Raw genomic sequence first — 144179 nt, 5'->3', positions numbered from 1 at the left:
GTCCCAATACTCAATTTTTTTTACGAAATGTTACGAATTTTTGGCCTCGTTGTTAGTTTTTTCTTTAAATGCCACTGATCGTGTCATATTTTTTATTATTTTTTTCTTTTTTTTTACGTAAAAAAGAGATTAATATTTTAAAAAATCTCAGGATATTATACACATTTTTTGAAAAGCTTCCCATTTAAATTCTATTGCACGAAAAAGAAAGAAAGGTAGGAGGAAAGAAAAAATGAAAAAAAAATTTCAAATTCATATTTCAGTATGGTTTCAAATGTTAATAAGGAAGGATGTATGATTTTTATGCACATTTTGTATTTCCCAATAAGGTAAGTTGAGTAGTGTCGGCTAACAAAAATGTTATTAAAAGTAATATAGGTTGACACATTTCAACAATTTGAATTACCTCATTTCGATTATTCATACGTTACTTATAAAATTGTTTCAAATAATTTCAGTTAGTTTTTAAATTATTAAAAATAAATATGTATGTACCTACTTCCAATAAATTTTTTTTTAAATAATTATTTTAAAACTATTTCAAACATGTTATATTGAGTGCTTCAAAAATTTTGCTGTGCTCTTTTTTCATATTTTATTAGCAGGTAAACAAGAGCAATCTATTTATAAAATGTCCCTGCATGTGTATGTATGACCTATCTTAATTCTAAACGGAAAGAATTTTAAAATACCTGAACAAAAATTTTAAAATACCTGTTATTTTACAGTCGGAATTTTCGAGTCATTTGGTAAAATACCATTTATTTCAAAAATAGAAAAATATTCAAATCCGGTCATAAAAATATATGATTGTTTTTTCCAAACATTTTAAATATTTTTTTTTCTTAGGTAATTGATATAAATGATAGTAAGTTTTTAATATTTTTTCAAATAAAAATAGAGGTAAAATTTTGAAGTTTATATAAAATTTGTATTTAACAAATAATATTTGATTGTATTTTAGATATTATTTTCTAATTCCCTCTTCAAATTTTTTCTTTACTATGTATTTATATCAATATTTAAGAATTATCTTTCATTAATTATATTTTCAACTTGACACCACAGGTACTTCCCATATCTTGCGTTAACTTACCCTATGAGAAAAAAAAGCTGTTCACTTAAAAATAATGAAATGCTTTCAGTAACAAATAAAACGTTGAAGGTGAAGGTTGTGTTTGTTGTTTTTCCGCTTTTTTTTAAATTTTAAAATAATTATCAATGAAAATATTAATATATTTTTTTGATTTTTCAAATATATGTTCTAAATTTTACCTGCTTTATAATAAGTGTGAATTTATTTTAATATTTCTTCTCAAAAAATAGCCACTTCGATTTAAAAAAGACCATATAAAATAAGGTGTGCTTTCAAGTTTCTCTCTGAGCATTGGGACTTGTTAGATATAAAGACATTAATATTTTCATTACGTTTGTTTTTTTATAGGGGACAACTTGGAATTATAAAAAATAATGATAAAGCATAAAATCAAATAATTACAAACTTAAATCTAAATTAAAATCTAACTAATTAAATCTTAACTAAATTAAAATCTAACAAAACTTTTATTAACTTTATCTTAAGGCGTGTATTCTAGACTAATTTATATAGCACCAAATTTTTTTTTAATTCATTGTATTATTATTTTTTACTCTTAATTCTCTCAGATACATTGCCTGAAATGATGGTACAAAAAACTTGCAGAAAAGTTCGAAAATATATTTAATCAAAATTAAAGTTAAAATTTTGGATTCAAACTTGAATTTTTGATATGTTGTTCAGAACAGTTTCATTTTAATATACAAATTTTGGGTTTTAGTCATAATTTTCCCAAAAAAAAAACAAAAAAAAGTCTTCTTCAGAAATGTCATTTCTACAAAAATACATATGCAATTTTAACAAATATATTCAGGATCAAGGTGACAAATCAAGGCCTTGAGTCAGGGTTCAAATAATAATTCACACCAAAACTATCTTTACGAAATGGAGATACGGTCAACCGATGTTACTATTCATTCTGCACAAGAAGATAATACAAAATACATCCCCATCTCTAAATTACCTCTAAATGTGTACAAAACAAAAAATAATTATTAATATTGGTTCCCCCATGCAAATTAAAATAAAAAAAATTCATAATAGAACAAGAAAAATATTTAATTATCCTAAACCGGATGAAAACTGATTTACTGAAATTCTAAAAGATCATATACCATATAAGGGCGTAATTGATGCAATGATTGATGACTTACCGACATATAATAAATTTCAAAATGTTTATTTAAAACTTTTTTAAAAATAAATTATTAAAATTAAATAAAAGTTCATTTTTACTTGAGGACGTCCTATATCAATATGAATTGCGAGAACTAGGTATTAATAGTGGTATTAATAATGTTTATGAAAATTTAAAAATTGGTATTACTACGCAAAATCAAAACAGAAAATCCAAAACTTACAAAATGGTTGCCAAATTTGTAATGTAGCAAAATAAACACTTAAATCTACCTCAAAAAATTACTGAGACTCCTCTCAAACCACTAGAAATAATCCTCTTTGATATTTGGCTTAGAAGCAAAGAAAATGTTTACTTAACAGTAATTGACAAATTCTCAAAGCATGCATATGTAACGCCAATTAAGTCCAGAAATTGGATCGATTTAAAAAATGTCCTTTATGCAACACATCTCATCTTCTGGCAAACCATAAAAATTATTAGAAGAAGGGTTTTACCAGTTTAAATTTCAAAAAAAATTTTGAAAATGAAGGAATTAAGGTACATTTTACAAAACCCAATAATCACTCAAATAATGCGGATGTCAAAAGATTTTACAACGAAACAGTTCACTCCTATTAGAGTGAACAAGCAATTAGATCTAAAATCAAAAAAATTGATAGTATCAACAAAAAACGAAAAAAAGAAAAAGCATCTACTTATCTTAAACTCAATAGAATCACTAAATTGCAACCTCTTTATAAAAAGTTTGAGTTAACCCTTTCAGTTATATTGTTCGCTGGAACGAACAGAAAGTTCAAAGCCATTATTGTAACATAATAAAAACCTATTTTACATTTCTGTAAATAGTTAAATATTTTTAAGCATTTCTTTTTATTTTTAACGTTTTGAGTAACATCTTTTGGATAGTAGAAAATGGATCAGATAAAAAATTTTTATTTAAAAATATAGTAAAAAATAAATAAATAAATGAATAAATACGCGTTATTGCATATTTGTGCGAACAAAAAAAAAAGATCCAAATCCAGAAAGAAAGTGAATCTCATTTTAAAATTAATAACGAAAACTATCCTCGTTATTTGAATCAATTCAGGAAGAAACTTAGGTTTCAAAATTAAAAAGAAGATCTTCTATTATAACGGAAAACACATATTTTTTTTTAACTGACAAATAACGCGACATTATCCAAAATATTGAACAGACTTAAGAGTGCGAATTTAAAAGTTCAATTGGATATACGTGAATTTATGAAGCAAGAAACCGAGTTTCTAGGACATATAATTACGACTAAGGGCATAAAACCCAGCCCAAATAAAATTGAAACGATAAACAAAATTTCCGCTTCCTAAATCATCCAAGGAAATTAAAAGGTTTTTGGGACTGGTCAGTTATTATAAAAAGTTTATTAAAGACTTCGCTAAAATTACGAATCCCTTCTGAAAAAAGAAAATAAATATTACAAAACCCGAATATGAGGAAGCTTTTGAGATATTAAAATTACTAATAATGACCGAACCGATTCTAGTCTATCCCGATTTTACAAAAACATTTGCACTAACAACTGATGCAAGTAACTTTGCTCTCGGTGCCTCATATTCTCAAAATAACCACCCTATTAGCTATGCATCGTGGACACTCAAGCAACATAAGTGTAGATATTGAACAATAGAGAAAAAACTACTTGCAGTCGTTTGGGCAACAAAATACTTTGGCTCATATCTTTACGCCAGAAAATTTTTAATTAGAACTGACAACAAGCCTTTGCAATGGTTTTACAAGTTAAAATAACCCAACTCGAAGCTGCAAAGATCGCAAGTTAAATAAGAGCAATTTCACCTTGACATTAAATATTTAGCTGACGAATTTACATGTATTATTATGGGATCTATAAAGGGCCCTTTTCAACATCACAAATCTCCCACAAAATCAACTTTTTTCAAATTTTTAAATAGAAAAAGCTAAAATTTAATGTTTTCTACTTTACAAGCGCTTACATTCTTAAAGTTCTATATCTTACTAAAATTGTTTTAAAAAAAATCCTTCCAGACTCTGTTTTTATTTTCAAAATTTCAACATACGCTATACTACAAGAAAAAAAATTTGTAAGTATTTTTTCTCGAAGTATTAAGTTGGTTTTTGTGCATTTTTTCAAGTTTGACAATACGTTCCTTTGACAATAAGATTCTTAGGTATATAGGAAATATATTCACATTGTTAGTAAGTCTAATTCACTTCACATAAATAAATAAATGAATAAATACGCGTTATTGCATATTTGTGCGAACAAAAAAAAAAGATCCAAATCCAGAAAGAAAGTGAATCTCATTTTAAAATTAATAACGAAAACTATCCTCGTTATTTGAATCAATTCAGGAAGAAACTTAGGTTTCAAAATTAAAAAGAAGATCTTCTATTATAACGGAAAACAAATATTTTTTTTTAACTGACAAATAACGCGACATTAAAATACCATCTGACTATTGATGCAGTGGTTATGGCACCGGTCCTTTAACCGAAGGGTCTCGGGTTCAAACCCCGGTCAGGTCACTATAAAAAATTATATTCAATATTATTATAACTTAATATACAATACTAATAAATATTATACAAGTAATTTTCAAATATTCGTAATATTCCATATTAAAAAAAAACTAAGAAAAATAAACAGTAAATATTTAAACCTCAAATAATTAATATAAATAAAACTACGGCAGATTAGTCACCTACCTAGTTAAACTCTATGACGCTATGAAACTAGTGCATGAGAAATCATGCACTAGCCCTATGCTCCTTCTAGGAGTGAATAAGGAAAAAAAAAAAAAAAAAAATACCATATAATTTTTGACATACTTTACAAAATCTTAGGTTTGATTTTTCAAATACTTTAAGTTTTATACAATAACTCTCGTTAATTTAATTAAATACAAATAAATTTATGCATCATAATCTTATCATAAAAAAAAATTTGTAATTCTCACATCTAATTTTAACGTCTAAAATCTTAAGTATTAACAATACTAAAAACAACTTTGTCAATTTCGAAATAATTCGTAAAAAATTTAAAAAAAAATATTGCACATCGTATATTTAAATTTAAATGAAGATCAATATCAATCAATAAAAGTCAAACTAATATAATCAGTCTACATAAAAAGACTGAAATACCTACTAATTTTTTACCAAATTTCGAGCATTTAAAAGAGGAATTTAAGAAACTAATTCCTCATTACGTAAATAAAAGAGTTTGGTTTCTCGGTAGCATCGAGAAAATTAAACCAACCCCTTTATATTTTAGCCGGGGTAATGAACAACGACGATAATACAATAGTACAAATAGAGTAATACTTCGACATACTAAAAGGTAATAATGACAAAAGAACTAGAAATCTAAACCAACAACTCTACGTAAATATAAAATTATCGGATCAAATCCAAAACATCAAAGATTATATTATTAATGCTCAAAGTAAAATTAAAGAAAATATTATGATGAATTAAAGAATGATGTAACAAATATTGAATTAAAATTAGAATTATTAAGCATTATATTAGAATTAAATGAGAATATTAATACCGTACTAAACCAAATAAAAAATTATATTAGCTATTATCAAAACAAAAGTTATACATGAAATATTATCGAAAAATATTCTCAGTATGAAGAAATTAAATATTTAAATAATACTATTGAAATGTTACCATTTATAAAAATGAAGTTTTATTTAAAGAAAATAATATTATTTGTACGTTTTCAATTCCAATTTTCTCACAAAAAACTTGTTTTAAAACCTTAATTTTAAAATTTCAACTAAAAATATGTCTTCAAGAATATGTCTGGCCTATACTTGGACACACGACTTCCAAGTTTCATGAATCTGACTTTATTATTTTTCCAAATATTTAAAATTAGCCTCTGGAGTTGTATGGCAGGTACCCGAACCTGTCAAGCAGTTTCACTAAAGCTTTAAAAATATATCTGACCTATGATTGGACACATGACTGCCAAGTTTCATGAATCTGATTTTATTATTTTCCCGAATATAAAAAATTTGCTTTTGGAGTTGTATGGCAGCCACCCGAACCGGGTCAGCTATCCCATTAAAATGTTTAGAGCATGTGTAGAATATAATTGGACACATGTATATAAAATTTTATATTTATACCTTTATTAGTTTTTGAAATATTTAAGATAAACCCTTTGAGTTTTATGGCAGCCGAACCCGTTGTCTTTCACAAAAACTTGTGAAAGTTTTGTGTCGATTGCATTATTCGTTTTTGAGTTATCGTGCGATCGGACTAACGGACGGACACGTCTAAATCGACGCAGAATTTTACGCTGAGCAAGAATATATGTATATACGAGTATATGTCCATACCGCAGATGACTCCTTCAAGTAGTTACAAACTCCATACCACAGTTAATATACCCTTCCCGAAGTGCATGGTATAAAAACGGAATTTAACTTAGAAGATCTATTATCTCAAACACATTAATAATATCGGAATAATTGAACAGTTGGAATACTCTCGCACAGTGAAGTGGTAAACGAGTGTTGTATTATAGTAGTAGTTTTAATTGTAATTTTTATTTTCTTTTTATACCCGTACGATCGTATGTTCGAAGTATATTCGTTTGGGTGAAATATCAATACCGCAGCTTTTATAGTTTCTGGGATATAGCCAAATAAATTTTTAAGTTGTTTGGCAGGTACCCGAACCGATACCCCGATCATGTCCAATTTAAATAGGGTTCGGACACTTACTACAATAAATCATTTGTGAAAATTTGGTGAACTTAGCTCAATTAGTTTTTTAGTTATCACTGGGACGGAAGGACGGACGGACAAACAAAGCTAAATCAACTCAGAATTCGACGCTGGTCAAAAACATATACTTGAGTCTATATCTCAGAGCATTATTTCTTAGCGTTACAAACGGTAAGCCAAATTTAGTATACCCTTCGAATATACCTTCGTACGGATATAAAAATAAGAAAAAGTTTAAAAGAAATTTCATTTTTTTTGAAATACCACAAAAATAAGAACAGATTTTTAAAGCGCAACTTTTTGAAAAACATATATATAAAAATGCAGAACTATCGGCGAAGAAGTTACTTAAACATAGATAGAAATCAAAAATGTTACCCGTAACAAGTCCCATGCTCGCTTTTTTTGATCCAGATGAGACATATGATCCAGATATGTATGCAAATGTTATTTTTGTGTTTTAATTTTTCGCATAGTTTAAACACTTGAATAGTTTTCTTTAAATATTACAAAATCATTTTGCAATTTTAGAGTAACGTTTAATTTTGATAAAAAATCGGATGTGATCAGCACATAACCGACCTCAATATGTATTGTATAGATTAGTAAAAGTACTGCAAAAAATTAGGAAAATAAGCTTTAAACACTTCTTTACAATTTTAAGGACACTAATAAACTTTTAGTCAACATACCTAGAAAAATGTGAATTTGGTTCTTAATACAGTTTCATTTTGTACCGTCCGAATTATACGAAGAGTTCGTCAGTAACATCTGGTAACAACCACAATTCAAATATTAAATTTCAAGAAATTCCATCAGTTCGTTCCGTAGATATGGTAAAAAATGTAAAATCGGCCCCCAGTTTGATTTCCGAGCTCTGATCTGTCCAAAAAAATTATAGATTCATTATTTTAACATCTTGAATTTAAATATTAAATTTCAAAAAAATCGATTGATTATTTCTCTTTATATACGCAAAACTGTACATTTGGTCCGTATTAAACGTCCTGTTGCTGCACCTGATTTCTTCCAAAAAATCTGTGAATATTTTTTGCAAAATGATCAAAATAAAAACAGTCCCGTTAAAAGGTCTAGTTCCCGAGGCTTGATATATCCCAAAAGTTGATCAATCCATGACATAGTCGAAATAACCTTACATATAAAATTTTATCAAAATCGGTTCAGCCGACCGACAGACCGAGACCTCTCTAAAATTAGTTTATTTACGCTTCCCTACTATGGAGAAGTGCGTTTCCACCGAATACTCAATATGCAAGATTCGTTGCTATCACATGACCTCCCTTATTGTATGCAATGCGGTCGGTTAAAAAATAAGATATAAAGAAATGCATATAAGAAAGAATATTACAAATATATGGCTAATAAAATATCTGAAAAATAAATTTGAAGACCAATATAATTTTGAACTATGTATAATTATTATGTAAATTATATACTGTGTCATTTTAAAAGAGTAAACAGAGATTCTTTTATATATTACGAAAAAAGAAATATATATGTATGTGGCGAATACGGATTTTGGAATTCCGAAATTCTTTCAATTTCAATAAACTCAAAATTCCGGAATTGAAATAATTGAATGCCGAGTAAATCGAATTTTCATATCGCCCGTTTTCTCCTTTTTGAAAAATCATGCGGAATCCCAGCAAGCGACGTATCAATAATTGAAAAAAAAAATTATTATTTGTAAATTGCAATGTTTTTTTTCGACAAATTAAAGCTGAAAAAATTCTTTTTTGTTTTCATATCAGAATATATTTCTCTGTTGAAATAAATTAAATCTTTGAATGGAACATTTTCAACAAAAATTAGCTCAAGAATTGTGTATAAACGGAGGCGACTTTTAGAACTTTATTATTAAATCTTAATTTTTTCTCAGCTGAATAAGAATATAATTAAATCATAATTTTTTCTCAGCTGAATAAGTTTTGAATTCGTATTTATTTCGTTGCTTTTTCAATCATACGTAGTGTACCATAACTAACACTTTTACGTATACAATTTAGTTATTTAAAATCAGCAATATAGAGTTCTACTGCAACTTTTACGTCAGGTACAATCATTTATTTAAAGAATTTAAAAAATTTATTATAAAATGATATCTTGAATGAAAGTCTCAGGTTACAACACATGACACTAGTCAAGTTCAACCACGATATTACCAACTCTGTTTACAACACATGCCAAACAAAATTATTCAAATTTAAACATGTAAAATTTATAATTGTAGAATAAGCAAATTGTATTTCAATATACTTTTTATTATGAAATACTTTTCTCATCAAAATTGTAAATTCTATTACGTAATTCTTTTCACATAAAAATTGTCTTATTAGCAAAAATATGTTCCCATGAATTTCAATAATTATTAGCAATTGAGCAAAATTAAATAAATAAGTTCATTTAACCCGAACTAAATTGCAGCACGCTTATAATAGTCCGGGTAAGCAATAAAATTTTTGCGATAAAGCAAAAATAAAAAGCTGTACGAAAATACGAGTAAAATATGTTATGAAAATAGGACAATTGAACTTAATTTCAAAAACGTTTATGACAGTCAAAACAGTTATTATATTATTACGAGTATAAGAAAACCGGGGAAACCCTCGAATGAGGTAAAGTCATATAAACCGATTTCTCTACTACCCATGATATCAAAATTTTTTGAACAATTGTTGTTAACAAGGCTGATGCCTATAATGAAAAATAAGAGATTGATTCAAAACCATTAGTTTGGTTTTAGAACAAAGCATGCAACAGTTGACCAAGTACGCAGAATGACAAATATCGTGGAAAAGGCGTTAAAGGAAAAGCAAATATGTTCGACAATATTTCTGGACGTGGCCCAGGCTTTCGACAAAGTTTAGCACGACGGTTTATTATTTAAGCTTAGGAAATTGATACCTTTACTATTCGTGGAGTTACTTGAATCAAATTTATCTTTTCCGAATTAAACAAGACAACGAGCACTCTACGCTTAGAGGAATTAGAACTGTTGTGGCTCAAGGTAGTATTCTGGGTCCTATCTTATACGTGCTTTATACAATCGATTTGCCAGATTAAAAAGATGTAACTTTGCCTACATTTGCCGACGATACAGCAATATTGGCAGTGGGATCTAGTGTTGAAGAATCAACAAAAAAATTACAGGAAGCAAGTAACAATATAAGTAAATGGACAAATACATGGAAAATAAGGATAAATGAAATCTGTACATGTGAATTTCACAAACAAAAATTCAGTGAACCCACCACAATTGAGTTTGAATGGTGCTAAAGTAGCAATCCAAAACACAGCAAAATACCTAGGTGTGCTTTTGAATGTGAAGCTTAGATGGAAAGAATATGTAAAGAAGAAAAGAATTAGAAAACAAATTTTTTTCCGGAACAGGGTCCTTCGTAATATGATGGGTGCTCCCTGATATGTGCGCAACAGTGATATTCATAGGGATCTAGGTGTCCCCCCAACTGTGCCATGAAACATAGAGCGCGTTTGGATCAGCATGTAAATGTCGAGGCCTCTGTCTTATAGGGGAGAGGGTTTGGACAAAAAGACTAAAGTGAACGACGCGCTTCGAATCAGCTTAAAGTAATGTGACAGCACTTCTGTGCCTTACTTCACGGAATATAGACAAAAACACGATAGAAAAAAACTAATGGTTAGTCAATTTGACTAGTTTTAGGAGTTTATGACCATCCAAGTTTGTTTTAGGTTGAGTTCAAATCCTCTACTATTGACAGTACTGGTGACATGTTGGGTGCGCCTATTTGTTGTTATTAAAATTTTAAGACCGTAGAAATCTGAAGTTTAAATACAGTGACAACAAATATATTAATTCATTTCGATAAATGAAGGTTTCTTCTACCTTTTTCGACTCCTGAAGTATTCTTTTCCAGAAGTTCAAATTTTTCTTTATGAACTGTAAGCTTTTTCAAATCCCAGTAAAAACATATAAGCAAATAAAAACGTTTTCTTATTCGAAACCATAAATGTTTAATTATAACTATAATTCTAGTAACATGCAATAATGAGTATTAAAGACATCGATACTAATCTCATAAAACAAAAAAAAAACTTTTCATTTAGAAATGTGACACTTTAGAAACTTCTGATTTCGTTCGAAATATATTTTGACACTTCCTAAAAAAAAATTTGAAAAAAAATGCTTATTAATTTCACTCTGTCCTTGCGTCCGTGGGTGTGTTTACAAAATTGTTAAACCCTTTTAGATAGAAAACTGAAATTTTATCTTTACTAGATACTTATTTCTGTAGAAAATAATTTTTACCTATCCTCCCGAAGCCCCTTAAAGTTTTAAAAATGCAACTTTTCAATTATTAATTGTAACGAAACAAATATTTTTTAAATTCTGTAAACGCAGATAGGTAGCGGCATGCTTCTTCTAGTGTAGTTCAACATTTCAATAAACCTTCTTTTCATTTTCTTCAAATTTTTGATATAGTTTTTCTTTTAGACGGCTTTTAGATACTAAAAAAAGAATTTTCCACATTCCTCACATCTCCTGTTATCGCCTCTAGATATTTGCAAATTTAAATTTTCGTTCCAAATTTCTATAAAAGGAAAAGACTAATGGTAATTGCCATACCATCAAACATTGTAATTATTTTTCTTACTCATCTAATTAACCCCTTAAATATGAGCATCCTAAATGTATACAATCATTTGAAATATTTTGATATAAAAATGAAATTTAAAAAATGTAGTAAACTGTTCATAAAAATAGATTGTTTGTAACAGCAATATCCTCACTTTTTGAAAGGAAAAGTGCTACTTTGTAAGTCCTTGAATTGACTCAGTTTTATTTTTTATGAATATAAAGTATTTAAAGAACATCAAGTACACCAAATCCTCGAGATACGACGTCTCCTAATACGACATTTCTATATACGACCTAATATAATTTAAGTAATATTTTTGATTTGCCGCATAAATTTCATTAAAAAATTTTAATAAAATACATTAAAAAATTTTGAATTCTAATCACGAAATAATAATGACAAATAAAATTTAATAAAAATTTTAGGAGATCACACTTAAAATCTGAAAGAATTGCACAAAGTGAGTCACATTACAAAAATATGTACGAAGATTTTTTAAAAAATAATTTGAAACAAAAAATTTATTTTTTTGTTAAAATGATTTTTTTATTATAAAGTTTATTATGACGTTTGTATATGTTTTGTTTTTGTTTTGTTTTTTTATGTTTTAAAGACATTAAGAAAAATAAATTAAATAATAAAAAATGATATACAAATATTAACTTAACAGAATTTTTTAGTTTTTACATATTAATTTTCCAATTTTCGCGGCAATTCTACATACGACATAACTTTTTGGTCCCAATAATATCGTATCTCGGGGACTTAGTATATGGATACGCAATGAGATTAATTATAGAGCGAAAATTATAGAAAATTTCTCTCTATTTTTTGGCTTTTCTCTTTTATTTTTGTTCGAATATACCTAATAATCACCAAAATAAACTAAAAATATAATCTGATATTTTTTAATTTTATTCACAATGAGAAATAATTCAAATATTTTCTGCTAAGAAAATATTCTGCAAAACACATATGGGTGTCTCGTAATAAAATACACTGCTATAGACAATTGTACACACTGTGAAAAGTTTTATCTGAATTAGATATTTTTTATAATCAAAACATTATTTTTCAGTATCAATATAACATTATAATCAGAACAAATTTATATTATGATATAAATTTATGACACATGTACGTACATATACATATATGTATGTATTTATATTAGAAGGCAACAAGTTGGTGATTTGTGGCTTTTAACTTGTGAATAGTTACATGTATTTACGTCATAAAATATATTGAAAGCGAAGATTAATAAATCTAAATGAAAACTTTTTGATTGCTAATATTTACATATATGTAAACGTATTGGCATATTGCAACAAGTTTAGCATAATTTCCATGGCACATTACAAATAAATTCGTTCTCATTTGCTAATACTTTTATTTGAAAGCCCATAAACATTTCATCAAATCATTTTTTATTCAGCTATATTTTATTTTGAAAAACAAAAAGCGCTATTACCAAAAGAGCTATTACTATATCTTTATTACAACAATTATATATCCAAATTGGATTATTTACGAAATTGCTATGCATCGGTTTTAGTTCTATTTTATCCATATAATTGAAATAATTATAGGTCGTTTGACCATAAAAGCATTGAAATATGCTCATATCATAAAAAGATAAAAACTCCTAAGCCTATGACTCGTACACCAAATTGATGCGCAGTTGCTATGGTTGCATCTGTGCTAAAATTGAAGAAAGGATCAATGTTCCGTCACCTGGAAAATTAACGTTTTTAAAAGTTAAAAGTTAAAATTTCAACTTTTTGAGCTTTAAAGTCATGTGATTCCGAACTTTGAACAGATTAACTATTGTAGATATTCATAGGAAAGCCCTTACTCTGAGGTTTCCAAATCGTATTTTTTAATGCGCCTGCCTAACACAGTCGCGGAGTTATACTTAAAATTTCCAAAAGTAAGCAAATCAGTCAAAATTAACTTTAAGCGCCTGCAATTCTGAACCTGTTGAGCTGTGAACATCGTCTCCATACAAAAGTTTATCTGTTCATGAAGGCCTATACAATAGCATATAGCAGTGCACTTTGTTACGAGACACCCTGTATAAAATGTAGGATGTTAAAAATACGTAGAGAATTTAAAAAGTTTCTGACTTCAAAACTGCAGTTATACAATATTAAAACATAATTCAGCTAAAACGTTTGATTAACAGAATTATGTATTAAAGCAGTATAAATATCAGCAATTTTGCGCTTGACGGACCTAACGAATTTCTTCATTAATAACTCTAGAATTTGCAGAAAATTTCTTTCTACTGATTTGTAATTTTTTTTTAATTTTCAGAAACAAAACAGTCACTGAGGTTCAACGAGAACTAGTGGATGAAGAAGTAAGTCGTAACAATATTACAACTATTACAACTGCTATTGTAATAGCAGTTTGATTTAAAATTTATAATATTTTAAATGTAACGCTGATATTATTAGTAAGGAATACAAGTACTGATAATATAGAAGTCCATTAAACAGAATTATTAAGTTTTTTGAAGATATTACAATAGGGTAATTACAAATACAAATGCACAAAATATAAACATATTTTTTCAAAAATTTTACCGCAAATAGATGGCAGAAGTTACTAAACACAGGAATTAATTTGACATATAAAACAATAACAATATAACAGTACTTTACTAATACAGCAATCCACATGAAAAATTGGTGTGAAATACGTGCTATCAGTTTAAATAAAAAGAAATTGTTTTTGCTCACAGAGAGATCACAGAAACAAAAAACTAAAATTTAACAAAAATTTTTTTCTTAGTACTGCGTACTAAGAAAAACGATATTTATAACAAGAATTTCGAGAAAAATAAAACAAATATTTTCTTCCATAAGAAAACACCTCTTCAAAAAAGAGTGTTGGCGGTAAGGTTTTTTAGCTCGTCGTTCAATTTGAATGTGAAGAATATTTTGCACACATATTTCTAAATACATATACGAGTACATTGTGGTCTATTTACAAATTTCTTTTTGGAAAAAGTATAAATGAAAGATCAATAAAACTGCAAATTAAGTAAATATACCGCATATTAGTCGTGTGTCATTTAAGAATGCATTCGTTGTGGAATTATTCTATTACAAAATCCATCTTTGAAGAGCGTTTTCGTTCTAGCACAATTATTTAATTTAATAATAGCACATTCAATTATATTGCAAATATTCTTTTAAACAACATAATAATCGTTTGAGCAGAGCATCTATTTTTGCAACATGCAAGATAAACGTCTTTTTTGTTTTTTTTTAATACATGTGATGAAAATCATCCAGAGACAAAGAGAGGCGGACACGAATCTTCCTGTCCTAACCTTCTTTTCTATGAGACGAGGGCCTCAATATTAACATACTGCTCCAAACGCAGCCTATGTTTCATGACACAGTTTCGTATTTTATTTCGGGGACAGCCACTTCCTTATGAAAGTCATTGTTGCGTACATACGAGGAAATACCTACCATATTACGAGTTTGTATTTGTTTTATATGTGTTTCCTTGACACAATCCTATAACTGTCCTATACCATATGTTCATACAGACAAAAGATATAGCTCCAGAATCGGGCGTAGTATCTAAAAGTCTTCAAATTTGTTCCAGTTGTATTATTAAAATAAAGGACAGAAATTCAAATAAAATAACCCATCATAACCAATTTTAAACGAAAAAAAAAAACTTTTCATATACTTCTTTATCATTTTTTTTTTAGCTAAAAGTGTATTTAAATTATTTTTTCTGGCTTTTATATCAAGAATATTATGTAGGTCATATAATATAGGATTAGTTTTTTTTTTTGAGAATAGAAATTCTCGGAATAAATATATTCCAGGAATTGAAAAATTTTCCATATTTTCTACGTACATAAACATAATTTAAAAAAAAATTTTTAGATATTTATTTTTTACATCTGAGGGTCGCATTGCAAAAATTTTTATGTATGTAACACTAATTTTATTAGTTAGAACTTAAAAAAAAAAACAAATACTTATTTTAACTCAGTGAAATTATTATTTGCGTTCTATGGAAGATTTTATATGCAGGATTATTACGCGAATTGAACATAATATAGATTTTAATTAAAGAAAACATGGTTAAGTGATTCTTCAGTAAACAACTCAATTTCAATTTAACGATGTTATAAATTAAAATTCTCTCAAAAACATCAAAATTGACAGATTTTATGTCATCCGCAATGGTATCTAGCATCGTCTTCTTTCCAATTTTTTCACTTCTTCTTTTGTTAAAAGCACATGGTTTGGTAGAATTTCTTTTTTTAATTGTAAAACTATTTTCCGTTTTACACACTCAAGCATATTGCTCTATAGTTTGCTATAGTCTAAAACTGATAAGAAATTTTAAATTGCGAATATCCATTGATGAAATTTCAAAAGTTCAATAAAAAGGAAACTTTTTTGGGGTGTCACAGCCTTCATTTTTGGGGTGTCGCAACCTTTAAGCTGAATGTAAAAATTTACATGTAAATGATCAAAAACAAAAACTTAATTTAGTTATTTTTATTGCATTTATTATGTAAAAAAGAAAAAAGACAACCTTTTGTCGAAACTCAAACGGCCATAAATGATCTGGAAATTACATATGCATATTGCCAATCCTTAATACCTATATAAAATGTAGCACGCATTTTTATATACGCATACGAAGTTATGTTCGCTTTTGGTATTATGTACCCATACGAAGAGTATTATAAATCAACCGTTCCATTTTTAACTCAAAGAAATTACTATATGAAATATATAGGAATGAAAATATGTACAATTTGCATTACAAATTGTACAACCCTTTTCAAATTGGCTGTGGTACCGGTACCATACAATTTGAAAAATAATTCAATCATATTAGAGAAAATATTGAAACTGCCGTACTGAAATTCACACAAAAAAATAATACGACTACTGTTTTCGGGATAACTTGTGTAAATTCCATGGATTTTTATGGTAACTTTTAAACAATTTCAAAAAAGATTTTTCATATTTTACAAAGCATTCAAACTACAGTTCTAAACACTCTCACTGCCAGGTCAGTCAAAAGGGCCTACATCGATATATTACTGTCAACAAACACTAGAAAGAAAATGATTAAAATGAATACCGCTACCGCGATGATTTTTTGTGATTGATAATATTGTACGATAAAAACTATCTATAAGTAAGTTTCATTTTAACAAGTATTTAAAAATAATACAGCAAATTAATAGATCGGCAGTGTAGGAATTATTACATAACTTTTAGAATCATTCTTTCGTGCGAATATCACATAGTTGACACGGTTAACTTTATCTTTTCTCGTTTTTTTTTTTAATTTACACAATTCATAATACCCTCACTGAATTTTGCGAGAATCCCCTTTATTAAAAACTAAACAAAGAAATAAAAGCAAAATAAATAAATAAAATAAAAAAACATTTTTTTATTTTTTTAAATTAAAATAATATTTTCTCTACACGTAACTCAACTACAATTAAAACATAAAAAGAACATTTGTTTTTTTTCGATTTATTTTTAGTTTTTTTTTTTTCTAAAAATAAAAATAAAATATACGAAAACATTTATTTGTATGTATAAATCCATATTCACATGTATATAAAGTGTCTAATTAAGAAACATCAATACAAAGCGCTATATTCATAAACATTGCTGACGCGACTTGATTCCTAAAAACTTTTTTATGTCTTTCGTTGCTAACATAAATTTCGTTGTTTTCAATTCAAAAAATTAGGTTTTATTTCAAATAACTTTAAAAATTCAAAAGTTTCTTATGTATCACACTAGCATTAAAACATTAACTGGTCTGTGACTTATCTTAAAAGTAGAGATGAGTAGCATTTTGTTTTTCTAATTTCGAGCTAAGTTCTAAAATTAATAATCAAAACAAATCCTGAAAAAAATCATGAAAGTAGTTAAATTGTTTTTTCTACTAGATTGTTTGAGATGATAAAGAATGCCATAAAATAGAGGGAACAGATTGTTGAATTAAAATTCAAAAAAACTTTGTAACTATTATAAACTATCGAAATCATTCTGAATTTTATGTTTAATTCATTCACAAACAGAAGCTTTGTGTGATATTTTTGTTCTTTACTCAAACCCGTACTTATAGACCACGGCTAAGTTCACTAATCAATACTTCAATAATCTTATTACCCTGACGGTATAAATCGAGCTTTACTACTTAGAAAATTACAATTTTATAAACAATTTTCATTGCGTACGAAGCAAATTAATTGTAGTATCGTAACATATACTACAAATTCTCTGAAACAGAAATTGGCCAAATATTTCGACCTGCATCAAATTTTCATTTTTAAAAAAACTTGTCATACCCACCCAACCCATATCATTATGTTATAATTATGTACGTTATGTTTTGTTAACCGAATATATTAATTAGTTTGGATTTAGGAAGAGTTTTAAAATAACTTGGTTTATTGAAATACTTAACACGGACACTTTATTAACTAATCACATATTATAAAGATGATCATTCGTATGAACATAGAATTGTACATTTGCAAAATCTTAAAAAAAATATGCATCACATACCAGAAAATTCTCTGAAAAAGTCGTGAATTTTGAATACAATTAATAATTGCCGAAAGGTAGCGTTTAAATATCAAATATTGTACATGGATTTCGTATGATTTGATAAAAATTTTATGAAAGTTGTATAAATTTTATGATAAAAAATGTATAAATGTCCCTGAAATAGGTGACCAATCATTTCTCATCAAACAAAATCCGTTTATGATATTTGATGATAAACACTGACTAATACAAAATTACGAATTTAGACTGCAATCAGTTGAATTGTGGAATAAAAAAGCAGTACTGTGATTTGAATACAACTCATATCCTCCTTAAGACTTTTGCTTAAAGGTATTCAATTTTAAAATAAAACTAAAATTAATTTTTATTTTTAACTATTTGAAATTAAAATGCTATATATGCTGTATACGTATTATTCGCATATAAGCAATATATGAAGATTTATAATATTGTATTTATGGCGTTTGTTCTTAAATTTCCAAAAAAAAAAAAAACAAATAACATTTAAAATGAAAGTCGCAAGGTAGGTATATTAATAAAAAAACACACAAATATTTCAATACCCCATATGATTTATATACTTCGTCATTTTATAGCATGTGCATTTCATCTTAAAACAATTTGTGTGTGCAATGCAAATGAAAAAAATATTATAATTATTTTCATATATAAATTTTCGTATATTTCCATTGAATCTCATAGAATAAAATGTTCTGGATCATACTTTTTTGATTAATTTATTACCAAATAAAAAATATGATGTGGTCAGCACATAACCGACCGCAATGTGTATTGTCTACTTAAGTGAAAGTGTTACAGGATATTATAAAAATGCCTGTGAAATACTTCTTTCCATTTTTTAAGGCAATAGTAAGCTTATAGTTAACATACGAGTACCTAGAAAAATGTAATTTTGGCTCTTATTAGATTTTTGCTTTGTGCCACCCAAATTCGCTGAAATGCTCGCCAATTAGTTTCGGTAACAACTATCATTCAAATATCAAATTTCAAGAAATTCCATCAATTTGTTTCGTAGATATGGTAAAAAATGTAGAATCGGCTCTATTATCAGTTTCAGAGTCCTGATCTTTCCAACAAATTTTATAGATTCATTGTTTTAACACCTCGAATTTGAATATTAAATTTCAATGAAATCAGTTGATTATTTCTCTTTATATACGCAAAAATGCATATTTGGCCCGTAGTAAACGTCCAGTTGCTGACACCTGATTTTTTCCAAAAGTTAGGAGGTTGTGCGGACGGTCGAGCGAAGCTTATGTTATATATGAAATTTCAAGTAAATCTGTTAAATATTTTCATTCATATCTTCAAAATGATCAAAAATGTAAAACCGCTAAAAACTACAGTTCCACATTAATCATAAAAGTTGATCAATCCTAGCCATGATCAAAATAAATTTACATATAAAATTTCAAAATCGGTTCAGCCGAACTTGAGATACACGCGTGCACATACAAACCGACAGGTTGTTTAAATAATTTTCATTTACACTTCCCTACCATGAAGAAGTGCGTTCGATATGCAAAATTTACTGCCATCACATATTACTTCTGTTTCTGTTACTTACAGCAAAAGTGAAAGTTCAGTTTTCGAGCCCTTATATTCCCAAAAAATTTTATAAATGTTCATTTGTTTCACAACTTGAATGCAAATATTAAATTTCAGGGAAATTGGTTGATTGTTTCGCTTTATATGCGTCAAAAAGTAAATTTGGCTGTAGTAGAACTCCAGTTGCTGACTCGTGATTTCCCCCAAAAAGTTATGCTAGTTCTTGTACTATCAAGCGAAGCTTAAACATATAAAACTTCAAGTCGATATCGGTTTAATATCTTCTGAAAATAATCGAAAATTTGAAATCGACCCGTAAAGATCCTGTTACCGACACCTAACATATCCCAACAGCTAATCAAACCGTCTCATCCTGAAAGTAAACTTGTTTATGAAATTTCATCAAAATCGGTTAGCCGAACTTGTGATACTGATGTGCACAGACAGATAGACGGACAGACAGACAAACCGAAATACATCCCTCTTAAAATAGTTTATTTACGTTTCCGTAGCATTTCCGCTGAAAACTCCATATATGAAATTTGGTGCCATAATATAACCCCCTTAGTGTATGCAATGTGGTCGCTAAAAATTTAGCACCCAAATGAAAGTATGTTATTGTAAAATTGTATCACTAAATGTTTATAAACCTATCGCGCGTAGAGTATTAGCTTTTTATCCCAAAAGTCTCAAAATTTGATCCCTGATTAGTGGTAAGAAGCATATAAAATATCAAAATATTTATTAAAATAATTGTTATTAATGTTTATTTTTACAAATGCATTATTACAGATGATCCGCGACATTCTTAAAAACATATGACTCTGCAAATAAAACAGTGTGCTACAGTAAATAAGATTTCAAATTGATTTTTTCTTATACAGGTTAAACCTTATAAGATTTAGAATTTTTTAGTTTAAAATTATAAAATGAAGTTCAAAATGTGAAATTTATATATTAAACAGCAAATTTTATGATATTAGCTTTTTAGTTTAAAAAATTCTTATTCCCTAATTTTTAAACTCTTTTTTATTTAAATTCTAAACTTTTTAATTTGGATAAAATTAAAAATTTTGCACATACGTTTCTATTAAAATGCAGGTGTTACATCGTTTATCCTTAGCAATATAATTTTAATCTTTGACTTTTCATTCTTTTCTCACGAAAAATTATTTAATAAATTGCCATTTAGGTTTTGTTATATATCAAATATTTTTAAAAACAAAATTTAAATTTTTTACGTTTTGTTCTTTATCAAATATTTTTTAAGTTCTTAAATTTCTAACCTGTAAATTTAAAGAGCATCAAGTTCTATTTTTGAAGATCTGCAAATTTTTAGATCATTGAATACAGCTCAATTATTCAAAGATCGCAATCATTTTATGAATTTTTTACCTATTTACCATATTCTTGTTTTTGTTATATTTATTTAAATGAACTTTATTATTAAATTTAATTTAATTTCTTGACCTTTTGTATCGAGAAAAAAAAATTATGGAAGTTTATAGTTTGGTTTATAGATGACAAGATAAATGGATGAATAAAGACAATTTTTTTTTATTTTATTATTTTATCCTTACTGTTATGAAATGTTTTAATTTATTTAATTTTGTTTTTATATTTTAAAACTATTTATGAAAAATACTTTTTTTTTGTAACGCAAAAACTTCGACGTCGGTACAACACCGATAAAGACAAATATTCTATGACAATAACAGCAATATGATAAATAAACGAAAAATACATGAAACGAAATGCTACATTAAAAAATTTATTTTTAATTTCTTTTTTCATTCTAACAAACAAAACATACTTATTATTAAGATCCTCTTTTATTTTATTTTTAATTTAAAATATACCTTCGGATTAAATCAATAATATATTAAGCAGCGCATTTCAATAATTTAATAAAAAGCGGTGTTTTTTTAAATAACATATTTTCGCCCCGAAATAATACGGTAATAATCTTGCAAAATGATGAAAATAGAACTACTCGTAAACATCAAAATCAATCAAAATCAAAAGAAGAGGTGGCCTTCCTTACTCCTTTTTCACAGGTGTATTGATAACAAGAAAAACTATAAAATAACTTTTCTTATTTTGTAAGATATGGCAGTGTAACTTCTTGATGACAATATGTCGTCTTGTTGATAACCGCACAAGTACATCAAATAAACTTAAGACTTAATATACCTTAACTTCAATTGTTCATATGTATGCACAACACCTACCACACTACTATGTTTGATTGTAATTTAGATATTTTGTACAAATTTCGTAAAAGGCGAAAACAAAATGAGTTTTGGCATTTTCCAACCCTATATTCATTATTATATTTGTATTTATTTACCTTACTGTATCAGCTGTGGCAATGTAAACATTAAGCATGCATAAATATTTCTATACTCAAAATACATTTAGTGCATATTCTATACGCATAACAAATTACATTGGACTTTCGACTTTGCAGATTTTCGTGCATAAAAAATATTGAATTGATATTTTGTGCATAAAAAATATAAAGATATTCATTAATGGCATCTTCAAAAATCGTTGTGTTAAATGACCTATGGTGGATAACTTTTTTTCGAAAGTTCATCAGTATAATTTTTGGGGTCTAAAAGTGAGTTGTTTAAACAATAGTATAGTTATATTTTTGTTAGTTCTTTTCAGGTTCTTCTAGAAATTCTTTTGTGACCTAGAGCCTCACAGTTACAATTTTCGAAAAAACTCACTAACAAAATTTGTAGAGCATTTCGTAATTTTTTCCCGAAATACTTTTATATGAATGTATTCGGCAACCCTTTTTAGTCACTAAAATGATCTTGAGGAGGCTATTTTCGAAAAATTTTAATGACAAAATTTTTGGAGTTTTCATTTTTAAATTCTATTGAATGCTCTTTGTTTCGGTACTCTAGCTCTTCTAAAATTACCCGAATTCTTATTCAACATTCAAAATTGAGAAACAATAAATAGGTCGTAGGCTCCTGTTTCGAGTACAAAGGAACGGGTGATGTATATTAATATATATTAAGATATGTAATATATATATTAATATACATCACCTACATATTAATATTATATTAATATTATATTAATATGTAGGTGATGTATATTAATATATGTATTACATATATTAATAACCTATATATTAATATACATATATGTATTTACATCAATATACATTGATGTAAATACATATATAATATATAACGTATATTAATATACATCAATATATATTATTAATATATATATAAATTTTATATATATAAGTAAATGTTTATAATGCTCTGGTTTATTAAAAGTACAGTGGAACCAATCTTTTGTAGAGTTTGTGAAAACGAAAGTTTCTCTTGTACAATTTGATGCAAAATTTAAAAATTTCAAAGTTTTAATAAGTTAGAATAAAGTACCATGAATGGATTTGCATGATAATTGAATTACTACTGTGTACATTTACAGAAAAGGAATATTGTTAAAGAAATAGTTGTATCTGCATAACAATTAGATAAGACAGCTAAATAAATAGGTTAAGATAGGGTATCTTACTTTTAGAAAAGACGCTTTCTATTATTATCCTTTCATTTTTAGAAGTTTAATAAAGCAAATATAATTTAAAAAAATTACTTGACGAAAATTGATAAACAAAATTTGTTAAACTTAATATAAATTTAATAAATTTCAATAAATCAAAAGCGACTTTTACCCAGAAAGGAACGGAGATGCAAAAAAATTTCATCTAATTCAATCAAGTTTTCATCAATATCTACAATATTTTAAACTTATATTGTTTCTTTTATATTTCAAAATTGTCTTTTTGGAAAGTAATCATATAAAAATTTTCAATAATTAAACGGCCCCGTATAACGGCTATTTGGAAAGCGGTATTTTGACGTTGTCACACTCGCACTTAAATCAAAAACTTTCTGGTGTTTATGGATTTCAAATATTTTTTCGATTTTAGACCAATTAACTGGCACAAATTGGCATCTTTAAGGTTTTAATAGGCAAATATTTTGCCAAAATTTTAAATACATATGTATAACCAAAAAGCAAATGTCTGAATTCAATATAATTTAAAATTTACTTTATTCAGTAATGTAAGTTATATTGCTGAATAATTCCAATTGATGTTAAATCTATATTTCAGTAGAAGCAATTAGTTTTATATAAGCAATTTTTATATCTTTAAAAATCCAAATCCAAAATTATTAATGATATATTTATACTTTATTTTATTGTGATTATAAATTCAGATCAACGCCGAGCGAAAATTCTTTCTTTTAGAAAATTAAAGATTTTAGTTTTCGTTTCAGATGAGTATAAAATTTAAATAGCGTAACAATTTAAAAAGATTTTGTGCACGTAACTTTAGCTGTCTAATCTTTTTATCGCAAAGATTATAGAAGTTCTTCTAAAAGCGGACGAACAAGTGAAATCAATATTCACATTTTTTCCCTCAATTTTGTTGGGTTGAATTCATAGTATTACTGCAATATGGAACCGAACTTTAATTAATAGTTACAAATTAATCATTTTGATCTCAATTTAAATATCATACTCATTAATAGGTTCATATATATAAAGCAATTTGATACATAGAAAAATATTTAAAACAATAATAAGTATTCCAAAGTTCGAAAAAATTCCCAAAACAATCTTACCCTAATGTTTAAAATATTGTGCTGCGATGAAAAGCACAAAAAAAAAACACAAAAAAAAAGTCATACAGAAAAATATTTCTCTTCTTCTTGTTCTTTTATTTACTGCACGAGATCTGTTTTATTGAGAAAAGATGGTATGATTATAAGATAAAAATAAAGTTTATTTTAAATGTTTCTTTTTTTCAAAAATTTTTAAGTATACTGTAACACTCACACATTTATATGGAATTTCAATATTTTTGAAAAATATGTGTAAAGTCATACTGAAGAAAAAATTAGTTGGAGAATTAACCTCAAGAAGATCGGCGGTAAAAGAACGAGAGAAGAAAATCGAGAAAAAACGAAACAGGAAACATTAAAAAAAAATAGGAAAAAAATTCTTTCTTTCCGTTGTGATCCTGGTCTATTTATTCTGTTTTTTTTGTTTTTTTTTTTTTTTTGCTTTAATTCGAATATTAATTTTTTATTGTTTGTTATTTGTTATTTTTCGGGTAAATTTTCGTTTTGTTATTAAATGTAATTTTTGTGTGATGAGTGATTTTTTCTTTAATATAAAAATATTTGTGATCAAAAATAAGAAAAATAAAAATTTAACAAAAAAAAAAATAATGAATAGTATCTAGTGTTTTTTTCTGAATAAAATTTTCTCATAACATAAGTGAGGCGATGACGATTTATTTGAAATTGAAATTAAAAACAACAATAGAAAGCAAATGCAATTTATTAGTTGAAAATATAAGAAAAAAAGGATGAATTAGATTCAATTTTTGAAATGCAAATACAAAATTGAAAATAAAACGAAAATTAAGTAATTAAAAAATTAATAAATTTTAAATTATAACTATTCATTTAACGTAAAAAATTGCTTCAATAAAATAATATTTTTAAAAAAATTAAAAAAATATTCTTCTATTCACTGAATATTTTATTTATAAAAGCTGCACATCGGATAATTGTAAATATCTACCTCAATATTTAAAAGTGAAATTGCATTACTACTGTATTAATATATAAATCAATTACCATTTATAAATTTAAAAAAAACCATTTATAAATTGGTTGCAAAAGCATAGCATTAATTTAAATGCATTCAGCTATATTATAATTTTATAGCTGAATAAAATTTAAATTTGTAATATAGATGCAATGCAATAAATTTTGCAAAAATGAAAGTTTTAAATTTCAAAACCGGAAGACAAGAAAAGTAAATAGGTGATAGGGTTAAAAATTACTTTTTATTTTTTTTGTAACAGGCTCAACTATTAGGATTAATTCAAAATTATTATAGTATTACATAAAAAAGAATAATTATCTTAGATCACTAAAATATTGATTTAATTAAATAAAAATTGTAGTAAATAATAAGTTCTTCACTTAACAAGCTCCAAAAAAAATAAATCACTTTTTCTTTAATTTGCCACAAGCAAACAAAACATTTTATATTTTGAATGTGAATTTGCAATTATTTGAATTGTTTGCGTATATATAAAGAGAAATTACAGCCAACTTCTTTAAAATTTAATATTTAAACTCGGGATGTTAAAACTATGAATTTATTAATGAAAGATCAGGGCTCGGAAACTAAACTCTGAACCGATTTTATATTTTTTACTATATCTACGGAATTCACTGATGGAATTTCTTGAAATTTGATATTTCAGTTTTGGTTGTTAACGGAACTAACTGGTGAACTTTTCAGGGAATTCGGGTGGCACAAAGCGAAAGCTTACTAACAGTCAAATTTACACTTATCTAGATATGTTAGCTAAAAGCTTGCTAGTTTCCTTAAAATTGAAAGGAAGTGTGAAAAATACATTTTCACAATATTCTATAACATTTTCACTAAAAGGCAATATACATTGCGATTTGTTATGTGCTGATCACATCAAATCTTTTTTTCACTATGCTTAGTACCGTATATATTGGAAAACAATGGCGTATTAAAATAATGACGTTAAAACAATATAAACTTTATAAATATAAATTTTCAAAAGTATTTGCCAAATACTTTCAAAAATTTAGATTTATAAATTATAACTCAAAATTAAACTATTTTATTCCAGCAAAAAATAATCTCTTTTTTTGGTTTTTTATATAGATATACCGAAAAAAGTATTAAATGCATAAAAATGTATATAAAAATTCATACTAGATTTAAATTCCCCATTTTCGTCATAAAAATTAATGAAAAAGATTTGGGTGATATTCAAAATACAAAAATTTTAAATACTAATAAAATTAATCTTAAGTATAAATTCTAATTACAGAAATTTTAATATCAGGTTTTATATTCGTCATGTATTAGTTTACTTTAGGTTAGGTTGAAGCGATTAAACGGAGGCCATTGTGGTTCCGCCGGATCAGTCAATTTACACTCTTATTAGAACCGACCTGCATCATTCTCTGTTAACTTCATTTAATAAATTTATTAAATTTTATTACTGAATATGAATTAGTATTTTAAAGAATAAATAATTGTTTTGTTTTAATATTTATTTATATATACGTATATGATATTATGATTTTAACAAAGTTATTCTTAAATTAGAAAATAATTTTAATTATTTAAAAAATCAATTCCCAAAAACATACAAGTCCCGTCCAATCATATTATTTCCATCGAAATATAACTAAGTACTCATTGGATATAAATATTGTCTCTGATATTAGATGAAACAATATTAGACAGTAACATAATATTTTCGGTGTCATAGATATATGTAAAATGTTTGTCAATTTACATTATTCACCCATGCACATCGACTCGGTAATTGAACTGTAGTTTCGACATCAGCAGCATCTCTAGAGTAAAATATACTAACTTAGACAAAATACAATGCCCTTTTATGACAAACTTTAAAAATTTTGTAGTTCAAAGATAGTTGAACTAAAATAAAGTTGGGTCAAACCAATGGTTTGTATTGTACCACTTTTCCCACTAACAAGTGAAAATTCTGCTTTTAAATACAGTCTATGTATACCTATCACACTATTAAAATTATTTTCATTCATATACACAACTATTTCTAGGATTGCATATATTTAGGATTAAAGCAAAAACTAATATAAAGTGGGGTTAACATAATGCTCTATTTTAAGGGTTAATTGTGTGAGTTAAAAAAAAATAATTATATTTTTTAATGTCATGCAATTTACCGTTAGCTTTTTGCCTTTATAGAAATATGAAAAAGCTTGCTGTTTCGGAAATATAAAGTATCAAAAATTCAAATTTTACAAATTTCAAGAGGCGATAACTTGAGAAGGGGTGGAGATTGAAAACAATTTTCTTCTAACAAAATGAACTAAGTTATCTAAATGTTAATGTCTAAAAGCTGCTAAAATTTCAAGATTCTAAAAGCTGGGGTCTAGAAGAAAAACGAAATCAAAAATTTGGAAAAAAAGGACTTTAGATAACGGCTAATTTGAACGGCCATTTTGTTTTTCTAATGTTTAACTATAGTAGCTAGGGAAAGCAAGTTACTGCCTTGTTTCATTGAGGGGAAAGATAGGTAAAAATTTTGTTTTATGGAAATAAGTTTCTAGCAAAGATCTATGTACGTATCACAGCTTTCTATCTTTAAGGGTGTAGAAGTTTTGCAAACAAAAACAGTGTCCTAAAAATTTTTGGAAAAGTGCTAAAAAATGAACTTTCTTGTTTTATTTAACATATAACGACATAATGTAGATATTTAATTAAGTTATATCATCCTGAAAAATCTAACAAAACAAAGTCAGTCTTAATATTAAAGCTAGGGAAAAAAACATGAATATTTCAATACCAAAATTTCGATATTAAACACAATTACACCACAAAGGAATTAAATTTTTACCCCTTTTTTATCAATTTTACGCGTCAAAAATGAAACATTAACGACGCTTTTTTCAAAAATTCATCAGTGCACTTTAAAAACGCAAATTGCGTCAAAAGCTCACTTGACGTAATCTTTAACAAATTACATGCAAAAGAAAGATCCGTTGTGTCGAATTTGGCATTAAAAATACCAATATCCCAACACCTCTCACATGAAGAATGCTAAAGAATAATACAATTCCATATTCCAATTTGGTAACAAAGTGTTTTTAATTTTCTCGACTAAATATCGAGCCTATTATCTCCAATTTCTTTTTCTTCTTCCCACTTAATATGAAAGCCGTAAAAAGACATCTCTTTTTTATTTTTTGTCTTTAAAAATCAACAAATTTCTGTAATGAGTCAATATAACCTAAATCTACATTTGGAACTTCTTGAAAAAACTGTATTTTCATATTTATTATTTATTAATTAAGGTATTCGTCATTCGTTTACTTGACAGCTTCTTATATATTTCAATTTTATGTATACCTAGAAAAAGAAAAAAAAAATGAATAAAAAAAAGCAGAAATTTAAAAGAGAAACGAAAAGTCCTCTCATTTATTTTCTAAAAATAACACACCGAAAGCGCTGCTAAAAAAAGTGAAAATGTAAAGAAACATTTTTTTTTTGCTTTTATGTTTTCTATGGTTCCTTAAATTATTATAAAAAAGAACACCTTATCTTTCGTTGTTGTTAATATAAATTAGTAGTGATTTTTTTTATACCGTAAATCATTTTTGAACATTTGATTATAGTTTTTCTTTCAAACAATAAAAAATTGGCATAATAATAAAAATTCATGATCAAACGCGCAAATATTTACTAATTAAAAATTTTAATTAACTGGTTTTTTAATGGCTTTTTAATTTAAAAAGATATTTAGAAAAAGCTCAAATAATCGCAAGAGTAAAGCACTTTTTTCTAATGTAAATTTTTATGATTTCTTATGCGCTCTGTCCATCCCTCCGTACGCATGTCTGTCCATCCATTCACCTGTCTATCCTGTTGATAAATTATCTGCTTAAGATAGAAAGTTGAAGTTTTATTTGTATACATATAAATAGATCTTTACTTATTAAAGAAAATTATTTCCCATCTTTAAAATTTTTATCATTTCCCACCTTCAAAAGTTATAGCTCAAATCCTCAAATCTAAGAAATGCTCTTTTTTGGCTATTAATGATAACGAAAATTTAAAAAAAAAATTTAATTCTACAAAAGCAAAAAGATATTGGTTAGAAAAAGTAATTTCAATAATGGAATAGATTATAGGGGTTATAGCTTTTAACAGCAATATTTCCACTTGTTGAAGAGAAAAGTTGTGCTTTACAAACCATTAGTTGGACCCAATTTCATTTTTTTTCTTTATGTTAATATTAAAATATTATTTTTCAACAAAATTGTTGGGATATACATACTCGTACATGTTTCATTTAAAGAACTTTTAGTAAAAGCAATCTTATTTTCTATATTGTTATTTTTTAGATCCTTTGCAAAATAATGAATATGATCATATGTAACATATGTACATAAATAATATTAAAAATATTTATGACCTTAGCCTCCTAACCTAAATCGTTCAGGTGAATTTAATTTTCTGTTAACACACAGGATAATTCTGTATCTACATATAAATACAGAGTGAATCGGCAATCAGTGATATAACATATACCATCATTAAGCGAATTAAAAATGAGTAAAATTTTTGTTTTGAACAGGCTTTTTGTTTAGAACAGGGATTTTAAAGAATTTCCACGAAATTTCCACTTACTCAAGCTTTGTTACTTATAACTTCCCTTCCAAAAATGATGGAAGCTTCATGTGAAGAGTTCCTGAAAGGGCTAATAAAGGGCTTAAAAGTAACATATTTTGATTAAGTTTTTTTATGTACTTTTGGAAGACCAAGCATTCGAACAAAACAAAAAAACAAAAAACAAATTTTTGCTTTTTTTTTAAAGGAAAAGCACGTTAACATACTGCCTTGATAATAATTGTCTAAGTTTTTTTATTAATCTACAATGCCAAATCTTATCAAAGGCCTGGGCTACGTCCCAAAATTGATAGAACATAGTGATTTTTCTTCCAGTGAATTTTCTATTAGGTCAGTTATCCGATGAATCTGATCGAAGATTGAGTGATTTTTTCGAAAACCAAATTGATGATTCGGGATTAACTTTTTACTTTCAATTATTGATTCAAGTCTTCTCAATAAAAGTTTCTCTAGCAGTTTTGAAATTATCGTTAACAATAAGATTGGTCTATAAGGAGTCGCCTTGTTTATAGGTTTGCCAGGTTTGTGCAGCATAATTATCTCTGCAACTTTCCAAATATCAGGCACGTAACTAAACCTTATACACGCATTTATTAGGCGCGTAAGCATCGTTATACCCCTTTTGGGTAACTTTTTCTAAATATCGGCCGTTATTAGGTCAAAGCCCGGGGCCTTGTAGATTTAAGAGTTCTGATTTCCTCTATGACATCTCTTTCCTTGAAAATTTGGAATAGTCACCCTAACCCCAACAAAAGCAGATTCCTCATTGTCATGCAAGCCTTGGCTGTTATGCGAACAGAATATATCGGCCAAATGATCAGCAAACGCATTTGCCTTGTCTCTGTCAGTTTTTGCCCATGTTCCATCTTTGTTTTTAATAGGAGCAAGATGTTTGATAGGTTGCTTCATTTTCTTTGTGTGAGTAATTGGTTTTCTCACACGCCGTCAAATTTAGATATCTAGCCTTATCGGTAGGATCACGCGTTTGCTGCCACCTCTTCCTCGTCCCCCTGCTTTGTCTTACTTTTGCGAGTATGTGTGGAGGATAGTTAACGCCCACTCTTCTAATAGCATTAATTTTCAAACTACTCCATGCCGCATTTTGAATAATTTTATCTACTGGGTTGTTCTTATTCTTTTCCTTAGATCCATCTGTCGATCATTCTCTAAACGAAATCTTCACCAATCTGTAGTTCCATTTGTCAGCAGAGGTTTCGCTCTTTTTATTACAATATTTTCGTTAAGTTTAAGAATAACCACCGAATGATCGGAGTTCAGATCATAGTTTTCATGTACCTCAATGAAGTTTTTCGCAATCCACTTTGTTATAAAGAAATCTATTTAATCTGGATACTTATTAACATCAATTGGCTAATACGTTGGCTTCACAGTAGAGTGAAAAAGGCACCCCGAGCAGCCAATTGCTGTCCTCAGTTCTCTTCCTCTTGTTGAAGTATGCCTGTATGCCTCGAATCCCAATCAGTGTGCTTGGCGTTAAAGTCAACCCCCAATATAAATCTGTCGCCTAGGTCGTCCAGAACGTTCAGAAACATTGCTGTCGTTATTTTAAATCTGGGGTGACAATACAATGCAGCCACTCCAAATTTTTGATTAGTCGAAGTGATCTGAACCGCTGTCATTTGCATTCCCTCGGTATGCATCTGGTGCAGATCGCAATGCACCACATTTTCTTTTATTATTATCGCCGTTCCGCCCTTCGCTATATTTCCAGGATGGTTCGAGTTGTAAATTCTATAACCCGGAAACCGAATCCTGCTTCTTAAGTTCATATGTGTTTCAGTTACGAGGCACACGTCTATATTCTGTGTATGCAGAAAAACTTCAAGCATGTCCTTTTTATTTGCAATTCCATGTTGCTATTTTAAAATTACCTCGTGCCATCATTTACCAGGTCTTTTGGTATTCGATTTTTTCCCTTCGCTCTCTAAAATACTCAATCTCTGAGAGATTTTGTCCATCATATCTAGCATGTTCTGCATCATATTTTGCATTTTATACAAAACACTCACGTCACTGGCCCTTGTTTTATTGCTCGTGCCACCGTTATCAGTTTTCATTTGGAGAACGTCCCTGTATGTTACATCTTTCGAGGTAATTTCCTCGGTGGCCGTTCAGAATTCTTCAGGTTGTTGTTGCTGTTCAATTTTCTACGTCTTTGCAGTTCCTTAGCTACAAGGCAACCCCTATAGTTTGCGGGTGGGCCTCCAAGCAATTGGAACACTTTTCTGCAGCACTCTTTGGCTTACTACAATCTGATGTTAAGTGCCTGCCTGCACATTTAACACAATTCGGTTCTCTCTGGCAAAATTTTTGTGTATGCCCATACCTTTGACACCTTTTACACTGCGGAATGGTCCTGTCCTTTCGAAGTGCCTCTATCCTAACTTTCATCCTGTTTATGTAATCGATTTCATAAATTTTTTTCATCTCTTCTTCATTTGAGAATGTTAACATTAACAGCGGTAGAGGCACCATAATGTTTTTCCCATTTTCTTTTACTTTTTTAATTTTATTGGTTACATCTAAGATCTTGTAACCCCTAGAGCTTAAGTCTTCTTTTATGTCTTCCGGTTTACAACTGGGGTGAAGATTTCTTACCATGACTTTTATTGGTCTGGTCTGTTTGTTTTCATAGGTATGCCATTCTAGTCCAGATCCATTCATGGCCCTGGTAAGATTCCTGTAATCTATTTCGGAATTTACAATGAGCTTAAATTGATTGTTGCTCAGCATTTTAACCTTATAATTGATGTCCTTATTTTTTAATATTGACTCTATTTGATTATAATCAACCACATTACTTATGACTACTGGAGGCTGCCTAAAGTTTTTCGTGACATCGCCTCGACTTTTAGAATCAGGAACATCCGCTTTCTCAGCGTTACCCGCCACTTTTTTTCTTTTTTTACTGGACCTCTTTTGCTTTAGTATCCAATCTGTTTCTCTGGCGAGTTCTTCCTCATCTGTTGAGTAGGCGTCTAAGATTGACCTAACCTGCTTTGCTTGCTTTGTGTGCAACGTCTTTTTCTTTATGATTACCATCATTAGACATATTGCTTTTAATTTGCCCATGTTTCTCTTTCTTTAGCTTCTCATTCTCAGTCCTCAGTTGAAGAACCTAGTTTTTCAAAGCTTCACAGAGCTGTTCTAGTTTGCTGATCTTTTTATGTATGTCAGCATTCTGATCGTCACTTTTTTTGGCTTGAGCTTTACTCATGTTTATTTCCTTCTTGGTTTGTGGAGATTGAGTGTTCGGTAGTCCACCTTTTATAGTTTTAATCTTTTATAAAATCCGTACATCAGATGTAGGTGGTGAACGCCGGGTCTTCGCGTTCCTCCTAAACGGATCAATCAAATGCAATAAATGGCTCTCCCCAGAATCCGTAGAACCAACCTCGGAAGAGGGTGGATTCTCCAACGTGGTTGGGTTACCACCTGGGGTATTAAATCCTTTTGTTTTCTCTTCAAAAATTATCCCTATTTTTGATTGAGTTTAAGTGCTATAATTATCAATTATTATAATTTTTGATCACAATAGTCACTCTGAAAAGCAGTTGACATTTTTAAAAACCGTTACTTTGGTAGAAAAATAAAATTTTAAGATTTTTAATGAAATACATAAATTTTATGGCAAATTTCCAATCGTTTTACTTTTTTCCAACTCTTTGTCACAAATGCTCATTGCTAAAGCTGTTCGGGGATTCCAGAAGTGAAATAAGCTAGCCGAAATTCAATATACGGATCTTGTTGGCCAAGAAGCTTGCGCTCCAGAAAGGATAAGGGAAATGACAACAGTTGGTATTTTAAATAGTTCTTAATTCTGAATTTACTATATTAATTTTTATACTAATTTTTAATACCCTAAATAATGGTATATGTTGTGTCACTGATTACTGAATCACCCTGTAGAACTCAGTAAGCTGAATACATTAAATTATTATAATTTTATTGTTTATATATCGGAATAAAGAGTTTAACTATTCTATACATGCAACTATATAATAAATCCTTCGTTTGGAAATCCAAGCAACAAATGAACAAAATTCAAAACAAGTTTTTTTAAATTTTTTCTTTGAACATTGATTTAACTTGCCCAATAATAAAAATTGTATTGTTGAATGAATTAAATTGTCATTATATTTCTTATTAGTTTTACTTTGTATTTATGTTCGTCCGCGTTCCATTCGTCTGCTTACAAAGCTCCTTTTCCATTTAACTAAGAAACTAAAATTTCATACGCAAATTAATCTTGCCGCAAGAAACTTTATAACCCTAGTAAAAAATTCCTAAAAATGCATTTTTTTTTTATCATTATCGAAACCATCTCTAATCATTTACGATCTTTTCTTCCTCCAAAGTTATTGACTATTAAAATTATTCAATTTTTCCTTTGACTCGAAAATATTCTACTCTACCAATTACATAATATTCTACAATACCAATCTATTGAGTTGATTCTAATTTGTTATATAAAAGTACATACCATTCAGCTTATCAATGCTAATTGCAAGATATTAGCTTTCTTCACTTCTAAAAATTGCTGGAACGTTCCCTAAGATCGGAGTTATTTATAAGCTGAATACTGTATTAATACAGAAATCAGCTTATAAATGACAATGACAATTGATATCAATTAGGTGTATCAATTAGGTATTATTATAATTCTGATGTCATAGATTATAAGCACAACACATGCACGATTTAGCAATTAGGGTGAAGTAATAAAATATTGATGTAAATTTCATATTACAATATTTTTCGAATTCGTGGTGGATGAGTTTGTAATTTTTTATGGCTTTTCTTTTTCTTCTGAGAAAGAATAAAGTTGGGTCAAACCAATGGTTTGTATTGTAGCACTTTTCCCTTCAACAAGTGAAAATACTGCTTTTAAAAACAGTCTATGTATATCCACCACACTATTAAAATTATTTTCATTCATAAACGAAACTATTTCTAGGATTGCATATATTTAGGATGAACCATTTATGCAGTCTTTGAAATAAAGCAAAAATTAATATAAACAGGGGTTAACATAATGCTCGATTTTAAGGGTTAATTGTGTGAGTTAAGAAAAATAATTATATTTTTTAATGTCATGGAATTTACCGTTAACCTTTTGCGTTTATAGAAATTTGAAAAAGCTTGCGGTTTCAGAAATATAAGGTGTCAAAAATGCAAATTTTACAAATTTCAAGAGGCGATAACTTGAAAGGGGGTGGAGATGGAAAAAACTTTTCTTCTAAGGAAATGAACCACTTGTTAATGTCTAAAAGCCCCTATAATTTCAAGCTTCTACAGGCTGGGGTCTAGAAGAAAAACAACATCAAAAATTTGGAAAACTGGAGATAACGTAGATAACGGTAAATTTAAACGGCCATTTTGTTTTTCTAAAGTTTAACTATAGTATACCGCGGTAGGGGAAGCAAACCACTGCCTTTCTACGTTTGCAAAATTTCAAAAATGCTTATGGTTTCATTGCAACAAATAGTTAAAATAGGCCATATTTAGTGCTTTGGGGGGGTATAACTTCTAGAGGGGGGGAGATAAGTAAAAATTTTGTTCTACAAAAATAAGTTTCTAGTAAAGATCTATGTACGTGTTAAATTTCAGCTTTCTATCTTTAAGAATGTAGAAGTTTTGTATACAGACACATGGACAGACGGACGGACGGACAGAGTGAAACTAATAAGCACTTTTTTTCAAAAAATTTTTGGAAAAGTGCTAAAAAGACAAACCAAAGTGCCCACCTTTCCAAAATAGCATAATAAAATGATCTTAATAAAATTGAAATTTGATATAATGATTTCATATATAAAAAAATCTGATGTGGTCAGCACATAACCGACCGCATTGTGTATTGTCTAGTTAAATGAAAGTGTTACAGAATATTATAAAAATGTCTGTTAAATACTTCTTTCCAATTTTTAGGACATTAGTAAGCTTATAGTTAACATACTTAGAAAAATGTAAATTTGGCTCTTAGTAGAGTTTCGCTTTGTGCTACCCGAATTCCCTGAAATGCTCGCCAGTTAGTTTGGGTAACAAACAGAAGTCAAATATCAAATTTCAAGAAATTCCATCAATTTGTTCTGTGGATATGGTGAAAAATGTAAAATCGGCCCGCAAATCAGTTCTCGAGCCCTGATCTTTCCAAAAAAGTTATATATTCATTGCTTTAATATGAGGAATTCATATATTAAATTTCAATGAAATCGGTTGATTATTTCTCTTTATATACACAAAAGTGTATGTTTGGCCCGTAGTAAACGTCTAATTGCAGATGCCTGATCTTTCCAAAAAATTTACATGTTCATTGTTTTAATACGGGGAATTTATATATTAAATTTCAATGAAATCGGTTGATTATTTCTCTTTATATACACAAAAATGTATATTTGGCCCGTAGTAAACGCCCAGTTGCTGATGCCTGATTTCTTCCAAAAGTTAGGAATTTTTGCGTATGATCGAGCAGAGCTTATATATGAAATTTCAAGTAAATCGGTTGAATACTTTCTTCAAAATGGTGAAAAATGTAAAATCGGCCCGCAAATCCGTTTTCGAGCCCTGATCTTTCCAAAAATTTATATGTTCATTGTTTTAATACGAGGAGTTCATATATTAAATTTCAATGAAATCGGTTGATTATTTCTCTTTATATACAGAAAAATGTATATTTGGCCCGTAGTAAAACATACGAATTTTTGCGGACGGTCGAGCTGAGCTTATATATAAAATTTCAAGTAAATTGGTTGAATACTTTCTTCAAAATGTTCAAAAATGTAAAACAGGCCCGCTAAAAAGTGCAGTTCCCGAGGCCTGATATATACCAAAAGTTGATCGATCCGTGCCATGGTGGAAACAAACTTACATATAAAATTTCATCAAAATCGGTTCAGCCCAACTTGAGATACACGCGTGCACACACAGACCGACAGACCGACAGACCGACAGACCGACAGACCGACAGACGGACAGACCGACAGACCGACAGATCGACAGGTTGCTAAAAATAGTTTATTTACACTTCCCTACTATGGAGAAGTACGTTCCCACCGAAAACTCGATATGCAAAATTTGTTGCCATCACATAACCTACCTATTGTTTACACAATACGGTCGGTAAAAATAAGTAAACAAATTTTACAAACTATTACGGTTACATACGAAAAAAAAAATACAAAAAAAAAAAAATTTTAAAAACTTTAAAAATTTCAAATTTTTAATTATTATTCAAAATTCTTGTCTTTTATAAAAAATTTTCTTTTCTATATCGGTTTTCATTATTTAATTGCCAAGAAAACAAAATCAAAGAAACAAAATATTAAAATAAATATTCGCTATACCGAAAAATAAAATCGTTTAAAAAGAATTTGAATAATTCTTTATTTTTATTTATTATTTTCTTTTTTATTTTCTTATTTATTTCCTTATTTTTCTTTTATACGCACATACATTGGCCACATGAGCAAGCAATATAACAAAATAACCTGATATTCAAAATGCAAAAATTCGTTTAAGACAAAGCTACATCATGATTAAGTAAATGAGCTTTTGAGCAACTACTGCTGAATACTTAAGTAAACTGGTTAAGTTACTAACAGATCTTACAGCTTCTATAGGGAAGAAGGGAAGAGATTCTGATGTACCTACTTATTGTCTGTAAAGCATAAGAGAAGGAAAGAACTAGTTTGGGTGAACTTTTCTCTGGAAAAGTTGCCCGTATTGAGGGTGTTCTAGACTACCCCTATGGGCGCTCAGGGAGGGCACAATGGATCTCCTAGGTTGCGGTGCGTCATCGTCTTACTCTACAATTTAAAGAGTATAGATAAGGTAGAGTTAATTGAATTACGTGTGATAAAGCTATAACAATTAATAATTATAGAAAATACCAACAATTTCCTTTGAATATCCAAAACTTTAAAACTTTGATATTAAAACTAATATCAGAGTCAAAATTCCAACATGACAACAAAAAGAAAAACACAAAAAAGCAAAGTCATGTTAGTAATATTACGTATAAACACACACAAATATTCTAGTTATATACATTAGTAACGTTTTAACCCATCGATTCTCAAATATTTGAGCACAAACTGCATAACTATTCTTATTTTGTGGTTTTAGTTTGTTGATCAAGTCTGCTGACTTAAGGTTTTAATTAGTTTAAATTCTCATAAATTCAATTTTTTCCTTTTATTCTTGCTGTTAGGTTATCTTCAGTAATGATCCCTAACTGCGTACATTTTAGCAATTCTGCTAATATTTTTTCCTTGTTATTCCCCTTGAGAGCATAGGCCTTCGACATAGCCTCTACAATTCTCTCTGTTTTGTGCCAATCTCTTTCTGCCTACGTTGTGCCTGATTGTTCCAGCTCCTTATTCACACTTCTTCTCCAGGTCTCTCGGCTTCCCCACATTTCTTCTTCCTTGAGGACCCCACTCAAGCTTGACGTGCAACCGATGTTATTGAGCGCCTTAGAATGTGGCCAATCCATTCATAAGTTGATAACTGCTAAATTATGCAATTATGTAGCATATTACTACAATTCTGGTATCCGGTTTGTATATTTTTTAATTTTTTAAAAAATGTACAAAACCAGATATTTTATTTCGATTAAATTTTTTTTCTTTAATTGAAGTATAAAATTTTCAAAAATAAATAAACGGATTAATAGTAAATTTGCACTCTTTTTGCGGAAAGTAACAAACGTTTTATAAATTTTATAAACACTAGAGATGAATTTTTTGTATCTTAAAAATTATATTTGAAATTTATAACTTATTCAGAATCATGAGTTATTCACTTATGTAAATTATTTATCGTATATTGCTATATATTTTATTTTCAGTATTTTAGTTTATTAGATTTTTAGTACATTAATATTCTTTTCCGGCGTTAACTCTATGTTGCATGGTTCCGAACGAACTTTTAAGTTTCCGAACTACAGCCTGCTGAAAAAGATTTCTCCTTCGCATAAATAAATGCTTATAACTTCGGGACCATGCGACATAGAGTAACCAATGAGGCTTGTTTTACAGACAATTGATTGCTCTTTTTTTTCGGTCTGATAATCAATTTGGTTGGTTCCATAGTTTTCCATATAGAGCTGGCCAAATTTTTCAAAATTTTTTGTTTTTTTTTTTTGAAATTTAAAAAAAAAATGGAAATTTTCTGGAAAATTTGTGTTAATTTTTGCTAGAAATTGATTAAAGAATCATCGCTAAAATTACTTTTCGCCTTAGCCAAAACACGCTATTAGATACCATTGTAGTACCCAATACTTGTAACCAATATCGAAAAAATCCGCGAAAAACAGGAACAAAAATCATGTAAATTTGTTCATAAAAAAAAGTGTCTCTTTTAAGTAAAAATAATTTTGAAATATTTCAGTTATTTTTAGAAAAATAAAAAAAAACTGAAATAATAAGGTGGTAGCTAATTAAATAAGAAATTTGAAAATATTATTTTATAATATCATTTACACAAAAACACAATAGAACTCCCTTTATAGGAACCTTTGATACGAAGGACCCTTAATATCATTATTTAAAGTCGAATTATAAAAGCTAATTATAATTAATTAATGTAGCAGTTAATTATTAAAAAAACGACGAAGTTGATTATTTTACCAGATTGAGTTTTTCAATCGTGATATTAAATACGGATTTGAAACCTAGACATTGAAATTTTCGAATTCCTAATTTATTGAGTATTTTTACCAATTACATAGGATATGACCGTTGTCCTAAACTCGTAGATAAACAACATTTTCGTTATTGTCATCATTTTCGCCGATTTCTGGAACTTCATTAGACTCGAACGTTGTAAACTTTGCTTTAGTATACAAATCTTGAAATTTAGTTTTTGTTTAAACTACATAGAAATATACTTTTCCGAAATACCATGACTTCAAAATTACTGTATATTGCTACCGTATACTAACCTGAAATTTTTAAATCGAGAAAAAATACTTGAAATTAAATTGTTAATATACAAAATTCATCAAAAATATTAATAGACAGAATTTTGAATTGAACAAATTCTATAGTAAAGGGTGTCCCGAATTTCACGCAAGATTTAAATTTTAAGTCAATACAGCGTGACAGCTAACAGTTCAGGGCTATTAAAAATGGAGGGATACACAAAAGAACAACGCATTTTTAATTTTGAGCAATATTTTGTAAATAACGAAATTTTTTCGAACATAATCATCTTCAGCTTTGTTAATTGGAAAAATTGTCGCACTTGTGGTTCTGAAAATCCACAAATAATTGTTGAGCAATAAATGCATCCACAACGTGTTACTGTTTGGTGTGGATTTTCGGTTGGAGGCATCATCGAACCATTCTTCTTCGAAAATGCAGCTGGTCCGACAATAACGGCTAATGATGCTCGCTATCACGACGTGATAACCCAGTTTTTCGTGCCAAATTTTGATTTTGTAATAGTAAAGAGTGTGCGAATGTATAGTGTGCCAAAATTGTGAGATAATAAAGTTTTAGATATATTTAATATAGATTCATTATTATATTTTTATATTTTTGATAAAAAATATTTAATGATAAAAAAATGTGATGATTCTATCGTTCTAAATTTGGGCAACCACTACGATCTGTTATAAAAATTATGTACTTACATGTGTGTAGAATGAACCTAATTAATATCAATTCAATGACAATAGCGCCTAATACGTATAGCTTGAACTCAAGTTCAAGCTATACGTATTAGGCAATAGCGTGACAGTAAACTTTGTGAAACAGAACGTATGATATTTAACCTATTGGTAATTTAACTCAATTTTTTTTATTTTACTTATATTTTTTAGAAAAACAAAAATGACGTAGAGTTTACTCATATTCTTTCTTTACCTATAACATGTATTTTCTTGTTAGCTTAAAGAAGGTATAATCGATAATGTTAAATGCTGGTCGACAGCAATTGCATCTGATGATCACACACCGGAAAATTAACAATTTATGCTAAAAAAAGCTTTTGCACATCAACTTCCGTATACACCTTTTGGATGCAATTGGTTGAATGCTGCTGTAGCAGCAAATTATTATACCCTGCACTTCGTGAAGGGTATATTAACTTTGGTATGGAATTTGTAACTACTTGAAGGAGTCATCTGCGGTATGGACATATATATATATTCTTGCTCAGCGTAAAATTCTGCGTCGATTTAGACATGTCCGTCTGTCCGTCCGTCCGTCCGTCCGTCCGATCGCACGATAACTCAAAAACGAAAAACGCAATCGACACCAAACTTTCACAAGTTTTTTCTTTTGTGCCAAGCACGAGCCCTATTGTTTTTGGACTAATTCGGACAACGGGTTCGGGTAGCTGCCATACAACTCAAAGAGTTTATTTTAAATATTTCAAAAACTAATAAAGCTATAAATTTAAAATTTTGTATACATGTGTCCAATTATATTCTACACATGCTCCAAAAATTATAATGGGATAGCTGCACCGGTTCGGGTGGCTGTCATACAACTCCAACAGCAAATTTTTTATATTCGGCAAAATAATAAAGTCAGATTCATGAAACTTGGCAGTCATGTGTTCAATTATAGGTCAAATATATTTCTGAAGTTTTTATGGAATTGCTTGACAGGTTCGGGTACTTGCCATACAACTCCAAAAGCTTATTTTAAATATTTGGAAAAATAATAAAGTCAAATTCATGAAACTTGGTAGTTGTGTGTCGAGTTATAGGTCAGATATATATCTGAAGTTTTGGTGGAATTGCTTGACAGGTTCGAGTAGCTCCCATACAAGTCTAAAAGCTTATTCTAAATATTTAGAAAAATAATAAAGTCAGATTCATGAAACTTGGCAGTTGTGTGTCCGATTATAGATCAGATATATTTGTGGAGTTTTGATGGAATTGCTTGACAGGTTCAGGTACGTGCCATACAACTCCAAAAGCTAATTTTAAATATTTGGAAAAATTATAGTCAGATTCATGAAACTTGGCAGTCGGATGTCCAATTATAGGTCAGACATGTCCGTGAAGTTTCTATAGAATCATTTCACAGGTCCGAGTAATTGCTATACAATAACGGAAGGTGCATAGTATAATTCAATCGGTTTATACCGAGTGAAACGTTTTTACTTGTTTTTGATTTAATTATTTGTAGAACTAAATTTTGTTAAACAAATTAACTTATCCAATTCAAAATTTTTCATTTAGCACAACAAACAAAATCAAGATTTATTTTTTTATTACAAAAGTACGAAAAAATTTTAAAAATTGCCATTACTAATTACACGACTTTTGTTTTTTGCATTTTCGGTTAAGTAAGAAATGCAGACATTTGTTGACAACCTTAAAAATTACAATGCTTTTGTTATGTGCAATATAAATTGAAATGAAACTGAATTCAACGTACATTTTACATCAACTACCCCCATATTCAAAAATAAGCTGAATCGGAATGAGAAATTTAAAAATTTTTTAAATAATAATTTTATAAAATTCTGTTTTATAAAATGTTTTTATTTATAACATGATTTCCTTGTAATTATAAATAAACTCGATACACAAAAATTAAACAAAAAAAAATCTATGTGGTTAGCACATAACAGACCGTAATATATATTACCTAGTTTAGTGAAAATGTTACAGAAGATTATGAAAATGCATTTTAAACACTTCCTTTCAATTTTAAGGAAGTTAGGAAGCTTTTAACTGACGCCACTCGATTCCACTGAAAAACTCAACAGTTAGATTCATTAACAAGCAAAATACAGATATCAAATTTCAAGAAATTCCATCAATCCTTTCCGTAGATACCGTTAAGAACGTAAAATCGGCCCCCAAATTCGGTTTCCGAAGCCTAATCCTTCCAAAAAATTCATACAGATTTATACTTCTAACACCAAATTTAAATATTAAATTTAAAGGAAATTGGTTGATTATTTCTTTTTATACACGCAACAAGGTCCACTTCTGGAGGTCTGATATATTCCAAAAGTTCATAAATCCGTGCCATAGCCAAAATAAATTCACATATAAAATTTCATGAAAATCGGTTCAGCCGAATTTGAGATACACGTGTGCACACACATACCGGCAGACCGACATCTCTCTAAAAGTTGTTTATTTCTACTTTCATACAATGAAAACTCGACATCAAAAATTTGGTGCCATCACATATCCTCATTGTGTACAATGTGGTCGGAAAAAATAGTTGGTTAACTAACAGGTGTAGGAAGAATATTTAAATTTGTGTGACATTTTATGTTTTTATTATTAAAGGAAAAAAAATATGCGTTGATGATGCAGATATCAGTTCAAGGGAAAAATTAAAAAACTATTTGGCAAGAAGGGATTTGAAAAAAGAAACGTGTAGTTATTGATCTGACGGAAATATTTCTGAACTAAGTCTGAGCAAATTTAAAATAATATATGGTTAGACTTATTATTTATTTACATTTAAACGTTTATGAATAAATATTAATTTGTTGTATCAGACCAACGATACAATAATTATAGCAGCGATCTTTTCCCTGATAGGTTTTGAGTTTAATTTCAATAAAAGCTATACTTAATATCATAAAGCTTACATGCAATACACAATAATTTTCTTCTTATTAATATTAGCCCAAGTAAGATCTCCAACGCTTGCAGAACAAATAACACACAAAACGAAAACGAAAAAAAATGTATTCGCAATTCTGTACATATTATATCCAGGGCTGTCGTTTGGCTCCGATTTGAAAATTTGTATCCCCAGCTCCTCCTCTTGTATTTTGGATCCGATTTTGTTTTTTGCTCTGTCAGATCCAAAAACAATATTGATAATTATTGTTGAAAAAATTTTTCAGTAGAAAAATATAATTTGTAAATAAAAAAAAATTTTTTTTTTGTATATTTAAAAATTTGTTGACAAAACCTTGGCTAACGAAATTTGTATTACACATACCTTTTTCTACTAATTCAAGAGCCGCTACCTGTCTTTTTGTAGTCATGTTAATCAATTAGCTGGTTAAAATGTCAAATAACCAAACTTAGGAAAATTCGTCGACGTCAGCAGATGAAATATGTTTGTATTGCAGTGCAGTGCGGCAGCTGAAAGGTATTTTCTTCTGCTAATTTGATTAAAACTAAATTGAGAGGCTCCTTTTATGTTGAAATAGTAAGCAACATTTTAAATTCAAAAAAATTGTTTAAAAATATTGATGCGAACAGCTAGGAACCAGATTGTGATCTTATTTAAACTTATAGTAAGAAAATTTGAAGTACATATTTTTTTTCTACTTAGAGTACGCTTTGTCAACACCATTTAAGGATCTACGTTTAGGGAAATGAATAAAACGGTAAACATATGATTAGAAAAAAAAACGTCATAATCATTTTTATAAGTTTTTTTTTTAATATTTTACCTTATTGTGTATACAATAAGGTTGGTTATGTGATGGCATCAAATTTTGCATATCAAGCTCTCGGTGGGAATACACTTCTCCATGGTAGTTAACCTGTCGCTTTGTCGATCTGAAGAAAGAAAAGAAGATTGTGATTTTACATTTTTTACCATATCTACGGAACTAATTAATGGAATTTCTTGAAATTTAATATTTGAGTTCTAGTTATTACCAAAAGTTACTGAAGAACTTTTCGTATAATTCAGACGACAGAAAATGAAACTCTACTAAGAGCCAAATTTACATTTTTCTAGGTATGTTAACTAAAAGTTCATTAGTGTTCCTAAAATTGTAAAGAATTGTTTAAAACACCTTTTTATAGTCCTCTGGAATACTTTTACTAGTCTAGACAATATATGTACATTGCGGTCGGTTATGTGCTGACCACATCTGATTTTTTTTGATAATGAACTTAAATAGCCAAAATGGATCCGCGTTAATTACATGCACTTATATTAATGTTATGGTGGAAAAGGAAAAAAAAATATTTATGTATTTAATGTAGATTTTTATACTTACATCTGAATAGTATTGTAATAAAAAATTCAATTCGCTTGCAGAGCAGGTGAACTTAACATTTTTAAATATTCTCATATACATTATGTAAATATAGTAAATTATATAAGGCGAGAGAGAACAACAAAATAAAACGTTATGCTATACGAATTCAATACCATTCATTTTGTTCACAGAACAAAATTTTGTTTATTTTATTTTTTTTTTGGTATAGGTAGTGCTTACGAAGTACGATATTATAATATGTTAGAATGATTTATGTCGAGAACAGAACAGGGGCTATTTCCCCCGGTGAAATATCCAAATTCCTATAGAATACAAATATATATGAACATAGATGGGACTTCCTGGAATGAAACGTAGTTTAGCGTTTGCGTTGAAAGATCCTAAAATCCAGTCTTGTCACTGGCGGTTTTTCTTTTGTTATCATGTGTGTGCGGTTTTGTTGTGCGCTAACAACGGAAACAGTCCCCCATTGTCGTTCACCGCTTTGGTTTTGTATATATTTTAGAATATAAATACATTATAGAATATAATATGCCCAGTATTTTGCTTCAATAAAAATGTATTTTTGCAGAGCGTTAGTATATTCGTTCCAAACATTTTAGAGTAAAACCATATGACATACAGAACTAAAAGAACTTTGTGAAATCTAAGTTCCTCTTCATTTTAAATTATTACTAATTGATTGACTACTACTGATATATATCATTTTCATATTTTGCAAGTCAACGACTTATTACCTAATCTAATTTTGAATTTTTCTTTCTTCATTAAATTGTATATTTATGCTCATAATGTATACCCATTCATTTTTAACAAATTGAGTCCCAATGAATTAGTCCATGCTCAACAGTCAGCACATAAATAACCTTATGTTGAATTCCAATGTGAACTTTTTTAAATCATCGAATTTTTTTTAAAGTTAAATAACAAGGAAGATAAATTTAATTTGTTTCGAAAAAGAACAAACCTAAAATTTTAGAGCTTTTTTAATTATTTAGTTTCTTTAAATTTAAAGATTTCACCTGTGATACAGGAACTTGTAATTTTTTTTGACTCTTTTAGATGATGCAATATAAATACAATGTATTGTTGTTTGTTAAATTACTGAATTTTCTCAAGTATGTGTGTGGTGTAGTTTAGAAAAATCGATTAAAAAATCGGGAGAAAAATTACTTAAAAAAATTCGCCTTTCGATTCGATTCCATAAACACCGGAGACGGGTTGCCTCTGGCGCCCTCAAGCATGCTAGTATAAAATAAAACGCTAATATAAAAATAATTTTAGCGATATGTCCATAATATTTGAAGATGAATACCAACAAAAATAAAACAATATATTTTAATAAAAACATAAATAGCCTTTAATATTTAATTTAAAGAAAAAACTGCGGCAGGTCATAATAAATTATTGACTAGTGACTTACTTGCTAAACTGAAGCTTAACCCCAAAAAGTCAGCTGTAACGGCCTGGTGTTCATAAAAAGAGTAAAACAAAAAATTGGTAGTGAATAAAAATTAAATGAAATCATATATTTTTTAATTATTCAAAAAATTAAATTTGTTTCAATATTGACGGAAAATTACACATTTGCTTGTTAAAACATTTAAAATTTTTTTTTCATATTCTCCCATTTAATTTATAGTATAACGGTCTTTAATTTAACATTTAATTTATAGCTTTATATAAAAATAATAATGGTATTTATACCATTATACCGCCGAAAGTAATATGTAATGGTATTTATATGCAATTCAACTTAAAAGTTGCAACTTTTTAATTGTGCAGCTCTGTAGTGTAGTACTGCAATTCAAATCTTCTGCGACATTTTTACTAAACTAGGTAATATATATTGCGGTCTGTTATGTGCTGACCACATAGATTTTTTATACACTGCACTTCGTGAAGGGTATATTAACTTTGGTATGGAGTTTCTAACTACTTGAAGGAGTCATCTGCGGTATGGACATATATATATATTCTTGCTCAGCGTAAAATTCTGCGTCGATTTAGACATGTCCGTCTGTCCGTCCGTCCTTCCGTCCGATCGCACGATAACTCAAAAACGGATATTGCAATCGACACCAAACTTTCACAAATTCTTTCTTTTGTGCTAAAGACGAACCTTATTGTAATTGGATTAATTCGGACAACGGGTTCGGGTAGCTGCCATACAACTCCAAAAGCAAATTTTTTATATTCGGAAAAATAATTAAGTCAGATTCATGAAACTTGGCAGTTGTGTGTTCAATTATAGGTTAGATATATTTCTGAAGTTTTAGTGGAATTGCTTGACAGGTTCGGGTACCTGCCATACAAGTCGAAAAGCTAATTTTAAATATTTGGAAAAACTATAAAGTCAGATTCATGAAACTTGTCAGTTGTGTGTCCAATCATATGTCAGATATATTTCTGAAATTTTAGTTGAATTGCTTGACAGGTTCGGGTACCTGCCATACAACTCCAGAAGCTAATTTTAAATATTTAGAAAAATAATAAAGTCAAATTCATGAAACTTGGCAGTTATGTGGCCTATTATAGATCAGATATATTTGGGAAGTTTTAGTGGAATTGCTTGACAGGTTCGGGTACTTGCCATACAACTCCAAAAGTTCATTTTAAATATTTTGAAAAATAATAAAGTCAGATTCACGAAACTTGGCAGTTCTGTGTCCAATTATAGATCAGATATATTTCTTAAGTTTTTGTGGAATTGCTTGACAGGTTTAAGTACTTGCCATACAACTACAAAAGCTAACTTTAAATATTTGGAAAAATAATAAAGCCAGATTCATGAAACTTGGCAGTCGTGTTTCCAATTTTAGGTCAGACATATCCGTGAAGTTTCTATAGAATGGTTTCACAGGTTCGAGTAATTGATATACAACGACAAAAGGTGCAGGGTATAATTCAATCGGTTTATACCGACTGAAACGTTTTTACTTGTTTTTACTTAAAAAAGAAACTTTTTTTTAATGAACAAATTTACATGATTTTTGTTCCTGTTTTTCACCGATTTTTATTCAAAAAAAAGAAACAAAAAGAATCATATTCTGACCTATGAAAAACACAACTTTTATATTGTAATACAATTTAGCAATTAACAGCAGAAACTATTTCCTAAATAAATTTAGCTGGCAGGAAAGATATATGTAACTTTTGTTGATTTGCTAGACAAACTTCGAATATCCGTTAATCATAAATTTAAAAATAAAACTTAATAATCTCTTTCATTCAGGCCATATACGGAATCAATGGCTGACTAAAATAAGTTGGAATGCTAATTTTCTTTTAAGTTGAAATTAATTTAATTGAGTTGAAATTTTAATTTTGCGTTGAATTATTGTATAAGTTTTTCAAAAGTGCTCAAAATTTTCAAAATCATTAAAATTTTGACGTTTGGGTACAATGGCCTTTTTTTTGCTAAGGAACTTTTAAAATAAACTTCAAAAAAAAAATTCCCCAGAAATTTCGAGTAATTAAAAAAAATTTCAAAAAAAAACTAAAAAACTCTAATTTTGAAAAGTATGTCTCAAATCAAACTGATTGTAAGACCGAAAATAAAGAGGACTTAATCGTCTCTAAAACAAACCCTCAATTGTTTCCTAAGTAATATGCATTTATTTTTTGCATGAAGAAAAAACCTTTCTTTTCAACAGGTTGTAGTTCGAAAAGGAGTATACCTTAACCACCCTACCTATACTTCCTTCACCTTTTTTGTAGTTCGTATTTGTATTCCTTATTTGTATCTTAATTGTATATCATAACATCTATATAATTTTTTGCTGGATATTGATGAAGGAATCATCACTGAAATTATTTGGCACCTTATGCGAAAAACCCGCTATAGATTATTGTTAGTTCTTAGAGTCTGTTATTATTATTTACGTATAATAAAGTGTATGTACTTGTTAATGTGTGTATGTATTTTTGATTTAAAGGAAAAAAAGATATGTGAAAATGTATTTTGAATGATTAAACATTGTAAATATTCAAAAAATTTAAAATCGATGATTCCACTGATTTTGTATGAATTTGTACTCGAATAATTGATACCTTATAAGATTTTCCCTTTTTCTTCCAAATTTCGTGGAATTTATCTAGACCGTAAAGATTGGTATGGTTGTATTTAAATTTATTTTTTTATTGTTTTATGTTATTTTGATTTAAAAAAAAAAAGAATCTTTTTCACAAAAAGAAAAAAAATCTTTAAAATTTACAGTGAAACATAATTTCGGAACAATGAATTTTGTAATATATTATTATATAGTTTAATAAAAAAATAATAAGTTAATTATAGCAATAATATAAAAATTTTAATAATAGAGTAAACTAAATGATAAAATTTATTTAATATATAATGACAACAGCTTCAATAATGATAAAGAATCGAATAAAAATAATGATGATGGTGATGGTGATGGTGATGCTGATGATATTTAATGAGAATGCCAAATACAAATAAAGAAAAATAATATTCTTGTAAGTAAAAGCAAAATTCATTTTAAATTCATATTTTACTTTTTAGTTTGAGTCTTTGTTTTCATGTTAACAATTTAATTGTACCTTCATTTTAATAGCTTTTTCTTAATTGAAAATTACAACAATTAACATACAAATCAGCTTATAAATTGTGATTGGCAAATTGTATATTAACAGTATTACTACAAGTTTGAAATCACAGTTTATCTTTTTTCATGATCGTAAACACAAATTTCCTTCTTTAGGTTATTATTTCTTATAAGAAATTTTTATTAATTCACTTTATTCAGTAGTATACATACAATATTGCTGCATAAAGTATATTAACAACAATGTATGCATGCTCACACATATTTGTTTTTTATAAAATATATTTACAAATAATATTAATGTATTTGTGTAATTGCATACAATTACCATGAATAAAAAACCAATAAAATAATTGTTAACTTTTTTCCAATATTGTTGACTATAACATTTTCATAATCAAAATACAGAAAGTGCTTAAATAAGAAAGGTCAATCTAACTTAATGGAAATTTCTTCATACAACTGCAGAACAGATGGATGACGTAATCAAAGGAACGAGTTAAAGACAGAAAAATTAATTAAAAAATTTTTCTCCTCGAACTGGACTCGAACCAGTGATCTACCGCTTTCTAGGCGGACGCTCTACCAACTGAGCTACAGAAGCATGAAGAAATTGCCGACGAAATGTTCTCTACATTGCTTTATACTGTAATCCACATGATTACTAAGTATTTCTTTTGTTTACATTGACTGCTACATACAATCTACTATTGAAACACACAATAACAAGAACATATATATTTATAGGATTGTGCCTATTACACTAATTTTATTATGAATATTAAATTATTAGTGTAATAAGCACATACTTATTAATTTCACAACTATGATGTTGTATTAGTAAAATTCATAATATAAAAGTCAATCACTTTGTTTTTGAAGATGACAAGTTTAGTCTATATTTTAAAATACTTACAGATATTTTCAAAAAATAAATGCGGTCAAAATCCGATATTTTCAGAACTGAAGAGTATCACTCAACATTCACAAACATTCTGAGAATTCAGAATTTAAAATGACTAAAGAAGGCGATTGAAGTGATTGAAAAAAAGGCAACTCAAAAAGGGGACATACAAAATTAAGCTATAAATTTAAAGATCTTATTACTGTGTATATATTTAAATTAGAATTTACATAAATATTGTTGTCTATTCGCTCTATAAGTGGATATAAAAAGCAACAAACAGAAAAATTACATTTTGAGTTTCTAATGCTAATATAGTATAGGTTTTAAAATCGATTAAACTTAGGCATAGATGTCTAAACAGAAGTCGAAAAACTGAGTTTTCGAATGATTTCAATCTAGTCTTTGAAAAATAACTCCGTCAATATTTTTTACAAACTCGAAAATAAAATATTTTTCTTTGCTTATGGATTTTTATTCAAAATCTAATATGTTCATTGTCTATCACCAAGTTTAGTCTTTTACTAAGAAAATTTGGTTTTCTGATTTTTGACTCCAAAAATATAATTCTGAATAAACGTAAATGATTATATTTTTCAAAAACTTTTTGAAATAAGCTAGTATGGCTAAAAATATTCTATGTTTTGAGTGTCATACGTTTGAAATATCCAAAATAAACATTTTCTACTAGTTTATCTTTTATAATTAATAGTCATTTTGAAACACTAGAGTAAAGTTATTTTAAAGTGTTAACATAAAATTTATGTTTACGATCATCAAGGTTTACAGTCAGTTCGTAAAATGTTTTTTTTTTCGCAAATTCAGTCATATAAATCCAAAATGACGGATTAAATGACTATATATGCAGGATTTACCAACAAGTTAGGAGCCGTATACTACCGGGTAGAGGGTCGAAAATGAGTAAAATTTGGAACATATTGCTAAATCGGAATCGTTTCCGAGCTATAAGGATTTTAAGAAAATTCTGCGAAATTTGAACATACTTATGTTTTTTCGCACATAACTTCCGTTCCAAAAAAGATAGAAGTTTCAAACAGATAGATTTTGAAAGAGCTTTAAGAAGGATAATTTATTATTTGGTTTTGCATGTTTTTCGGAAATACAAGCATTCGAACTTTAGGAAAATTCAAATTTTACTCATCTTTTATTTTTTTACTTTTTTTCTCCCGAAAAATTGTCATGCATTTTTTTGAAATTTCCAAAATTTTCTTTACAGAATTCTGCCCAGCTTTAATTTAGGTCATTAATAGTTAAAATTTCTTTTATGATACAGGAAATATATCGTTAATATAAGGAAATATATCGTTTTTATAAGAAAATGTCAACCGTTTTTATTTTTTAATAAAAAAATCATTCTTAAATGCAGTTAACATTAAAACCGTAATTTTGAGAAAAAAAACTAATTTTAATATTTTTTTTTCAAATATATAAATTGTAGAGGTGGTTTTTCTTTTTTCCAACTTTTTGCTACAAATGCTCAATTTCTTAAGCTGTTGAGGAATAAGCTGGATGGAATTAAATATACGGAACTTGGTGGCCAAGAGATTATCAGTGTCCCCGAAAAGGTGAGTCAGATAACAAATTATCGTTTGAGCAGTCTGACCATCTTCGGTATGCACTTTCTCGCAGAACCTAGAAAACAATTAATTTGTGGAAAAAACTTAAAAAAAAAAAAAAAAATAGCAGGAATTTTTCTCCAAAATGTGTTAGATTTTAATAAAATTCTTAAAATTCAGTTTTTTTGGCAAAATAACGGTTCCTAAAAATGATAACTGCTTTCTAGTTAATATTAATTATTACACTTTATAATTAATATCAATAAAAATGAAAAATAACCACAATTTTTTAAGTATGTGCATATTTTAGGGTCTTTAAAATCTTGAAGCAAAAGTGGTTTTTTTGCTATATCTGCTGTACCACAAAAGATTTTTTAACGCCTTAAAAATTAAATTAAATCTTAAGCAGCTGGGCAAAAATTCTGTAAAGAAAATTTTGGAAGTTTAAAAAAAATTCATGACAAATTGTCGGAAAAAAAAGGTAAAAAATAAAAGATGAGTAAAATTGAATTTTCCTAAAGTTCGAATGCTTGTGTTTCCGAAAAAACATGCAAAACCAATTAATCCGCTTTCTTTATTTAAAGCCTTCTTAAAGGTCTTTCAAAAACTATCTATTTGAAACTCTAATATTTTTTTTTTTAACGGAAGTTATAAATAATTTCGGTAAATTTTCTTAAAATCCCTGTAGCTTGGAAACGGTTCCAATTTAATACTGTTCCGAACAAAAATTTCTACCCGGTTACACCCTCTACCCGGTGGTATATGGCTCCTAGCATGTCGGTGAATCACCGTGTATATACATATCTACATATATTAACTAACACAAATTTGAACATGTTCTGAAAAGACTTATCCTGACAGATAGACTTCATAGTATTACTGTATTGATACATAATTAAGCAATTAAAATTTATAAGGTGAATTATGTGTTAATACTGCATTATTACACAATATGGAAGTCAGGGTACATAACTATAAAATTTGATTTACACATCTTAATCGCTGAATTATGCAGTGACACTATGTCACTATATAGCGAATATTGATATAGCGATTTCAAGAACTAAAGTGGCATTTAAATATTGAATATAAATTTATTTTTGAAATATAAAAACACTTTATAAACTTTAAAAACTTTATAAATTTTTATATTGAAAATATGGAACAAACGCCAAAATGTATATGTACATTAGTTAATTTTAATTTCATTTATTAAACAATTTAAACTGTAATAAGTTGAATTAATCTTTAATAAGGTCAATAATAACTATTACTTAATAATTTTGAGTATACATGCATCTTGTTTTTATAACAAAAATTAGTGTTTTCATTTAATTTTTAAATGAATTAGATTTTTTTATTTTATTTATTATAAAAGTTATTGAAATTTTGTAATACGTGAACAAAAAACCTTGAAATTATAATAATACTGTGTTACTACAAAATTCAACAAATACTAGTAATGATCTCAATTGCATATAAATTGCAGTAATATGATATTGATACACAATTCAGTCTAGAACTATGAATTGCTGAATTGTATATTAATACCGTATTAGCACATTTTGGAAGCTAAGAAGTGTATTCAATTGTTTTTTTAAATATTTAACATTTCTTTTAATTATTTTTTCGTTAGAATTTACTTTTTCACATTTCTGTGAATCGATAATTTACTAGAAACAATTAAAATTCAGTTATGTAATACGATATCCAAAATATACGAACTGAATTTCGCAATATTATTATAACACTTCATTTTTAATTTAACTAGCTCTTCAGAAATGCCAATTCAGCTATATTGAAAAGTCCAATTTAATGTCATATTTAAATTTCGCCTCACAAATGTGTATTGCTAAACTATGCAGAACTTTTCTAACTTTAAAATTGCAATAATACTTTGTTTTAATACACAATTTAGCAATTATAATTCCTAAGTTTAATTGTGTAATAAGTTAATGTACACAAAGTTGTAAACGATTATATAGTACTTTAGTAAATATTTAAAGCATACTGCAGTATAATGTTAAATATTGGCCTCTACATGTTCGCATATTGAAAATATCTTAAATTCTAAAATATATATGAAAATAAAATTCGCTATTCGTACCTAACAGATATAATATTATTAAATTGAATATTTTAAAAGCTTATCCTCATATATGCTGAATAAAGGTTTTAATAATATAAATCAATTATATACATAATTTCAAGAATATAATAATATAGTATTTACCGACCGTTTGTGTATACAATAGGTAGGTTATATGACATGCAACAAATTTTGCATATGTATATAGTTTTTGATGAGAGCGCACTTCTCCATGGTAGGGAAGTGTAAATAAACTATTTTTAGCAGCCTGTCGGGTTGTGTGCGCACGCGTGTATCTCAAGTTCGGCTGAACCGATTTTGAAATTATATATGTATGTAAGTTTATTTCGATCATGGCTAGGATGGATCAACTTTTGGGATATATCAGGTTTAATTGTGTATTGTACTTTGGAACTGTACTTTTTAGGGGACCTGTTTTACATTTTTGACCATTTTGAAACAAATATTCAACCGATTTACATGAAAGTTCATATATAAGCAACTGGACGTTTGTAACGGGCCAAATATACTTTTTGCGTATATAAAGAGAAATAATCAACTGACTTCATGATATTTGAATTCTGGTTGTTACCGAAACTAACTAACTGACATCGCGTAGCATAAGGCAAAACTACAAAGTTATAGTAATAATAGTACAAAATTCAGTATTTATATAAATCTAATTACAAAATTTTGTAATAATTAAGAATTAATGTCGTTATGAAACTTATATATGTACTTTAATTCAGAAAATTTAAACATATACTGTGTACAGATATTTTACGTTTATTTATGTTTATGTGAGAATCTTTAACTACGTAATTACACTGATTTTGAGAAGTTGAAGTTTAACATTGCTTACAGATTGTAAAAAAAATTGATTTTAAAAAACAGCTTTTAAATTTAATTATTTTCACTTTAAACATTGTGGTGTAAAATATTTTTAAATATTTCAAAATTTTGTTCCTTTACGGGACGGATTTGAATAAAGTTTACGTTTTTTTTACAATAATTACATATATGGAATTCAGACTTTATTCTTAAATAATATAAGGTATGAAAATATTTTTACAGCTAATAATGGCTTTTTTTTGTTAAATGTGTGCACCTATAATCGATAAGTAATTAAATGCTGAATTATGCATTGACATACATTGATTATTTGCATATTAAAAATGTTTTAATTTTTTGATTCAAGATTAATATACTTATCACAAATAAATGAAAATAATAATTTTGAATTTTGAAAAAATTTCTTCTAACTTTTAAAATTCAGTAATACGATATGCCAGTGACTTTAGAATTGCGGTGATACTATATTGCTACAGAATTCAGAAACTAAAACTGATAAACTAAGTTTTGTGTTAATACCGTATTATTGCAATTTTGAAGTCAAGTATATTAACACTCAATTCGAAGCTTATAAATTGAACTTACAGATTAAACCTTAACAAAATACAATTAAAACCAAATAAAATAAATTTTTGTTTTTAATTTTATTTCTTGATTAACTTTTTTTTTGCCGTTTTTCATTTGAAATTCTTTTTTTTTTTTCAGAAAATTTGCAATTCCTTGCCAAATAAATTGAAACCTCAAAAAAAAAAATTGAAAGAAAAATGAAAATTATTGAATTAAAATATATTGTTTTCTCTTTTTAATTAGGTCATTTTAAATTTCACCTTTTTTTATAAATAATAATTTAAAAATAATCAAAAATTAATTTTAAATTTAGAACAAAAACTTAAAATAACGAAAGTATTCAATTAATTTTTTCCATTAATTTTTTGTTTTATACCAAAAATTAAATATTGTGGTATTATAATTGGCATTTGATCTTTTTCCTTTGTTATGCTATAATTGAATTTAATTTTTTTCTTTTTTTAGTGCACGTGCACCTACTCATATATTATTTATCATTATTAAAATTTAATGTGATTTCAAATATAACAGAACATTCAATTTAAAATAACAAAAAACAAATAATTTATTAAACGAAAGTTAATTATAAAGAAAAAATTCAATATAATTAAAAAAACACAAACAAAAATATTTAAAATGCATCTTTTTGAAGATTACAGGTATGTACACATGTTAAAATTTTATCCATTTTCTATTGTATATATTAAAAATTGTTTTATTATGTATGACATCCATAATGTCACCCACTTCAGAAATATATATAATCTTGACTTTAAAATCGCCTCAAAACTATTCATATTCCTACATTATTCAGCAGACATAAACTGAATTGCGCATTAATGTACCATTTTGCAGCAAATTTCAATCCAAGTATTTTTTTTTAAATTGCGGAAGACCGAACCCGTGTCGCTCTCCACACCTGGATCCTAGTAACTTTTGTAATCCGGGATCCGCTTTCATAAACAATTTTTCTAGTCCCCTGAAGAATCTTGGTATTATGTCCGCTCAGTATTATGTCCGTGTCCACCACGGCCTCACTTTGCTCAACCTTACCCCAGTCACCAGCCTCAAATCTGGACAACAGTCATCAGATAACAGAACAGAGAATATGCTCATCCATCTTTTTTTCACCATGACAAAATCCACACAAACGGCCTTAGATTGTTCTAATTTGTGAAAATGATATTTCAATCTGCACAGCTCAATGAGCAGGTCACCAACTTGGCCTCTCCACTTTTAAACGTCAAATACTCACTGACCCATCTAGGAAACGAACCAGTGAACAAGTACCTACAAATCTATGTGTCTATGATCCCATAAGTTCACTCAGAAAGGCGAGATCAGTGTAAGGTTCAATACCTATTGCCTAATCCTTTTTACAAATGTGAGCCTATGACCTACGTTAGCCACCCTAAAAAGGTACAAATAAGGAAATCAAATAAAGACTCACCTATAGTATTCGTATCTATGCTATAGATGGAATTATAAGCATTAGCATCGCAGCTAATTACGACCTGTTTTCCAGTCCGCTTAGCCAAATCCACCATCTTTTCCAAGCCCATAGGAGCGCACTTTATACATCCAGCACACACATTATAACACATAAACTGCCACCAGATATCCTTAACTAAATTCCAAAATTGAAACAATATTAATATGTTTCCTAAACAATAAATTTCCTTGATTCACTTTTAAAAGTTGCAGCTTCTAAGTCATCCCTGGAAAACCGCCTTTCATTTTTCCTTCATCTTGTAGGAGACGGTTCTTACTTGTTTCGCTGCTGTCTGTCAACACTCTTTATGTTGGTATCATTTTCGTACCGAGAGGCGAAATGATGCCAAAAGAACGCCTTATATTGTCCTTTTGCCTCCATGTCCAGCGGTATGCAGGCTGCTAGATGACGTTCCCCGATCTACTTGTAGTGCGGGATGAATTCCCCAAAGTTCGTCCAGATTTATCGTCTCTCAAAGCTCTTTTTTCCCGGTGGTGGATTGCTTTTTATCTGAACTTAATAAAATTAATTTTAGTCCGTGAAATAATTTATTGTTTCGTGAATCCTGGAATAGTTTTTTTCTTGTGTTAAATTGATTAAATTCTTGTAACTTTGTAGTCTTTAATTGCTTTATTCAAAAATTTGTAATGTGTGCAATAAAAATATATCTAAAGTCTCTAACGAAATGAAAAATTAGAGCCTTGCATTTCGTTATCACTTATACCAAAAATTAATAAACGTAAAAAATTAATTAGGAAATTAAAAAACAAGAGAATTAATAATTATTATAGAAAACTGTGTTGTGATATAAAAAAGGAAGTTGGAGAGAGTAAGGATTGATATTATGTTAACAAAAGAAGAAAAAAAGTGGTAATTAATATATTTGTTTTTGAATGTGAATAATAAACGTGGTAATATATCGCTGAAGTTGATAATAATAGGACTTCCGATTCCAATATCCTTGTCAATAAATTTAATAAATACCTTGTTAGTGCTCGTGATAAATATTGTAATGAGTTTTATGAAAATTGTTTTGAGATGAATATAATAGATGAAACTATCCCTTTAATATACCTTTGAAATGATATACATGAAAGGGATAGTTTCGTTTTTGAGCCAATTTCTTCTTCTGAACTGTTAAAAATTATAAATACTTTGAAAAGTTACAACTCTAAAGCTGCGAATTCTATAATAAAGTTTTAAAAAAGACTGGGTTCCAAAGTGTGGATGTTCTTGCGTATTTGCTTAATTTTTATTTTTATAATGCTGTTTTTCCTGACAATTTAAAGGTAGCTGAAGTTATAAGACTTGAACTATTAAAAGAGGAATACGTTTGAGATCAATTATTATAGGCCTATTCCTCTTCTTTCATTCTTCTCAAAATGCATTAAACGCAGATTAACTTGTTTAGTTGTCGTCAATTCGGTTTCTTAGCGGTAAATCTACAGAAAACGCTTTGCTGAAATTTTGTGAAGAAATCTACGAGGGTTCTAATAAGAATTTGTTAATAGCAGCCTTATTTAGTGATATCACAAGGCGTTTGACCCAGTCAATCATTACACTCTTTTTTTAAGATTTTGTAACTTTTGCTTTAGGTATTTTATATATGATTGGTTCAAGTGATATCTATCAGATCGATTTCAGGCCGTTCGATATTATATTATATATAGTTATAGCTACTTCTCAGGTGTCAAAAAGTACGAGTATTTCTGTAGAACCCCAAAAAAGTAAAAACTTATTTCTGTAAAACAAAATTTTTGCCTATCTCCCCCCCCCCCCTTTAAAAGTAAACTCTCTAAAACCCCAAAAATGGTATTTTTCAAATATTTATCACAGTGAAACGATGAGCATTTTTAAAATTTTGTAAACGCAGAAATATAGTGCTTTCTTCTTCCGTCGAAGCATGTCATATTTGAACTTTATAAAGACAACATGACCGTTAAAATTTACCGTTATCGAAAATCCGTTTTTTCCAAACTTTTGATGTCGTCTTTCTTGTAGACTTGTAGGTTGTGTAAGTCTGAAATTTTAACAGCTTCTAGAGACTAATAAACACTTGATTTCGTTTGAAGAAAATTTTTTCCCACCTCTACCCCGCCTCAATTAATCGCCTCTCGAAATTTGCCAAATTTGAATTTTTGGCGCCTTATGTTTCTTAATCTGCAAGCTTTTCCAAATTTCTACAAACGCAGAAAGCTAACCCTTAAAATCGAGCGTTATGTTAACACCTCTTTAAATGTATTTTTGCATAAATCGTTCGTCCTAAACGCAATCCTTGAAATAGTTTTGTACATGAATGATAGTAATTTTAATAGTGTGGGGACAATACATAGATTGTTTTTAAAAATAGGATTTTCACTTGTTGAAGAAGTGCTACATTACAAACTATTGGTTTGAGCCAACTTTTTAATTATATATTTAACTAATTTAAGCGATTTATGTTTAGATTTGTAATATTTAATTCATACCTTATAGTAAAACAAAAAAAAATAGAAAAAACTTGTATTACAACTAGCTTAACCACTGTTTCTGTCACATCCAGTCAGTTTAACTATAAATAGATATAATTTTGGCATTAGTTCAACTATAATTTTGGCATTTCGTATAAAAAGTTTTGTGCATTTAAACTTCTACGTAAATTTAAAAACTCATTTGAGTGAACCCCCAATTGTAAAATTTAAATTACAATCGGAGGGAAATAGGTATTCTATCGGAGTTCAATTTATTATGAATTAGTTTTTTTGTAGAACACATATTTTACTGAAATATTTTTTTAATTTTTTTAGCCAACGTTAGGAGCAGACTATGTGGCTAAAGACGGAATTATCAAAACTTAATAATAACAACCGTTTGTATATACAAGGTAATTGAATAATGAGTACAACATGATGTACGATCGTTATTAGGAAATCAAAACAGGATAAAACTTTTGTTCAGAAGTTGCTATAAAAGCTCGACGGTTTTCCAGATATAGAGATTTTAAGAAAATTTGATTGCACTAAATAAATTGCACAAAAATTGAAAACTATTAAACTACCTATTAAAACTAATCGCACCGAAAATATTTTCATGCGCAATATTGCTAAGACGAGACCATATGACTTACACTGTCACAACTTTATAAGATTTCATTTAGCGCCTAACTTTTATATCTCTACACGCTCTAACTTTAAAAGTGCGAACTTCACAAGTTGTACATCTCAATCAAAACATGTGGAAACATTTAAAAATGTGTTTGCTATGCCAAGTTATAAATGACATTCCCGTTTACATAATAATTTTATATTTTGTTACGCAAAAATTTAATGCGGCATTTTTCCAAATAGGCGGCAATTACAAATTTTCCAGTAAGCGCATCTATGTTTTCTTGTTTACTTACAATTGGGGAAAGAATTGCGAATTATTCTTAAAATTGTAATTTTTAAAATATCTTTTAATTTTTTGAACCATGAAATATCATCATTGATTTCTTAATTAACTCAATTAACTAAATCATTAAATTACCACAAAAACTTATCAATTTTTTAAGCTATAAATTTTTTTCTATAATAATTATTAAAATTAATAAATATTACATAGAAAGAGCATGAGCTAAATTAAGTCATGCGCCCAATCTTTTAAATACGAAAACACCCATAAAAAGAGAGAAGAAATATTTTTAAGAGTGTATTGGTATTGGTATCAGACACATACATGTGCCTTTCACATACACATACCTAAATCGTTATCCTTTTCAAAGTTTTGTTATTGTATTATTATTGTAATTTGGCATACATATAATAAATATTTTGTGACATAATCGGAAATATTAATCCATACTAAAATTTGAAAGCAGATTAAATAAAAATTATTGTTACAAATTTTTAGTTTTTATATATGTATGTTTTTTACATAAACTTACATGGAAATAGAAACAAGAATAAAAATAATGATAAAGTGTCAAAATTAAATTTGAAAGATAACTTCAAGTTAATGACATAAATTTCGAATGTGTCATATCTCGAAAAAGGAAGTATAATACGATAAAGTACTCAGACGCAAAGAAAGCACTGATTATTACTGACTGATATATTACACTGATACGGAATTTTTTTTTTAACCGTTTGACATGATCTTAAAAATAACGAAAATTATACAGATACAAAACATATAAAAAAAACTTATTTTAGTTCTTAAACTAATTAAATTTGATTTTAAGAAGATTAAGTTGATATAATTATCAATTATAAAAAATTTTTGATTTTTAAACAAAACATACAAAACTTTCATATTGAACTACAAAGTATGTCGTGATACAATTGATACTGATAATCTGATTACTATACAGGAACTATTCGTCCCAACCATTTAACATTTTGTTTGGAGAAAATTATCAAATCCTGAAAATCTCATTTTAGAATACATAACTATGGGGCGGACATTTCATCTTTGTTTTTATTATTCACATTTTTGAGAAACTTATCACTCATTTTATGCGTCATCTTTTAAAATATTTTTGGCAGCTGCTCTTTAATGAAATTTCATTTTTTTCCTTTATTCAATTTTTTTTCATTCACTTTTTTGCGACAATGATGACAGGTGTATACATGATTTTGCGATGGAACTTTTTTAAAATCAAATTCGAAACTTATTATCAAAGAACATATCGCAGTAATATTGCATAAATAGCAAATTCAGTTTATGAATTTCAATTGTTAAATTGTCTATTAACATCGTATTTTCCAAAACAGGGAAACTTTCATCCAAATTTTCATCAGGTCAAACAAAACAATGATGTAGCCAATTAAATCGGAATACCATGGATCTAATAATACACGGATAGCTAGCAAATAATAATTTTTGAAGCCAACATAAAATAGGTTGCTTTTTACGATGAAGTGCGAACGTATGTTCGAAGGGTATACTAAATTTTCCTTACCGTTTGTAACACTAAGAAATAATGTTCTAAGATATAGACTCAACTATATGTTTTTGATCAGTGTCGAATTTCGAGTCGATTTAGTTTTGCCTGTTCATCTGTCCGTTCGTCCGTCCATCCGTTCCAACGATAACTCAAAAAGGAATTGAGCTAAGTTCACCAAATTTTCACAAATGATTATAATAAATACCAGAACCATGTTTAAATTGCTTATGACCGAGGTACTGGTTCGAGTAGCTGCCATACAACTTCAAAATTTATTTGGCTATACCTAAGAAATTATAAAAGTTATAATATTGAATTTTCGTACAAACGAATATATTATTAGGGCCATTGTGTTTGATTAAATTCATTGAAATTGCTTGGCTCCTTCTGGTAGCTGCCATACAACTTCAAAAGTTATTTTGCTATATCTTAAAAACTGTTCAACCTACAGTACTGAAATTTTGTAAAATAAAATAAGTAAAAGTGGCAGCTATATCATTAAAAATTGTTGAGATCTCATGAGCACTTGTTCCAAACCTCCCAAAGTTATTTGGCGTTACATGTGTATTATTAGGGCTGTCATGTGATAAAAATCATTGGAATTTCCTTTTTCCTTGTGCAGCTGCAATACAACTTCAATAGTAGTACTGAAATTATTGTGAAGTCATAGTCTGCCCTTTAGTCAGCTATTGCATATTTGCTCACACATAGGATAATAAATTCGTACGGGTATCACAAAGTTGACACGATCAACTAGGTCATATTTTTTTTTCGTTTATTTTTATTTTTTTATCACATAAAAATTTTTGCCAGAAATGGTTTGAAATTATGATCAGGGAATATTAATATAGTAAGAAATTTATGTTAGATATTTTTTCAATAAAAAATTTATAATTTTTCAACATATAAATACATACATATTTTTACTTTAGACACACCTATCTTTTTCTTCAAAATTAAAACAAATTATGTTTACTTAATATTTCTGTATATTGTTGGTTATGTATATTACATTGAATTATTGACCGAAAAACAAAACAGTTCTTGTTAAACGTTCGAGAATATTAAATCCAATATTTTTTTTTTTTAAATCCAATATTAAGGGTTTTTCTTCATTATGCAATATTGTTTGAGTTAAACATTACACAAATAACTAAATGACAAAATCTAATTTTTACATACTTAGATGCTATTATTCTTATTAAACTTAACCTATGATTATCGTGCATCCTTTAACACAACAAACTCTTCCCATACCAATTATAATAATAAATTTAACTTTACCACTGGATTTTCTTAAGTTCTAATGCATTTTAAAAACCTTAAAATTAAACAAAAGCGGTAAAGGAACAAACTCACTGTGTATGATGTGATATAAGTCGATTCAAAAACACTCTCATTTTTATACACAAGCTAGTATAATAAAATACACTCACTGAATTTTTGAATTTCATTTATTGCAGTTATATAAGGTTACACTCGTCTTAACATAGGAATACTATATATATATATATAACAAAATGCTTAAAACATACATACCTACTTTAAGCGAATTGCTGTTGCAATTATTTTCTATTTAGAAAGCAGAACAAACAAGTAGTTAGCATTACCAAAATATTTTTGCGTCCACCTGTACAGTTACGAGTTATCTGTACACAGCCACTTTTCAACAATATCATATAATGATCATATGATTTCTACAAATGACCATCATCTGCAAAATTGGCACTGACACTACATGACCCTAATCATTTGACCTTTGAAATTAGTCGCACTTGAAAAAAGTCATTTGATATTTTTAAATTCAAATGTGATTCAAATGTGTACTCTTTGTGCGGTCCAAAAAATACATCTGCAAAAATCACGTAAATTAATATTTGTATACATCTGCAAGGAGAGAATCAACATTTACTCAGTTTCATCTGCATCAAAATCGCTACTTTTACTTAAATTTCAATTTCTTCCACTTCGCTCATTTTTGAAATTACTTTTTTAAAGATGCATAAATAACGCAATTACAGCTACAATTTTAAAATACATATTTGCAAAATTAAAATAATGGCGAATGTCTTACTTGCAGGATACAGTTTTCAAAATGATGACAAATATCACATGACATAGACAACTTCAAAGATCTTCAAAGCAAAATATCTAAACTACCAAAAACGTGAAACAGTATTTTAAAAAATGTTTTATTATTTTTGAATTAATATTTACAATTTAAAAAAAATATATATATACAGCGTAATTCAGTAAAGAAAACAATATTATACATAATTGTTTAGGGCATCAAAAATGGGTAAAATTTTCTGACCAAAAAATGTCAACTATTAGAGTACTTACAATCAATAAAAATAAAAAATAGTGAAAATTTTGTGATTGTTATATTTTATTAGGCCCCTTAAAATCTTGACATAGGAATGGTTTGACATAGAAGTATTTCCTGTACCGTAAAAGATTTCTTAAGATTTTGGAGACTTAAATTAAAGCTTAAAAAAGTGGCTAAAATTCTAAAACAAAAAAATTTAAAGTTTCTGAAACTTTCACACAAAAGTTTGGGAATGAAAAAAATTAAAAAAATACAAAATGGAAAAAATGGGTGTTTTTCCAAAGTTCGAATGCTTGATATTCCGAAAATACTTAAAACACAAAATCAAATAATATGTTGCTTTCAAGTTCTTTACTTTATATGTTGCTTTTTAGCCCTTTTAAAAACTGTTCATTTGAAGCCTCGTATCTCTTTTTCGTGAAAATTTCTTAAAATCCCTGTATCTCGGAAACTGTTGAGTTTTGACAACCAGTTCCAAACAAAAATTTTACGCATTTTTGATGACCTAAACAATGATATGTAATATTGTACTCTTTATGTATTTCTCGCTTCAATGTTATTACATTGAAATTTTCAATATTTTTATCACAAAATAAAATTTATTTTTTTAGAAAATTTTTCTTGGTAACATTCCCAAAAAAATATTAAAATTTAAATATTTTTCACTTTTATGAAAACGAAAATTTAAATAATAACTTAAAATAGCCCACAATTTGGCTGTATTGAAGACAAGACACCATGATAATGCTAAAATTTGCTAAAACATAATTTTATATTGTCAATTTAACGTAAAGGTACACTGTGTTATATAGCTTAATGTTTTTTATTAGATATATATACGAGCGCCGACGAGGAAAAATATACACACACATAACTAAACCTTAATTCATACTTTGAACATAATTAAGATATGAACTACTGCAATTTTCAAATTATATTCTAACGTCGAAATAAAATTCCCTTATTGATTCTAGTGACATCTCGTAACCAATATGGAAAGTTCATTGAAAATTTTTAAGTTTTTTTAATAAAATATTTTTGAGTAAGTTCAAATCTAAGTTTAATATTATCTAAAATCTAAGTTTAATATTAGAAATTGTGTGTATGAAAAGAACGTTTTCTTTGGAATAAAATACTTTTATTTTTGCTAATATATTTCGTGAGCTACATACATACGCACTTCGTCAAAGCTGATTTTCTTCCAAAGACAAAAAATATTAATATTAAACTCTATTTAAACTCTATTTAAATTATACCTGGCTTAATATAAAATTTAATTTTTTTTATTATTATTTCTATTTTTCTGTATTAATTATAAACTAAAATGTGTCAATGCTTAAAGCTGGTCAAACAAGTTATTTAAAGAGTTAAGTTGCCGCGTTACTTTTGTTCGTGTTCATTAGGTAATCCTTGTTTGATTTGTTTATCTGCAAGCTCTCATGAACTTTTCTCCTGTGTTTTCCTTTTACTGTATTCATGAATATTCGTTACTTGGTACTCCTGAAATTTATTTTGCAAGGCCTTATGAGATGATTTAAAGCACGCATGTCTAGATTTTGATAAAGAACGTCGATTTGCGAAAAAAAATTGAAAGATAAAGCCACTCGACTTTCCGTTCTTGAGACTATTTCTTTCCAAGTACTTTAAGCTTTTGGGACTATTTCAATTTTTGTTGTTTTTTTAGCTATCACTATAGGATCGGATGAACGTTTTGCTTTAAGCCGGCAGGAGCTATAGTTCTCAACAGAATCAGAGCATATTAAAGCTCTTTATAAAAAATCATAAGTCCTCATAAAGTTGTTTATGCACTCAACGGCCACTTAGCAATTTTGTATGTTGGGCGCCTTTTGAGAAAATAATATCCCTGAACTGCTCTCTTCTGAATTTTTGGTAAGCGCATCAGTTTCGCAGATCAATGGATTCAGTCAATAGTTCTTGTATAAATTTACGATCTGCTTTCCTTTGAATTAATGAACATAATTACCAACGACAACTTGAAGGTATTGAAAAAAGTAAAAGCAAAACACAGAATGAGAAGTTCATGAGAGCATACAATTACATAAATGAAACAAAAATCATTTGGTCAAACTTAATTGTTTGACCAGTTTTATGTTATATCAAAAATATATATCTGTTTTATGTATATATTAAAAATAGAAATAATAATAATACAAATTAAATTTTAGATTAAGTTAGGTATAAAATTAGATTAAATCAGGTTTAATATTTCTAACTTAAATAGAGTTTAATTTTAAGTTGTGCTGTGTTAAATAGAAGAAAATAAGCTTTGATAAAGTGTGTATTTAACGCACGAAATATACTAGCTAAAGGAAAAGTATTTCATTCCGAAGAATAAAATATATTTTTTTGGAAAAATATTAACATTTTCAATTCAACAATTTCAAAAAATGTTTTTAATATTAGAGTTTTTAACATTATAGTTTTAACAAGATAAGCTTCTTTATAAAAGGATATTTGAAGTTAATAAAGGATTAGGAGGTCTGCGTATATCTTCTGGGAGAGTATGTTGCTCTCGCTCGTAGGAGGGGGGTTATGTTTTCACAGCGGCGGAGTTGTGGCCCTCCGGTCCTCACAGGATGTTCGAGTTCATCTGCAGCGTGGCCCTAAAAAACACTAAACAAGAGTAAAATATGCAACAATATATGCAAATGATGACCGCCAAAGTCTAAAAATTTTTCTCTAAACGTTATTTTTAATATTATTGAAGAAAACAAATCTGTTAGTGAGCGCGTCTGTATATTCTAAACTGTATTTGCAAATCCATAAAATTTAGAAAGAAAAATAATTGAACATTTACTAGATTTTTACATTTATAATCCATAAATATAGGTTTAAAATAGAAAGAATACTTTACTTGTAAGTTCCATTTACAAATTAAAGTTAAATGTTTTATTTGAAGATGTTCTGCTAATTAATTTTTAAAATAATGTAAAGTTCGAACCGTTAGGTTTATTTGCTGAATCCTTATTTTCATGAAAAGTTTCTTGATTTAAGAAATTATCAAACAGGGTATGTGCATAAAATTTTGAGAAAATCATTTCTCCTAATCACCAGTTTTCAGTAAAAGATATAGTTTGTAGGGTGCTTAAAAACTGTCACTTTTATGACATTATTAAGAACATGTTTATGTCACTTTTTTTTGTGACAACAAAAAGTTTGACATTTAAAAACATATTAAATACATACGTGTTAGTGTATAGAATGAATAATAAAATTTAATTTTACAACCCAATATTTTATAGACACGAATAACGCATAAACATTTACACATATGTAATTTGTATGCATATAAATACATATCCATATATGTATTTATTTCGGTAAGCAGCACATATTGATAAATTGTAAACGATGCAATAAAAATCGAAATTTGAATCCCGGACATTGGCTCTTTTACGCCGTTAAATGTAAAAAAAACGAAAATTGTTTTTTTCTAATGCGCTTTGTAAAAATTTAAAAATTTACTTTGACAAAAATAAAAACCTCTCAATAATTTTCCAAATTCTGCTTACAAAATCATGTATTATTACAAATGTAAAAGAAAAAAAAATATTTATCAGAACTTTTCTTATTGTTATCTATTATAACATATAACGTAATTCAATCATTCACATATAATATGAATTTATAATTCAGTAATTTATCAAAGAATTTATTATGCATTATTACAGTATTATACTATTACTGAAATTCCGATATCACGGTTAATAATGTAACGGTTAATTAAGAATCCCTTACTTTGAAATAGGCATAATGTGAATTAATTAATATTTTAGTCATACGGATATTCCTGACAAAACTGCAGTAATACAGTATTATAACTATTATTATTATAATTATATTTTTCAGCTTATAAATTTTATTGATGTATAGAGTAGTAAACTAACACTTTTGAAATCGTAAATTATCTATACTAAAATACAAAATTTTTTTTTCTTCAATTTGAAACTTTTTCAATGTTATTTGTCCTGTATGTATTTTATTAATGCACAATTTAACAATAAGAGTCGGATGAACTAAATTGTGAAGTTATCTTTGACTTGCAAAATTCAGCAATGCGGTAGTAATATATAATTCAGCAATTCACATCTATAAGCCGAATTGCGTATTAATATCATATTTTTGCATTTTAAAAGCTAAGATATACGTTAGTTAATCATATTATCACTGCATAGGAATATATTTTTTTTCAAATTCAAATTCAATTTCAAATTTGAATTTGAATTTGAATTTGAATTTGAATTTGAATTTGAATTTGAATTTGAATTTGAATTTGAATTTGAATTTGAATTTGAATTTGAATTTGAATTTGAATTTGAATTTGAATTTGAATTTGAATTTGAATTTGAATTTGAATTTGAATTTGAATTTGAATTTGAATTTGAATTAGAATTTGAATTTGAATTTGAATTTGAATTTGAATTTGAATTTGAATTTGAATTTGAATTTGAATTTGAATTTGAATTTGAATTTGAATTTGAATTTGAATTTGAATTTGAATTTGAATTTGAATTTGAATTTGAATTTGAATTTGAATTTGAATTTGAATTTGAATTTGAATTTGAATTTGAATTTGAATTTGAATTTGAATTTGAATTTGAATTTGAATTTGAATTTGAATTTGAATTTGAATTTGAATTTGAATTTGAATTTGAATTTGAATTTGAATTTGAATTTGAATTTGAATTTGAATTTGAATTTGAATTTGAATTTGAATTTGAATTTGAATTTGAATTTGAATTTGAATTTGAATTTGAATTTGAATTTGAATTTGAATTTGAATTTGAATTTGAATTTGAATTTGAATTTGAATTTGAATTTGAATTTGAATTTGAATTTGAATTTGAATTTGAATTTGAATTTGAATTTGGATTTGAATTTGAATTTGAATAATGAGAAAATTTCTTTTATTTTAACGGATTTTATTGTCTGTTTTATCAGTCCAATGTCCACGACATAAAAAAGGAATAAATTATCAAAAATTTACAAAATTATACATACATACATATTATAGAAGAATATGGATATGTATATAAATATGAGGTTGTAAAAAGGAGAAGTAAATTTTTTTATGTATAATCGTAATTTTCTTTTTCATCATCTTCTTCTATCTTAACCATATAATATTTATTTATGCCAGTGTTAAAAATTTCTCGCATATAAAGAAAATTCTTTTTTTTTTAAACTTTATTTTGTAACCCAGAATATATTTTAACAAAAATATAATAATTATAACTATAATAATAATAATTATAATAAAACAATAATAATAAAATATAATTTAGCAATATAATAGTTTAATAAAACAGTTATTATAAAATTTTTCAAAAAAAAAAGTAAAAAAAAAACAATATTTTCTCATTGTAATTTTTTTTTATTTTTTGTTTTCTATATTATTAATTTTTCTCTTATATGGGTGCTAAAATATATATATTGTAATACATATATATAAGTATTTGCGTTTTATATTTTAATTTAAATTTTAGAAAAGTTTTAATTTTTGCAAGTATAAATTTATTTGGGGAATATGTTGTTCAAATAATTAATAAATATTTCAAAATATTAAATCATATATGTATGTTAATATGTATGCACACATCAATATATACATATATAAATTCAAAAATTACTTCATATACATATACCCACACACATACAATCACGCGCATTATTGTTGTGATGTGGTAGGTGAAAATGAAATCTTAATTTTTGGTAATCTGAAAAAAAATTAACAAAAACAAAAAACCCCTTAATTTCAAAATATGACAGGAAACATAGTCAAAGGAATAGAGAAAGAATGACAGAAAGAGGAGGGAAAAGAAAGAGAATCTTAGCATAGAAGGGCGGATATGCAAAAAAAAAAAATACAAAAACATAAAAAACACGAACGAGTATATATGGATGGCTGGACGGACAAAGGAGTGAAAAGAATTTTTTGTTTAGAGTAACGAGTTTCAACAAAACAGAGAGTCTCAGTACAAAAAAAAACACGCGTTTGTATCTATTAAAAAAAACATTGAAGTTAATTTAAAAAATTGATTTTTCTTTTTTTAATGTTAATTTTTTTTCTTTTTTTCTCAATTATTACAAAAAAGTAAGTGTTTTTACAAAAATTGTTTCTCTATTTGACAAAAGAAGAAAGTGTTACTTTCGTTATAAATTTTGAAAAGAGTGAAGTAGTGTTCTCTTTTCATTTTTATTTTTATTTTGGAAAATCAAAAAGGAAAACCTTGGAAAAAAATGAAATCAAATCGGAAACTCTTCGAGGTTTAAATTAAAAAAAATTATAAAATGGTTGTTTGTGTGTATTCCTAATTATAATTTTTTTCTTTTTTTTTTCGGTTTTTTATTTTACTTTCTTTTCCCAGCATACTTATATGACAGTGATATATAGTAATTTTATAATAAAAAAATGTGATGATTATTTGAAATAACTACAAGGAAAATAACAAAATTAAAAAGCAAAAAAGAGAAAAAACCTATATATTCTAATGTCATACACCGATACATAATAACATTACATATTTATATATGAAATTCAAATAATACAATTATGACATTCAATTGTATAAAAAGAAAGAAAAAATAAAAAATTAAAAAATATGCAAGAACAAAATATATTAAAGAATTATTAAAAAAATTTAAATTAAATCAACCGTGTCTAATCACATATAAATAATACAGAGAGAAACAGAGAAAGATTGATGTATAACAACAAAATAAACAAAGAAAAAAAAATCAATTTATGGTAATTGCAAAATTTTCACAAAATTTAAATTTTTTACATATATTTTCGGATTATATTAATATTTCTTATTATAATATGTCATATCATATTTACATATATTTTACAGATGTAACATTCCCCCCCCCCCCCCCCCCAAAACACCCACATATATACATATATATATAATTATTGTTATGATTCATTATCCTATGCATATGTATACAGGTATATAGAGCTATATACATATATATAGAGCCCGGATTTAAATAATTTTGCGCCAGTTTTGTAACTCACGCCCTATAAAAATCAAACATATATTATTATTTATTTATCATATGTATGTATACATGTAGAGATCGTCATAAGGTTTTTTTATGTTATAAATATATTATTATATGTTCACGTGATGCCGTTACTTATTTATAGTAATTTACATAAATACTAGATTTTTATTCTTATTCACAAGCACTATAGTATATGTCACATTTAACGTTTCGTATATAAAAAAGTCTTAATAACCTTATTAATTGCTTTTTATACAGAATGTGATCCATCTAGATGTTTTACTTTCCCCAACAATATGAAAAATATTTACTCGTGTTAGCTATAATGTCCATACTGTCTAAGTAGCAAAAAAAGGCTTAGTGCTTCACAAATAATTAATATTTAATGAAAGTTGGAGTTATACGATCACAAAAATTTATAAATTCGTTAACCAGCAAGATGCTAAGTGCTTTCTTAAAATCTTTGTTACAAAGGTGGTATAGTAAAGAAGCACAAATATGCTAAGTACATCAGTTGGTATTAATAATTTTAACATTATTACTTAGTCATTTTATGCTAAATGCAAAGCTGTGCAACTAAGTAACTTTTCTGCAAAATCTCCTACTTTATTAAAAAAACTCTTTTGAAGTAAAAAAATTATTTAAACAGTTTAATTAATTAAAAATAAAAAAATAAGAATTAAATTATATAGTGTTATTCAAAGTAATAGTTTCTTTTCGCAAAATTTGCAAACTTTCAGAACGCTCCCCTACAAAATATGAAATTTGGCACTAAGCATATCTTTACGCTTCACCATCGTTATGTACCCACTACATAATTCAGATTATAGATACGTATTCATTACTGAATTCTTTGACATATATATATATATATATATTGTAGTATAGCATTACTATGTAAATATACATATTGCGTTTCTGTTTTATTAGGCAACCATACATACGTTTGAAGCTCTAAATTATTTATGTTAAACTGGAGTTTAACATAATTTATAATTACGGCATAAAATTCATTTTGGTTTCCTTTGAGATGTCTTAAGAATTCAGTACAACTATATTACTTGATATTGAAAATACAATAATACGAAACTGCTACACAATTCCAATATATAATTTAGCATTATAGAAGTAAAAAATTATGTTGATCTATTAGTAGGTTTAGTTCTAACAATCTTGTATAACATTTTACATACACATTTTATGTACATAATAAATTGGTATTTATTAGTAAACCAGGTGGCGTGCTACTTTCTCTAAACGATTCTCGCATTTGCAATTTTGACAAAATGTAGATCGAATGAAGCAAAAATGGTACTTCAGAATTCTACTTTCGCATATGTTTCATTCACTTGCCATTTTGTTTACGAATCCTATTGCGAAAGTTTAAGTTTTTGAAAAAATAAAACTTAACAATGTAAGTGTTACATTTATTTTGCTTTATTAAATTAAAAAACCTTGCATTTCTAATTTACTTTGCAGTTTTATTTTTATGGGACTTAACTTTTTATCTATAGTCTTACAAACTTCGGTTATAAATTCGGCTGCTTAAAAATCTTTTGGTATCCATATTTTAAAAAATTAACAATTATACTTTTTAACATACACATATTTAAATGTATGTATATTAATTATATCGCCCCCTTAATATACATATATTTAAATGTATGACTATTTTAAAATAATTCGAATGTGTATTTTCAAAAAACTGTCAGAAATGTCAAAAACAAAATATTTTAGAAATGCTGCCAGTTTAAATTTTTTGTTATGCGATTTTGTTACATAGTACCACATCACTTGCGAATCGCAAATCAACTTACAAATTGGCGACTTTCGGATTTTTAGATAGAACACAATAAATGATTTATTGCATCCTAAAAGTTTGATTTTGTTTTCTCCATTTTAATTAGACTATCTTACATTCATCAATTTTTAAATTATTTCAACACAACTTTACAAACTTAAGCAAAAGAACAAATGCCAAAATCTTAAACTAACAATCCGGCTACATACTTGCACTTATGTATGTTCTTGATATGAATGCATTTCATTCAAATTTCATTTGCATGACTTTTAAATCTTTCACATTTTAAGTTTTAAGTACTGAACCAGCTGTTTTTTGAAGGGCTAATTATAAATATAAAATAAATCAGAATTAAATCATTGGTTTGAAAAGTAGGATTTTTCCTATTTCTTTTTGAAAAACAATCGTCCATTTACATGTAAATTACATAATGATGAAATTCGAAAAACTAATATAAATGACTATATTTTCCAATAAAAAACTTTCATCATTACTTTTCCTAAGAAATTTGGAAAGCAGCTTCATAAAAATTAACAGACGAAAATTGAAATTCTACTAAGTCTGACAGGCGATAATTTTAAAAAAATATACAATTGATTAATATTTGATAATTAACAAATAATTAAAATCTTAATATTCTTTATCTTACGAGTATTGTTAAGAGAAAAACAATATCAAAAATTTGGAAGAAATGGGTTTCAAATTATTGTTAATTTCAATAACTATTTTGTCATTTTAAAGTTTGGATATGCAGGTTACCAATAAGAGAAACAATTCGTTATTTTTCTGCGTTTTCGAAATGTTTGCGGTTTCGATACAATGATCGATAAAAAATTTGTATTTTTGGGATTTTAAGGGTCACAAAATTTTCACGGGAGGTAAATTTCTAGAGAAATAGGATATAGAACAAAATCTGACAAAGATTCTTTCGTATATAAAATTTCAGTTTTCTATCTACTTTATCCCAACTTTGATGGAAAAGTGCTGAACTTCAATAATTTTGGTCATCTTGTGTGGCTTTTTTATTTTTAATAATCTTGTTATCACATTTTGTAACGTCTGATAGGAAGATCACGCATCACGAGGAGTATTTGTAGATATACATAATATCGTACCATAACTATATAATGTTTTTTGTAAAGTCTAAGAAAGATAAATTTATTAATAAATCCTTTTTAATACTTTTCCAAAAAAATTTTGAAAAAAAGTGCTTGTTAGTTTCACTCTGTCTGTCCGTCTGTCCGTGTGTCTGTTTACAAAACTTCTACACCCTTGAAGATACAAAGCTGAAATTGTATATATATATATAGATCTTTACTAGAAATTTATTTCCGTAGAACAAAATTTTTACCTATCTCCCCCACTCTAGAAGTTATACCCCCCCGAAACCCTAAAAATGACCTTTTTTAACTATTTGTTGCAATGAAACCATAAGCATTTTTAAAATTTTGCAAACGTATAAAGGCAGCGGCTTGCTTCCCCTATCGCGGTATACTACTGGTAAACTTTAGAAAAACAAAATGGCCTCTCAAATTTACCGTTATCTAAAGTTTTTTTTTTCCAAATTTTTGATTTCGTTTTTCTTCTAGACTCCAGCCTGTAGAAGCTTGAAATTTTAGGGGCTTTTAGACATTAACAAATAGTTCATTTCGTTAGAAGAAAATTTTTTTCCATCTCCACCCCCTCTCAAGTTATCGCCTCTTGAAATTTGTAAAATATGAATTTTTGGCGCCTTATATCTCCGAAACCGCAAACGTTTTCAAATTTCTATAAACATAAAAAGCTAGCGGTAAATTCCATGACATTAAAAAATATAATTATTTTTCTTAACTCACACAATTAACCCTTAAATTCGAGCATTATGTTAACCACTTTTTATATTAATTTTTGCTTTATTTCAAAGACTGCATGAATGCATCATCCTAAATATATGCAATCCTAGAAATAGTTAAATATGAATGAAAATAATTTTAATAGTGAGATAGGTATACATAGACTGTATTTAAAAGCAGAATTTTCACTTGTTGAAGGGAAAAGTGCTACAATACAAACCATTGGTTTGACCTAACTTTATTGTAAATGACAGCTCTTTTACATTTCTTTACGACCTCTTTCCTTTATTTACAATACCATTTACAATATATAGTTACGGTGTATTTTAAGTCAATGGGCCGTGACCTCAAAAATCGTGTTCTCAAAAGCCGTGATCTTAAAATTATGGTAATACTGTTTTACTATATGTGTAACTCAGCAAATAAAATTTTTATTTTAATATTGTTCTACTAACAATATCCATGTATTGATAACATGAATATTGTTAGAGGACCTTTTAATATTCGCCTACTAACACTTCCATGTAATATGCATGTATTTCCGGTTGATTGATCTCGATCTAGTTAGGTCTCTTTCGTTGCCAGCGTCGTAAACTTCACCGTCACGTCTTAGCAGAGCAATTTTGAAGTCTAGTGTATAAGATTTTTAATTAAAAATAAAATTAAAATTTAATTTTTCAAATAAAATTTTCAATATATTTGGGAACAATGATTAAATAACATAAAAGTTTAAAGAAACGTTGCTTTATGGCAACCCAATTTTTTATGTCTTAAGAAATTAAAAAGTATTTTGAACTTACCTGTTATTATATCTAGATTTTTTTTTTCAATAAAAAATTTATTAATATTTCAGATAACTTTACAAAAATATAAGAAATTCATTGATTATAATTAACATTTTTGATTTTTTAAGACTGTTAATAATTTAAAACTAACGTTTTTTAAATAATTTTTAAATAATTATCAATTGTAATTTCTAAAATTTTTTATATGTTGTTTAAGTTTACTTTTAAAACCGTCCAGCCTTTCACTATTTTAAATGCTTGCAGGAGGACTGTCAAATAATTTTATTGCACTGCATTTTAAACCATTTTGCTTTTTAGTTTTCCTAGCTCGAGATATATCTAAGTTTCTCCTATTTCTAGTATAATAATTATGTATGTATATTTTCTTTTTTTGTCAGAAATAATTTTAACTTAAAATTTTTATTCAAAATATTATATATGTATTTACATATTTAAAAATACGTTATATTAGGTCATCTTCATAAAAAGTATCGGTTCTGACATAAACATAATTCCTTAGTACTAGTTCTAGGACTAATTTTAAAAAAGAGTTTTTAGTGCTTAATTCATCATTATCCCTATTTGTTTTACGTGAAATTTAGAGCAGTGACTCCAGCTACATATGTTAAACCTAAATTTCGATTAGAATTGTAAGCAAGTTTAGCTACATGTGTTGGTATTCCGCCAGATCTTTTAATAGCTATGCTTATAAGTATGTTTGGTTGGTTGCTTCAAGTTTTTTATTTGGTAGTCCCAGCTCAGATTTTCATGAATTATCTTTCCTAAATGCTTATTATTGTTTAAATTTTGAATTGAATTACCTTTATTCTTAATTGTGATATCTTTAAACATTTTCTTTTTTATATATTTTTGATAATAAGAATAAAATTGAGATTGGAATAAAATTCTGCATTCCTCTTCTAAACCAGCTTTTTAAATTGGAACCAAGCATCCTTTTTCAATTCATCCGGAAGTTCGCCGCCGATGAAACATTTGTTTATTAAATTGGTTAAGAACTGTCATTGGTTAATATCTACCAGTTCCTGCAAATCTTTAATTGTTATTTTATCCAATCTTGGTGCAGCATTTCTATTAAAGTTCATTCTCTACCTCATTGAAAAACTTATTTTTCCACTACCTTATTGAAAAACTTATTTGTAGTTTGTGCCGTCTCGTAATCAGTACTTATTCTTTCCCCTTTTCTCATTTACAAATGTAAGTTGTTCAGATACTTCATCATTCATTGTAGCATTTAAAGTTTTCCACACTTTTCTAGAGTCGTTTTCTGCTTTTCAAATCGCTAAGGTTATATCCTTATTTTTAACTTCTTTAATTAACTTTTCTATCTCCCTTTCAGTTTCAATATATGTCATTTTCTTCATAATTGTTTGGGTTTTTTATGCTTATCATGCATTGATTCACTGTGTTTCAATTTGTTCAGTATGAACGGCGTTACCCAACTGTTATTTCTACTTCTGAAACGGGTAAATTTTGTACACATTTCTGTGGCCTCTTATAGGCAACTTTTAGGGTATCTTTCATTTTATAGCAACTAGAGTTAACTGATGATCTGAAAATTGTTATCTTCTACTTTGTAAGTAGTATTGAAATTATTATTTATATTTGTAACTATATGATCAACTAAACTATTTGTTTGCTGTGTGACTCTTGCACTTTCAGTTTTGTTTACTATGTAATATCCTGAAATAGCTATCATATCTTTATATTTCACTAATAGGTTATTAATTTTCATATTTTTAGCACTTTTCCAAAAATTTTTTGAAAAAAAGTGCTTATTAGTTTCACTCTGTCCGTCCGTCCGTCCGTCCGTTCGTCCGTCTGTCCGTGTGTCTGTTTACAAAACTTCTACATTCTTAAAGATAGAAAGCTGAAATTTAATACGTGCATAGATCTTTACTAGAAACTTATTTTCGTAGAACAAAATTTTTACCTATCTCCCCCCCTCTAGAAGTTATACCCCCCCAAAACACTAAAAATGGCCCATTTTAACAATTTCTTGCAATGAAACCATAAGCATTTTTGAAATTTTGCAAGCGCAGAAAGGCAGTGGCTTGCTTCCCCTAGCGCGGTATACTATAGTTAAACTTAAAAAAAACAAAATGGCCGTCCAAAATTTACCGTTATCTAAAGTTCTTTTTTCCAAATTTTTGATGTCGTTCTTCTCCTATACCCCAGCCTGCAGAAGCTTGAAGTTTTAGGGGCTTTTAGACATTAACAAATAGTTCATTTCGTTAGAAGAAAATTTTTTTCCTTCTCCACCCCCTCTCAAGTTATCGCCTCTTGAAATTCGTAAAATTTGAATTTTTGACACCTTATATTTCCGAAACCGCAAGCTTTTTCAAATTTCTATAAACGCAAAAAGCTAAAGGTAAATTCCATGAAATTAAAAAATATAATTATTTTTCTTAACTCATACAATTAAATCTTAAAATCGAGCATTATGTTAACCCCTTTTTATGTTAATTTTTGCTTTATTTCAAAGACTGCATATATGCGTCATCCTAAATATATGCAATCCTAGAAATAGTTTCGTTTATGAATGAAAATAATTTTAATAGTGTGATGAATATACATAGATTGTTTTTAAAAGCAGTATTTTCACTTGTTGAAGGGAAAAGTGCTACAATAAAAAACCATTGGTTTGACCCAACTTTATTTGAATATGAAAATTAGATATGTGAAAATTAATAATTTTGTTTTGGATCAAGTCTTTTTTTTGTTTTGTCACTCTTTTGTTTTTGCATATTCAAAATTGACAAATACTGTTAATTGTAAGTTTTTCTTCATTATTTGTACCGCTTGATTTTTTGTTTATTTGCTTTTAAAAATCGGTGAATGACACCGCTTGACCTAAATTGTTATTATTGGTAAAAAATTTTAATTTTGAGCACACTTCATCACTTTTTGTTATTAAATTCACTAGTGAATCATTTAATTTTTCTGTATACTTCTTGAGCACTACATTCCTAAGCAGGTCTGTGATTGTAACAATTTTTCTTTTTTTTGTTCATTCGTTAAGTCATTTTAACGCTCCATAAATTTCTGTTCCATAGTTTTTAGTAGTCCCATTATTTCGTTTTCATTCCATTACAGAGTGTTTTCAAAATATTTTGTATGTACAAAACACAATCGTCACACAAAAATTTTAGCCTCTTGTTTGTTTCTAAAATACTGCTCTGGTATTTATCTATACCAGAACATTTCACCGAAACGTGTAAATATGTATTTTACTACACACGCCGGCAAACCAAATACCTTCACCCCTAATTCTGCTTTTGCACATTTTACAGTCAGGCGCCCTATAGTTGACTGTGATAACCGTTGTACTAAAACAGAATTTTTACACGATCTTACGCAATTTTATTTTAATTTAAAAATTGTTTTTAATTTTACCATAGTTAAAGTTCCAATCGTTCCATTAAGCGATTCAATCAAAAATTCAATCACAATTCGAGAGAGATATACTTTTTATAAAGAACTTTTTATTAAATTAACTACTTCAACCTTTACAAAATTAACTTTAACTTAACCTAACATTTTTTTCACCTAACATTTGCAATAATTATATGTAAAACACATTTCGAATTTTAATAGTTTTTTTAATATAAATTTATTATAAGCGGAAACGTCCAATCAATATTTTCTACACAGAAAGAAACCTTGACGTGAAAAGTATTGAGAGCATATTAAAGCGTTAACTTCGAAAGAAAAATGGTAAAATAGATGTATAAATTTATTATAATGCAAAATAAATGTACGTATATAGTTATTAGTAAAAAGAAATTGCACGAAAGTACTTTTTTTCGATCGGAGGAAATCATCGACAGAGAATTCAGTGGCCGCTTACCGGGGTGCGGGTTGAAATACTGTGCCACTTTAAGGCCACTAAAACCTTGGACCGTTGTTAAAACTAAAACTAGTCACTAGACTAATCATTATTATAAATTTGGCCAAAAAACTTTGTTTTTTTATTTTTAAAAAACTCTTCCAAAATTCCATTGGGAATATTTGATAGGTAATAGATGATATCTTACTACATTTCAAAGGGCTTCGTTCGCTTGAGTCGCCTAACAAAATTTTGATCGTCAGCTAAAAGTGCCATCTCTTCGTTGGCATGTTGGGAAAGACGAATTTTATGGCGTGCAGCCCTTTTCCCTATTTCGTTTGTAATGAAATAAGAAAAAAGGCTGCATAAATGGGCGCCGACAATATTTCATAATACCCTATTTTGAAACGTTCGAATAGTTTAAATATGAAGTTGCTTTGCACAACCCCATATCTGAATACCGTAAACCCAGACCGGCTTTAATACTTAATTGTAAATCAAAATTTTGTTGTGCGTGGAGAGTGAAAATTTACGGTCAATTAGACAATTTAGCCCTGCATACTACAGTTCCTTCCATTTCAATTTCGCATCAGTGTCATTCCTTTGTATTTGGCTGAATTTTCATGTAGAATAGTAACGTTATTTATTGAAATCTGGAGATGTGTTTCCATTTTTTTGTTAGTAAAGTTGATGTGTTAAGATTTGGATTCATTTAATTTGATTTCCCAACTTTTACACCAGTGGGAAATCCTATCGTTGGCGCTTTGTAATTTATACGCAGCTTCGTTTACGTTTTTTGCACCTTCTAAAATTGCTGTGTCGTCCGCAAAAGTTACCACCGTTATATAAACCATCTCCGAGATATTACTAGTAAACAGCAGATACAAAACTTGTGCTAAGATACTGCCATGAAGCACAACTGCTTGCATATTTTTCAACTCAGATCTATCTTTTCCTTGCTCGATGTAAAAGACTCTTTCTGGGAAGTAGGATTTTATTAATTCAACGAAGTTTTTTTGGAAAATCCTATGCAATTTGTAAACATGACATTTATGCCATACTTTATCGAATGCTTGCGCTACATCAAGAAACACTGATGTAAGAAAGCACGAAAGTATAGCAAAGTTAACAGTTCTTTTGAAAAGGTTAATTTATTCTTTTTAATAACATTTATTTTAAATGTTTTAGTAGTTTAGAATATTTTAAATTTGTACTTAACAGAAAATCTATACACAGATAAGTGTTGCACATAAGTCGATATTTCTAAGTTTTATCTATGGACCTAATAATAGATGGATAGCTAGGGCTCATATATTTCTTAATACAGAAAATTAACCCGACCTAAAGTACACTTCCATATAACGCAGTGTACCTTTACGTCAAATTGACAATGACAAATTTTATGTTTCAGCAAATTTTAGCATGGTTACGCTTGTTTTCAATACAAACAAATTGCAGAATATTTTAAAATTTCAAAATATTATTTAAATTTTCACCTTCAAAAAAGTGAAAAATATTTAAATATAGATTTATTTTTGCGAATATTGTAAAGAAAAATTTTCTGAAAAATATAAATTTTATTTTGTTTTCCGGTTAATAATTTAATGTAATACACATAAGCAATAGCATACAGAAATATTAAGTAACAAAATGTTTTAATTTTGAAGAAATAATTTTGTATGTCTAAAAGTAAAAATATTTATATATATGTATCGTTGAAAAATTATAAATTTTTTATTGAAAAAACAACTCACATAAATTTGTTGTTGATTTGAGTTGACCTTTTCAACTCTATAATACCCGTACGAATTTGTTATCCTATGTGCGAATAAATATGCCATAGCTGACTATGAGACTTGTCGTATTACCATAACAATTTATGAAAAATTTCAGTACTGCGTTTTTCAAAATACTGTGTGTGCCAAATAACTTTTGAATATTGTACGACAACTACCAGAAGGAGTGAAGCAATTTTAACGACTTTTATCAAACACATTCGCCCTACTAATATATTCGCTTTTGTGAAATTTCAATACCATAGCTTTTATAGTTTCTGATATATAGCCAAATAACTTTTGAAGTTGTATGGCAGGTACCAAAGGAGCAAAGTAATTGCAAGAACTTTTATGAGAAACATTGGCCCTACTAATATATTCGTTTGTGTGAAGCTTCAATACCACAGCTTTTATAGTTTCTGAGATATAGCCAAATAAGTTGTATGGCAGCTACCCGAACCGGCACTCCGATCATGTCCAATTTAAATAGGGTTCTGGAACTTACTACAGTTAATCATTTGTGAAAGTTTGGTGAGCTTAGCTCAATTAGTTTTTGAGTTATCGTTGGGATTTCCTAGCATTACAAACGGTAAGGTAAATTTAGTATAACCTTCGAACATACGTTCGTGCGGCTATAAGAACCTTATTAGAAGAATGACAAAAAAATTTTGCAGAATATGTACACAAAAAATCGACGAGATTCATTCCAATTTATTCCAAGCTGTTTAAAAATGATAATTAAAGCAGGAAGTTCTGTTACTAAATATTAAAAATGCAATCACGTATAATGCAATACAATGCAATATAATACTATTTTTTTACACATTTAATAAGTGGACCATTTTGATTGTGATCTAAAATTTTTAGCAGCCATATGAATATGAATTGTTATTTAGTTTGTTTCTATTATATTAAAGTTTTTTGTTAAAAATAAATTTATGTTGTAAACACTCAAACTTTTGTATTCAAATTTTCTTGATTTCATATAATATTATTCGCTTTTAAATAAGATAGGTTACGTGATGGCACCAAATTTCGGACGTCGAGTTTTCGGTGGGAGCCCACTTTTCCATTGTAGGGACATATTCGGACATACTTTTTAGCGGGCCTGTTTTACATTTTCGATCATTTAGAAGAAAATATTCAACAAATTTACTTAAGATTTCATATATAAGCTTCATTTGACCACACGCGAATCCTCCTAACTTTTGGAAGAAATCAGATATCAGTAACTGGACGTTTACTACTGGCCAAATATACATTTTTACGTATATAAAAAGAAATAATCAATCGATTTCATTGAAATTTAATATTTATTTAAATTTTAGGTGTTAAATCAATGAATCTATAAATTTTTTGGAAAGATCAGGGCTCGAAAATTGATTTTGAGGCCGATCTTGCATTTTTTACCATGTCTACGGAACGAATTGATGGGATTTCTTGAAATTTAATATTTCAGTTTTAGTTTTCACAAAAGGAAACTCTGCTAAGAGCCAAACCCACATTTTTCTAGGTATGTCAACTAAATGCTTATTAGTGTCCTTAAAATTATAAAGAAGTGTTTAAAACTAATTTTCATAATCTTCTGGAAGACTTTTACTAATCTAGCGGTCGGTTATGTGTCAGGCACATACAATTTTTTTTATTTTCTAATATAAAAAAAAATCTGATGTCGTTATCAGATAACCTAGATGTGGTCTAAGACACTTAGGCCTTTCGATTTCCAATTCATAAATTTATTTATGAATTGAGTAAAAGAGATAATTACATTATCTGGAGTTTAAAATGAAAACATTTAACGGACATGCTTCCAAGTGATATAGCTTTAAGGAAGCAGACAAATATTTATCAATAAAATTCACAATAAAAATAAATGCGTTATATCTGATGCTCTTTATTTGAGACTAGAGTGCAAAAAGAATTCGAGAAGAAATCCAAGTAAATTAAAATATGTCATTTTAATGCGAAATATTTGTTTTTATTTCAATTTTTACTAAAAAACAATAGTTTTGTTTCAGTTTCACGAAATCTATTCTAGTAATTTCATTTAAAATTTCACTAAAAAAATTTATTGTAAAAATTAATACTATATACCCGTACTTATGTATGTATATCTATGAGAGTACCAAGCTCAGGTAATTAATCAAAAATAGATTCCAAATTAATATAAAAATCATCGTTTGGAAATTATTTGTACTGTGTTATGTCAGTAGGTTATGGCCCAACAAAAGCCTTGAAACACGCATGCAAGTTCAATAAAATAAAAGCAAGGCAGAACTAATTTGAAGATAAGATCTTTAAACCTAAAATTGACGACAGAAGATTTTGGCATTTTTTCAGTTGAAAAAATAAAATTTGCCAAAAATTATCAGTTATAAAAAATTAAACTTCCCCATTTTTATGGCCTATATTTAGTAGAAGATAACATAAAAATGGAATTTGGAAAAAGTTTTTGAATAAAGGATGCTAAAGTACAAAAACGGAATGCAAACCATGGATTTTAATGAAATTTGCAAATTTTTTGATGAATCTTGAAAGAAATAGAAAGAAAGGTCAGTTGATGTTCAGAGCCCCATTTTCATACTTTATGCATTGTAAGAACTACCCCTTCCATGTTTGTAAAATTCTTTTTGCTTTTCCTCTTTTTTAAATTTAAGATTTTAAATTTCAAAACCGGAAAACAAAATTGAAACTCGTGCGAAAAAACTTAGGTACAATTTTATGCCTTGTTTTAACTTTGTTTTGTTAATTTTGTGCCTTATAAAACTGTATTTATACAGTTTATAAGGCATAAGGAAGTCTTATAAGGAGAACTTTAGAACTTTAAACTTCCTTATAAGGCATAAGGAAGTCTAAAGTTCTGTGTTATTAAAACATTAAAAATATAGATTTAAAAAAAGTCTTCCAGAGTCTGTTTATTCTTTTAAGATTTCAACAAATGCTACCTGCAAGAAAAAATAAATAGTGCAATTTTTTCCGAAGTATTTAGTTGATTTTGGTGTATTTTTTCAAATTTGAGAAAATGTACATTTGATATTAACAAGTTTGCTAATTATTTCTGATATATCTCCCATAATGCATACTTCTTAAAATTTTTATTAACTTTGTTTTAAGTCGTGTATTCTAGATTTAAAAAATATAGCACCAAATTTTTTGTTGTTCAGTGTATTATTATTTTTTACTCTCAATTCTCTCAGATATGTTGCCTAAAATGGCGGTAAAAAAATGCGGAAAAAACTCGAAAATATATTTAATCAAATCATAGTTAAAATTTTGAGTTGAAATTTTGATATGTTATTCAGAAAATTCCATATTTCACTTTAGTATAAAAATTTTTAAGTTTCAACTCTTCGTATGGAAAACTCGAAATAAAAATAGGCAAAAATAATAATAATTCTAAAAAAACAACATAAAAAATTATTCTTCAGAAATGTAATTTAGCCAAAAATGCAAATTTTAACAAAGTATTCACCTTGGTCCAGACCTTGATATTACACTATCCGTTTACATATACCATTTACATCACACTAACGCAATCACTCACCGAAATTTGTATACAAAAAATTCCCTCCGCTAAAAGAGTTAAGCAGAATACCTTCTTATTATCATTTTTATACACATAAGAGTTTTGGTGGAGGGAAAGAGTACGCAATAGATGTCTATCTGTTTTTTTTATAATGTATTTTTAAAAGCGGGAGTTATTTATTTTTTCGTATATTTCGTATATTAAGAATTTTACAAGCGGGAGTTTTATTTCTGTAACTTATTCCAGTGTAAGATGGCAGAAATAGTGTATCCATATTATAAGAGCGAAGCGATTTAAAAACAATTTAGGCAGTTAAAATAAAAAAAATTATAATTTAGATATAATTTGAAAAAGACAATATGAAAAAGATAATATTAACAAAAAACTTAAAATTTGTAACTAGTAATTGTCATTACATTTATTATAATATAAACTATGAATTTTCTATTTTTGATTCAATTTTGTTTTAAAAATTTAAAACAAATATTTCTTATGAATATACATACACACACGCGTATCGACAATAGACATTTTTTTTATGAATTGCTTAATTTCTATGCCTTGTCTACATTGACGTGAACGGCTTGACGTGAAATCAGCTCGAAACTCAAGCAGCGTTTTTACTATGTTAGCTTAAAAGCCCAAAAACAACGTCTAGCTATTAAATTTCAAATCATTATTAACATTTCAAGTCAAGTAAGCGACTGAGTGAACTTATTTTTTTTTCTAAAATGTACCTATACAAAATTTATTCTCTTTATTTTTGAAGGTGAGATGAGACGTTCAGTTGATAATTTTAGAAAAATTTAAAAATTCTATTGAAGAAATTAGTAATCTTATTGCAACGAAGTATCCATTAGAAAAACGAAGAGTTCTGATTTGAAAGTTAATAAAAAGTGAAAAGCGAAAGCAAAATACACGATAAGGCTGTTATAACCCATTGATAACTTTTGTTAAAAGACTTGTTTTCAGTGCAACCAAACTGTAGGCTATTTTAAGTTTTATCTAAATTTTCGTTTTCGTAAAAGTGAATATGTATTTAAATTTTAATTTTTTTTGCGAATATTACGTAGAAAAATTTTCTGAAAAAATCAAACTTTATTTTGCGCTAAAATCTTGAAGTCAGCAAAGCAATTTTTGAAAAATATTGTATTAGCAAGAAATATATCGTCTGCTGAGAAATAAAACAGTGTATACCTGTGATTAATGTTTTTATATCTAAATAGTCCCAATCAGTGCTGTTATTTTCAACATTTTTTCAGTAGCATTTTGTCTCAAAAAAAGTGTACGGAGAGCTTTAGCGTAGTAATTTGGGGTTATCATTAACACCAAATAAAACCAAATTTTACTAAATAAATTATTTAATTCACATCAAATTTTGTTTATGAAAACTATTATAATTTTTTGCAATTTTTTTGATTTTAAAAAGACCAAGTTTGAAACAGAATTTGGTAATGAATTAACAGAAGAAAAAATAGAATAAATAATAAAAATATATGTATTGCAAAATTTTATTGAAACTCTGTATCGCACTTTGTTTTGATTTTTTAAATATGCAAACTTCGGTCATAATCCTAGTAACGAAAAGTTTTCGGAGATGATAAATTTAGTCAATTAAATTTTTACAAATAAAAATATATTGCAAATATGTGGAACGAAGTATATTTATTTCTAACAATATATAATATTAATTTATATTTATTTTTATAATTATAAATTAATGGGTGCACATTAGATTTCTAAAAAATTTATAGAATTAAAAATGTATAAAAATCTTAATTTTGTGAAGATATTTTTTACGATCTTATGGAACTAATTCAAAACAAGTTTCAATGAAATTATGTACATATTTAATCTAACTGTTTTCAAAACTTCGCGTTTACACTTCGTATAAAAAATGACAACTGTGAGTTTTCGGTAAAATAAAATTTCAACGTTAGGCGTTTCTTTCGCAATAACGTTTTCCGAACAAAGTTCTAAATTTAATTTTTCTTGTTGTACAACTGGTTTTTATGGAATAATACAAATGACATTTTCATAAACAAATGCAATACATTTTTTAGTATAAATCACGGCTGACAGAAATACAGAATGTTTTGTAAAGTCAAGATATAAATGCAAAAAAGTAGCAAAAATGACTCTGCAGTAGTATGGTGGTATAGAACAGGACCTCTTAAACTGTGGGTCGCGGCTCCCAGAGGGGTCGCGAGACTACTGAAAGGGGGTCAAAAAATTGTTACAAAAGTTTATTTTTTTTATTGAATATATAGATATAGTTTTATGTTTTCTTATAAAAAAATTGTTACAAAAGTTTATTTTTTCTATTGAATAAATATATACATATATAGTTTTATGTCATTCTATTTATTGTGTTTTATTACGACCGATATCCCATCAACGTTTCCAATTATATATATATGTGAAATGAATGGGTACGTATTCTTTAATCCTCATTTTATTTACATTGTAAAATAGTGCGATATTACATCTATATCTACGGTTAATATATATTTCATTATATGGAAGAGGGGGTTGTTTAAAATTTCCTAAGTTTGAAGGGGGTCGCTATATAAAAAAGTTTAAGAAGCCCTGGTATAGAATACCAAAATGTAGCAAAAAAGTACAATTGTAGTAAAATTAACAATACTGGTCTCAGTGCTCAATTTTTTTACGAAATATTCCGATTGGTTGCCTTCGTCCCAATTTATTTTTTAAATTCCATTGACGGTGTCATATTTCTTATTATTTTTTTAAGTAAAAAAGAGATTAATATTTCAAAAAATCTCACAATATTATACACATTTTCTTAAAAGCTTCCCATTCTCGATCGAAAAAGATTTTTTAATTTTTCACATTCATATTTCAGTATGGTTTCAAGTATTTTGTCAGGGATGTATGACCTTATTGAAAATACAAAATGTCTTGTACAAGACATTTTGTATTTTCAATAAGGTAAGTTGAGTAGTGTCGGCTATCAAGAATGGTGATAAAAGTAAAATAATGTAGTATTTTATTCAGTTATTTAAAAAAGGTGTTTAAAGAAACTTTAGCACCTTTTTTAAATTTCAGTTAATTTTTAAGTTAATAAAAATAAATATCTTTGTACCTACTCCCAAATAATATTTTTCTGTACATAATTATTATAAAACTAGTTACAATATTTTGTATTTTGCATTTGCAAAATTCCTTTGGGTTCTTTCATTTTTATTATACTATTTGATTCAGTATCAGATTCTATTTAATCGAATTCTATTTAATTCAAAAACAAAAAAAAATATTCAAATCCGATCATAAAATATGTAGTTGTCTTTTCCAAAATATTTTAAATAGTGAAATTCAAAATTTGTAACGGTAAAAAAATATTTAATTGCATTTTAGATACTATTTTCTAACTCCCTTTTCATATTTCTTTATTATACCTTTATATTAATATTATAAAAATTATTCTTTCATTAATAGTTTTTCAACTTTACACTACGATCACTTTACAGATTTTGAACTAACTTCCCTTTAAGAAAAAAAGCTCTTCACTTAAAAATAATGAAATGCTTTCAGTACCATATAAAATGTCGAAGGCGGGGAGGTAATGGTTGTAGTTTTTTCCCTATTTTGCATGTATTTTCAGAATTTTAAATAATTGTGAACGAAAAAATTATTATATTTAATTTTGCAATATAACTTCGGAATTTTATCTGGTTTATAATAAGTATGAATTTATTTTTTTTTTTTTCAAAAAATAGTCATTTCGATTTAAAAAATCTGATGTGGTCAGCACATAACCGACCGCATTGTGTATTGTCTAGTTAAATGAAAGTGTTACAGAATATTATAAAAAAGTCTGTTTAATACTTCTTTCCAATTTTTAGGACATTAGTAAGCTTATAGTTAACATACCTAGAAAAATGTAAATTTGGCTGTTAGTAGAGTTTCGCTTTGTGCTACCCGAATTCCCTGAAATGCTCGCCAGTTAGTTTCGATAACAATCACAACACAAATATCAAATTTCAAGAAATGCCATCAATTCGTTCCATAGATATGGTGAAAAATGTAAAATTGGCCCGCAGATCAGTTTCCGAGCCCCGATCTTTCCAAAGAATTTATATGTTCATGGTTTTGATACGAGGAATTTATATGTATATTAAATTTCAAGTAAATCGGTTGAATATTTCCTTCAAAATGTTCAAAAATGTAAAACAGGCCCGCTAAAAAGTGCAGTTCCCGAGGCCTGATATATACCAAAAGTTGATCAATCCGTGCCATGGTGGAAATAAACTTACATATAAAATTTCATCAAAATCGGTTCAGCCGAACTTGAGATGCACGCGTGCACACACAGACCGACAGACCGACAGGTTGCTAAAAATAGTTTATTTACACTTCCCTACTATGGAGAAGTACGTTCCCACCGAAAACTCGATGTGCAAAATTTGTTGCCATCACATAACCTACCTATTGTTTACACAATACGGTCGGTAAAAAAGACCATATAAAATAAAACCGTGCTTTCAAGTTTCTCTCTTAGCATTGGGACTTATTAGGTATAAAGATATTACTGTGATTGAAGGATGCATTCCCTTAGCACAACAACCCCTCCCTTTCTATACCAATTATAATAATAAATTTAACTTTACCATTGGTTTTTCTTAAGTTCCCCAATAGTTTATGTAGCACTTGTCACTGCGAGAGCTCGCGCTATAATAATTTTGTGTTTTTTAAAGCAAGGAACAAAGTCACTGCGTATGATGTGGTATAAGTCGCCTCAAAAACACTATAATTTTTATACACAAGCTAGTGAAAAAAACACACTCACTGAATTTTTAAATTTCATTGGTTACAGTTACCTCAGGGTACAGACGTCATGGAAATACCATGCTTCACAAAATACGTAAAGCATGCCTGGTTTAAACGAATTGTTGCTGCGATTATTTATTATTTAGGAAGTAGTAAAATTAAGAAATTATTTTTGCGGCTACCTGTACAATTATGTGTTATCTGTGCAGAGTGTTACGAGTATAAGATTTTAATAAGCTTTCCATTCATATAAAACGTATGAGAACTCAATCGTATAGTTTGTGTTTATTTATCGTTAGTTCATTATTTTTACAATATTAGTATACTTAGTTTATTAACAGGTTAAATTTTAAAAAGAGAAATTAAATATGTGTTGTGCACATAAAGATAACTTTATGTCAAAAGCAAAATATTTGAACTGCAAAAAATACCAAACAGTATTTTAAAAAATGTTTAATTCTTTTTAAATTTAAGTTCACAATTCAAAAATTATATATATATATATATAAATATTATATATTTGGAATTTATATATAACAGAACATAATTATATATAACATAAAGATTCATGAAACTCGGTAGTCTTGTGTTATAGGTCAGATATAATATCCATGAATTTTCTATTGAATTAATTGACAGTTTCGAGTAATTGCCATTTAGCAAGCAAAGCTCATTCTTAATATTTCAAAAACAAATTTTTAAACTCAAATTTTAAAGTGCAGGGTATTATTCAGTCGGTTTATACCGACTGAAACGTTTTTACTTTGGAAAAAATTTTTAATTTATATTCCAACAAATTACACATATTTCATAGTAGAGGCCAGAGAAGAAAATAAAATAAATACGCTCCTGTTACGACTTTGACAATGCTCGGAACAAAGAAAGAGACAACTAGAAAAAATTTCTCTTCATTGTTTTTTCAAGATGCTCCTTCCTTTAGAATTTCTAATTCATTGTAAAAATCACTTGCACAACAAAATAATTAAATTTAGAACTTTGTTCGCAAAACGTTACTGCGAAAGAAACATCTAACGTTGAAATTTCATCTAAAGTTGTCATTTTTAATATAAAATATAAACGCGAAGTTTTGAAAACAGATGCATTAAAGATGTAATTTTGTTGAAATTTGTTTTGAATATAGTTGCATAAGATCGTAAAAATAATTTCACAAAATTAAGACTTTTTATACATTTTTAATTCTATACTTTTTTTAGAAATGTAAAAATTATGTGCACCCATTAATTTATAATTATAAAAATAAATATAAATAAATGTTATATATTGTTAGAAATAAATATACTTCGTTGCTCCACTTTGCAATATATTTTTATTTGTAAAAATTTAATTGACTAAATTTATCATCTCGAAAACTTTTCGTAACTGACCGAAGTTTGCATATTTACAAAATCAAAACAAAGTGCGATACAGAGTTTCAATAAAATTTTGCAATACATATATTTTTATTATTTATTCTATTTTTTCTTCTGTTAATTCATTACTAAATTCTGTTTCAAACTTGCTGTTTTTAAAATCAAAACAAATTGCAAAAAATTATAATAGTTTTCATAAACGAAATTTGATGTGAATCAAATAATTTATTTACTCTATAATGCCTTTCTAATGTCTTTACATAATGTCTTTATATTTAACAAGTCCCAATACTCAATTTTTTTTACGAAATATTACGAATTTTTGGCTTCGTTTCTGCTTTTTCTTTAAATGCTACTGATCATATCATATTTCTTATTATTTTGATTCTTTTTTTTATGTAAAAAAGAGTTTAATATTTTAAAAAATATCAGGATAATATACACATTTTTTAAAAAGCTTCTCATTTAAATTCTATTGCACGAAAAAGAAAGAAAGGTAGGAGGAAAGAAAAAATAATAAAAAATAATGTCTTTATATCTAACAAGTCCCAATGCTCAGAGAGAAACTTGAAAGCACGACCTTATTTTATATGGGTTTTTTTAAATAGAAGTGGCTATTTTTTGAGAAGAATTATTAAAATAAATTCACACTTATTATAAACCAGGTAAAATTTAGAAAATATATTCGAAAAATCAAAAAAATATATTAATATTTTCATTGATAATTATTTTAAAATTCTAAAAAAAGCGGAAAAACAACAAGCACAACCTTCGCCTTCAATGTTTTATATGTTACTGAAAGCATTTCATTATTTTTAAGTGAACAGCTTTTTTTTCTCATAGGGTAAGTTAACTCAAGATATGGGAAGTAACTGTGCTGTCAAGTTGAAAATATAATTAATGAAAGATAATTCTTAAATATTGATATAAATACGTAATAAAGAAAAAATTTTAAGAGGGAATTAGAAAATAATATCTAAAATACAATCAAATATTATTTTTTAAATACAAATTTTATATACACTTCTTAATTTTACCTCTATTTTTGAGAAAAATTTTTAAAACTTAATATATTACCTAAGCAAAAAAATATTTAAAAGGTTTTGGATAAGACAATAAAATATTTTTATGACCGGATTCGAATATCGTTTTTATTTTTGAAATAAATAGTATCTTACGAATAGCAAATGACTCAAAAACTCGGATTGTAAAATGACAAGTAGTAGGAACTGATATCCGTAAATTTTTGTCCGTTTGCATGTACTATTAAGATTCATACACAGTGGGGCCATTTTATAAATAGATTGCTCTTGTTTACCTGCTATTAAAATATGAAAAAAGAACACAGCAAAATTTTTGAAGCACTCAATATAACATGTTCGAAATAGTTTTAAAATAATTATTTAAAAAAAAATTGATTGGAAGTAGGTACATACATATTTATTTTTAATAACTTAAGAACTAACTGAAATTATTTGAAACAATTTTATAAGTAACGTTTAAATAACCGAAATGGGATAATTCAAATTGTTGAAATGTGTCAACCTATATTACTTTTACTAACATTTTTGTTAGCCGACACTACTCAACTTATCTTATTGGGACATACAAAATGTGCATGAAGAATCATACATCCTTCCTCATTAACATTTGAAACCATACTGAAATATGAATTTGAAATTTTTTTCATTTTTTCTTTCCTCCTACCTTTCTTTTTCGTGCAATAGAATTTAAATGAGAAGCTTTTTAAAAAATGTATATAATATCCTGAGCATTTTTAAAATAATGTCTTTATATCTAACAAGTCCCAATGCTCCGAGAGAAACTTGAAAGCACGACCTTATTTGATATGGGTTTTTTTAAATCGAATTTTTTGAGAAGAATTATTAAAATAAATTCACACTTATTATAAAGCAGGTAAAATTTAGAAAATATATTTGAAAAATCAAAAAAATATATTAATATTTTCATTGATAATTATTTTAAAATTAAAAAAAAATGCGGAAAAACAACAAGCACATCCTTCGCCTTCAACGTTTTATATGTTACTGAAAGCTTTTCATTATTTTTAACTGAACAGCTTTTTTTCTCATAGGGTAAGTTAACTCAAAATATGGGGAGTAACTGTGGTGTCAAGTTGAAAATATAATTAATGAAAGATAATTATTAAATATTGACATGAATACATAGTAAAGAAAAAATTTGAAGAGGGAATTAGAAAATAATATCTAAAATACAATCAAATACTCGTATTATTTGTTAAATACAAATTATATATAAACTTCAAAATTTTACCTCTATTTTTATTTGAAAAAATATTAAAAACTTACTATCATTTATATCAATTACCTAAGAAAAAAAAATATTTAAAATATTTGGAAAAAACAATCATATATTTTTATGACCGGATTTGAAAATTTTTTTATTTTTGAAATAAATGGTATTTTACCAAATGACTCAAAAATTCCGACTGTAAAAGAACAGGTATTTTAAAATTTTGGTTCTTTATGTAATATTCTTTCCGTTTAGAATTAAGATAGGTCATACATACACATGCAGGGACATTTTATAAATAGATTGCTCTTGTTTACCTGCTAATAAAATATGAAAAAAGAACACAGCAAAATTTTTGAAGCACTCAATATAACATGTTCGAAATAGTTTTAAAATAATTATTTAAAAAAAAATTGATTGGAAGTAGGTACATACATATTTATTTTTAATAACTTAAGAACTAACTAAAATTATTTGAAACAATTTTATAAGTAACGTATAAATAACCGAAATGATAATTCAAATTGTTTAAATGTGTCAACCTATATTACTTTTATTAACTTTTTTGTTAGCCGACACTACTCAACTTACCTTATTACGAAATACAAAATGTGCATGAAAAATCATACATCCCTCCTCGTTATCATTTGAAACCATACTGAAATATGAATTTGAAATTTTTTATCATTTATTTTTTTACTTAAAAAAAAGAAAAAAATAATAAAAAATATGACACGATCAGTGGCATTTAGAGAAAAAACCAGCAACGAAGCCAAAAATTCGTAATATTTCGTAAAAAAAATTGAGTATTGGGACTTGTTAGATATAAAGACATTATTTAAAATATTAAACTCTTTTTTTTCGTAAAAAAAAAGAAAAAAATAATAAAACATATGACACGATCAGTGGCATTTAAAGAAAAGAACAGGAACGAGGGCAACAATTCGTAATATTTCGTAAAAAAAAAATAGTATTGGGACAAGCGTTCCCACTTGGATACCATTTTTGCTTTAAAATTTAGTTTGGATACAAAGATACTCAAATAAGTTAAAATGTCGAAATTGGCTACATTTTAAAATTTTTGCTGAAATATGGACACATTTCTTTCTCGAACACTAAATAAATGTTAGAAAACTTTTAAAGTGCTGTAACTTTTAAGTGCTTTATCTTCCAAAAAATTTTATTTGCTGACTAAATAAAATTTGCCCGTTTTCATGCTGAATCGTTTTTACCGCATAGTTCAACAGCTACAGAACATATATTTTCTAACCTTAAATTTTAAAATGTAATAGAATTTGCGTGTGATTTCTAAAAGAATTTACTATAAATAACGAAACTCACATTGTTGAATAAAGCAAATTAACATTATTTACGAGTTTATTGGTATAAAATAAGACGATTTAGTATAATAATTCTGCTTTAGGAGGCAGGAAAAAAAATTATAAAAAAAATTATAATTTACATATTATATGTATATAATTTGAAAAAGACATTTTGGATACATTTTTTTCTCGAAATTGGATACATTTTGTTTTTATTGAGTGGGAACACTGATTGGGACCAAAGTATATCTATTAAAAGTAGTTCGATTTTCCGCTTACATCACACTAATGCAATGACTAACCACTACTTGTATACAAAAAATCCCTCAACTAAAAAAGTTAAGCAGTATACCTTCTTATTTTCATTTTTATACACATAAGAATTTTTGGGAGAGGGAAAAAGTACGCAATAGATGTCTATCTGTTTTTTTATAATGTATTTTTAAAAGCGGGAGTTATTTATTTTTCTCTATATAAAGTATAGGAAAAAATATTAAGAATTTTAAAGGCGGGAGTTTTATTTTTGTAACTTATTCCAGTATAAGGTGGCAGAAATGGTGTATCCATATTATAAAAGCGAAGCGATTTAAAAACAAAATTTAGACAATTACAATAAAAAAAATTATAATTTACATATTATATGTATATAATTTGAAAAAGACAATATGAAAAAGATAATATTAACAAAAAACTTAAAATTTGTAATTAGTAATTGTCATTACATTTATTGTAATATAAACTATGAATTTTTTATTTTTATTTCAATTTTGTTTTAAAAATTTACATTGCGGCTTGACGTGAAATCGTCTACATTGCGGCTTGACGTGAAATCAACTGGAAACTCAAGCTGCGTTTTTACAACGTTAGCTTAAAAGCCCAAAAACGACGTTTAACTATTAAATTTCAAATCATTATCAACATTTCAAGTCAAGTAAGCGACTGAATGAAGCCGGCTTCAGGTCAAGTAACGTTTATATAGACAATAATAAGCTTGAAACAGCCATATAAATGGGGTACAGACATATACATCATATTGTGTACCTACCTTGAATAGGTATGTTCCGTATAACAAAGTATGAAATTTATAACTATTACTTTCATACATTCGAATGTTTTTACCTAACTTTTATGAAATGAAAAATAAAATATGATAAAAACAATTTCGTTATCAAAATAGAAATAACAAAATTTTTACTTAACTTAATTTGGTTTTAATTCAGTTCAATGTTTTTGATACACTCGTTTATTTACAATATTTTGTTTCTCTCTTGCCTACACAACTCTTTTTACGGTCTATTTCTAAATAAAATTTAATATTTTAAGAATTTGGAAGCAAAATTCAAACGAAAACTAACGGAATGGAACGAGTCGAACTACTTACTAATAGATATACTTTGATTGGGACTTGTTAGATATAAAGACATTAACCACGCATATAACAAAGTTTATACAATCAGGCTACTCCGTGTGTTCAATTCGGTCACTTTATGCGTATATGCATGATTTTAAAAATAAAAATTTTCAGAAGGGTATTAATACGGTTTTAGTACCGTCTCAGAGATTTCAATACCTTTATATTATAGTTTTACGTCAAAGCATGTAATAATATTGTTAAAATTGTATTCCAAAATGTACGAAAAGCTTTAGCAGTTTTTTTACAATGTAAAGGTATTGAAAGCTCTGAGACGATACTACAACCGTATTAATACCATACTTAAACTTTTTATAAGGCATTATTGAAATCACGGGTTCTGTGCAAATGTTAATTTTTAACAAACGTTACTACATCATTAAAAACATGTTACTTTTATGCTGCATTTTAGAAAAAAAAACTCAATGTCTAGCACTATATTGCTGAAAATATATGCTGGTTTATTTAATTGGTTATTTCTGGCAACGTTTATATGACATGTGTAAGAAAAACTTGCTAGATTTTTTCGATATCCCATTTACGTTTATTTTACGTTTCCACTACGTATAGAAAGCATTTTGGAAAAGTGTGCAATGTCAAAAACTTTTACTAAACTTTTTGGAATGTGATATTTTGTAAAGTTTACATCGTAAGCGCATTATTGAAGTTACGGAATGTAAACTATACGTATAAACGTATATGCGTACCTACGTATATCACGTACACATTGAGACAGATTCCTAAAACATAAATACAATTAATATGCATTTGATGCATTTCTGTTTTAACAGATTTTAGCTCTTTTTAATAGTTTTTCTAAATTTATGTGATATAAGGAAATTAGATATGTCACGACTTCAGAGTCAGTGGAAATTGAAATTTTATTTACATTAAAATTTTTTAATATGTATTTTTAATAGTATTTTCTAAATAGTGTAAAAAAGCTGAATAAGTTGAGTAAAATAAAATAATGCAAAACATAAATCTGTTTGCTTATTTTTTTTAAAATAAGTAAACAAATTTAAGTCCGTTTATTTTACAAAATTTTTCAGAAAAAATCACTTGTTATGTATTCATATATGACATATATGTATATCATATATGTATACATGGCAGGAAAATTTGCCAAGTATATTTTCATAAAATTCAACGTTTGGCTCTTATCTAGAGGTTTAAAACTGGACCAAGTAAACTAACTTATCTTTTGACACGCTTACTTTCACCTTTTAGGAAAAAACCACTGACAGAAATTCGTACAACAAATAAGTATGGTATGCGTTTTCGCTCCAACCTTCAACCGAAAGTTAAAATTTCTTCAAATCAAAAAAGTAAATGAACGAACTGTCAAGCCCCTTGAGTTTTGTATAATATATAAGTAAAATTAAAGTGTCTATTATACACCAGATTTAAAGGTACAGTCTGATGAAAATGTAATCTTATTTGAAGTCTGACATCAGATAAAATTTTATGAGAAAAATAGAAACATATCTAATTATCATCAGATTTTCTATTATGTCAGATTTTTAACATTAAAATGACGAAACACAAATTTTTAAAAAAGATTTGCAGCGATTAGCTGGTTTTCTTTTTTTTAATATTTAACGCATTTCTGTCAAATGTCTAACATTAAAATGAATCTGATGTGTAAATAGTCATCAGATTTTATCGTAGATTAAAACGTAGATTTAGTCCCATAACTGCACCTAAAAATTTTCATTGGTTGAAATTTTTTTCAGGACTACATTAAGTTCAAATCCGCCTTCTACGGACACAAACTTCGAATATTACAATCACATGATAAAAATATATTTTTGTTCTTAATTATTATTTTCTGTTCTTCTAAAACTAATGTTTCAACCTGCTTAGAGAATACCAAGCAGATGGTGAATATTCTTTCACTACCTGTTTCGAGACCCTAGGAAATCTTGTATATATACATATTTACGCCTTGGGCTTTTATCAAAACTGATCTTCTTCTGATCTTTGTTTGTATCCCAGAATACTCAGAGCTAAAACTTTTTGTTCCATTTTAAAATTAAAACATGTTTAGATCCATATTTACGTGTTCCAAAAAAATTTTCTGATTTGACGCAAATCGTTGTGTCAAATACCACAATTTTTGAAAGGTACACCTCATAATATGTTAACCAAGTGTCTAAAACACGGCTGAAAGAAAAACGATTTATTTTAAACTTCACAGTTTACGCATTAACATGAACACCCACAGTTCAATAATCGGCGTTCTTGGACAATCGGCACAGTTGAACGCATATAAAGTAAATACTATACAAGTGCTATTCAAACTGATACCATCGAAATGTGGTAGCCGCATTACATTATAAAATTCAAAATAGTTAGTTGATTTTTGATTGAATTGCAAGTAAACGCGTTTTAATTATAATTCAAAGCTTGTGAAAATATTTTTTTGACGGAAATTGAAAGATTGAAATTCTTCAAATATTTCTATACCAAAAAGGGGTTCGTTTAGTGCAAAAACAGCCAAAGCGGAACTACAAAATCAACTGTTCAGTTAATTGTTCAGTTTATGCTTGATGAAAACAAAAAAGTCTTTTAAGCGTGGTGTAATCGACCGGTAATAACCATAGTATTTTTGTATTGTATTAAGTATGATTTTTTTATTATTTTTAAATTTTTTTACTTTTTTACATTAACGATTAATACAAAATTCTAATAAAAAATTTAACAATCCTTTTCTAGAAATGTTTGCTGGTATTTCTAAAAAAAGTAATAATGTTCGAAATAATAACGTTTTGCTTCTTTTATACACATAAGATGTATATTTTTTTAATGTTCTATTAAATAGAATAGTTACGTTATTTTGCTGGTAGTTGAAAATAGTATTTCTGATCTACAATAGTTGGATTTTGTTTGCAAATTATTTTGGCATTTAATTTTAAAATTTGAAATATCTTTTTTTATCAAATTGATATTTGAACAATAAAAAAAATCCAATATGCAAAAAAAAAATGGTTATACCAAAAAGGTTAAAGCAATGTTCTACTTATGTATATGTCGAAAAAAAAACTGTTCATTTACGAAGTACGCATAAATACTCATCATGAGTAGTTTGAAACGCAAATGGAACGGAAATTATTTTGCTATGAATGAAAATCTAAACACCCCTGATATAATAAATTTAACCAAGAAATTTTTTAAAATGGCAACTTTGATAAATTTGACACTTAATGTCAGAGAGCATGAAAAACTACAGAGGTAAATGACGTACGTATAATCATATAGAAATAATGTCAGATAAATTATATACAAAATCGTATGTGTTCACATAGGTCCGTACGAATAGAAGAATTATTTATAGAACTATTTATTCCATATGGTCTGATCTGACGTTTTATTGTAAATTTTTCTTTTCTTTTTTCCTGCTGTATTTTTCTGTTTTTTAAATTTTGACAAGTTCCTAAAATTTTTAATAGTGTCAGTGTCAGAATACCCAGTGGGAGAAAAAAGAAAAAAAGAAATTTAAAATTTTAATCTAAAGCTAATTTAGTTATATTTATATTTTAGTTAGTTGTAAATTATTAATAGTGAATTTGTTTTTCTTTTTTATAATTTTCTTTTGGAATTTCATTATTAATAATAATATTTAAAGTAAAATTAAATAGTTATATTACCGTACAGCCGCAGTAATCTAAAAGAGAAATAAGAAAATTTAAAGGGGAAAAAAAGGAGAAGAAAAAGTTCTTTTTAAATTATTTTTTGGTTTTATAAAAATAAAAGCAAGTCATTTTTTTATATTTTTATGCTCTTATTAAATTGTTGTTATTGTTTCTTGTTTTAGCAAACTCATTTAAATTTTAATTTATTTTTATTAAACTACAACTAATAAGAATAGTAGCAGTGGTAGAAAGTATGTATATGGCAAAAGCCCGTAATGATGCAAAATAAGAATAAATACACCAAAATGAGTCCTTAAATTTCCTTTTTGTTTCTTCCGTTTTTTTTTTTTATTTTTATTGTATGATTTAAAAAATGTGAAAAAAATTTTTATAATAATTTATATTAAACTAAAAAAAAACCAAAGCAACCAAAAAAAATAAAAAAAAAACAAGAAGGCCGAAATACAAAATTCTAAAAAAGAAATTCAATCACAAATAGAAAATTATTGTTTGTTTGATATTGTATTTTGAATCGCAAAAAAAATTAAAAAGGTATGTGAATATTTCTTTTGTCTTCTAGAAGACAAAAATGTATAATAATTGTCAAGAAGAGGAGATTAGGTAGTAACTGGTACCTGCATAAGTAAATCCTACCAATTTAGGCAAGAAAAATTTTGCTACCAGTATCTATGTACATACCTTTACCAGTTTTTATTATTTTTTTCTTTCTCAATTCAATTGAAATGAAATGTGTATGCATGTACATATGTAAATGAATCTTATTGAAAAACCAATATTAATCATTTTTCAAGAAAGTGTTTTATTTTTGTAATTTGGATGTAGAAAAAATGAGGTTTTTCTCCTTTGAAGATGTTTTTTTTTGTAAGTAAATATGCAGGTAGACAAGGCATTACTAGGTATCACCTACATAAGTACTTACCAGTGCAAAGTATTAAAATTCCCGGAAAAATTTCTGTATAATCTATGTACGATATACTTATGTATGTACTTAGTAGGAACCTACCTACAATAAATTAGGTAGATAGGGACCTACCTACCTAGATAATAAATGCATGCAATATAATATAAAGGCATTTTGAAATTTTAAATTTAAGAAAAAAATTGATATAATTAATGTATATATATACCTATCTGTGTGCTACCTACCTGAATGGGTACGCAATCAATAATTAAAGTTTTGAAATTAAAATCAACAAAAAACAAAACAAATGCTGATGTAATTCAATTATAGTATACCTACATAATTAAAAAAAAAAACAAAATTAATAAAAAGTAATGATTGATTTTCTATTATATTACATAGTCAACACCATACTTGCTACAATAAACAAAATGCTTTATTATTTCTTTTTTAAAGGCAAAAATGGTTACTTACGCATCAAACAAAAACAGTTGTGGATTCCTAATTTATAGAGTAGGTTCTTTCTTGCAATTGTAATAAAATATAACATGAATTTGTTGGTAGATGTGTGTGTAGGTAGTTACTCGCTTTTATTAAACGCGTTTTTGAAATAAAGTTAAAATTTTGTTATACCTTAAAATTACAAAAAATCATTTCTGTCAGCCGTGGGCTATTCTTAAATTTTATTTGGGTTATTCTCCTATAACGGAGCAAAACGATGTTCTCAGCTCAATATAGTAGTTGATTTTGTTCAAGTTTTTTTAGAAACAATTTTTTTATAGTTTCCTATTGATATAAAATTTTTTTTTATACTTTACTAAGTTTACTGCATCAATAAAGTACCCATTCTCAGAAATCAAAAAAATATTCCACAGGAAATTTTAACTTTGACTCAATACTTTACATACTTTAATCTCCAACAATTCTAATTCATAAGCTGAATTTTGTAGAAATGTAAATAATACAAAGAAATGTTATACTTAGCAAGGAATAAAATCCATAAGCCTATTACTAATGCCGCTTCCTATTAATAAAAAGCCAAGTATTCTATTTCAACACGATGAATAACAATCAGTATGTAGAATATTTATACATAGTAACAGACATGTAGAATATTTATATAACATATTTGTCACCTACTATCAATTTTTTATTGCAATTCTATTTAAAAAATAGTTAACATTTTTAAGAACCGTTATTTTGATAAAAAATCTGAATTTTAATATTTTTATTGAAATACCCTTTAGCCTTTTACTAGGCCTTTCAGAAACTGTTTGTTCCAAGTCCCTCTCTTTTTCGGAACGGAAGCTGTAATAAAAAACCTTAGATACGTAGAAATTTCGTGAAAATTCGTTAAAACACCTGTATCTCGGAAACTCTTGGCATTTCACACCTAGTCCGGAACAAAAGTTTTACCCATTTGCGACACTCTAACCAATGGTATATGTTGTTGTATACTTTTCTGAATCACCCTATATATCTTTTTGGAAATGGAATTATGTTTGTTTTTCCTTTAGCTTGTAAAAAATTTTTTGAATGAGTATGGGTATTTTCGATGCTTTAATTCTAACTTGGTCGTTCAATAAACCCAAACTGCAAAATTTGCTAAAATAACATGTTCGAAAATGATAGTTGCCCTTAAATTTCTAAAGGAATTTTTAAATTTTTACCAAAGTATATCTATTAATAAGTAATTCGACTCTTTCCATTCCGTTAGTTTTCGTTTGCATCTTGCTTTCAAATTCTTAAAATATTCCATTTTTTTAGAAATAGATGGTAATAAGAGTTGTGTAGGCAAGAAAGAAACAAAATATTGTAAACAAACGAGTGTATCAAAAGCATTGAACTGAAATAAAATCAAATTAAGTTAGGTAAAAATTTTGTTATTTTTATTTTGATAATAACAAAATTTATTTTTCATTTTATTAAAGTTAGGTAAAAAATTCGAATGTATGAAAGCAAAAGAGTTTGAAATTTCATGTATGAATGTACACATGCGTGTACCTGGTACAATAGATACACAGTATCAGGTTGTGACATAGAAATAAAGTAATTTATAATATGCATACTGATTAATACCTTATGAAATATAATTATTACATGGGAAATATGTTCTAAATTTATTAAGATTGAAATAAAAATAGAAAATTTAAAGATAATTTATTTATTTTATTTTTAAATAATTATTAATTACAAATGCTTAACACTAAATATTTAAAATATTTTCAAAAGTACATATTTGCCTCTCCACATCTTTTGGCAACAAATGAAATTTGTTGAAATGTCGGCTTTTTTTCATCCCAAACACTTCCAATAATGTTTACCCATTTTTATAAAAAAAAATATTTTTTTTCACAACTATTTAAATTTTTTTTTAATATTATAAGTCTTTTCAAAATTTATTTTTATTATTTTTCAAAATTATATTATATAAATTATAATAATTTTTTTTAAACATTTTTCTTACAAAGTATATACTTTAAAATTCTTAATATTTTTTCCCTATATAAAGTATATAGGGAAAAATAAATAACTCCCGCTTTTAAAAATACATTATAAAAAAAACGGTAGACATCTATTGCGTACATTTCCCTCTCCCAAAAATTCTTATGTGTATAAAAATGAAAATAAAAAGGTATACTGCTTAACTCTTTTAGCTAAGGGAATTTTTTGTGTACAAAAATTGGTGAGGATTGCCTTAGTGTGATGTAAATGGAGAGTCGAACAACTTATTAATAGATATACTTTGGTTTTTACTACACCTAGATATTCGGAAAATTACGTATATTACATTGTCAATTCTGAATTACTAAAATCACTCGTAACCAGCAATTCAAAAACAACTGTCTTTTTAAATTTTTTTCTAAAGTTAAAAGTTTTGTGTTTTCTTCTTCTTTTGACTCAGCTAAGATGAAGGGAAATAAATTCTTATTTACTAAAAAATTTTTTTTCTACTTTGCAAAAAAATTTAAAAACTAAAAAAAACTGCAGAACTTTCATACAATTTGTTTACTCGCTAGAAAAAAATATAAATAAACATTTGACAGTTGAAATAAAATTGACACTCCGAAAAATTGTACTGATATTGCTGATTCATAATCTCTATGAAACGAATTTACGATCATTATGTCATGAATTTCGTTCGTAGCTCTGAAATTCGGAAAATTACTGATATCATATTGTCAATTAAGAAGTACTAAATTTCTGCTTTGAATATTCGTAATAGAGTAATCATAAATTACGTTCGTAGAAAAAATTACCCTCAAAAGTCTACGATAATAATCACACGTAACAAGAAATTTAAAGAAAATTATCGTATTAAATTTTAAAGTTTTGAATTTTTTTGTTTGAGTTTGAGTTACTCTAACACAGCTACCAGAAAGGAAATGAACTCATATTGCCAAAACAATTTTTTTTCCACTTTTCAAAAATATTTTAAAAAATATCCTTTTTATAAAAGTTGATGACTGAATTAGCAACAAAAAAATATAAATAAACATTTGACAATTAAAATGAAATAATTATTTTGAAAATGATACTGCCATTGGTGATTCATACCAATGATTAGAATTTTAGGAGTGGAATTCATGATGAGACAAAATAATTGTTATCCATATTAATTTTATAAAGTTTTTCCATGATATTAACCAAGTAGCCTGATAAGCACATTCCTCCATCTGGTAAGTAGGTGGTTGTTCATATATTTATATATACGTATATCTTATTTAAAGTGTCTTCTGTTGCTATGTATGATTTGTCTCACACATATATGTATGTGTCTTACAATCAAAACCCTTGATTGAGAAATTCGGTGAATTCTTATTCTTTCCCAATTTCTTTCATTGAGTTCTTCTGTTCTATCGCTACTAGTCTCTTAAATTTGTTCTTGGTGGGGTTTAATTACCCCCTAATTAGGTATTTACTGCAAGCCAAGATGACCACAAGTTGTATTTTCCTTTTTCCTTCTCAATTCATTATGAATTTGAAATAAAAAGTTGTATTTTTGCATCAAGTCATTTTTTTGTACAAAAATTTATATTTTCTTATCTTAAAATATTTGTTTTTCTTTTTTTTCACAACGCGCCTTATACTTTTTACGAGTATTGGTATGCTCACTATGAAGAGAATTTCGTTTATAAAATAATTTATATGAATTTCATAACATTTTTTCTGATGAATCTGTCAGAAAAAAGAAATTCTTATGCTATTTTAAAAATCATAGAAAATTTTGATGGATTGTTATGGTTGCTATGAATAATTTTCGCGGAAAACTGAAATATTTCAATGCCTTTTTCATTTTTCGTATGATTTTAGTAACAATAATTAATTATAAAGAATAATCAGATAATGACGAAAAAGATGTATACAGAAGTGCTGCTTGACAGTTTGAAAATTCCCAGTTCGACGGTAACACAGTTATCAATGAAATCTAATTGAGAAAGTTTTTTCAATTTGTAAAAAAAATTACAAAACTTTATTTATTCAAAGTTTGATTAATTTACGCAAAAACCGCCAAGTCTATGTGATTTTCGAAATTCATTCATTTTCGCAATTTTTAAAAGAAGCACGAGGGAAAGTACATCAAGGTATTACACTTTCCGAAAATCAATTAACTTTCTTAATGTATTTTCTTTGTCATGTCGATGACTAAAAAAGATTAAAAATCGATTTTTCCTAGATCGATCTATTCGCTTTTCTATAGAAGATCGATAAACAATCGAATGAAATATAAAAATCGAAAAGAAAATCTAGTCAATATTTTATTAAATTATTCAAAAACATTTTTCAAAGCTTTATTGACGTCTACATGTAGTTCAGTTAAAAAAACAAACTTAAAATTTTAAAAAATTGCCCTTTCCAAATAGAAATTTTTACAAATAAATCGTTTTAATTTCTGGAACGTACACGAACCAATGAGCTGATTTTTGCTTTGTTTTGCTCTTAATTTTGTTTTTATTTTCAGTCGGTGTTTTTTCAGTTTCTTTTTGAAGATAATTAGCTTATTTATCTATATATTTATGTTATATATGTAAAGTTACTGTTCAATTCTATTGTTATTATTTTTCAAAACGAATAAAGATAGAATGCAAGAGTTGAAAAGCAAGACATATATATCTTACCTAATAAAATATTATACCTCGTACTTGTAATAAATTACAGTAGCATACATAAAAGATAGACTGTACCTTGGTATTGTTATATAAAAAGTTTTAACATATTATTATATAATTTTTTATTCGAAATTTGATTCGATTTCTTCTGAATCGTATCTTTGTATACGATTTTGGGTAGATCGATGTTTTAGATTCTAATCTGAATCAATCAATAATATTAATTTTTCAAAGAAAAATTTACATCTCTAATTTGTTTTCTTGTCATAAAATATAAAAACTTAATTTTAACTATTTATTAATAAATAGGGATATTTTAATTCTAATTCAAAAAAAAATTTATTTATAGAGATGAAATTGAAGCAGAACTCTTGCAACAACAACAAAAGCAGCAGCAGCAATCACAAGAATCAGAAAAGCAACTGCAAGTGCAACAACAACCAAACTTATCGGGTATAAAAAATATATTACAACGCTCTGCAACTTTACCAGCAAATCCAAGACGTTTACAAGGTGGTAGAAATCGTGTAATTCGTATTGCATCGCCCTCACGTACAACCGATCGTAATAATAATATAAGAATGACTTCAGAAGATCTTCTGCAACCAGGACATGTGGTAAAAGAAAGATGGAAGGTATAATATAACATTTTGTTAATTATTTTCTAATAATAAACAAGAAAAAATAAATTAAAAATAATAATGAACAGTATACCGTTATATCCAAGTTACTTTAAAGTAACATTGTATTCTATACCATTCAGTGTATGCTTAGATTTCAACTTTTAAATTGAATACAAATTTACTGTAACTTAGTTTTAATTTGACTAAAAACACAAGTAAAAACTTCAATCAAAGCCAACTAAATCATAGCCTACATGATAATCTAATTATATAATCGAAACTAGCGACTAAGCTGAAAAATTTTTTTGAAGCATGTGTAGTTCAAGCTATAATTCGGTTTTTTTTTCTTACTAAATTTTGTGGAAATAATTCAATTAGTTTTGTTAATACAGAAACCCCTCGATTAACGTCGTTTTTGGTTCCTGCCAAACACGACGTATATCAAAACAACGTTACAAAAAGTATGTTTTTTACTAGAAAAATACTGAGAAATACATATATGTATGTTTGCATATATATTTAAAAATTCGCACATCTAATACATTAATACCTTCGTACGAATAAAAGAACAAATTACTAGTTAAACCTAAATAACGAAATAAATTGAAATATGAATATGACATTCGCAATGCCAGTTTTTTGACAAGCAAAATTGTAATGTACCAAAATTATTTATTTGGATGCAAATATACTAAAAATTTATTATTTCAAGAGAAATTGTACCAAAATATTTTATTTTAAGAAAAGATGTATCAAAATTTAAAAGAGCAAGTAAAAACATTTCAGTTGGTATAAACCGATTGAATTATACGCTGCACCTTTCGTTATCGTATAGCAATTACTCGAACCTGTGATTCTATAGACACTTCACGGATATGTCTGACCTATAATTGGACACCAGACTGTCAAGTTCCATGATATTTAAAATAAGCTTTTGGACTTGTATGGCAAGTACCCGAATCTGTCAAGCAATTCCACTAAAACTTCAGAAATATATCTGATCTATAATTAGACACACAACTGCCAAGTTTCGTGAATCTGACTTTATTATTTTTCCAAATATTTGAATAAGCTTTTGGACTTGTATGGGAGCTACTCGAACCTGTCAAGCAATTCCACCAAAACTTCACAAATATATCTGATCTATAATTAGACACACAACTGCCAAGTTTCGTGAATCTGACTTTATTATTTTTCCAAATATTTAGAATAAGCTTTTGGACTTGTATGGGAGCTATTCGAACCTATCAAACAATTCCACCAAAACTTCAGAAATATATCTGATCTATAATTGGACACACAACTGCCAAGTTTCATGAATCTGACTTTATTATTTTTCCAAATATTTAGAATAAGCTTTTGGACTTGTATGGGAGCTACTCGAACCTGTCAAGCAATTCCATCAAAACTTCAGAAATATATTTGACCTATAATTGGACACATGACTGCCAAGTTTCATGAATCTGGCTTTATTATTTTTCCGAATATAAAAAATTTGCTTTTGGAGGTGTATGGTAGCCACCCGAACCGGTGCAGCTATCCCATTAAAATTTTCAGAGCATATGTAGAATATATAGGACACATGTATGCAAAATTTTATATTTATACCATTACTAGTTTTTGAAATATTTAAAATAAACTCCTTGAATTGTATGGCAGCTACCCGAATCCGTTTTCCGAATTAGTCCAATTACAATAGGGTTCGTCCTTGGCACAAAAGAAAAAACTTGTGAAAGTTTGGTATCGATTGCATTATTTGTTTTTGAGTTATCGTGCGATCGGACGGACGGACATGTCTAAATCGACGCAGAATTTGACGCTGAGCAAGAATATATATATATGTATGTCCATACCGGAGACGACTCCTTCAAGTAGTTACAAACTCCATACCAAAGTTAATATACCCTTCACAAAGTGCAGGGTATAAAAAATAATTTCTCAACGACGTATATATAGAAACAACATACAGTAAAACACGGTTAAGTGGAAATCGATCAGCCAAGAAAATTTTGTCCACTAAAGCGTGTTTTCCACTTTACGAATTCGACTTAAAAAATTACCTCCGATGTCAAAGAATTGAATTTATTAAAAACTGGTTCTAATTATAAGTTAAAAATTAAAATTTTATTTCAAAATCAACAAAAAATCAAAAAATTGCACATTTAACTTCATTTTAAAAATAATAATAGCAATGGTAAATTAATTTCCCTTAATAGAAAACATATGTATAACTTTAATTTTTCAACACTCAAAATTTGACAATGATAGAAACTAAAATATTTTGTGTAGCTACATAGTGTTGCTTTTCTTATTTTGTAGTTGAGAGTGTAGTTTTTCATTTTTGACATTTATGCTAAATAAAAACAGGGATGTGCAGTTAACCGAATAAATTTACATATTAAGTATTACATGAGGGAAAAAATATATGTGCAGATAAGCGTGTTGTGCCCTTATCCGAATTCCACTTAAACGAATTTTTTTATATGAAAAAATCGAAAAAAGTACAAGCCACGAAAATTTGATGCAATTAAGCGTGAAATCCACTTAAGCGTGATCCACTTAACCGTGTTTTACTGTATATTAAGAACGAAGAACAAAAATCTCGCCAACGGATATCAAAACAACGTATATAGAGGAACAGCTGTATATGTATATGATTAGATTTTAGGGTTATATGGCAGCTACCTAACTTGTCAAGTTATTTCACAAAAACTTCTAAAACATACGTATATGCTGTAATTGAATACATGACTGCCAAACTTCTTTCATCTAGCTGTATTAGTTTTGCAAATATTGATTTACTTAAGATAATCTTTTGTGATGCAAAACTGAAAGTTTGGTGGTACTTGCTTTTTTTGTGCTCGAGTTAAATGTCTAAACCTAAATCAACGCTAAATTTTACGTTGATAAGAAGCATGCAAACATGCTCAAACGCAGATAACAATTTGTTATTGTCACAAACTCCAAACTAAAGTTTACATATGTATCCTTCAGCACGGTGTAGAGTAAATTGTAAACATGTTGTGAATATATTTTTATATATGGCAGTACATTTATTTACCCTACATTTGTTAATATGTTTTTGATTAAAAAATATATTTTTTTCATTTTCCCTAGGTTGTAAGAAAAATTGGTGGTGGAGGTTTTGGTGAAATATATGAAGGACAAGATTTAATAACTCGTGAACAAGTTGCATTAAAAGTTGAATCTGCAAGGCAACCAAAACAAGTTTTAAAAATGGAAGTAGCTGTTTTAAAAAAATTACAGGGGAAAGAGCATGTATGCCGATTTATAGGTTGTGGAAGGAACGATAGATTTAATTATGTTGTAATGCAATTACAAGGTAAAAATTTAGCTGAATTGAGACGAGCACAGCCACGTGGAGCATTTTCATTAAGCACAACATTGCGTTTAGGATTGCAAATTTTAAAGGCAATAGAATCAATACATTCAGTTGGATTTTTACATCGTGATATCAAACCGGTAAAATATAAATTTAAATATATAAATGCAAAAAAGAAATGAACGATTGAAAAACTTGTTAATTTTTTTTATTTAAAGAGTAATTTTTCAATTGGTCGTTTGCCGTATAACTGTAGAAGAGTTTATATGTTAGATTTTGGTTTAGCAAGACAATATACCACTGGTACAGGTGAAGTAAGATGCCCAAGAACAGCAGCTGGGTTTCGTGGTACTGTAAGATATGCATCAATAAATGCTCACAGAAATCGTGAAATGGGTAGACATGATGACTTATGGTCATTATTTTACATGTTAGTAGAATTTGTAAATGGTCAATTGCCATGGAGAAAAATAAAAGATAAAGAACAAGTTGGTTTAATGAAAGAAAAATATGATCATAGATTATTATTAAAGCATTTACCGTCAGATTTAAAACAATTCTTAGAACATATACAATCTTTAACATATGCTGATAGACCAGATTATTCGGTAAATTTTAATTTTTGATGAAAAACTTAAAAATTTATTTATTAAAATATGAAATTATGCAAATAATTTTTTATTAAACTTTTCATAATTAATTCTAATGTATATGTATCCAGATGTTGGCCTCATTATTTGAAAGATGTATGAAAAGACGTGGTGTTAAAGAATCGGATCCATATGATTGGGAAAAAACAGATATAAGTAGTAATGCGAATTCAGTGCAGGGTAATAATGCTACACAGAACAAAAATAATGATTATATGCATGGCAATGTTACCCAAATGACTGTTGCTGCATCAAACGCAAGCGGTACTGAATATGTAAGCAATTTTTTTCGTGATACTAACAAATTAAACATAGAATTAAACATAGAAATATTCAATATTTTTAATCCCCTCATGGAGTTTCTCTTTAACTAGAGACCTCATTGCAAATTGCGAAAAAAAATTTAAAAAAAATGGTGATTATTAATTATAATTTTTTTTCAACTTTATAGTTCTTTTGAACATTTTTTTCGTATTGCACCCTGCTTCCAAGTCATAGCTCTTTCGCTGCCGAGTTATTACCCCTTATACAAGTTCTACCTAATGTTTATAATAGTAACCATATTTGAAGTTTAAACAAGTAAAAACGTTTCGGTCGGTATAAACCGATTGAATTATACCCGGCATCTTTCGTTATTGTGTAGCAATTACTTGAACCTCTAAAATCATTCTATAGAAACTTCGCGGACATGTCTGACCTATAATTGGACATCCGACTGCCAAGTTTCATGAATCTGACCTTATAATTTTCCCAAATATTTAAAATTAGCTATTGGAAATGTATGGCACGTACCTGAACCTGTCAAGCAATTCCATCAAAACTCCACAAATATATCTGATCTATAATCGGACACACAACTGCCAAGTTTCATGAATCTGACTTTATTATTTTTCCAAATATTTAAAATAAGCTTTTAGACTTGTATGGGAGCTACTCGAACCTGTCGAGCAATTCCACCAAAACTTCAGAAATATATTTGAGCCATAATTGGACACATGACTGCCAAGTTTCATGAATCTGACTTTATTATTTTGCCGAATATAAAAAATTTGCTGTTGGAGTTGTATGGCAGCCACCCGAACCGGTGCAGCTATCTCATTATAATTTTTAGAGCATGTGTAGAATATAATTGGACACATCTATACAAAATTTTATATTTATACCTTTATTAGTTTTTGAAATATTTAAAATAAACTCTTTGAGTTGTATGGTAGCTACCCGAACCCGTTGTCCGAATTAGTCCAATAACAATAGGGCTCGTCCTTGGCACAAAAGAAAAAACTTGTGAAAGTTTGGTGTCGATTTCATTATTCGTTTTTGAGTTATCGTGCAATCGATCAACTTTCATAGACGTACTAATGGGATTTAAACTTTCCTTGTAAAACATACTAAACATTTTTTTTGACATATTTTTCTTAGTTGATTTTTATAACCATCAAAACTTTTGTATTTAAATCATTTATGAAACTTTTTGCTGTTAAATTTATTTTTATACTCGCTAAATGAATCATCTTCATTCAAAAATTTTACTTGATTCTTACTACACTTTCTGTTTCGCTCTAAATTCAAAGTAATAAAAGTTCATAAATAAATCATCTCGTATCTCTATTGCTACAGTAAAATTCTCATATTCAATTGTTTACGAATTGAGTTGTATGATAACTATCAGTTTCTTGAGAATAGTAACTTGCAATCTCATTTAATTCATCCTACTTATTTTAAAAAACTTTAAAATATTGATTTATAAATGTTTTACTAGATTTTCTTATTTCGAAAAGTTGTTTGTAAAGCATTACTCCACATAACGGATCACGTGATTCCTGAATTTTTTTAACCATGAAAAGGCGAAAAACCTCATTAAACAAAATTTCTGAATTCCAAATACAAACTCAAGGGAACAAAAAAGAACAAACTTAATTAAAAGAATTCAATAATTTTTTTTTGTTAATTTTAGGTCCGACGAAGAAACGATGTTGATATACAAATGGCAACAACGGAACCAGTGAATCATCATAAAGACAAGGTATCTACGAGTATTATTACAAGTATTTGTTTTTTTTTGTTGTGATTTTGTTCAATATATTCACTAAGTATAAAATAACATGTGTGCAAACTTATTATTAATTTTTTTATTTGAAATTCTTATCAAATAAAAATTAATTTTTGTTTTTTTTTGTTTTTTTTTTTTTTTTTTGGATTATTATCTTTTCGGTTCTTATAAGTTCTCAATTTGAAATTATTTATACATAATGTACCTAATTTCTTTTTTTATTTTGGAAATAAAAATGAAAATGTAAACAAATTTTTTTTTGATTCTCACTTTTAAACTATAAAAAAAAAGCAAAGTATTTCATAGTTTTTATTTTCACTAAGCTTTTTTTTTATTTTTAAAAATAACTAAACGTTTATAAACATAAAAGAAGAAATATTTATAGATACAATTATACAAATCGATACAATTTGAATGTCAGTAAGACATAGTTTAAATAAAAAATATGATTAAAATGTGAAAAAGACAGGAAACTAATAAATTTCACAAATTATATTTGATATTTGTATTTGTAGATCTCTTAATGTTAATTATATTATTAATTAAATATTAATTTCCCTGAATTGCATGATGCAAAAATACGGTTTTTAAATCTGATTCATCCTGAATCTGAGAATGTTCTATGACTAAGTTTCTCCTGATTCCAATCTAAATCAGGAGAAGCTTGATCATAGATAGAATTAAAATAACGTATTTCAGTAACCGATTTTTGTACCTGTTCCATCTTCAAGAAAAACTTTCAAAAATTTTTTAATAACGTTTAAAATGTATTAGTATCAAAGAATCTTATACATGAAATGCGTTTGAAAAACTCCTTAATTTATTTTATAACTAAATTTTTAACACCTTAAATTTAATTCTGATAATCATAAAAAAATGTTTACAAAATATTTTTTTAATAGAGCCAAGAACGTTTTTCCTTAATTTTTTTTACATTTTTTTTCTTTTTTGAAATATAATAATTTTCAATTTTGAAATATAATAGTAATTTACACAACATCCAAGTTCCCAAAATACCTCTATCATATATATACATATCATATATATATGTATCGTATATATATACATATGAACATCAAAATAGCATAATTTTCGCAATAAAAAATATTTCATTTTTTTTTTATTATATAATAAACAATTATTATATAATAAATATTTTTAAAACATTTTCCAATTATTGAAAAAAATAATTTTTAAACACTAAAATTCATAAAAAAATCGGAATTAAAAATTAAAATAAAAAAAAATGAAAAAAAACCTATTGAAAAAGGTTGATAGTAATTGTAATGCCGCAACATCATCTAACATCGAAGTCATTATTATTCAAAATAAAAGTACCAATTCAATGCAACTATTACAGCAGTTACAACAGCAAACATTACAAACAGCTATTGTAATAGGAAGCAGCGGCATTGGCGGTGGTGGAGCAAATATTAATGCTGGTATTGGTAGTGGAAATACTGGCAATGGTGCAGTTAGCTCAGGAGGTGTTATTGGTGCTGGATCACAACAGCAATTGCCTTCCATTTCGAATCTGGGGCATATGTCAAATTCAACGACAGCATTGAAACAGCAACAAACAACTTCTGGATTACATCAAGGGGGAAGTTCAACACCTGTTGCACCAATTAAAGTATGTTAAATATCTTATTGTATATTCACAATTTGTATTTTTATAAAAACTTTTATGATTTATATTTATATTAACTAAGTATTGAGAAACCAAAAATCTTTAAACTAAGTCAAACTTTTATCGTTTCTATAAAAAAAAATCCATTTAAATTTATTTACCATATAACTCATATAACTAAAGCCAAAAACACAATAGAAAAATATCAAACAATTACAATAGAAAAAAATATAAATGAAAAAATAAAGTCTTTTTCAAAGTATAATATCAAATAATAATTCTGTGACATCCAAATTGCAACTAAAACACAAACTTTACAAAGTTTTATGATCCAAATTGTGAACCGAAAAATTTCTACAACGTTACCTGATTCAAAATATTTAATAAAAGTGAAATTAAAGCAAAAATAAAGTAACATAAATTTATATTAGAGCGGTATAAAAACTGTATACAAACTTTGTTTTGAGACGATTTGGATGTCACACATTCTATGCGTAAAATCATTAATATTTTACTTATTATTTTTGTAAAATTCTTTCATTTTTTGTGGTATTTTAAGGTGCAAAAAGTGCCAAGTGAAGCAATGATTAATTTATCACGTGATCGATTCCATGGAAGCAATAATGATCTTATATCTGGTATTAATAAATCACAATTTAATATTCGGGATAATTATCAATTGTTACAACAACAACCAGATCAGCATGGTGGAAGTGGTACCGTATGTAGTGGTGGTATTATTACCGGTGATATATTATTAAATAGTGGTCCAACAAATAATAGTTTGCCAATTGGTGGAAATGTTAAAATAAAACATTTAGAAAGTAATAATATGCATCAGCAAAGTTCTAATAGTCCAATTAAACAAAGACGTTCAACTTCTCAAATTGAATCTACAAATGATTTAATTGAAGCGTATTATTCAAATAATGAAAATGTTATACCGTTATTTAATTTAAATAACAATAGTACAGTGAATATTGGTAATATTGTTGGTGGTAATAATGCAAATGCTGGTGGTAATATTAATAACTCACAACAACAACAACAACAACAGCAGCAACAACAACATCAGACAATTAATACGAATAATAAACAAGAAAAGTCATATGGCAGATTAAGAATGTTAACTGCATCACAACAACAACAACAGCAATCAAGTGGTATGCAGGATATGAATGTTGCGTCTGAAACTGGTTCACCACGAGATAATGATGGCCCGTTTTCTTTTGATATTAATAATAAATCGAATGATTTACGTAACCATCGTAATCGTGCTGACTCGAATACAATTGGTAGTATTGGACAAATAAGTACCGGTGGTGGGAGTAGTGGCGGCAATAGTGGTGTACGTAGACCCAATTTAAGACCAAGTAGCGCAACTGGTTCAACACAACGTTTAAGCGGTTGTAATCGTGATCATTCTGTAACACAATTTGCTTTGATTGATGATGAAAATGTATCAGCATTACAACAAGTAACTAAAGGTGGTGGAGCATTAACATTAGCATCGCAATGGAAAAGTCAATTTGACGATTCAGAAGAAACAACTGATAATGAATGGAAACAGGAACCTCAGGTATTGTTTCGAAAGAAAATAAAATTATTTTAAATTTAAAATTAGTTATTCTTTCTAATTTTAAGGTTTTTCTTAACAAATTTTTTTACAATATTATGAACTCGGCATAGTTATTTGATTTAGTTAATTAAAGGAATATTTTTGAATTTTTACTCCATTTTTTATTGTTCCTAGAAATATAGAAAGTTTTTTTGAACTTTCGTTTTGAGTTGTACATTCCGTTGTTTACATACAATATGTATTTGCTTTTTGTTCTCTTGTTTTAAAAACTTTTTATTATAACTAATTTTTATTTTTTTTTACTCAATTTGTAATGTATAATGTAAATGAATTTATAATGTTATAAAAATTCAACAATACAATGTTCAAATTTTGTAAACGCCATCAACTTTAATTTTTAGTGAGATTTTCTCTTTCCTTAATTCTTCGTTTAGAGCTTTTATATAAAAAAAAATTCTATAATAATAACGGTTTCTGTATGACTTTACTATTTACAACAGCTAAGTATTTTGTAGACTTTGGTTCGTGTTAATTTTTGTTTGTTTTTTTTATCTCCGTTTTTATATAACGCCGTGTTGTCTGAAATGACCTGACAGCACATCATAATATTATAATTAGTAAGCTATGTAAAAGTTATTTTTGTTACAACTTCAATTTTAGAAACTTCAATAATGTGTGACATCAGTACGGCAATTTGGCTATCTACATAAATAGCTAAAAATGTATGAGAAACTTATAAAAAATTTCTTTTTTTATTTTCTTTTAATGAAAATATAAAAGCAAATCATTTAAATGAAAATATGTTGCCCAATCGTCTATCAGTTTTTCTTTTAGATTAAGAACGCGGAAGTTTTTTTTTGTAATACGGTCTTTTTGAATTTTAAAATTTAAAATTATATATAATTGTGTTAATAAATAGCAAAAATACTCAAAGTTGAAACTGATTCTGATTACATATATAATAAGCAATTGTATTCAATGTTGCAACAGAAAGAATTAATACATTTTACGATTAAAATTTATTCACTTTAGATATTGAAAATTTGTAGTTAGTTTCTAGTTTCCTATTTTTATATTTACTTAATTTCAGTTAAATTAAAGTTTAGTTTTAAAATAATAACATTTACATATGTTACTTAATTTCCTGTTATTTTTATTTGTTCTTTTTTTATATTTTAATCCATTTATTAACTTAAACATTAAGTAAAATGTGTTAAAAATATCATTATTACATTAATTTTAGAGTCCCGATCACAGAGATAAAAGTAATTTAGTTTCACAATCACAACTTAATTTAGTCAGTAAACAGCAACCGAACAGTGGAACAATACAACAAAAACGTGAAACGAATCGTAAAAAGTATGTATTTTTTTTTTGGTTTTTTAGTCTGTTTTTTTCTTTTCTTTTGTTTTCCATGTATGTAATTCTAAAATAACTTAACATCAAAATTACGTTATTACTTTATTAAAATACGGATCAGAAAAATTTTAATCAGAATTTAAGTATTGTGTAAATATGGTACATCTGTAATTTTGAAGTTAAAGAAGTTCTAGGTTTATATTTTTAAGTTCATATGTACATCATATTCGTTTCATTGTTAAAAAGATGGATGATAAATATGAATTAAAAAATTAAATTAGAAAATATTTTGTAGAAAATTTGTCATTTTCCGAATAAAATCAATATTAAATTGCGTTCCGCTTATATTAAACTAAATCAAGCGCTCATGGTTTTTACGGTGAAAACTTCTAGTTCAAATACAATAGTTATGTATGAATTTCGATAACAAAAATCGTTCCAAATTTTTACGTTTCATTGTTGGTATATTTAAATGTATTAAAATACAATGCTTACCTTTTATTATGTTTGCATCAAATAAATAAATATTTTTATATATTAAGAGCGAAATATATAACTTATAAATTTAATTCACTATATGTTATTTGAAAAACAATTAACAAATAATATAATTAAATAAAAATATAAAATATGTAGAGTTATATAATTATTTTTATATAATAAATGAAAATTTTTTCCAAATTTTCAATTTTCTTATACCTAATTTGTTTTTAAAAATCATATTAACTTCGTCAAGGTAATGTTTTTTGAAAATTAATTTTTAATATGATCCATTATAACGTATGTATATCCTTATTTTCATGAAAAAACTTTTGTAAAATACACTTTCCATACACACTTTCCTTTCGTCTTCAACACAATGCAAATTAAATACAAAAAAGAACAAAAAAAACAGAAAAAATTTTATTTTAGGTGCAATCTTAATATAGCTGGTATAGAAAATTTTACAAATTTACAAGAACTACTTCCACATTGTTGGTCTGAGCCGGCTTTAGGAAATATATTACGTAGTGGTCTGGAGCCACCATTATTACAGCAAGCTGCTTTTGATGATACTGTAAGATTTATTTTTTTATGCATTTTTTTTTTGAATTTTTATTTTTAAGTTTGCGTACTTTTTAAGATTATTTTTTTGCTATATTAAACTTAAAATTTATATTATTTCTATACAATAATATTGAAATACAAATATAATAAATTGTTAATAAGTTTTATTAAAAATTATTTAAACAAGAATTTCCGAGTTCCAGTAATATTTTATATTAATGTACAATTCACCAATATTAAAATTCAATAAACCAAACTAAGAGAAAATAAATTATACAGTTAAATTGGGCAATACAACAATATTTTTGTAAAATTGTTTAATTGTTTATATGCAAATTCATTGTTTTTAGGTATTTAACTATTTGTTTTATCAATATTTAAAAATAATTTCGCATAAATTATCAAATAAATGTCATAATTGTAAAAGCAGTTAATTAGGAATTTATTCATTTATTATGCATATTCAATTATGCTGCTTCTGCAGAAAAAAGGAAAGATCAAACCTAATATGATTACAATATTTTTACAATAATTGTGTTATAGATTATTTCAGTGAAATAAATCTAAAAATATAATATAAATATATTATATAGGATAATAATATAGAAATTTTATTTTTAAAGACCTTTATTTTTTGTAGCTAATCAGTACATTGTTTAGTTTAATTAAAATAGCTTAAGTAGAATAGACTTTATGGTGAAAAAATGCTGTCATAATTAATAATTTAACATGCCAAATTATAAAAAAACTCTATTTCAATGATTAAGTTGGTAAGTTTATTTTTAATAGCATAAAATATTAGGAGTAAAATCATTGAAATTGATTTTTTGTTTTTGCTACTTTTATCTTTTCTATTAGAATTTTCAGTCAGCAAAAAGTTTTATCGAATTATTCATACATAAGTGTGCTGTGTGTTTAAGTATTTACAATTTTTTGTTTTATATATACTGAAAAAACTTCGTGATATAAATTTCTTTAATGCACGCATTTAATACTTTTTTCTTAAGTTTTGTATGATCAGGTGCGTTCCTTTTAAAGGTATGTAACATCAAAAACCACTCTTGAAGTAGATTGAAAATTAGTTTGCATTTAATTAACATTTGTGCTGTTCATTTCGTGTGCAATATACGCACTATATCAAAGCTGAGCTTTTAATATCAAGGAACATTAAAAAAACCTGCTTTGTTTTAGTTCAAACTCGATTAAATTTGGTTTAGCAAAATCAACTTTGATGTAAACTTGCATATAAATAGGCTTTTCGACAAATTTACATCAATTTAAGCAGGTAGAACTAACATTCTCAGAAGGGTTTGCGAATACATCTACGAAATTTCATATCGAATCCGACATTGAAGGCTGAAAATTTTTAGACAAGTATTGTAGTCTATAATGGTTGTCTATAACATATTCTATATTATATTTAGTAAAACCAGAAAAGTGTTTAAGAAGAAAACCAGAGAAGTTTAGTATTAAAAAAAGTTTATTATTAAAACATTTACTATCTTAGATTATCAAAAGAAAATTTGATAACAATTATATACTCATCATGAACAATTAGTTGTTGTTTATCACTTTATTTAGATAATGACTATATAATTAATGTACAAATTAATATATTGTTTATTAAGTAATAAGAAATTATTAAATATTTGTTTCTAAGATAAATAAAAATACATTAAAAACTATATAATCTTGTAAATTCAATTTTTATAGGGCTAGCGAATAAGGTGTAGTAATACGTTTATAACAACAGAGAATATGAAAAAAAATTTTGCAGTTATTAATTAGTTAAAGAAGTTTTATTTACATATTTTTTCAAAGAAAGAAATAGAAATAATTAAATAAAAGAAATACAAAAAATTTGAAGAAGTATTACAAAGAAAATTATTTGAATATCAATGTTATTTTATTTTCCATGAAATGGATATTTTGATATTATCAATGCAAAATTAAAATTTATTTTTTGAGCACTAAGAAACTACAATATTTATGCCTGTTTTTATGGAAATAAATTTATTAAACTATTATATAATTTAATTTTTTTTCTTTCTTATTATAGATATACCGTATGGATATTTTGAGAAATGTTGGAATGAGAGAACACTTAAGCAATGGTAAAAGTAATTATTATTTATTGATTTTATTTTTATTATAATTATTGTAAATAATTTTATTGTAATTTATACCAATATTATTTCAATTTATAATACTGGTTAAATAATATATAATCACAATATACTATTACGTGTTATTATAACTTATTAATACTATTATTATGATTATTTAAATATTATTTATAAATTCAACATATTCTATTATTCATTAAGATCTAACACAGTTTTTATAGTTCGTGAAATGTCATATCTTTATATCCACTCTGAAAATCAATCATTTATTAAAATTTTGTGTAAGAAGAACAATTTAATACATACATTTTGTATTATAACATTTTTTAGTTTAATAAAATAATGATTCGAATATTAATAATAAACTTTTTTGCGTTTAAAATGAAACAAAAAATTTTATTTGATTGAAACTGTTTTCAAAAATATGCAATATACATATTTTACACAATTCCACATAATGTATTGCTTACTGATACGATTTACCTGTGCTATTGGTTATCACTTAGTGATTCGATACTCAGAATAAGCTCCATAACGATGGCAATTAAGGAGCTTTAATGAATAAGGTTGAAATGCAAAAATTCTATATAAAAATAAATATTACATAGTTTCCACAGCGTTATACAGTTTTGCATATTTGTATAGCGCGATGAAATGCCCTGAAATATACTAGTTGAACAATTTCTGTATTATTTCCATTTAGAAAATTTTTGCAAATTTGCCAAATTAATTTGTTGACTAAAAATTTAAGAGAATTATTAAAATATGTATAATTTTTTTTCTAGGTGCTGGTAATAATAGTGTATCGACTTCTGGTTTTCATAATATTGACCCTTCTTCTGGTTTATTTAGTAAAAATACTAATAATAATTTAAAAAATAATCGACATCGAAATAGTTTACCAAATGTAGCCTTACAAAGTGATGTTGAACATGAAAATGAATTAATATTACAACAATGTATAAAATTGAATCAACAACAACAAACGCAATCAAATACAACTTTATTATATGGAATTCAACAGCAACAGCATCAACAGTATCAGCAGCAACAACAAAAATTACGATCACAACAACAACAGCAGCCACAACTACAACCGTTAACATATAGATCAAATTGTGAAGTAAAACTTATTCCTTATAAATTAATAAGTGATAAATTTGATGCTGCAACAAAAACAAATATGCAACAACAGCAACAGTATCAAAAATTACAACAAGTTCAAAATAATAATTTAATATCGAAAGATGATCAAAGTGAACAAAATGATGAAGGATGTGCTGTTAGCGGTCGTTTAGAGATACGCGTTATTCCACAAGGTAAGATTAAACTGCAAAAACAAAAATATAAAAAATAAATAAGGAAATAAATATATAAAACGAAAAATAAAAAATCTAAAATCGAAACTTAATTGAAGTAGGTACTTCCATTACTGATTTTATTTTTGTTTTAATTTAATTTTGTTTTTTGTTTTAATTTATTTGGCAAAGTTTAATATAATTTCAGATTTTTTAAAACACTGATTGAAGTTGAATAAAATGTTCACAATATGTTTTTAAAAAAAATTCAAGAATTTTTTCAAAATAACTTCAAATATAAAATTGATTATCTCTAAGATGTATCATTTGAAGTGAAGAGATATTATTCAAACATTTTGCAATTTCAAGTAATGGGATATTTTTGAATAATATCTAATTACATCAAATGATTTGTCTAGAATATGAGTAATTATCTCTAAATTTTCTTGTGTGGATATTTAAATTAGCTAATTTCTTTTTTCTTTTAATTTTTTGCATTTAAATATAAATTTAGTATGCATTAAATATGAAATTGGGATTTTGTATTAGAAAAAAATTATTTCTTATCTCTTTTTTTTATGTAACTACTTTGCGATCTCTAAAATAAAACATTTTTTTTAAATTAAAGTTTTTTTTTTCAATTTTTATTTAAATAATATTTTTACTTTTATTATTTATTTCCTACTAATATTTTACTTAAAAAAAAACATTTGAAAAAAATGGTATACATTATTTGAAAATTCTTATTTAAATTCTTTTTTATTTTAATATTGAAATTTTTTATTACGTTATGTGAATTAACCCTTATCACCCGGTATTCATTTAACCCTTATCACGAATGTCATAGTAAAATTTTTATAAATGGGTTTGAAAAAAAATTTCATGTACTTAAGAAAAATTATAGTAAAATTTTTATGAATGGGCTTAAAAAAATTCACGTATTGACATTAACTTGAATACTTACTACAAAGTTGTAGTGTGAAAACTATTTTTTTTTATTAATACTTACCTATAATTTTTTTATTAATTTAGTTTTTGAATTCTACAAATTATTGTAAAAAATGTTGATTGTTTAATATTAATTTAAGCGTGAAAAACGAGCCAAAAACAATTTTGTGCATTTAATTAAATTAATGGAGAAGAACCACAAAATTGCTTAAGAGATAGGAAAATCCAAGTGTTTTTGCAAAAAAAAAAGCAAAAACAATGTACATATGTGTGCTGTTAACCTCATTACTTCAGTAGGTTTTTTGATGTCTTGCGGTAGCAACATTTTGCATCTGGCAAATGAAAGCATTCGCCGATCATAATTTAAAATGACATTCGATTCGCCTAGTCCATTCGACTCGCCTAATAAGAATTACTTTATTCTCATCAAACTTATTGGTTAGACTTTTTAAAAGTAAAATGGCGGCAATTAAATTCTTCTGAACACTTGGAACAGCGATCGTCTAATTTTTATTTTGATTATTTAATTTTCGATTTGACACCTTAAAAAAAGTCACAGTTTTGAATGGTTCGAAATGATTATTTGTTTTGTTTGTGGTGTGGTGCCTATATTTTTCGCCTTCTATCAAAACTTATGAAACTGAAAATTATATTTAGAAGAATCCGGAAAAATATATACGTACAGTTTATAAGATATATATAAATATAAATAAAAAGTTCAATAGAAAAAAATTTTAAAAAGTTTTATCTAAAAAGGCTATTTATTTTATTTTTGTAAAATTTGTTTGCTCAAGGCGTTCAATACAAAAATAATATATATAAATAGAAAAAATAATTTAGAAATTTTTGTTTACTACTTGAATAATCTATGTAACACTTTATTTTTTGTATAATAATTATTATTTATTACAATTATATGTTTTTTTTTTCTATTTATATAATTATTAATTTATTAAGTAATTATAAACAATTTACGTTTTATGAAATTCGAGACTATTAATAATAAAAAAAAAATGACTTCAAAGAACTTCATTAAAATCAAAATTTTGAAACTTTATTATATTTTTGATATTACCCCGATTCTTCCTGATATAAAAAAAAATTATATTCCAAACTCGTTATTTTTGTGCATATATGTATATAATTCAGTATTTGGAATATCATATATCAAATTATAACTAATACCATTATTATATATGTATTTATACATGGCGTGTTGTTGAAGTTTACTTACATACATTTTGCTTATATTCATTTTTTAAACATAATTTCGAAGTACAATATCGAAAAAAAATCTGTGATGATATCTAATTCCTAATGTTCTCCTCAATTTTCGTTTTTATCATTTCGGTTTTCCTTCTTTCAATTTCTGATTTCTGAATTCCGTCAGTTTTGAGTTGAGCTATTTAAAGTCGAAATATTTTTTCTCTTAATGGTTCATCTGAAAAAAGCTGACCGTTTTTTTGTTTTGATACATTTATTACTTTTTTTTTACAAGAATAATATTTAACTGTAGTAGTCCAATATATGTGAATTTGACATTTTAAAAATACCTTCGCACTTAAGTTGAAATTGATTCAACTATTTAAGGGAAAGAAACAAAGCTGTCTTAAAAATAAAGAGAATGTCATAATTCCAAATTTTCATTTAAAAAACATTATTTTTTATTATCTTCTCTTATAATACATTTTATATATTAATTCTTAAATTTGTTTTTGTTTTATATCGGTGTAATTAAGTTTTTATTTTTGTTTTTTTATTTTTTTTGCCATTTTGTAAATATTCAATAGCAATTTTGCTTACGTAATTTATTCGCTTGCATTTCGTCTTATCAAGTATTGTACTATGGTTATATTTAATAAATCATATATAATAAAATTTTTGCGATTTTCTTGTTATGATTCACTATAATATGAGATCAGATACATTGATCAAATGAATTAGATATTTGATTGAATGATTAGATATTTCAAAATATTTTACAGTAAGTAGGGCACAAGATGTCGTTATAATAAGCGTAGTGCTATGTATAATATTATATTATACGTGTATTTCAACGACTTGGAATTCATCTTGACCCGTTTTCCTATTTTTTTTTTAGAAGTTTAACTGGACCCAAAGTTTAAGTAATTATTTTGATTCCAAAAACTTTGTACTATTGACATATTTTAACTTTGTATGTCAACATGATGGAAATAAATTTTTTGTGCATGCAATTATCCTATAGTATCAGCCAAAATTTGTGTCTTATACGTGTTTTTTCCTTATATAGTGATTAAGAATGAAGATCAAGATAAAACAAAAGGAAATCATTTAGTAATAATAAAAATATAATATAATAAAATCGAAAAAGAATTTTTTAAACGAATTTACATTTTAAAATTCCTTTAGTTGTAAAAATTGCTATTTTAATAGTCATAATACATATATGTATGTATATTCCGTGCGCAAAACACGCGCTTTTTAACACTGATTTTCTACTATTGAATTAAGATTCAATAGAAGAATCTTATATCAGAAGAAAATCAGCTTTAATAAAGTATTTTTGCATATTTTACACACAAAATATATATTTATTAGCAAAAATAGTGTCTTTTTCAAAGTAATGGATATTTTTTTCCTCATTTCAAAAATTTTTAGTGAAAAAGAAAATCAGATTTAAAATTTATTTTGTATAACTACTATACGTATGTCAATTAAAATTTTAATGGACAAAGTGGCATAAAAATGGACATATTATGTCTATTATATACTAATATAATAGAAATTACTGATATAATGGAAATATTATGTCTATAATAGACTAATTATATGAACAATGAGATCAAAATGCCAATTCTTAAAATTAATTCTTATTCGAGATGCAAGCAATGTTTTCGATTGTATTTTTCGTTTTTCTTTTTTTTTTCTCTTTTCTTATGCAATCTGAGTATACAAACGGTTGCTGCGTGTAATATTTTTCTTTTTTTTATATATTTTTCCTGTAGATGGCAGATAGTATTTGAAGACTTGAGGTTACATTAATATTCGTTAAAAGATTTAAAAACGAATTTGTTTATTTGACATTTACTTACAATTTTTAAATTTACTTAATTCTTACTTTATAACGTTTAAATTTTATTTTGTTTTGATAAAATTATTTTTGTTTGGTATTTTTTGAATCTTTTCCTAAAACTATTTTTTTTTTTTGTTAATTGTATTTTTTTTTTTGTTTCATTTTTCTTTTGTTCTATTTTAATTTTTTTGTTTATTTTTTTCTTTTTTTTTTTTACTACACCTTTAGAAAGTCCAAATCCTGACGAATCGGTTTATTTTGATGCCTTAGCCAATGGTGGTGGTAGCGGGAGTGTTGGTGGCGGCGGTGGTAGTATTGTTGGTAGTTTTGGTGGCACAGGTGGTGGTGGTAGTAATAATGGAGGCTATACTAGTAATACAACAATGGGAGCAATAAATAAATTAGAAATGAATGTAATATCATCTTCAATAGCACCATCAAATAATATAAAAAATAATACTGAGTTAAGCAATAATATAAATAAAGTTGGTATAGTTACACAAACTATCTCAAGACAAATTGATTGTGGTGGTGGTAATGATATTTGTTCTACTAGTGATAATGATGAGGATGATAATAACAAGGATATAATAATGCAGCCTACACCATTTGGTTTAACACCTGTGCTGAGAAAATTAGCTAATCAAAAGTTAATAATAGCTGACAGTGAGGAAAACGATAGTAATGATCATAAGAATATTATAAATGTTAATAATGAAGATGATGAAGAAGATAATGAAAATTATTATGAGCAAAATGAGGATGAAAATAATGAAATTGAAGAAAATGATGATATTGAAAATGATGCTAGCAATATTAAAAAAGGTAAAAATATAAAAAGAATATTAATATAAGTAGTACTAGAAAAACAGTAATAAAAGCAATAAATCATATTAATAAAAGCAATATTAATAATAAAATTGCTATTATTAATTAATGTTAATTATATATTAAACAATTTCAATAACGGTAATTGTATATAGAAGTAATAATCAAAGAATACTTTTTAATGTTCTAGATAAAATGACAAATGAATTGTACATAAAAAGTATTAAAGATGAACAACTTCAACAGCCACAACACCAAAAACAGCAACAACAGCATTTCCATATACAAAAAAATCAACATCAGCGGCAGCAACAACTACTCCTATCTCAGCAACAAAGTCATAAATCTGATTCAAATACAACACAATATCCTCCTCCTGTATCCAAAGGAGCATCATTAAATAATAAACAACAACAGCAGCAAAATTTTGTTAAAATTTTAACAAATAATAATATTAATGGTAATAGTAGTGTTAATAATTGTAACCAAATAACTGCAACAGCATCAAATAACAAAATAAAAAATAATCGTAATAGTGATATAGGTGGTGGCAATTATGTTAGTGGTGATTGTATTAATGAATATCAATTTACTGATCCATTAGGTGTTATTAATAATACAATAATTGGATCATCATCTGTATTTCAACATCAGCAACAGGATCAAGTATCTAGTGAAAAAACTCAAGAAACTAGTACAACAACAACTACAACAACAACATCATCATCATCATCAATATGTGCTGGAAATGTTGGTGCTGATAGTAGTGATTATTGCCCTGGTTATAATAATACTAATGCTACAGGCAATCAAATTGCACAAAACATGGCTTATGGTGGTGTTGGAGCTGGAGGTGTGAGTAAAATACCAATATTAAATCCAAATTTACGTTTATCAAAATGTGCATCATGGGCTGGTTGTGGTGATATACCATTACAAAATAATTTAGTAACGCATGCTATTTTTTTAAATAATGGAATACAACAACAAAACCAACTACATTTAACACATGATGGTCATAATGCTGTTGGTAGTGATATTGGTGGAAATGAAAGTAATAATGGAAGCGGTGGTGCAGGTTCATCTGAAGTTGCTGAGTCAAGTTCAGGTATTTATTTTCTTTTTCTTTTTTGTTTTTTATTTCTTTTTCTTCTTGTTTTTAAGTTTAATTATTAATTTTTTAAAAAGATTTTTTTTTGTATTTTTTGGCTTCTTGTTTCTAACCGTTTTATTTTTTTACCTTTTTTTTATGTCAAACTAAACAACACAAAAAATGTATATTTGTATTCGCATATATATGCATATACACACATACATACATAAAAATATATGTTATAATAAAATTACAAGGTACAAAAATGTTAAATACGCATCTTTAGAGAAAAGCATTATCATTATATACATATCAGTTATTTAATTTAATTAAATACGCGTATTAAATCGTAAAAATTTTAATAATACATTTGTAGATATTTGATTTAATTTTATATTGAACAATGATAAAACTTAAAAAAATTTTTATCCTTTTGTTTTCTGTTATTAAGCGTGTCACATTAAAACAAATTGACTAAAACCAAATAATTTTTAAATTAAAATTAAATTTAAAGTTTTCTAAGTAACATATCAGGAATTCAAGTTTCAGAAAATTTTAACTATAATTTCTAGTTTTCTCGAATTTTGAACGGCCTTCATTTGAAAATGTGTAAAAATTGGATGTAAAAATGAGTTGACATACATGAAACAAACAAAAATTGGTGCTATATTTATAATACATAATAGATATGGTTCGCAAAAGAGTCGTTTCTAGTTGTTTCCATTTGAAAGTATTGTTAAGAAACATTGATCAGTTTCTAAATTGCTTAACAAGGAATTTCATTTATTAGTAGTGTAATTTATCAATATTAGTAGTGTGATACATCAATAGTAAACCTCCATAAGTTGACCATCTGAGAATGGAAGAAAAATGGTCACCATGTAGAGTTTGTCGATTTACAGAAAGATAAAATATTTTCCATTTCATTGATTGGAAAATTTATGCTAATTTATACACAATAAAAAACATATTACATATTAAAATTATTCTTTTGTATTTTACATACAAGTAAAATACATAAAACATAAATTCAAAAAAATTTTTTTTTTTTTAATGGTTGATAATTTTTCCGAAATATCAATTAAAAAAAAATAAAACATAAAACCTATTCAGTGACATGATTAATTTGTATTTTTGTAAATTTTAAATTACCAAAAATTCCATTCCAAATATACATATTTATTTATAAATTAACTGTAATTGCTGCGCAATTTGTATTTTTTTAATACATTTCAGAAAGCAAAAACAGAACACGTGAGTAACGGTAAAAACACAAACAAAAATTTTTTTTAACGGTCAATGTATAGAGTGTTCTTTAATATGCAATCATATGTAAATAACAAAAAAGAGTGGTCATCCTACGTAATATAGAGGTAGTTTCTTTAAAGAGGTATTTTCCTATGTAAAAAAGTGACTTAGTGCAAAGGTGATGAAAATCTAGTCAAGTTATAAAGGTTGTCTCGTTATAGAGAGGAAAACATAGGAAGACTTTACTGTTTATAATATAAATGTATTTCTATCACTTCCACTGTGAAAATATTTTATAAATCCCATATTTTATAGTTGCAGCCTGTATAAAAACAAAACTACTTTAACGCATAGCAATTTTTGCCCATGTGTGATTTATGCAATACTTTATAGTATTTGTAACGCTTAACTGTACACGCTTAATAACAGAAAACAAAAGGATAAAATTTTTTTTAAGTTTTATTATTGTTTCATCAAAAAGTTTTTGCTAATAAATTTTTTTATGATGTTAAAAAAGGATTCCTATATAGATTTCACAAGAACACGTATAAATTCGCTACCTTCAACCTGTCGCTCTCTTAGGCTCCCAATATGCAAAATGAAACAGTTTATAAATTAACAGAAATTTAATTATGTTTTATTTAAAAAAAAATTAAAATTAATAAAATCCCTGAATGTGTTAGAGTTCGGAGGATTCATATAAAATTCAAAATTCATAAAATTCAACTTTCAGTTTTCATATACACAATTTCAATGGAGAATTTACTTTTAAAAATGTTTGAAGACTAATGTTCATTATGAAAAAGCTTAAAAAAAAATTTAAATATGATATTTCTGTTTTTTAAATATCAGTTATTGAAAATTTTTTAATAAATTGAATTTTCGATGAACATTTTCATTTTCGCTAATGGAATGTAACATAGTGTCTTATTTTTCAATGTATATTTATTTCTCATGATATTCATATATTATTTTACATATAAATTCATTTTTAAAACACTTAAACAATTCATTGTGCTATATTTATTTGAATCCAATAGAATTTCCAATAATTTCAAATTAAAATTTTGTTATTTGTTTTTATCGACCACGAATCTACAATAATACAATTAGGATCCCTTTTTTTATTTAAACACATTCAATTACAAAGAAAATTTAATAAAATAATTATTTGGAAAATAGTTTTTAGAAAATAAATTTCTATTTTAAAAATCAATTTATATTTTGCGTGCTGGCCTTTTTATTAAATCATTTTTTGTAATTGTTACATATTTTTATTTAATGAAATTAAATTGTTTTTTTTTGTTCTTTAGTATTTTAAATTTTGTTATATATAATTTCTTATACAGTGTAACCCAGATAATTGCAATTCTAAAGAGGCAGAAAAATTCTTGCTCTTAGAATTATATTTTGCAGAATACTCTGCAAATGAAAACAAATTCAGAAAAAATTTAATACAAAATAGCGATATTTGTGAATTACACCCTTACGATTATAGAATTTTTCAATTTTTATTTTGAAGAAGGAATTTCGCTAATTACACATAAATTATTAATTGACAGATTGTTAACAAAAAAATGAAATAAGCTTAAAATATAAAAAACACGCGTCGTGATTGTTTCAAATATGAATATTTCACATATTTCATTATGAATGATTTTAAAAACTGACAAATTTTTATTTTTTTTTTTTGCAATTAACCGATGGTATTTTTATGTGTTTTCATATTTTATACTAAAATATACATTGCAATTATAACGTTTTATGTATTTATATCGGTTGTAGTTGTCCGGTTAAAAGCACTTGAAAGTCTTAAAAATAGGAAAATATAATATTTTGTACATTTTTAAACGAGTTGTTGCATTTAAGCGAATTGCAATTACGCGGGTTCGAGAGTATTTGAAATTTTTTTTAGTTCGAACTCATTTCTGAAATTCAGAGTGATTCGAGTTATGGAAGACTCACTGTAATAAGCTTTATCCAATTTTATATTAAATATTCTTAAAAATTTTAGTGAAAGCATTATTTATTTATGAAGCATATACTCGATAAACATAACAAGTGGGTTTTCTATTTTTCGTTTATTGGTTTATAAAAAGGTGAAATGTTTTATTGTAATGTCGTTTTCCAATATTGTACTGGATATTACAATGCAACCAAAAACAAAATTATTTTTTGGTCCTTTTTTATTTTTTTTATTTCGTTTTGTTTTTTGTTTTATATTCCACACGTCTATTTTCGTATTATAATTTCCTCTATATAAAAAAATCATTTATTCAAAAAAAAATCAAAGAAACAAGAAAAAAATTATGAAAACAAAAAGAAAACAAATTTTTTATTTTGATCTATAGCTCGAAGACGTAGGCAAATAGACAAATATGTTACAGATCCTTCACAATTAAATTTACGTTTTTCAAGACCAAGATCAAGAAACACTAGCAGGTAAGAAAGCACACAAATAAATACGTGTTATTTTTTTTTGTTTTGTATAAGATAATAGTAATAATATAATAATTGTAATAATAATCTTTAATACCCTTTTTAGACTCTAGCTGCACAAATTTACAATATTAATGTAATTAAATAAATTACTATTGTGCCATAAAATGTAGTTGGTACGCCAAAATGACACAAAATCTATAAAATGTTATTAATTATAGCGTTACGAACGTATGTTTGAATTGGGTATTATAAATTCGGTACTCTGAATTATAAATTCAGTATTTTGAAAAGTTCCCGTACTTTTGGAAATACTAATTTTTCTCGTTATAATTCTGTTTTTTTTTTTTAATTTGTCATTATTTACATTCGTCGTGCAATTTCACCCCAAGTAGTACCTGTTAATTGTGTCTGTTTTTTGTTACACTAGAAATGAATTGCGATAACGAGCGCATTACTATTATAGAATTAAACAGGTCACGTACGAAGACAGCTGAGATTGTATGGACAATTGGTTACCAAAAAATGACTGTGTATGGTGCCATAAAACGTTACCTGTCCAGGACGGGTCGTCCTGTCATTATATTATGGAGTTATATGACCATGTATTTGCAGTAATGCATGCACCTCCGTCGATATATTACTGCAAATGGAGTTAATATTCAGCAATTGTTGTAAATTTTTTATTGAATATTGTTATAACTACTCTAATTAAAGTCTCTGGCCAGTTAACAATGTTGATTCCTTAATTCATGTAGCAGTTCTAAGCTGTAGAAGTATTTTAAAAAAGCACGGGAATAAGGGAGACACCCTGTATATACATTCTTACACAGTGTCGAATTTAGAAAGGATTTAACCATGTCGGTCCGTCCTAGTGTTAACTTAACTGTCAATAGAGCCAAAATCTGTCCCAAATTTTTACGAAGAGTTTAGATAATAGAACATTATTTAACATTTAATTGATCGAAGTTGTAGTTTAATCAGCATTGCTATAATTTTAAAAATAATTTAATGATATCTCAGAAGCTAGGTAGGCTATAGTGGTACAAGCTAATTTGTTCCCTCGCTTTAATATAGCAAATTTTTATTTTAACTTTAAAAGTTTTGTAAATTTTAAAATTGAAATAAAATGAAGTGGCGTGGTTAAACTTTTTAAAAAATTTTGACTTTGCACTTAAATATCTATGAAACTAAAAAAATCTTCGACGCAGTAGGTTTTTCTTGCTCGTCTGGAGTCATTAAATCCACCTTACGTCAGGAGTACTTTTGGTTCTCGACATCCTGTATACATCCCGTATATGAAATCGGCAATAATATCAATTAAAATTCATTACAGAATATTATTTAGTTGTTATAGTATTTTTAAAAGGTTTTGATATAAAATTATTTAAAAATAATATTTGCTTCAATATATTATATATTTTTATTAGAAATTTTAAATAATGAAGGGTTTTCAATTCAACATTTAATTTTAGTATTCTGGGTAATAATTAGGTATTTACTTGTGATTATAATAGCTAAATAACATATTAATTATATAATCAAGTTATCTATAATATAATACTTAATTTTAAAAATGGTCCGTATATTGATTATATTTAAAAGAGAACAAATGTGCAATTTTAGTCTAAAACTAATCAGTTATTAAAAAACTGTTTGTGTTATTCTCTATCTTGAATATTCTTTTTATTCGTTTAAATTTATTTTATTTAAGTTTTTTTTAAATATTAAATATATTGCACGTATATAGCGAATGTATACATATTAAATATACAATTTTGTTTTTTAAAAAATTTTAGAACAAGGGGTCTACCACAACATATGTTAACTCAATTTGATGATAATTTATCAGATAATAGTGTTGATGAAAAAATCTTTAGTCAACAACAACAACAGCAACAACATGTTATTTCAAATATTGGAAGATCAACTATAGTCACAAATTATAATCCACAGCAACAAAATTCAATATCGACATCAAATGCAAATTGTAATAACTCAACAGTGAATACCAATAATACAACAACTAACAATATATTATGTAATTGTAATAGTAAACAAAGGCATCAACAACAACAACAACAGCAAAATTCCTCAACAATAAGATCTTCAAATATAACAAGATCAAATAATCTTAATAATGATATATTAAATTTAATAAATGTTTTAAATGTTAATAATTTGACACAAACACAGCAGTCACCACAATCATATGATGATAATAAATTTACATTAGGACGAGGAATTAATCCTAATAAAAATGATGAAAATAATACTAATTTAAAATTAGGAAATAATCCCTTAGTTAATAATACAACGTTATTATTAGATAATAATTATGAAAATAATAAAAATGATGACATTGCTTCATCATATATAAATAATACAATACAAACTTATATAGTATCATCTTCTTTATCATCACCAATAACACAGCAGCAAATGCAACAGCAACAACAAGGGACTGGTGGTATAATTGTATCATCAGAATCATCATTAATAGGAACAGAAACAATAACAACATCAGTAACAATACCAGCAATAGCAACGGTATCATTAAGTTTATCTGGTATTAATAATACAGCATCAATAATAACATCAGCATCAACATCAATAGTATCATCACCGTCACAAATTCAAACTAAATCATCATTCTCATCAACAACTGCTTGTGGTGGTTGTAGTAGCAGTGGTAATAGTGGTGTTACATCCACACTACACGGTTTAATATCAAATCAACAAACAACAGTAACAACAAATAATAAGATAAGCACAATACCATCAACAATAGGTACATTTATATCAATTGGAACAACCACAATAACAACACCAACTCAAACAAAAATTTCATCACCATCAACAACAAATTTAATTAATAAAACTCATGATATTATAACATCAACAATTACATCATCATCAACAAATTTAACAACAACTTTAACTACAACTCCAACAACAACAACAAATATTATTAATGATTATGATCAAAATGCTTTAAATTCGAATATATTAGGTAATAATAGTAATGATATTAATAATTATGTTGAACAGATACGTAATAATATTACCCCACCCCCCGGTGCTCCTAAACCTGAAAATAGTGCACGCTTACGAAGATATAGACATAATTTGGAGTAATTAAATATATATGTATATATACATATACATATTATATATATCCATATATACATATATAATAAATGAACCATGAAATGATATTCTAATAAAACTCTAAAAAATAATTTAAAATTATGTAACAAAAAAGAAAAAAAAATAAACAAATTAAATAACTAATTTAAATATGGGAAAAGGAAAAAAAACAAATCAATTTTTTTTTTGTTACTTTTTGAAACCTGGAAAAGTTTTTGAATAGTAAAAAACGATATTTTCTGTTCAATTAAAAAAAATCAAATTAAATATTTTGGGTTAATCTTTCTATAGTCAATTGTATTTTTTAGATATTTATTTGAAATTTTAAATTCTTTCCTAACGATGTTTATAACAAATTAAAGTTGAAAAATAAAACACGAAAATATGGAAGAAATAAAGAAAAAACAATATTCTCTAAACATTTTAAAATTGTTAAAGTATTGTAAAATCATCATTTAAGAACAGTTCAGGAAATTGGGATATTAGCTAAATTGTGTATAAACGATTTGCATTACATGTACATATATATACACATATAAATAAATATTCTATATATATATATTTTTCAAATACTTTACCATTCAAATTCAGCCCCCAATATCCTTAAACATCAGTTATTCTATATTTTAAACAATTCAACCTATAACTGGTAATTTCTGAATTTGGTTATAATAAAAATTATAACCAAATAATTACAATAAATAATTACAATAATTACAAAATATTACAACAATTATTTTGGTTTTATTTGATATTAAAAGGAAAATCAAAACATAGATTATTTTATTGAATTATTTAAAAAAAAAATTTTGAAACAGAAACGAGTCTAATACGAAAAATAAAATTTATAGAATGAATTTAAAAAGATTAGTGTTTCTTTTATCACTTTTAATTTTTAATGAAAATTTATATAAAATAACTGAAATCGAATAATTTTTTCACTTTTATTATCAATCTTATATAAGTTTGCGAATATTCTATTAGACGTCATTAGACATTCATCGGAAGGATATTATTTAAAAGTACTAAAAATTTACCTACAGAATTTTGAAAAACGAAAGATACAGAATATTTAATAATACACGTAGATTTGTAGAGTTGTATAACCGTGGTAATAATGCACCACGACCACGTATAAATATATTCAGTCCTATCAAAAACTTCCTCTCGAAGAATCCTACGAATTACGAATTCAACTACGTGGTAGGCTTTTGAATTGTCACAAAAATAAAAAAGAAAATGCATAAAAAATTATTACAAAATAGCGGTATTTGTGAATTACAACCTTATAATTGAACCATTTTTAAGTTTTTATTTTGAAGAAAGAATTTTACTAACTCATTATAAAAAGAGGTTTTTTGAAATGAATTCAAACATAGTGCCGGTTTTTTCCGTTTCCTATTTCCTTAAAACTCCATAAAATCGGACTCCTTTAAAACCGGCTAAGTTCGTAGAGTAGTCTGCAAGGGTGCTTAACATTTACATTCGCTGAGTCCGTACCGCGTCTAAAGAAGAGGGACCCCAAAAATCTCTGCCCTGATTTCGCAGTGCCGGACGTGAACGTAGGAGGTGGGTCACCGTTTCCTCCTTATCCTCCTTGCAACATCAGTCTCTATAGAGATTCAATATATATATATATATATATATCTCTGACCATTGGTGCAGTGGTTTTGGCCCCAGCCCTTTAACCGAAGGGTCTCGATATTAAAAAGTAAGAAAATAAACATATTAATAAATTTAAATATTTAATATAAAGAAAAAACTACGGCAGGCTAGTCACCTATTTAGTAAAAACAATGACGCAATGAAACTAGTTCATGATATCATGCACTAGCCTTATGCTCCTCACTTGGACTGAAAAAGAGAAAAAATTATATACATATAAGTAATAAATCAATCAATATGTTTGAAATAAATTATTATAAATATTTTATTGAAATTTCGAAATTGATAATTACTTAAAATCATCTCATATAAATTTTTGGTTTAACGTACATACATATATATATGGGAACTCCCAAATACTACAAAACTACCAAATAAATAAATATTTTAACTTCTTCGAGAGAATTATACAATTATATTATTCATTATACAATGAATATTCAATTTTAGTTTTAATTCGAATTTTATTGTAAAAAAAAATATTAATTACTATTTTAATTGTAATAATTAATTTTTTTATGTTAATAAACTGAATGGATTTTTGGCAATTGATAAAAAAATAAGAAATACTAATATAATTAAATACATAAACATATTTATTAATATGTTATAATATTTCATGTCCATAAATTGAGAATATTAAATTCAAATCATTATTGTATGATATTGCAGTTTGATCGAAAATTATATAAAACAAAATCGATTTTAATTTATATAGATTTTTTGATAGTAATGCACATGTAATTTGTATCAAATGATTTTAAAATTTGATTTTAATTTAATATTTTTAATTATACATAAATAAGGAAAATGTGTAATAAGAAAGCTTTTATATTAGTTTTATTTTTACTTTTATTTTATTTTTAAATTTTTTTATTTTTATTTAATTATAATAAAAATTTAAAAATACATAGAGTTAGTTTTAGCTTAATTTTATTAAATATAGTTAATTTATTATTTTATTTGTAAATATAACAAATATTGGATAGTTATAAAAAAAGAATGAAAAAAGAAATAAAATAGTGATATATAAAAAAATATATATAAATATAGTTTGTATGTGTAAATATATATTTATATTTATATATATAAATTATATATATATATACATATATATATATATAGAAATTTCCCGACTGATATTAATATAAAATCAATTGCATTCATTTTCGATCAATAAATTTTAATAAAAAAAAATATATTTGAATATTATACAATATATATAAAAAACTATATCGATTTGGTGTTTATAATACTCTAATGTTATATAATGGTAATTTTAACACATTTCTGCATAATTCAGCGATACACATTGTTTAGATAAATATCAAGCATGTAAATGGAATAGTGCAGAAGTAAAATGTTAGGTAAACGTTATTTTATATTGATATGAGTGTCATGATTATTTCAAAATAATTTATATACATATATATATATATATATATATATATATATATATATATATATATATATATATGTATATGTTTATAAATTAAATAATGTAATGTATATATATTGCATTATTTTACATATTTATATAAGTTTTTATTATTATGTGTATTAATTTCTTGTATAACGATAGCTATCAGTGTTTTGTTGAGCTTCTTATACAGTTTTGTCGATATTTTTCTTTTGCAGTAAGAATTTGGATTTATTTTTATGTGTGAATACCTTAAAATTAACATAAAAATCAATGAATTTTTTAATATTTAATTTATTTTTTTGTTTAATTTAAGGTTATAAATTTATAAAATAAATAAGTACACATATTTACCTTTTCCATTTCATAATCGAAACAATTTTAATATTTTCAATTAATTTTAATGTTTTTTTTTACAATAATATCGTTATAGAAGATATTACTATATATATATTAATACATATATAAATTAAGCATTGAATTTTAATTCATTTGTATCACTGTTAACATTATAGCTTGTTAACATTTGTATCACTGTTAAATTGAATATTAAAAATGAATTTTCTTGTACTATTTTTTTATTATTTTAATTTATTTGCTTTGTTTGTTATAAAATTTGTATAATATGTAAAAATAAAAAGAAGTAAAATAATTTTTTCAAGAAATTAAAAATTAATACAAATTTGAGATTTTTAAAATTTGAAAAATTGTTATTTATTTATTTATTCATAAATTTATTAAAACATAAAAAGGAAATATAAAATATTTTCTATATTAAAAAAGCAAAAAAATAAAACCAATTCAAAACCGATTTCATGTTTTTAAATAAGCAAAAATATGTAAATTCCAAAATTGTATGTGTATTTATATGTATACATTCTGCGAATTTAATAAATACAATATGTACAGTGACAATCAAAATGTGTAAAATTAATGTACATTTTAAACTCATTTTTGTGCAGTTTAAACCACTTATACTCGTATATATTGTGCAAAAACGAATATCAGTTATACGCATTCTATGGATTCAAAATTCCATTAATAAAGTATTTATACGAAATTCAATTTTAAAAATGTAGTAATTTCTGAATTATGAAATACAGTATTACTTCAAATTTGGAATCATGAATCATTTTACTTTTTAAATATCATATGTCACACTGTTCTTTCAAATATAATAAAAATTGCATAAAGTGGATTCAATATACACACGCGATCATTTTAATAATAATAGTTAGAGCACACCTTATAATGTATTTGATTTAAAGTTTAAAAACTTTGAATAAATCAAAAGCAAAATTCATCAAATAAAAAGAAAAATATGGACAATTAATTCTTAATGATTTTAAGCTATTGAGAATAACATAACATACGTACTACTATAAGTTAAAAAACATATTAAAAAAATGTTAAAGTATTAAGGTACTGCTTCGCTTTATAGTAAAAAAAAGAATTTATCAGAAATTGTTTTTCATTTTTAAATGATTTTTTTTTCATCAACTATGTGATATAAAGTTGTTAAATATGCATGTTAAAAAAACACTTCCAAAACATAAATGATATTTTTTGCTTCGAAGATCGTAGTTTTTTTAACGCATATGATTTTAAAGCAGTGATTAGTTTGGTTTTAAATTAAATATAATGTAATAAATGATTTGATAAACGATTTCGTATTCATTTAACATTATAACTATAGCTTTTTACAAAAAAAAATAAATTTTTTCAAATAGTTTAATTAATCAATTTGGCGTATTGTGAATTACTAAATTTAAAATATATACATGTAAACATATACTCTGTAGTCTGTACTTTGATGTCAATATCGCACAATCTGTATCTAATATATGGCCAGATGAAAATGAAATTTTAAAGAAGAGTGTTTTTTATGTTTTCGTTCTTTAGAAAATTAAAGTATGTTGAATTACATTATATAAAAGAATATGTGATGCGATATTGTAGGTTGATATTAAATGTAATTCCTTTCAACTAATAACAACTTTATACTTGTTTATTGCAGTACAAAAGGAAAAAGAGGTTATTATTTAACATGGAAAAATTTCTATCACCTTAGAAATTTATCGTTTAATTTGTAAAATAGTATTCGACTTTACTTTTTTTTTTAACTTACTATAATAAAATATATCATGTTAACAACGTTGATAAATATGTTAATGAAGGTATTCTAAATTAAATACCGAAAAATGCAATAAATTTAATATAGTAATTATTATTACAATCCTTAACTTCAAAACCCTTGTATACTACACATTTGTGCAATCGCAACTTTTTAATTGAACTATGTACATATAAATAGGGTGATTCAAAAAGGTATAGCAAAATATAACAATGATTAGAGGAATCAATAGTTAATATCATAAAGTAAATATCATAAAATGGGTAAAAATTTTTTTCTGGAGCGAGTGCCAAATCTGAAGGATTTTTGAGGTATAGGGATTTCAACGAATTTCTACCAAATTTCTACTTGTCCAAGTTTTTTTAGTTATAATTTCCGTTTCGAACAAGATAAGGCCTGCAAACAAAGGGCTAGCAAGAGGCTTAAAATCAATATGTTACTTGATTTTGTATTTCATGTACATCTAGAATACCAAGCATTCGAACTTCAAAAAAATCAAATTTTTCCCTTTCTTTTTTTTTTTCAGTTTTTTCTTACCCCATAATTTCGTACGAAACTTTTTTTACATAGTTTTGTAAAAGCTGCCTAAGCTTTATTTTAAAAATAAATTTGTTTAAACTTATTTTAAAAATCTTTGTTTTAAGTCATTAAAAGTCATTGTACAGGAGATTCGCATAAAAACCATTTTTATGGCAAGATTTTAAGGGCCCTAATAAAATGTAGAAACTCAAAAAATTGTCACTATTGATATTTATTAGTTTAAGATGACAATTTTTAACTCTAATTAAGATTTGATCAAAGTAATCAATGGTTGACATTTCTAAGAACCATTATTTTGACAAAAAACTGAAGTTTAAGATTTTTGTTTCGATCCTCTAACCAATGATATATAAAATTAACCAATGGTGAAAAATTACTAAATATAAAAAGGTAACATCAAACCTGTATATTTTTGCAGTGAGACCCACATAAAATTCTATTTCTATTAAATTAAATATTCTATTTCTATTAATTATAAATTATTTCTATGTAATAATTTAAATAATCATCCCTGGAAATTAATGCACAATTGATCAGTTAATATTTACGTTAAATATTATGGTGATTGATTACTATGTGATTTGAATGATTGGAATGTGTTATTTAATTATTTTTATTTAACTACATTTTATATAATACATAAAAGTAATGTTTACATACACATACATATAACAAAATGTAACATAATGTATGATTCATGGTTAAGTGGAAGTAATTATTGGTATTAGTACAAATTAGTAGAATGTTCAAGTTTACTGATATAACTTAAAAAATGGTAATCCTAAACTAAAAAAAATTAACAATTAAAATCTAATATCGTTTTAATAACATATGAATTTTTTCCGAAACAATAAATTAAACGATTTCAAACCAAATTATTACATCCTGAATTTAAAATTGCAATAGCACGATATAAATACATAATTCAGTCTATAAGTTTTAAACACTGATTTGTGTATTAGTTGTAATACAATACTAAATTTAAAGACACGCATAATAATACATAATTTAAATTTTTTACTCTAAATTTTTTTACTTGAAAACGTACAATTTTGAATAAGTGAAGATAAATTTAAAATCTTATGTTCATGAAATGAAAAACAAAACAAAATTTTTGTTTAAAAAAACTAAGAAAATAATTTTCGAAATAAAAATTAAAGCGCTTATATATATCAAAATTATTCAATTAAATGAAAATACATGATATTTGTGAACAAATATACATTTACATATATATATATATATATATATATATATATATATATATATATATGTAAATGTATAGATGTATGTGGAATATAACTAACAAATCATGTCATACAGTAGAAAAATACTGTAATAAAAATATATTAAGGAGGTAATTTAGAAAAGAAAAATTTTCAATGGCATTTATTACAATACCACACGGTCTTAATGCATAATAGTCAATATACTACTACTCAATTTCAAAATTGCAGCAATATGATACTTAATATATATTTTTGCTTCTGACATTGCTGAACTATGTGACAATACAGTATTATTGCAATTTTAAAGTCATAGACACTTTATAATTCATAATTTAACAAAATTGTATATTTCACATTCTAAATTACATAATATTTTATTTACCGTAATAATATTATAATGAAATAATAATCTTATTGTTTATATTATTGCTATACGCAGTGTTTAATCAACGTTCAATTGAGTAATCGTTAGTACACTAGATTCAAATTACAATATTATTACTAAACTATTTCCCGAAATCAGAAAAATAGAAGATATCGAAAAGATCAGATAGAAATGAATCTATTATCTGGATATCCTTTGACATTCAACTTGCAATAATACGAGTACCATATTTTTGTTATACAATCCAGTAATATTGTTGGATAATATAAATACTTTATTACTATATACAATCCAGTGATATTGTTAGATTATTAACAGTATTGTCGTAACTTTTATGTTAGAGCTACTTTCCATTTAAAATAAGAATTCGAATCAATGATGAATCAATGATTCGAATGTAATAATGATGTAATTGTGATAGATTGTAGATAATTGCAACAATTGCTTTATTTTACTTAATTTAAAGCATAGCACTTACTAATTTAAAAAAAAATTAATTGCAAACACACCGTAATCTAATTTTAAATGTAAAATTTGTAATGATATTGTACGTTAATTGAATAGAACAAAGTACGATTACTGATTGTGTGATATTTATTCTTCTTCGCTTCAAATATGCAGGAATACGGTATTTATGCACAATTTAGTTTATCAATTGTAATTGTTGAATTGTGTAGCAATACATTGTTACTGTCAGTTTTTAGGTCATGTAGTTTATTCCAAAGTTTATTTTTGTAAAATTGTGTTCAAATTATAAATATTTTTAAACTATATATACATATATATATTATATATATATAAATATATATATGTATAATTATAATTATATATATAATTATATATATAATTATATATATTTAAATTAATGAGGGTATATTATAAAAAAAATGACCATTACACTATTACAATTTAGTTAATATTGTGTGATAATTGCTGATTTATATAGAAAATGTAGTATTCTGCAGTTATGATGTTAGAAAGGATATAAAAAGTGTCATGTAAATATTATGTAAGAAATTCTTTCAATTATTTGTTTTTTATTTAATTTAATTAAATTTTACAAATATGTATATAAATTTTATATTTTAATTTTTTGTTTTTTTTGTTAAGCTTAATTTATTAGCCGATGTAAGATGCATTAAGGCGATAGTGATAATAGATTGTAAGAAAATTGATTTACGCACGAAGAATTTAAACGTCAAAATGTTGGTATTTTTTTGTAACTTGTGCAAAGAGTTGAATTAGATATTTGTATAAAACATTTTAAAATTTATATATTCACATACACGTCAATAAAATACATAATCGCACATTTTACGAGTTCAAAGTACCATAAACACAGAATTCAAATGAATATACTATATAATAAGAGATTACAAAAGCTGTATTATTACACAATTCAGTAATTAAAATTTTTTAAGTTGAATCGTTTACATTATAGAATGTAATTAGAATTTGGAAATAATGGAACATTTAATTTAATAACTATACTGTTTATTTAGTTGAACTAAACAAAATATTTCAATATTATTTGAGGCATTTTAAATATTGAAAGTGAATGCCATTGAAAATCAAACCTCTGCTTCTTACTCATTTAATTTAATTGTTTGGAAAACCAATTATGTTTTTATTCGATCTATCACTCTCTTAGTTCCTTTTACTTATAAATGGAATTAAAACATGGGGCTTCCTAATTTTTATTTTAAATATTTTACTTTTGTTAGTAAATCTTTATAACTTTTTGTTTTTACTTTCAAATATGTATCTTTTTATGTCTTGTATATCTACTTATATTTTGTAAATCTTACTAAATTTCAACTGTTTTTGTTCGTTTCTTTTTCTTAACTTGTAAACTTTATATTTTATAATTCAAAAACTTCAAAATTTCATTAAATTCCAGATCAACATTTTGTAAATATTAAATTGAAGAGGTGCAGGCTCTTAGTTAATTAATAATCACAAATTGAAAATTTAATATTAATGTGTTGTAGCTAGCTTATTTCATCATCTAATTGATTAATACGCTAATCTAATAGGTTATAGCGCTCAACTTAAGCCCAAAAAAAATTTCTTTTTAATCATCTATGTCATAAAATACACGTTATTTTAATTTTGAGGTCAAGTCATCTAATTTTAGAGACATTGTTTTATAGATGACAATAAATATATATAAAATTTTAACATAAAAAATGAGATATTAATGTAGAATGCAGTTTATCAGTTTCTATTTCTAAATTTTATTTGTCTTATATGTAATATTTACTGCATTTTGAAGCTAAGTACAATTAAAATTGATATGCTAAATTTCGTTTTGCATTTAAAAAAATTAGCAGAGTCTGATTTTTTTATATTTAACGTAAATACATAATATATACATCAAAAGCAACACTTTGGCATCCTTATTTCGGCTTTGTGTTATTAATTGCTAAATTAAATGCTGAAATCGAAAATTTCAAAAATTAAGTGTATTGACAATGTCAACATACGAGTATTAAATTTAAGTGTAATATATTTCATATTAATACTAAATTGCCATACACATTTCATCTTATAAATATTAATTTCTGGA

At 26.6% G+C, this 144179-nt stretch overlaps 1 protein-coding gene and 1 long non-coding RNA gene across 12 annotated transcripts; one reads left to right on the top strand and one right to left on the bottom strand.

The window, feature by feature from the left end:
• Positions 1-49345: 49345 nt before the first annotated feature.
• Positions 49346-136654, top strand: LOC129606822 (uncharacterized protein DDB_G0283357). 10 transcript variants are annotated; one of them, XM_055517457.1, is made up of 17 exons: positions 69912-70042; positions 70727-71106; positions 106121-106406; positions 109512-109877; positions 109956-110345; positions 110459-110662; positions 112342-112410; positions 113708-114070; positions 114627-115646; positions 116890-117005; positions 117918-118062; positions 120112-120172; positions 120964-121497; positions 125708-126304; positions 126498-127415; positions 131000-131090; positions 132887-136654. In XM_055517457.1, exons 3-17 carry the CDS (start codon positions 106353-106355, stop codon positions 134223-134225), a joined length of 6267 nt encoding a protein of 2088 aa, XP_055373432.1. In that variant the 5' UTR covers positions 69912-70042; positions 70727-71106; positions 106121-106352; the 3' UTR covers positions 134226-136654. The 10 variants fall into 10 exon arrangements, with proteins under 10 accessions (XP_055373441.1, XP_055373397.1, XP_055373380.1 ...); XM_055517449.1 differs by lacking the exon at positions 69912-70042 and adding an exon at positions 70069-70351; XM_055517431.1 differs by lacking the exon at positions 69912-70042 and adding an exon at positions 70069-70452.
• On the bottom strand, positions 56281-60625 carry LOC129606872 (uncharacterized). Of its 2 annotated transcripts, none has more exons than XR_008696780.1 (3): positions 60485-60625; positions 57303-57670; positions 56281-57240 (listed from the first exon to the last, which is right to left on the bottom strand). It is a non-coding gene; the product is annotated as an uncharacterized LOC129606872 (long non-coding RNA). The 2 variants fall into 2 exon arrangements; XR_008696781.1 differs by lacking the exon at positions 60485-60625 and adding an exon at positions 59574-60445.
• Positions 136655-144179: the final 7525 nt, after the last annotated feature.

The sequence above is a fragment of the Condylostylus longicornis genome, unplaced genomic scaffold (genome assembly GCF_029603195.1).
Source record: "Condylostylus longicornis isolate FDR11 unplaced genomic scaffold, ASM2960319v2 ptg000003l, whole genome shotgun sequence".
In the NCBI taxonomy this organism is placed as follows: domain Eukaryota; kingdom Metazoa; phylum Arthropoda; class Insecta; order Diptera; family Dolichopodidae; genus Condylostylus; species Condylostylus longicornis.
This window is presented reverse-complemented; position numbering and strand designations above follow the sequence as displayed.

Excerpts from the sequence above, each read along its gene's own strand:
- LOC129606822 (XM_055517397.1), top strand. The coding sequence starts at position 56,250 with ATGCATCTTTTTGAAGATTACAG. Across the intron at positions 56,273-106,120 it reads CATCTTTTTGAAGATTACAG|AGATGAAATTGAAGCAGAAC; the intron begins GTATGTACACAT and ends ATTTATTTATAG. Across the intron at positions 109,878-109,955 it reads TACATCGTGATATCAAACCG|AGTAATTTTTCAATTGGTCG; the intron begins GTAAAATATAAA and ends TTTTATTTAAAG.